General features: G+C 45.8%; 2 protein-coding genes and 1 pseudogene across 3 annotated transcripts; 2 read left to right on the top strand and 1 right to left on the bottom strand.

The window, feature by feature from the left end:
- Positions 1 to 24,991: 24,991 nt before the first annotated feature.
- Positions 24,992 to 73,095, top strand: ACBD3 (acyl-CoA binding domain containing 3). The gene is made up of 8 exons (XM_010341032.3): positions 24,992 to 25,348; positions 44,736 to 44,877; positions 46,112 to 46,252; positions 49,616 to 49,774; positions 52,665 to 52,839; positions 58,197 to 58,383; positions 60,423 to 60,707; positions 65,830 to 73,095. The coding sequence occupies exons 1-8, from the start codon at positions 25,063 to 25,065 to the stop codon at positions 66,039 to 66,041; spliced, it is 1,587 nt and encodes a 528-aa protein (XP_010339334.2). The 5' UTR covers positions 24,992 to 25,062; the 3' UTR covers positions 66,042 to 73,095.
- Positions 66,080 to 73,095, top strand: LOC104651763 (uncharacterized; annotated as a pseudogene).
- A 3,468-nt stretch (positions 73,096 to 76,563) lies between these two features.
- Positions 76,564 to 89,973, bottom strand: LOC104651745 (uncharacterized). Of its 2 annotated transcripts, XM_074385285.1 has the most exons (5): positions 81,040 to 89,973; positions 80,135 to 80,257; positions 79,282 to 79,768; positions 79,085 to 79,169; positions 76,564 to 77,652 (listed from the first exon to the last, which is right to left on the bottom strand). In XM_074385285.1, the coding sequence occupies exon 1, from the start codon at positions 87,072 to 87,074 to the stop codon at positions 86,391 to 86,393; it is 684 nt and encodes a 227-aa protein (XP_074241386.1). In that variant the 5' UTR covers positions 87,075 to 89,973; the 3' UTR covers positions 76,564 to 77,652; positions 79,085 to 79,169; positions 79,282 to 79,768; positions 80,135 to 80,257; positions 81,040 to 86,390. The 2 variants fall into 2 exon arrangements, with proteins under 2 accessions (XP_074241386.1, XP_074241385.1); XM_074385284.1 differs by having other exon boundaries at positions 80,135 to 89,973.
- Between the last annotated feature and the right edge of the window lie 12,874 nt (positions 89,974 to 102,847).

Here is a 102,847-nt window from a genome sequence, read left to right as displayed (position 1 = left end):
AAAGCAGAAATAATTCTTGGAGCTGCTGCAGAGAGGAATTTAGGACTTGATTCTTTCCTGGTTGGGGTAAGGGGTGGGGGTGGCAGGGACTGTGTCCTGCGCAGCCCCTGAGGCCCTTCTAAGGCAGCTGATAAACTCACCGCCTGCCCTTCTATCTTCCTTCCACCCCTTCTCCTTTCTTTCTCCTTCTTCTCTTCCTTGTTTTATTCCTTTGCCAAGTCATTGAGGTTTTCATGCTGAGAATAGGAGTTCAGGAATATTTCTCTGTGTTCATTCATTCATTAGTTTAAAGAAAAAAAAAATGTGTGAAGTGTCACTGTGCCAGGCCAGGCTTGGTGTATGTTACTCCTATTCCAATTTCACAGATCAGGAGATATGCCACAATCCACACAGAGGCCCAGACAACTCTCAAGCCAGTGTGCCAAGCCGACCTCGAGGCATGACTCCTGTGGTCACATGGAGCTCCTTCCTCTGTCTCCCTCAGGAGGAGGGCGAAGCCTGGCCCCACTCCAGTCTCGGGGTTGACATCTTTCAGGCACATTGGGTTCCTCAGGTTCCTGTTTGCAGGCTGCAGTGATGGAGGCGTTACCGTATGTAGCTGCAGGGACCGGGAGGCCAGCCCCAGGAGGACACCGGAGGTTTGCCCGCTGCTGGCCACCAGCTGAAACTTAACAGCCAGAGATGGCTGAAGCAGCCCAGAAACTCTGCCCAGGAGCCAGGCATCATAGGAATTCTGCAGCCCACTGTGTGGAACTTCACCCCATTTCCCTGGGTTCTCTGTCCAGGCCTCGGTCCTCTGCCACCATCTGCTCACTTGTGAGGGGCCCTGGAGCCTGCCGGTTTTGTCATAGCCAGGGACATGGACCTGTGGAGACACATGAAGCGCTTGCTCATCACAGAAGCAGGCAGTAGTTCAGTGAAGCAATCTAAACATACAGCCAAAGCAATCTACACCTGTGCTAAGAAATCCCAGCATTCAGGCCGGGCGCGGTGGCTCAAGCCTGTAATCCCAGCACTTTGGGAGGCCGAGGCAGGAGGATCACAAGGTCAAGAGATTGAGACCATCCTGGTCAACATGGTGAAACCCCGTCTCTACTAAAAATACAAAAAATTAGCTGGGCATGGTGGCGCGTGCCTGTAATCCCAGCTCCTCAGGAGGCTGAGGCAGGAGAATTGCTTGAACCCAGGAGGCGGAGGTTGCGGTGAGCCGAGATCGCGCCATTGCACTCCAGCCTGGGTAACAAGAACGAAACTCCGTCTCAAAAAAAAAAAAAGAAAGAAAGAAATCCCAGCATTCAGGCCAGGCTCAGTGGCTTGTGCCTGTAATCCCAGCACTTTGGGAGGCTGAGGTGGGCAAATCACCTGAAGTTAGGAATTTGAGACCAGCCTAGCCAACATGGTAAAACCCCGTCTCTACAAAAAAACACAAAAATTAGCCAGGTGATCCCAGCTACTTGGGAGGCTGAGGCAGGAGGATCACTTGAACCCAGGAGACAAAGGTTGCCATGAGCTGAGATTGTGCCACTGCCCTCCATCCTGGGCAACAGAACATGACTCTGTCTCAACAGAAATTCCAGCATTCCCTTTGTGGTTTGAGAATCCTCCAAACTGACTAAACAGGGATTATTTTCTTTTGAATGTTTTTCTGGGAGTTTGTGTTAGATAATTATCTTCTATAGTGAAAGATGATTTCAGCCTCTCCCATTCTCTCCTCCTTTTGCTCTAAGTGAAGCTTTTATGGAATGTGTTTGTGTATGCCTAAGAAACAACGTCTGCAGGGATACAGTGGAACGTCAGGGCTAGAATCCATTCAAGTATTACGATACTACAAGTTTCTTTAACATTGTCATTTGACTTAAACCTCATGTATTAATAGTTATTTTCTAACTAAATGAACAAAGAGCTCACTTGGTTTTCTAACCGTACAATGCAGTTCTTCTGTAGAAGTTTTCTGGCTCTCTGCAGGATGTGGTATTAACTTAGCATGTGTCACATGTCTTGCATAAAGTCGTACTGAGCAAGGGTTGGAAAGGGAGACTTTTATACCTTTCAGGAATGCTTTATGATTATTTTTTAATCATGTGCATGTATTATTGCTATAAGCACATTTTTAAACCCTAGTTTTTGAGGACTAGAAGTAACGTGGTATTCTGATCTGGATCCTAGAAAATAAAAAAGACGCTAGTGGGAAAACTGGTAAAATCTGAATTTAAAAAAACCAAATTCTACAAAACTAAGCAGAGAATGCAGTGTAATACATTTGAAAAGATAAATTACTTCTCAGATGGGCCTGGTGGCTCACACCTGTAATTCCAGCACTTTGGGAGGTTGAGGCAGGCAGATCACCTGAAGTCAGTAGTTCGAGACCAGCCTGGCCAACATGGTGAAACTCCATCTCTTCTAAAAATACAAAATTAGCCGAGCGTGGTGGCATGTGCCTGTAATCCCAGCTACTTGGGAGGCTGAGGCAGGAGAATCACTTGAACTTGGGCAGTGGCGGTTGCAGTGAGCCAAGATCGTGCCATTGCACTCCAGCCTAGGCAACAAGAGTAAAACTCTGTCTCCAAAAAAAAGAAAAGAAATTACTTCTCCACGCAAGTGGATTTCCCATTTCACTTGGCGTTTTCATTGACTAAGGTTGGAAAGATAGAAGCTGTACTGGGTCTCTACAAAATCACTGCTGTGTATTATACTTCACTTAAAATTAAAATGACTTGCTACTTAGCTTTTCTTTGGTAGACACTTACAAATGCATAAATGGTTTTCATTGTATCCAAGTTCTAGATTCCTGACTCAGTTACCCCCCTGCAGGCATACAATGGGGTATGTGGATCACATATCCATTTGTTAATTCTTCAGTATTCATTTTTTTCAATAGGAAAATGAGAAGAGCCCTATCCTTGGCAATATAATTTTTTAAATAATTATTGCAAGTTATTTTCCCAAAACAGATACTCTGTGATATAGAAAGCTCCATAAAGTGCTTTTTTCCTACAGAAGCACATCAGCATAGCAAACTGAAGTTCAGGGTTAGCCAAAGACAGCAATCACTGCGATTAGGATCTGGAGTTCTCCCCCTCCAGCACCTGGGTGAGCTCACCATTTTTGATTTGCTGAGAGCTTTTGGCCATTATTTACATTTAGTCTGTCAGTAACTTGAAATAGATACAAGGGAAGGCAAGGTGAAACAGAAGACAATCCTCAAAGATGCTTCCTGTATAATGGGGGAAGGCCACTAAATAAAAGAGGCAGTAGGGAAAGAAAAAAACAAAACATGATTCTCTGGCTCCAGGGCCAGCTCTACAGCAGCCCAGGCTGTGCAGGATGGGGCCACTCGGGGTCACTGTCCCATTCTGCACCCTCAACATTTCCCACCACGGTTCCTGTCACTGAATCACCCAAATCTCACAGAGGCCTGTCTTTCCTCCGCAAGTGCTAAGTACTCTCTTCCCCGGGCTCTCTTTGTTGTTCAAGTCAGCCCCTCTTCACTGCCTAAGACCAGGCGCGAGAGCCTGGGTATTTATTAAAGGGAAAACCAGGAAAAGGCAGCCGAGGGGAGTCGATGGCTCTGCTTCCACCTTGAGATCCGCAGCGCTGTGTGCCCCTTTGATCCTGGCCTCACTTTGATTTCCGCTCCTCTGGCTGCCCAGGCCTCCGCAGTTCCTGGAGTTTATTTCAGAGCAGGTGGTTACAGCAGACTGAAAGACAACACCCCCAAAAGGTATTAATGTGCCAGGAAAGTGATAAAATGTTAAGAAGGCTTCTTTGTTCTTGTGTATTCGGCACTATACACACTCAAAAACCAAGTGCCCAATAGATGCTGAACCCAATGTGTTTTTTAAAACAGCGATTCCTTTTCTTCCTCCATTTCTGTCCGAAGCCTCTTCTCACACAGAGGAGTCTTTCACAACCCCCATCCACACAGTTAACCAATAAAGTTAAAATAACATTTCAACCTCAGAGAATGGGATCCTGAAGTTTTCCAAACTTATGTCTGAATACTTGAAACAAAGAACTGAAACAACTAGCAGGATATTCTCAAAGCGGACATTTGACTGATACTTCTTTCTTCAGTGTACGTACTGAGCACTTGAAATGAGGCTACTGTGTCTGAAGAACTGAACTTTTCATTTCATTTCAACTGATTTGAATTTACCCACATGTGGCTAGTAGCTCCCATATGTACCAGCACAGCTCTATACCGTCATCCAGCAAATCACCCTTCTTGGATAAGTTTTTAATTTATTTTATTTACTTTTTTTGAGACAGGGTCTCACTTTGTCACCCAGGCCAGAGTGCAGTGGCATGATCACAGCTCATTGTAGCCTCAACCTCCTCAGGCTCAAGTGATTCTCCCACCTCAGCCTCCCAAATAGCTGGGACTACAGGTGTGCACCACCACACCCAGCTAATTTTTGTATTTTTTGCAGAGACGAGGTTTCACCATGTTGCTCAGCCTGGTCTGAAACTCCTGGGTTCAAGTGATCCACCCACCTCAGCCTCCCAAAGTGCTGAGATTATAGACGTGAGCCACTGTGCCCAGCTCTGATAACTTTGTATGTGTTTACACATAGAGGTATCCAGTTGGTACAAAATAATATACTAGACTTCAATTCTAGACTCTCATTTTTATGGTTTAATCACAACTCTGGATCATCAAAGTGGTTATTTCATTTTATTTTATTTTCTTGAGATGGAGTCTCACTCTGTCGCCAAGGCAGGAATGCAGTGGCGCTATCTCAGCTCACTGAAACCTCCGCCTCCCAGGTTCAAGCAATTCTCCTGCCTCAGCCTCCCAAGTAGCTGGGATTACAAGCACATGCAACCACACCCAGCAAACTTTTGTATTTTTAGTAGAGATGGGGTTTCACTATGTTGGCCAGGCTGGTCTTGAACTCCTGACTTGAGGTGATCTGCCCATCTTGGCCTCCCAAAGTGCTGGGACTACAGGCATGAGCCATTGCGCCCAGCTGGTTACTTCATTTTATACCTGAAAAACTCCTATAGATTTGGCTAAAAGTGTGTTAAATATTATTGTAATTAGCCGGGCATGGTGGCGCATACCTATAGTCCCAGCTACTCAGGAGGTCAAGGTGGGAGGCTTGCTTGAGCCCAGGAGGAGTTTGAGGCTGCAGTGAGCTATAATTATACCACTGCACTCCAGCCTGGACAACACAGCAAGACCCTGTCTTTAAAAAACAAACACACCTTACTGTAGCATTCATAAATTATCTTTCTTCAAAAGTGACAATTTGAGGTCACTTGCTGGTTGAAGAATTATGATACTACTAAGGAATAATGATACAGGTTTCTTTAACATTGTCATCTGACTTAAAGCTCATTTCATTCTTATCTAACCCGACAGCGAAACTCTGCTGGTGTTTTCTGACTCTCTGTGGGATGTGACATGATATTAAGTTTGTGTGTATCACATAGCTTTCATGAAATCATACTTGGCAAGAACAAGTCAAGAGAGGGGCATTAAAAGAACACAGGGGCCGGGCGCGGTGGCTCAAGCCTGTAATCCCAGCACTTTGGGAGGCCGAGGCGGGTGGATCACGAGGTCGAGAGATCGAGACCATCCTGGTCAACATGGTGAAACCCCGTCTCTACTAAAAATACAAAAAACTAGCTGGGCGTGGTGGTGCATGCCTGTAATCCCAGCTACTCAGGAGGCTGAGGCAGGAGAATTGCCTGGACCCAGGAGGCGGAGGTTGCGGTGAGCCGAGACCGCGCCATTGCACTCCAGCCTGGGTAACAAGAGCGAAACTCCGTCTCAAAAAAAAAAAAAAAAAGAACACAGAACCTGCCAATATCTCTCTTTTCTGCTCCCAAATATTTATTTATTTATTTATTTAGCGATGGAGTTTGGCACTTGTCACCCAGGCTGGAGTGCAATGGCACGATCTCGGCTCACTGCAACCCCCGCCTCCCAGGTTCAAGAGATTCTCCTGCCTCAGCCTCCTGAGGAGCTAGGATTACAGGCACATACCACCACAGCTGGTTAATTTTTATATTTTTAGTAGAGATGGAGTTTCACCACATTGGCCAGGCTGGTCTCCGACACCTGACCTCAGGTAATCTGCCCGCCTCAGCTTCCCAAAGTGCTGGGATTTCAGGCGTGAGCCACTGTGCCTGGCCCGAAATCATTTATTAAAGTGTTGGCAGACACCAGAGTAACCTAAGATAAAAAATTCTGGACTCTGCGTCCCAGCCTGCATGCACTGGGTGTCTGTTTGCAAAACATTGTCTTTTTGGATTGCCTGTAATGGCTGGGAGACATCCTGCAGGTAATATACCACTCTAAGTGGATCTGATCAAACACAAATCTTGGTGGATCTGGGCTATAAGAGGGCGCTGTTAAATGGATCTTCATTCATTTCAGTGTGCACTAGGAAGAGGTGGTTTTAAATCACCAGTTCTACTCTCTCAGGCAATTGGACCTCTAGCCTTCAGAGTAACCTGAACTTTCTATACTCATTTAGATGGAAGAGGAAGTAACTTTGACCTCTTCTTCTTTTACATTGAACTCATGTGCTCCAAGCACCAACTCCTGCCAGGCCAGGCCCTGTGCTGCAGTACGTGAGAATCTCTTCTGTTTAGCCTCCTGGCTGCTTGGGTGAGTGGCCCGCTGCACTGAGGAGGCCTGTCTGGCTCAGCTGACTCACCCGCCTCTGGAGTCTCCCTTAGACCCACACTCAGCTAATTCCCGTATATTGCCCAAAATTTGTGTTCAGTTGGGGTTTATCACTTGTATAAATACTACCAAAGAGAGCCCTGTTTGTAACTCAGTTGCCTGCTGTGGGATCATTGAAAGCCATTACCACTCAGACTCCGGTCTCTCCATAGCATTTTCCACTAAAAGAAAAAAACACTCCCCTGAGAAATGGCTCGTTGTAGGCCTGGGACAAAAAATACACAAGCCTGGGTGGGGCACGGTGGCCCACACCGGTAATTCCAGGTCGAGGCAGGATGATCGCTTGAGGTCAGGAGTTCAAGACCAGCCTGACCAACATGGCAAAATCCTGTCTCTACCAAAAACACAAAAATTAGCCAGGCATGGTGGTGCACCCTGTCGTCTCACCTACTTTGGAGGCTGCGGCAGGAGAATCACTTGAACCCGGGAGGCAGAAGTTGCAGTGAGCTGAGATTGTACGACTGCACTGCAGCCTGGGCAGCAGAGTGAGACTCTGCCTCAAAAAAAAAAAAAAAAAAAGAAAGAAAGAACGAAAAGGAATTATTAACCTGGAATAGTCATAGCTGAAAACAAGAAAACTGTAACAATCTACAAGGTAGCAAACACTCTCCATAAGTAATTTGAAGAGGGTCCCACTGGCAAACATAGAACAGTGTGAGCATCAGTAAGAAAAATAATAGCAAGAGTCTGAAACATGTTACATGTGTCAAAATCCATTATTTCATGATGATCATGGGGAATAAAAAACTGATCCCCTTAGAAGATTCTATGGAGCAAACCCTTAATTCTGCAAACTAGTAAGCCAAAAGAAGGAGGCAAGTATTTGTCCTGCCTTTTCTGTATTACTACAACTCCAGGTAAACAGGCTGCTGATGAAGAAAAGTTTCTCCTTATGGAAGTATTCTGCTAGGAAATGAAGAAGGGAGGCTACAGTTAGCCCCATTTTGCAACCTCTGATGAAATAATGGGCCTAAGAAATGACCCTCATGGCTATCAATAACTACTTCCCTGTAGACGTGCACACTACCACCTATGAATCATTCTTGCCAAAATATAAAACCAGAATCGAAGCCAGCATTGGAACTCACTGCCCATTCAAAAGAACTGCAGGGAACAAGAACATATCACTACAGGAATACAATCAACAAAAACCAGACTGCTGCAGGGTCTACAGGAGCAATAGCCAGCCGCTGCATCAGATCATCAAAGCAATCACAAGAGAGCGAGATAGAAGAAATAACCTATAGACTCAATGAGACCTAAAAGATAGATGAACCAAATGCAGTGTTTGGATCCTGATTGAAACGAACCATCTGTAAATATTTATTTCTAGGACAAGTTGGGACATGTAAGCATTAGATATGAGATGATGGAATTGTGGTTAATATTCTTTTAGTGGCCGGGCGCAGTGGCTCACGCCTGTAATCCCAGCACTTTGGGAGGCCGAGGCGGGTGGATCACGAGGTCAAGAGATCGAGACCATCCCAGTCAACATGGTGAAACCCCGTCTCTACTAAAAATACAAAAATTAGCTGGGCATGGTGGCGCATGCCTGTAATCCCAGCTACTCAGGAGGCTGAGGCAGGAGAATTGCCTGAACCCAGGAGGCGGAGGTTGCGGTGAGCCGAGATCGCGCCATTGCACTCCAGCCTGGGTAACAAGAGCGACACTCCATCTCAAAAAAAATAAATAAATAAATAAATATTCTTTTAGTTTATACGGTGATTTAGGGTCATATTTTTAAAAGCTTCCTTGTCTTTTAGAGACATATGCAGAAATTTTGGCAGATGAAATAATAAAATGTCTGGGATTTGCTTCAGAGTAATTTAGTTTGAGGCTAAGGGAAGGAGGCGAAATGGAGAAGAAATGAGCGGCGGCTGGAAGCTGGTAACAGCTGAAGCTAGGTCATGAGGATTCATTCTATCACTCTCTCCTTTTGTGTATATTTGAGATTTTCCAGAATAAAAAGCTAAAGAAAAAAAAAAAAAAAAAAAGCATCTTTGAGAGAAGAGAAGACATTGAGCATGAGAACAAAGCAACATTCTGGGAAGGCAAGGGCTTCTGGTCTGAGGAAGCACTTGCTTTGCAAACCCAGAGGAGACCCGCCAGTCCCAGTGCCTCCCCGTGGAGCTTGGGGCTGGAGGCGTACAGTGCCGGATGCGACGTTTTCTCGGGGAATCTGTCCCAAGGCAGGCTGCACAAGGCACAACCACCAAGCCCTGGTTCCTGCGCCCCCACAGAACACCTGGCTATGCTTGGTGTCTGGGGGATATGGGGTTGGTGAGAGGTAGGGGCAGGTTTGTGTGTGGAGGGGAGGCTATCTGGATGAAGGGGGCCAGGGCCAAGCCTGAAAGGAGGCAGGGTTTAGGTAGGTGGTGAGAAGCCCCTGGGAGCAGAGTGTGAACAAAAGTACAAACACAGAATGTGCCAGGCCTGTGGAGAGCCAGCACAGCAGGCAGGCTGGGGTCCAGGCTTGGAAGACTGTACTCTACCCCCAGCACAGGCATGAGGCCGGGGGGCTTGGAACTGAGGACCAGTGGCCCCAGAGGAAGATCTGGGGCACACAGACAAGGAAAATCAAGGGGGATGTTTTTCTTTCCACAAACAACCCTTTACCCGGGAGGTCCATTTCTTCTCCCTTGTTGCCCTGTGCAAGTTTCTGGGGGTTCTGGGCCGAGTTCTGGATGTCTCCAGGAATTGTGTCTTATCTGTTGTTAAATTTACCCCAAATGAGGCACTAGAGGTTATATCAGTGGCAAGATGGCCACACAGTGGATCAGCTTAGAACTGTTCGTGTAGAAGTCTGAGACAAGGGACTCCCCTAACCACAGCTCCGAACAGTGGCCCTCAGTGAGGCACCAGAAACACTCACCAGCAGGCCACACAGCGGGGAGCTCTAGCAGGGATGGGGTACGCAGGCCCAGGCCTCGCCTTGGGGAAGCAGCTGGGGGTAGGGGACCACTCTGGAAGGCCACTCCCACCTCCTGCACACTCAGGTCCTGGGTTCCTGGGCTAGAGGCACAGACTGGGGCAAACAGGCACTTCTCTGGGTGATGCTGAGCCTAGGGGTCCAGCCTGGGAAATTTCCAGTTGGGTGGCCCACTCTTGGTCCACAGCAGCAGGAGAACCTCCTTTAAATTTTCCACGTTGCCTCCTGCAGGCCTCACGGAGGATCTGCCAGGCACTGCCCAGCCTGGAAGTCCCTGAGTGGCTGCCAGAGGCACTAAAGACAGGCCTTTTATGTATGATTTCATAGATGTGGCCTTTTCTGCCTGAATTCCATGGGGGGGAGGATGACCCAGGTGTAATGAATGGGCTTAGGAGGCACCAGGTTGTTGGAATCAGAAAAAGATGGACCAAATCCAGGGCCTAGTCATCTGTCCCTGTGTCAGGCCGTCCTTCCTCATCTCGCAAACCGCACTCTCCGCTCCCTGCTCCTTCCCTAGCCTGAGACATTTCCTCCTCCTGCTGCAAGTCCTACCCACCTTGCTGCACAGCCAGTTCGAGTCCTCCTTCCCTTGGAAACCGCTAGTTTCTCTGCCTGGAGCTGCCCACATCACAGTTTCTCTGTTAATTATGTGCTGTTCTCTCTCAGCTTATGTTAGTACTATTTTTTGTAAAGTTTTCTCTCATTATAAAAAGTATTCTATGCTAGGCCAGGCTTGGTGGCTCACACCTGTAATCCCACACATTGGGAGGCTGAGGCAGGAGGATCACTTGAGCCCAGGAGTTCAAGATCAGCCTGGGCAACAAAGGGAGACCCCATCTTTACAAAGAAAAAATTATTCTATGCTTACTACAGAGAAATCAAACATAAACCATTAAAAAAGATCCATAAATATATCTATCTGAGGCAGCCACTATCAACCCTTTTATATAAAGCCTTCTCTATGTGTGTATGTGTCTGTAAATATGCACACATATATGTAAATTTCATGTATAGTTTGTATGTAAACTAATCTTGTTCCCCTAGGCAGAATATCATTTCTTTGAGGGCTGTAAGCCTAGGATGCTACAAAATTTGTAATAGGCTCTCAATACATATTTGATCAATTAATCGAAAGAAACCTTTGCACTCACAATTCAAAATCTGTGTGTATGCACATCTATAGGGAAAGTAAATGAAATAGATGTGAAAGAAAATGAAACGGGAGGTTTCTCACTTACACACTTTTAAAGTATTTGTATTGCTTTTTCAGCAGTCATGTCCTAAGTCTTGTGATGGTCTGTATGTTCCAGGTTTGAGAGCCCTCAGGATCCCCCAGGGAAATCTCCCGAACGCTGCAGTTTCTGGAAGGGCCTTCCTCGACCAGGGCTAGGCCTGCTGAGTCTGGGGGTGGGAGAGGGACATAATCCCCTTTACTCCGGAGGCCCTTGAGGTCAGAGCTGCCTAAGCCAGGGACTTTAGGACAGCCTTTGTCTTGACTCAAAGATGTTTTAAAAGCCGTTAAGTCAGAAGATCAGGAAGGTGAACAGGCCTCTGCTTCCTAGAAAGAGAATGAGGTGGCAGAGAATACGGTGTGAGGACAAGCTTGCATGGCTCACATGGGCCTCCACGAGGCACCCGAAGTCTGAGGGCTGAAGGGATTGAGCCAGCCAGGGCCTGGGAGAGGAAGGGCTGCCCAAGGCTGTTGGGTGAGCATCCATCTCAGACCCTAAAATTCGTCTCCCTGGTTTGCCCCACAGCTTTTCCTGGCAGCAGGCGCCCATTCAGGCCTAATACTAAACTGTGGCTGAGTGTCATTCCACAGCCAGGATCAGACAGGGCACCCCTCACACACAGCCCCGTCCAAGTGCTCCCCCTTCTACCCACATGGCCATCAGAGGTCCTGACCTGACCTAGGTAGATGGTTTGAGGTCTGTCCCATGTGGAAATGTGGGTGAGGACAGGCCCCAAGGCCAGATCAAGAGCCCAGGCCCCAAGGCCAGATCAAGGCCTTCTGCAGGGCACTGCCGGCCCTCCTGTGTGTGCTCTTCACCGCCGTGGACCGGGATTTCCCGTGTGATGGTCGGGCCTCCCTGGGAGACTGTGGGAAGCCGGGTCTGGACTGTTCACCATGCTTCCAGCCCCAGCCCAGAATGTGGTACTGGTTAAAGCCCAGCGAACACTACAGGAACGAATAAATATGCAGGGGTCAGGGTGCTTCTGTTGCTGGCCCCCTGTGTGAGCTCCGACAGGTCCTGCCCTTGCTGGGTCAAACTCTAACACTACGAATGGTGCAGATTCTTGGATTTGTCTTCACCTTATTTATTATTATTATTATTATTATTTTGAGATGGAGTCTTGCTCTGTTACCCAGGCTGGAGTAAAGTAGCATGATCTCAGCTCACTGCAACCTCTGCCTCCCAGGTTCAAGCGATTCTCCTGCCTCAGTCTCCAGATTAGCTGGGATTACAGGCATCCGCCACCACGCCTGGCTAATTTTTATATTTTTAGGGGAGACAGGGTTTCGCCATGTTGGCCAGGCTGGTCTCGAACTCCTAACCTCAGATGATCCACCTGCCTCGGCCTCCCAAAGTGCTGGAATTACAGGCATGAGCCACCATGCCCAGCTGTCTTCACTTTAGTTCCTTATCAGTTGCTGGCCTTCAGGCAAGTCCCTTAACCTCCCTGAGCTTCAGTTTGCTCATCTGTAAAATGTGCCAACAGTGAACACGTGAGCTTACCTACTTACGTTTTTTGTTTTCTTTTTGAGACACTGTCTTGCTCTGTTGCCTGGGCTGGAGTTCAGTCGTACAATCATAGCTCACTACGGCCTCCGACTCCTGGGTTCAAGCCATCCTCCCACCTCAGCCTCCCAAGTAGCTATGTCTATAGGTGGTGCATGCCACCATGCCTGGTTAATTTTTGATTTTTTTTTAATAGAGATGAGGTCTCACTATATTGCCCAGGCTGGCCTCCAACTCCGGGCCTCAAGCGATCCTCCCGCCTTGACCTCCCAAAGTGCTGACATGACAAGTGTGAGCCTCTGCACCTGACATATTACATTTTTTTAAATTGTATAGCTCTACCCATATAAGCCACAGGCAACACGTGCGTACTAATGAACACCTTACAAACAGCTGCTCATGGAGTATCTCGGTGATTCTTCCTACACTAATGTCGGTGCTGATGTTATTGATGCTGTGGATTTCACGAGATGGAGACACTCACTTTAGCTCAGTGGACAGCCCCTCCCGCCATCCATGGCCTCCACCTAGCCAGGCCCCTGACAGGCACTCACACTGCTGGTCTGTCACATCTCACCACACTGCTTTGCAAAGTCAGTGTTTTTTCAGGTGTGCTCGTCTTGGGTGCCATCTGGTCTGTGAGCTCCTGGTGGGCAGGACTCCATGCGAATGCCAAACTCGGCGACCAGCTCAAATGGTGGTTGCTCGAGCGGAACCCCAACTCCTGAGGGTGCAGAGGTAAGAAACCCATTCAAGGTGCTGAGATACAAGAGGATAAGGACACGGACAAAGGACGGCGTCCACCCAGGAGCAGCTGTCTGGCTCACTATCTCTTTCTGGAAGACTTAGTGGGGGTTCTTTCAGCCTTGCATTTATCTCAAAAAGGAACCAGAAGGCTGAGCTGAAGATTTGCAGCTTTACAGCCTGGAGCAACGGTCAGCGTCTCCCAGAGCCTCAGTTTTGCTAGCAGTGAAATGGGGAAGTGGTCCTTGCCTGCTGCCTTCTTCCTGGGGGTTCTTTGATAGTTGAAACTTTTCACAGCACTTTCAAAGGCTCAGATGAAAGGCAGCCATGGGATGAAAGGGTCTTGGAGCCATATTAAGTTTCTCCTGGGTTTTTGAAGCCTTGGAGGAGCAGCGAGAGGAAGTGGTCAGCTGACAGGTAGTTGTGAAGCCACCCAGAGGGTGATGCCGGTGGGGAATTAGCATGCCAATCAGCCACACCTAGGGCGCCAGGGGGGATGGGATGCGGGAAGAGAGCCCTTATCAGGAATGAAAATCTGTCATTTCCCTGAGGAGGAACTTGGGGCAACAGGCTGAGGAAACTGGGCCGGAGGGATGGAGGCCTGCAAGGCCGCCTTGGTAACCTCAGGTGAGGCCTTTCCTCTCTGAGCCTCAGTTTCCAGATGTGTCAAAGGAGATGGGGTCGTTCCCAAACTTGACTGCAAATCAGAATCTCCTGGTGACATTTTAAAAATTCTGACACCAGCCTGCACTCCAGATGGAATAAATCTGGGTCTCTGGGTGTTGGGACCCCAACATTAAGAGTTTTTAAAGCTCCCCAGGTGATTCCAATATGTGACCTGATTTGAAGACTGGAATAGAGGATTTCTAGAATTCTGTGACTCCATAATCACAACTCACTCTCCTACCACATGAGCAGGCTCCGGGGGCTTTGGTGGGGATTTGGAAATTGAACTGCTCTGAGTCTTTGGAACATGCTACGTGTACGGTACTCAAGTACTTATGTATTTTCAACCATTTCTCACTTGTACATCAGAAGGCAAAATAGGGCAGAACTGAAATCCACCTATAATCTTTCCAGGACTCTTTTTGGTCAGGTTTTATTCTCCCCATTGGCCAAGTTATTTATTTATTTATTTATTTATTTATTTATTTAGAGACAGAGTTTCGCTCTTGTTACCCAGGCTGGAGTGCAATGGCGCGATCTCGGCTCACTGCAACCTCCGCCTCCTGGGTTCAGGCAATTCTCCTGCCTCAGCCTCCTGAGTAGCTGGGATTACAGGCACGTGCCACCATGCCCAGCTAATTTTTTGTATTTTTAGTAGAGACGGGGTTTCACTATGTTGACCGGGATGGTCTCGCTCTCTCGACCTCGTGATCCACCCGCCTCGGCCTCCCAAAGTGCTGGGATTACAGGCTTGAGCCACCGCGCCCGGCCTATTTATTTATTTTTAAACTTAGAGCTGCAAGTAGATAATCATATCAAACTATTTGGGATTTTTTTATCTCTTTCCTTTTCTCCTGGCCCTTTTTGGTAGGAACCTCAATGAACAGTGAGATATGATGTGAAAGCCAGCAGCCAGGAGAGGGAAGCCGCACAAGGATTATCCACAACCTCAAATCACCAGAGGAGAAGGGTTTGGAAAGCCTGAAGCCTGGCTCCTCTCTCTGCTCTGCCTCAGAGACGCCAAGTCTACCTTCCTCATCCCTGACCCGGAGGAGCACTGCTTCCAGATTCTCACCAAGTCCCATGATGGGGCTCTGGATCTGCCCTGGGACCCTGGGTGCACAGAAGGGACCTGCAGTGCCTGAGTGTCAAGGACACTCTGAGGACAGATTGTCATCTCAGGAGAGGAGATGACCTTGGGAGTCTGACCGCTTCCTGCACATAGTGCAGGTGCATCCTGGCTCAGAGGGGCATTTCAGCCATCTGCCCCAGGCAGCTTAGAATGGAAAAAGTGCGGTGCCATGTTGAGAGTTGCAGGAACAGTGGGGACAGACAGAGACAGCCAAATGCCCGGTGGGCTTTTCATGGGTGCCACCTGGACCATCCTGTGCTGGGATGGATGCATGGCCCCTGAATGATCCAGAATCTCCCCAGCCCCCCAGTGTCTGAGGCTCTGTAAAGGGCCCTGAGGCTTGCCCTCGCTGTCCAACATATTGTACGAGGCCTGGCAGACAGCAGGTGACCCCCAGCGGCCCAGGCAGCTCCCCTGGTTTCCACGGCTCTGTGGAAGAAGCAGCCGTGTGTTCCTCTGACCGCTGATGAAAACCTGAGGGACTGAGTATGTTGGGCTTTTATTACAAGATCTTTTCGTGGACTCTGATCAATAGTGTGCGCATGGAGGTTTCAGTTGCAAGCCTGCTGAGGCTCATCCCCCTAGAAATGAGCGGAAACTCTGCAGTCCAGCGAAGCCCTACAGCCCATGCAGCCTATGGCAAGGAGGAGAAAGCAGCTTCTGTGCTGGGCTCGGCACTTTTCTAGATGTTCTGCACATTGTTACCTCGACGAATTCCCTGACAACCCACTCTTTATGCACTTTCTCCCATTTGACAGGTTGGCAAACTGAGGCTCTGAGAATGTAGATGAAGTGCCCAACCTTCCACAGCTCGTGTGTGGTAGAGATGGGTCTACTCACCCCTCCAAACCCCACTCTGTGTGGACTCCTGGCACTCCGCTGGAGACCATGGGAAAGCCAGAGTCTCCTGCCTCAGAGCTTCCCTGCTCCCTTCCAGCCATTTAGGAGCATCCAGGAATCAAGCTATTTCTTCCACGGGAATCCCAGAGGGACTGGACCTTGAGATGACAACTCTGTCCTCCAAGAATCCATTTGGGGAAAAATGGATATGCCCCGGCAATGCCGGAAACTAACATCTGGTCAGTGTCCTTCCCGCTCCTCTCAGAACAATCAACTAGAAGTTTAGAACTTCTTTCTTTCTCTCTCTTCTTTTTCTTTCTTTCTTCTTTTTTACCCAGGCTGGAGTGCAGTGGTGCAATCATGGCTCACTGCAACCTCTGCCTCCCAGGTTCAAGCGATTCTTCTGCCTCAGCCTCCTGAGTAGCTGGGATTATAAGCTAATTTTTGTATTTTTTATAGAGACAGGGTTCCTGGCCTCAAGTGATCTGCCCGCCTTGGCCTCCCAAAAAGCTGGGATTACAGGCGTGTGCCCCAGCACCTGGCCGAAAGTTCAGGATCTCTGAGCCGCTAAGGTCCCTCACTCAGCCCCAGACCTTCTCTCTGGCCCTGGCTCCTTCCTTCCATGCATCTCCTAGAAGACGTCATGGCCTCCAGGGACTGACACATTCATCAGGTATTCATGGAGCACCTCGTTTGAGCTTACCTGTTCTAGGCCCTGTGAACACAGCAGGGAACAAAACAGCAATATCTCAGCCACCTTGGGGATAATAAACAAAATAAATACATGATTAATTATAAAAGAACTTAGTATGGTATAATTATGTTTTTTGTTAGAAGTGGTAGGGGCTCTTCCATCAGCTGCTAGTGACTTGGGCCAACATTTAACCCCTGACTTCTCATCCATATAGCCTGGGAAGGAGAATAGGGAATAGGGTGGAGAGTACACTTTTAAATAGGATGGTTAGGATTGCACGCAGTGGCTCATGCCTGTAAACCCAGCACTTTGGGAGGCCAACATAGGAGAATCAGTTGAGCCCAGTAATTTGAGGCTGCAGTGAGCTATGATGGCCCCATTGCACTCCGGCCTGGGCAACAAAGTGAGACCCTGTCTCTTTTTATTTTTATTTTTTTCTTGAAACAGAGTCTCGCTCTGTCACCAGGCTGGACTGCTGTGGTGTGATCTTGGCTCACTGCAACCTCTGACTCCCTGGTTCAAGCGATTCTCCCACCTCAGCCTCCCGAGTAGCTGGGATTACAGGCACGTGCCACCAGGCCCAGCAAATTTTGTATTTTTAATAGAGACGGGGTTTCACCATGTTGGCTAGGATGGTATCGATCTCCTGACCTTATGATCCGCCTACCTCTGCCTCCCAAAGTGCTGAGATTATAGGCATGAGCCACCACACCTGGCCTTTTTTGTTTTGTTCTGTTTTTTGAAACAGGGTCTCACTCTGTCACCCAGGCTGGCGTGCAGTGGAGTGATCTCAGCTCACTGCAGCCTCCGCCTCCTGGGTTCAAGCAATTCTCATGCCTCAGCCTCCTGAATAGTTGGGACTACAGGTGTGTGCCACCATGCCCAGCTAAGTTTTATATTTTTAGTAGAGATGGGGTTTTACCACGTTGCCCTAGTTGATTTTAAACTCCTGACCTCAACTGATCTGCCCACCTTGGCCTCCCAAAGTACTGAATTACAGGCGTGAGCCACCATGCCTGGCCAACCCTGGCTCTTACAAAAAAATAAAATGGAATCACATAATACGTGACCTTCTGTGCCTGCCTTCTTTCACTTAGTGTAGTGTTTTTGAGGTTCACCTAATGTTACAGCATATATCAGAACTTTATTCCTTTTTATGGCTGAATAGTATTCCATTGTATAGATATCACAGTTTATTTTACAGATGAAGTTGCTAAGGCTTTGGGATAGGACCAAATATCTTACCCAAAGACCTGGTTACCCAAGTTGTTTAGTGACTAAGCCTGGACTCAAACCCAAGTCTGCCTGATACCACAGTCTAACCTCCTCGCCACGGAGACCCTCCAATTCTCCATCACTCACTTCAACTCCGTCACATTTATAACCTCCCAGCTTAGCAACACAGTCTCCTGTCACTCCTGGAGCTGGGTTTGTGGATGGTTGGCTTCCTGAAGACAGAGCCATGACCCATACTTCTCTCCGCCCCTCAGCACACACTGAACACAGAGAGGTGTACAGGGAATGCGCGTTGCTGGTCACCTGACCTCTCCACATCTGATTATAAACCAACACTGCTAGAGGATTGATTGGCTGAATTAAGGTACATCCATAAGTTAGAATGTTGTGGAACTATTAAAAATTGTGTTGTGGGCTGGGCGCAATGGCTCACGCCTGTAATCCCAGCACTTTAGGAGGCCGAGGCGGGTGGATCACGAGGTCAGGAGTTCAAGACCAGCTTGACCAACGTGGTGAAACCCTGTCTCTACTAAAAATACAAAAAATTGGCCAACCGTGGTGGCTCACGCCTGTAATCCAAGCACTTTGGAGGCCAAGGCGGGCGGATCGCCTGTGGTCGGGAGTTCAAGACCAGCCTGACCAACATGGTGAAACTCCGTCTTTATAAAAAAAAAAAAAAAAAAATTAGCCAGGCGTGGTGGTGCATGCCTATAATCCCAGCTACTCAGGAGGCTGAGGCAGGAGAATTGCCTGAACCCAGGAGACAGAGATTGCAGTGAGCCGAGATTATGCCATTGTACTCTAGCCTGGGCAACAAGAGTGAAACTCCATCTAAAAAAACCAAAAAACAAACAAACAAAAAAATCAGTGAGCCATTTTCTTCTTTAACATGACTCAGCACAGCCACTTTCTGGGACATGGCATCTCTGCCCTTTCTCAGGTGTGCTGGAAGACTCCTGCCTGGGTGAGCTCATCATGCCTGTATGCTGTGCCCTCCACCACTCAAGCTTCCTGAGGGTACCCCCTCCCTGGTAAATAAACTGGGGAGACTGGTTCAAAGGAAACCTAGACCCCAAAAGAAGAATCTATGGCTCTAAATGTACTATTATAGAAAGAGGTCCCTCAAGATGTTGTGAAATGGAAAAAGCAAATTGCCCAACAGGATGTGTACTAAAAGCACATCTGAAAAAATATCAGGGAAGGACACATAAGAAACTCAATTCTGGGACAGGCTAATCTTAACACCTTGGGAGGCCAAGCAGTGAGGAGCCCTTAAGCCCAAGAGTTCAAGACCAGCCTAGGCAACACTGGGAGACCCTGTCTCTACAAGTAATTGTTCTTTTTTTAATTAGCCAGGCGTGGTAGCACACACCTGTAGTCCCAGCTACTGGGAAGCCTGAGGCAGGAGGATTGCTTGACCCTGGAAGGTTCAGGCAGCAGTGAGCCATGATCATGCTGTACTACAGCCTGGGTGACAGACCAAGACCCTGCCTTGAAAAATAAATAAATAAATAGAGACTCAATGCTGGGAAGTGGGACTGGGAAATTAAGAAATTTTACTTTTGCCAGTCGCGGTGGCTCATGCCTGTAATCCCAGCACTTTGGGAGGCCGAGGTGGGTGGATCATGAGGTCAAGAGATCGAGACCATCCTGGTCAACGTGGTGAAACCCCGTCTCTACTAAAAATACAAAAAATCAGCTGGGCATGGTGGCGCGTGCCTGTAATCCCAGCTACTCAGGAGGCTGAGGCAGGAGAATTGCCTGAACTCAGAAGGCAGAGGTTGCAGTGAGCCAAGATTGCGCCATTGCACTCCAGCCTGGGTAACAAGAGCAAAAAACTCCGTCGCAAAAAAAAAAAAAAAAAGAAATTTTACTTTTCACCCTTTTACCCTTCAGTGCTATGTGAATCTTTTTATTTTTAACCACTAATATGTATTATTTTGTGATAATTAAATATATTATTAGAAAGAAGTTAATAGGAAATAAAGGATATTTCTTTTTTTTCTTTTTCTTTTTTTAGGATATTTCTTTTTTTGAGACGGAGTCTTGCTCTGTCAACCAGGCTGCAATGCAGTGTTCTGATCTCTGTTCACTGCAACCTCTGCCTCCCAGGCTTAAGTGATCCTCCCACCTCAGCCTCCTGAGTTGCTGAGTTGCTGGAGCTACAGACATGTGCCATTATGGTCAGCTAATTTTTTTTTTTTTTTTTTTTTTTTTTTTTTGGTAAAGATGAGGTTTCACCATGTTTCCCAGGCTGGTCTTAAACTCCCGAGTTCAAGAGATACTCCTCCTGCTTCAACCTTCCAATATGCTGGGATTACAAGCATGAGCCACCAAGCCTGGCTGGATATTTCTTTATTAATGATTAATATTAATCATTTATATTTATATGATTATATTATTTGATTATAGTTGTAGAATATATTTACATTTTATATTTATTAAATACATGATACATTAAAATATATTAAGTATAATTAATATTAAGGAATAATACATAAATTTCATAAGGAATAAAAATAATAATGAGAAGAAAATACTGCCTTCTCCCCTGCCTGTCTGCCTTTTGGCTGATGTATGCTGTATATACTGTGAGCCTGTCACCTGTGCTGCACCTGGTACAACAGCCGTCATAGCCCTGCTTCCCAGACAACTTAAAAGTTGTTTGGTTTGGTTTTAAATACATGTAGTGTGGCACACAGGCCTGTGCCATGAGGGAGAGCGTGGCTAGCCTGCATTCTTGGTACTTATTAGAAGGTCCTTCTTTCTGGGGGTTTTATTTGATTATCACCTGTATGTCTATTCCAGCCAGAATCCTGCTGTCTGACACCTGGGAATTCATCACCCTACTCCCTGCTCTGGGGTTTGCACACCACATTTTTCTGGGTGTCAGGACTTCCTGCTGCTTGAAGATGTGCAGTGACACACAGCCGCTTCTGGCTTTTCAGAGTTTCTGCCTCTGAAGCCTTGCAAAGCAGATCCTGGACCCAGAGTTCTCAACAGTGGGGGATCTCTCCTGAGAGGAGAAAAGGCTGCTTTTCTCAGGCCTGGAGATGATGTGCCTGATGATTGGTGGGTGGGGCAGGGGAAGCAGATGTCCTGCAATGCATGTCAGTTCACTCCACATCCCTCGTCCCCGGATGGTTATGGCGACAAAAACACAATCTGTAATTATCTGAGTCTAGAACCTACATTTTACAAATAAACACAGTGAATTTTTTTTTTTTTTTTTTTTTTTTTTGAAACAGAGTCTCTCTCTGTTACCAGGCGCCAGGCTGGAGTGCAGTGGCACAGTCTCAGCTCACTGCAACCTCCGCCTCCCAGGTTCAAGCAATTCTCCTGCCTCAGCCTCCCGAGTAGCTGGGACTACAGGCATGCGCCACCATGCCCAGCTAATTTTTTTGTATTTTTTTAGTAGAGATGGGGGTTTCAAGGCCGGGCGCGGTGGCTCAAGCCTGTAATCCCAGCACTTTGGGAGGCCGAGGCGGGTGGATCACGAGGTCAAGAGATCGAGACCATCCTGGTCCACATGGTGAAACCCCGTCTCTACTAAAGATACAAAAAATTAGCTGGGCATGGTGGCACGTGCCTGTAATCCCAGCTCCTCAGGAGGCTGAGGCAGGAGAATTGCCTGAACCCAGGAGGCAGAGGTTGTGGTGAGCCGAGATCGCGCCATTGCACTCCAGCCTGGGTAACAAGAGTGAAATAATTAAAAATTTTCTGAATATGGTGGCATACGCCTGTGTTCCCAGCTACTTGGAAAGCTGAGACAGGAAGATGGCTTGAACCCAGGAGATGGGGGCTGCAGTGATTCTTGATAGTGCCATTGCACTCCAGCCTGAGCAACAAAGCAAGACCCTGTTGAAGAAAAAGACAAAAAAGGAGGAGGAGGAGGAAGAAGAAGAAAGGAAGCGGAAGAAGAAGGAGGAGAAGGAGGAAGAGAGAGAGGAGGAGGAGGGAAGGAAGAGGGAGGAGATGGGGGGAGGAGGAGGGAGGAAGGAAGAGGAAGGAGAAGATGGGGGAGGAGGAGGAGGGAGGAGAAGAGAGCAGGAGGAAAGGAAGAGGGAGAAGGAGAAAGGGGAGGAGGAGAAGAAAGAAGAAAGAAGAAGGAAAAGAAGAAAAGATGAAAAGAGAAAAAGAAATTAACTGACTGTTATTAATATCCTGGGAGATCCCACTAGGGGGGTGGGGGTTTGGAAGGTGCACTGTACATGGACCTTGGTCTTCCAAGGATAAACCCTTGAGGAATGCTTTTGATCAGATCTGTGGAGGGAAAATGATGGATTTCACCCCACATGTGAACAAGATGTGTGAAGCATTGACCAGTCAGGGCTGGAGGCACTGCTAGACCTTCAGGATGGGATCTGAACACACATCACGTTCTAGAGGAATGAAATCATGTCTATGCAAAGATTTGTACCTAAATGTTCATAGCAGTTTAATTTGTATTAGTCCAGAATTAGAAGAAAGAAATCCAAAAGTACATCGACAGGTGAATAGATAACGTGCACCCTGTCCATGTTGCTTAACTTCTGTAATTTAGTTTCCTTTCCTTTTTTTTTTTTTTTTTTTTTTTTTTGGTGGGGGGTGTACAGACAAGGTTTCACTATGTTGCCCAAGCTGGTCTCGAACTCCTGGCCTCAAGTGATCCACCCATCTTGGCCTCCCTAAGTGCTGCAATTACAGGTGTGAGCCGCCACTCCCAGGCTTCTTTCCTTGAGACGTAGTCTCACTCTCGCCCAGGCTGGAGTGTAGTGGCACGATACTGGCTTACTACAGCCTCCACCTCCCAGATTCAAGCGATCCTCCCATCTCAACCTCCTGAGTAGCTACAATTACAAGTGTGCGCCACCACAGCTGGCTAATTTTTATATTTTTAGTAGAGATTGGGTTTCACTGTGTTGCCCCAGCTGGTCTCAAACTCCTGACCTCAAGTCATCTGCTGCCTTGGCCTCCCAAAGTGCTGGGGTTACAGGCGTGAGCCACCACACCCTGCCTATTAGATCACTATTGCTAGTATTATTTAACTTCATGACACAACTCTGTACTTACTTTTCTTCCTACATTTTTTGACTGCATACTCTTTGGTCTCCATATTATAATTTCATAATGTGTCTATAGAAAGAATAGAAGGAGAAGTCAGTCTTTCCTCCAGCACAGCTGACTGCACTTTGGCTTCTTTATTGATCATTTAGAAAAGTTTCATTCTCCACAATATATTGCCTGGGGCAGAACTGCCCAGAGCCCCAGCTTTGCCCTGGCTCTGCAGCTCCCAGATGGGTCCTCAGTGGCCTCCTTTTCCCCGGCAGCCCCATCCCATCTCTCTGCCAGGCCCTCACAGGGCCACGTATGTGAAAACCGGACTGGCACCCTGCTATGCACTGCCTGGCTGGGGCAGCGCTACCGTCTCCGGCCAGCAGGTGGGGCCCAGGGCCCTGAAGCTCAAGCCTTGGTCTCCCAGCATCTTTTGAACGGGTCCTCGGAATCAGAGGGCTCCTTCCCCAACCTTTCACGTCTTCTTGCTGTAATCGGAGGATATTATTTCATAATAATAATAATTATTATTACTGTATGAATGTTAGTTTTCAAGACAAGTGGAAGGACGCTCCCAACGTTGACAATGTTATGGGATTAAGGGAGACTTGCTTTTTAACAAACAAATTTCTCTTAAGTATTTGATTTTTCCTCTTTTGAGATGGAGCCTTGCTCCGTCGCCCAGCCTGGAGTGCCGTGGTGTGATCTTGGCTCACTGCAGCCTCTGCCTCCCGGGTTCAAGCAATTCTTCTGCCTCAGCCTCCCAAGTAGCTGGGACTATAGGCATGAACCACCATGCCCAGCCAATTTTTGTATTTTTAGTAGAGATGGAGTTTCACCATGTTAGCCAGGCTGGTGTCAAACTCCTGACCTCAAGTGATCTGCCCACCAGTATTTGATTTTTTTGTTGTTGTTAGAATCGTCTTTACTTTTGAATCTGAAAAAAAAAAATGTATAATTTCATAATGGAGAGTAGCCCTTAAGAGTGTTTTGGGGCTGTGGCAGTGGCTCGTGCCTGTAGCCAGCACTTTGGGAGACCGAGGTTGGTGGATTGCTTGAGCCTGGGAGTTCGAGCCCAGCCTGGGTGATATAGCAAAACCCTCTCTCTACAAAAAAGACAAAAAAAATTAGCCAGGCATGTGTGCCTGTGGTCCCTGTTACTTGGGAGGCTGAAGTGGGAGAATCACCTAAGCCCACAGAGGTCGAGGCTGCAATGAGCTGTGACTGCACCACCCTACTCCAGCCTGGGCAACAGAATAAGACCTTGTATTAAAAAAAGAGTGTCTGGCCGGGTGTGGTGGCTCACGCCTGTAATCCAAGCACTTAGGAGGCCAAGGTGGGCAGATCACTTGAGGTTGGGAGTTCAAGACCAGCCTGACCGACATGGTGAAACCCCGTCTTTAAAAATAAATAAATAAATAAAAGAAAATACAGTGTTTTGTTTTTGTTTTTGTTTTTGTTTTTGTTTTTTGAGACGGAGTTTCGCTCTTGTTACCCAGGCTGGAGTGCAATGGCGTGATCTCGGCTCACCACAACCTCCGCCTCCTGGGTTCAGGCAATTCTCCTGCCTCAGCCTCCTGAGTAGCTGGGATTACAGGCACGTGCCACCATGCCCAGCTAATTTTTTGTATTTTTAGTAGAGACGGGGTTTCACCATGTTGACCAGGATGGTCTCGATCTCTCGACCTCGTGATCCACCTGCCTCGGCCTCCCAAAGTGCTGGGATTACAGGCTTGAGCCACCGCGCCCGGCCCCTTTAGCTTTTAAAATGTAATTTGTTATTTCTCTTTCTAAATACACTTTCCTACCCTTCCGCACGTAACTTTTTGTACTCTTTTTCCTGAGGGTCCCCACAAATTGTATGAGCTTCTGTTCTGCAAAACCAGGATCTGCCCCATCTGCAACATCAAAGTCGCTGAATTTCTCTGCAGCCTCAGTTTCCTCTTTAAAAAAATTGGGAATTTGCCCTGCATTTCCTTAGAGTTCCTGTGAAGGCCAAAGGAGTCGGTGACAGCCGCAGAACCGAACAGAGGAGTGGGGGTGGTTGGGCGGGGGACATTGCGGTGGAGCACCCGCCCACCTGGAGCAACTGGGATCCGAGAGGATGGGGTGAGGGTGGGGAGAGGAGTTCGGGACCAGCGGAAGTTAGGGAGCGTGAGGGGTAGTCGCGGAGCCCGGGCGACGGCTGGTTCCGGAGGAGGCGGGGCACCAGGCCTCAGCCACTCGCCCGGAGCCCTCCAGCCGCCTCAGCAGCGGAAGTTCCGGTGTCGGTAAGTGGAGGTCAGAGGTCAGCAGGAAGTCGCTACGTGGCCGCCGCCTGTCCCCGCCGAGGAGGTGCAGCAGCCGGAGATGGCGGCGGTGCTGAACGCAGAGCGACTCGAGGTGTCCGTCGACGGCCTCACTCTCAGCCCGGACCCGGAGGAGCGGCCCGGCGCTGAGGGCGCCCCGCTGCTGCCGCCACCGCTGCCACCGCCCTCGCCACCCGGATCCGGTCGGGGCCCGGGCGCCTCCGGGGAGCAGCCCGAGCCCGGGGAGGCGGTGGCTGGGGGCGCGGCGGAGGAGGCACGGCGGCTGGAGCAGCGCTGGGGCTTCGGCCTGGAGGAGCTGTACGGCCTGGCACTGCGCTTCTTCAAAGGTGAGCTGGGCGGGCCCCACCCCCGCCGCTTCTGCCCGGCCCCGGGAGCCCTGCACGGGCTGTGGTCCCCAGGGTGACTGGACCAGACTTGCCCTCACCCACTCATACTGGGCCTTGGTGGCTCAAGCGGGGCTCCATCCTTGTGGGTACCCGAAGTTCGTCACTACCTGCTTGGCCACTAGGTCACACCCCTGACGGGCCTGCAGCCTTGGTTTAGCAGTCACAACCCGCCTCCCAGAGGTGACTGGGGCATTTTAGCTCAATTAGCTTCTGGGATTTCCTGGAGCCAGGGTGGAAGAATGAAGCCACTTTGTTCCAAAGGATCCCATTCTGGGATTGCCCTTTATTATTATTATATATATATTTTTTTTTACTGTTGCCTTTCTTTTCCTGTTTCCCATGACTCGTCACATCAGGACCCGCCGATTTTTACCCTTAGTGTAAGAAAACTGTCAAGGGGTTCCATACATAGCCTTTCCAGCCGTTCTTGGGAACCATAAACTCGAATAGGACTTCATCCTCTGGCAGTATTGATGTGGCAGAGAAGAGGAAGTAGTGTTAAACTCACCATCCCCTCCGGGTTGTCAGACTCTTGAGGAGGAATGTCCACTATATTCTAGTAACTTCTAGGTGGTTAAAATTTTATCTTTGAAGCAATGTGCAAGAGTGAATTCTCAGAGTAAGGCCTAATAGTACCTTCTGTGCTTTTCGCATAATTAATTGTTTGATGTCTCCTCTTAGAGCAAGATTGTAGTGTGCGGTTTTTTGTGATTCACTTAGTCAAGTGGTGGAGAGACCAATCACATGATTTTTGTCAGTGGGAAAGACTGATGAAAAGCCCGTTAGTTTGATTCTTAAAGATACTTAGTCTTGTAGGGCGAATGGACAGGGAGGGACATCAGCAAATGAAACTTTAAAAAGTGGTTGCTAGGTTCCACGTACATTCCAGAATGGCATATTTATGACACTTTCCCCAAAGGGAGTCAGTACCTTTTGGAGTACGTATTTTACTAGCTGAAGTTGAATACTTCAGTGTAATGATACACGCTGAAGTTGTTTTCTCTCAAAATAACTTTAGTTGTGCAAACTAGTGAAAGTTTCTTTTATACATTTTCCAGAACATTTGATCATTTCACATTCATTGACATATTCATTGTCATTGCACAATGAGTTCTGCCCTCTGTGTACTAACTAGCTTGGGGAATTGGTAATGGCAAATGGATTTAGGATCATTTGACTTTTAGACCACTGGCTTGAATTTAGAGTTTGCTGTAGTGATGATATATTACCACTTTATAAAAATCAGGTGGTTTCTGTACAACTCATATAGCTTCATTCCACCTTAAATTTTTATTCTTGGAACTTCTAAATAAAGTATATTGTAGCAGAGAGTAAGAATAGAAAAGAACTAACTTCTGTTTTATTTTTTTAAGCTGGAGTCTTGCTCTGTTACCCATACTGGAGTGCAGTGGTGTGATCTCTGCTCACTGCAACCTCTGCCTCCCAGGTTCAAGCAATTCTTGTGCCCCAGCATCCCGAGTAGCTGGGACTACAGGTGTGTGCCACCATGCCCGGCTAATTTTTTTTTTTGTATTTTTAGTAGAGATGGGGTTTCACCAGTTGGCCAGTCTGGTTTCGAAATCCTGACCTCGAGTGATCCGCCCACCTCGGTCACCCAAAGTGCTAGGATTACAAGCGTGAGCCACTGCACGTGGCCATAATCCTAGCTTTTGTCATATGACAAAAAGTAAGAAAATGGGTAATTTCATCATCTGAGCCTGTCTTATTTGAAAATAGTAGTAGTAACTTTTTTGAACGATGAGAACCACTGTAATGTGTGATACACTTAGCATTGTTTGAAGAGTCAGAAGCTCTAGATTGTAAACTCCTAGACAATTAACTTTTCCAGACTCAGTTTCATATGTATAAAGGGAGCTGGATTAGATGAAATGTGATGTCTCAGATTTAATATTCAGTGCTCTAAACCTAACAGATTATTTTAACGTGTCTTGAGTGGTAGAAATCCTAGGGAAATCTAACTTGGGGCCTAGGTGTTAGTCACCTTAGAGAATAAAGCTACATTGACAGGTGTGGTTCACTCACTTCCTAAATTAAGTTATCAAAGCAACATCCAGGTACTTAAAAGGAGAAATAGCTGTGTAGCAATTAAAAGCTACCTTTCTGCCTGGATCATTGGAGACTGTTAGTATATGAGATACTAACTGAAAAAAGAAAGGGAAGGTTGTAAAAGCAGTCAGAAGAATTACTGAACGTGAAGTGAGCCAAGTAATGCTGCCTTTGTTTTAATGTGTGAATTTTTCTGGTGGAACACTTGGTGCTTTGTCAGGCTTGCAAGGACTTCTAATAGACCACCATTCTATGGTTTTGTACCAGTATTTCACAAGAATTAGAAATAACATTACATCTTCCCTTCTACTGTGGAATAAATACAAATCTTGAAAGCACGGATATATTTTTCCATTGCAGATAGCTTGGACTGGGAATGAAAAACCCTATTTCTTATTCCATCCTTGTCAGGGTGGTAATAAACCAGTAACTGAATCTATTATGTTAACTATTCATTTTTTATGACAGTAAAATAGATGAAGATATGGGTAAATATAAGTTAGCATTTTACCATCTAAATTTCAGGCATTATTGAGCCCTCATTATGGATAGTTTCATATTAGGTCACAACTATAAATGAATAGTACATTCTCTTTTGCTTAGAGTCCAAAAGAGGAGTTAAGGACCCAGTGACAACTGCAATACAGTGTGGAGGACTGGGGGAGCAGACGCCATTCCAGAGTGGAGGAAGGCCAAGAGCCATGAAAGCCATGAAAAGGCAAGGCATGTGTGTTTGCAACATGGAAAATAGAAAGCAGTTTCCTGAAGATGGCTAGGAAGGCAGCTGAGTTCAGATCTTGGAAGGACTTGCATGCCATTCCAATTTTTTTTTTCTTGCTCTGTCACTGAGGCTGGAGTGCAGTGGCACACTCTCCACTCATTGTAACCTCTGCCTCCTGGGTTCAAGCAATTCTCCTGCCTCAGCCTCCTGAGTAGCTAAGCTTACAGGCTTGTGCCACCACGCCCAGCTAATTTTTGTATTATTACTAGAGATGGGGTTTCATTACATTGGCCAGCCTGATAGCGAACTCCTGACCTCAGCCTTCCAAAGTGCTGGGATTACAGGTGTGAACCATCACTCCTGGCCATGTAAATAGTAGTAGTTAAGCCTTTTTATCAGTAGATTAGACAATGAGGAACCACTGGAGGTTTTTAAAGGTAGAAGCAAAGTTGCCTAATTCTTTTTTTTTTTTTTTTTTTTATAATAGGCTGGTTTTGTCACCTACGCTAGATGGTAGTGGCATCATCTTGGCTCACTGCAACCTATGCCTCCCAGGCTCAAGCCATCCTCCCACCTCAGCCTCCTGTGGCTGGGACCACAGGCCTGCACCACCATGACAAGCTAATTTTTGTGGTTTTTTGTAGAGACGGGTCTCTTGCTTTGTTGCCCAAGCTGGTCTTGAGCTCCTGAACTCAAGCGATTCATTCACCAGCCTTGGCCTCTCAAAGTGCTGGGATTATAGGCATGAGCCTCCATGCCTGGCCAAAGTTGCCCAGTTCTATTTTAGCAGTGTTAAGCTAGGTTTTCTTATCTCCTTGGGTTAAGGATCCACAGAAATCCAGTGGGCTCGTTTTATTATGGCCTTTATACTTCTTGGATGGAGTTGACCTGGAGAATTTTATTTTGGTTTTTAGAGTTCTTTAGGGTGGACTTTTCCTTCTCAAATACTTTATTGCCCTATTACATTAAGCTGGTAGATTGATTACACCAATTTAAAAATTCAGAGTCATGTCAATAGTTATTAAGTAGATGTTTACTGAATCTCAGGTACCATGCTAAAAGCTGTATATGCATTATTTTGTTTAATCCTCTAAGCCCTTCTATAAGGGTATTGACCCCATTTCTGAGATGATCCTGCCTCAGGCCCCTAAGTTATTTGAAAGGTAAGTCTTGGACTCATTTTCTTTATGGAATAGTTGCTATATTACTGCTACCATTGCTATTGATTATACTCAATTATATTACTGACAGCAGAGTATTATATGTTGGGAGAGAATTATATTAATGATGGCAGTCAAATGGGCTACTGAAATTGTTCCATTTCCTGTTGTCTTCTTTAAACATAAGTAACTACAAGAGCTTTTATAAAATGGCCTCATTAATGTTTTAACATACTGGATAACGGTAATTTATTCCTTGGAAACATATAATTAGTGTTCCTCCTGGACTTCAGTGGTCTATCCTCAGATAATTTTTTTTTTGAGATGGAGTTTCACTCTTTTTACCCAGGCTGGAGTGCAATGGCGCAATCTCGGCTCACCACAGCCTCCGCCTCCTGGGTTCAGGCAATTCTTCTGCCTCAGCCTCCTGAGTAGCTGGGATTACAGGCACGCGCCACCATGCCCAGCTAATTTTTTGTATTTTTAGTAGAGACGGGGTTTCACCATGTTGGCCTGGATGGTCTCGATCTCCTGACCTCGTGATCCACCCACCTCGGCCTCCCAAAGTGCTGGGATTACAGGTGTGAGCCACCACGCCTGGCCTATCCTCAGATAATTTTAAGTTTATATGTTACTATGGAACATCTATTAAATTTTGAGTTTATTTTTTTTTTTCTTTTATTACCTTTACCTTTAGACATAAGTAGGTAATACTGTAGGAGGATATACTGACCTAAGAGAAAGATATAAATTATAGCCACCAAGTTCATGTTAAATTTGAACTGAACCAAAATTTTCCTTTGATTGAATTCAGGGATGTGTGTGTGTTTTTATGTAATGATATTAACATTTTCTTGAGGCTTCCCTTTATCACACGTGCAGTGCATAAAAATATACAAACTGTAGCTTGAAGAATTTAATACGAGAGCTACAGTGAATCACTATTTAGAAAGGTAAGCCCTGGAGTCAACACCCTCTAGGGGTGTTTTCTTGGCTCTGCTACTTAATTTTGTTAACTTTTTGTGCCTTCCTGTTCTCAGAGTCGTTTTAGGAGTTATAAGAAATTATATGTATAAACTCTTAGAAAAATGCATGGCTATTGGTATTTTGTAGCTGCTTATGTTGTTGTAAAGGAGCTACCTCTGAGAATTGATCATGGATGTTTTGAGTTAATGGAGGGAAAGTCTTAAAACTTTTACTAAGCAGTTAGTACATTAGGCAATTCCCAGAGTGTTTCTTACTCATTGATTCAGGAATACTGCATTGTATTATCCCCCCTTTTTTTTTTTTTTTTTTTTTTTTTTTGAGATAAGAGTTTTGCTCTTGCCACCCAGGCTGGAGTGCAATGGTGCGATCTTGGCTCACCATAACCTCTGCCTCCCAGGTTCTAGTGATTCTTCTGCCTCAGCCTCTTGAGTATCTGGGATTATAGGTGTACACCACCATGCCCTGCTAATTTTTTTTTTTTTTTTTTTAAGTAGAGATGGGGTTTCACCATGTCGACCAAGATGGTCTTGAACTCCTAACTTCGGGTGATCCACCCACCTCGGCCTCCCAAAGTGCTGGGATTACAGATATGAGGCACTGTGCTGGCCTTTTTTTTTTTTTTTTTCTTTTCCCTGTGACCCGAGTCTTGCTCTGTCACCCAGACATTAGTGCAATGGCCTGGTCTCAGCTCACGGCAACCACCTCCTGGGTTCAAACGACTCTCCTGCCTTAGCCTCCTGAGTAGCTGGGACTGCAGGCACATACCACAACACCTGGCTAATTTTTGTATTTTTAGTAGAGATGGGGTTTTATGTTGGCCAGGCTAGTCTCGAACTCCTGACCTCGTGATCCACCCGCCTTGGCCTCCCAAAGTGCTGAGATTACACGCATGAGTCACCACGCCCAGCCATATGATCCTTTCTCATAAGTTGTATAAGGATTTGTCAATTGAGATTTTTTTTTTCTCAATCCAACATGAGGAAGATGTGGTTTTTCAGTTTTTTGTTTGTTTGTTTTTGAGATGGAGTCTGGCTCTGTTGCCCAAGCTGGAGTGCAGTGGCGCAGTCTTGGCTTACTGCAACCTCTATCTCCTGGGTTCAAGAGATTTCTCCTGCCTTAGCCGCCCAAGTAGCTGGGACTATAGGTGCACGCCACCATGGTCAGCTAATTTTTTGTATTTTTAGTAGAGACGGTGTTTCACTGTGTTAGCCAGGATGGTCTCACTTTCCTGACCTCATGATCCACCCACCTTGGTGTGAGCCACCACGCCCAGCCTTTTTTTTTTTTTTTTTTTTGTAGACAGAGTTTCATTCTTGTTGCCCAGGCTGAAGTGCAATGGTGTGATCTTGGCTCACTGCAGCCTCCACCTCCGGGGTTCAAACGATTCTCCTGCCTCAGCTAATTTTGTATTTTTAGTGGAGACGGGGTTTCTCCATGTTGGTCAGGCTGGTCTCAAACTCCCAACCTCAGGTGATCCACAGCTCCCCCGCCTGTCTTCAGCCTTCCAAAGTGCTGGGATTACAGGTATGAACCACCATGTCCAGGCAGTTTTTCAGTTTTAATATTTCTAAAAGGTGGATTTTAATCAAAGTGTATTCTCTGTGAGGCTACAGTGTGATACGGCCATGAAATAAAACAGATTTGATCTTAGGCTGCTTTGGTGGAAATAGGGATGAGGGAAGAGAGAATCCTATTCTCCTCTGCACCAGGGAGTACACCTCAGACAAGCCCTGGATACTGCTTTCCATTTGAGGCATCATTCTTCAGGGTTAAAGACAAAATGGAGATCATTTAGAAGAGAGCAACTTGTATCGAGTGGGAATTCAAATCCCTGCCATTATTATCATAATGGTTGCTGTTTAATCAGTGTCTGCTCTATGCAGGCACTCTACCAAGATTTTGGGACACATTTCTCACATGAGCCCTAAGGAGCAGTATTATCTCCATTTTATTGATAACAAAACAGACTTCAAAGGATTAAATAACTTGTCCATGTTACATACTTAACAGCAGAGCTCAGAATTAAATTTAAATTGAGATATGATTGACTAAGCTGGGAGTGTTTAGCCAAGAGAATAGAGAACTCAGGGCAAACACAATAGGTATTTTTGAGGTCTGATGTGTTTTAGTTAATGCTGAGGACAGGAAATAAACCCTGCGGATGGAGTCAAGAGATATCAACTCAATAAAGAGCTAAGTAAGAATCACAGCTGGTCGGGCGCGGTGGCTCAAGCCTGTAATCCCAGCACTTTGAGAGGCCGAGGCGGGTGGATTACGAGGTCAAGAGATCGAGACCATCCTGGTCAACATGGTGAAACCCCTTCTCTACTAAAAATACAAAAAATTAGCTGGGCATGGTGGCGTGTGCCTGTAATCCCAGCTCCTCAGGAGGTTGAGGCAGGAGAATTGCCTGAACCCAGGAGGCGGAGGTTGCGGTGAGCCGAGATCGCGCCATTGCACTCCAGCCTGGGTAACAAGAGTGAAACTCCGTCTCAAAAAAAAAAAAAAAAAAAAGAATCACAGCTATTCAAAGATGGATTAGACTTCTTTGGGACAGTGAATTCTCATCACCACGAAGTATTCAGCATAGGTTAGCAGTTGCTGGGTGGATATTGTAGAGAGGATTTGAGCTTTAGTTTGCAATTCAGTCACCTATCTTTAACATCCCTTCCACATGTTGAAATAATTTGGTACATTCCTGTGCCTCCAGAGAGAAGACAAAAAATGTGATTTCTCCTATAAAATAGCAATTGAGGTATGAGCCTAATAATCTTTTGTATACTTCAGGTGGGAGGGACTTAGTTGTAATCTTTCCGAGCTTTGGTGCGGTGGCTCATGCCTGTAATCCCAGCACTTTGAGAGGCTGAGGCAAGCGGGTCACTTGAGGTCAGGACTTTGAGACCAGCCTGACCAACATGGTGAAACCCTGTCTCTACTAAAAATACAAAAATTAGGCGGGCATGGTGGTGCACGCCTGTAATCCCAGCTACTTGGGAGGCTGAGGCAGGAAAATCACTTGAACCCAGGAGGCAGAGGTTGCAGTGAGCCAAGATTGTGCCACTGCACTCCAGCCTGGGCAACAAAGTGAAACTCCATCTCAAAAAAAAAAAAAAAAAAAAAAATCTTTCAGAGCTTTGGACTTGGTGACTGATTATAAGGCTATTATCAAATTATGCTGTCCTATTTGAACTGTAAAGTTAAATACTTGTAAGTTTAGTGGTAAGTGGTTACAAGAGCAATAAGAAACTAACATGATATGCAAAACACATTTTCAAACAATTAAAAACGGATAATGGCATCTACATGTTCTTACTAAGTGGCTTGGGCTGGGTGTAGTGGTTCACGCCTGTAAGCCCAGCACTTTGGGAGGTTGAGGCAGATGGATCACTTTGAGCTCAGGAATTTGAGACCAGCCTGGGCAATATGGGGAAACCCCATCTCTGCCAAAACCACAAAAATTAGATGGGCATTGGTGGCTTGTACCTGTATCCTCAGCTACTCACGGGGCTGAGGCAGGAGAATCACATGAACCCAGGAGACAGAGGTTGCTGTGAGCCGAAATCACCCCACTGTACTCCAGCCTGAGCTACAGAACAAGACCCTGTCTCAAAAAGAAAAAATTAGTGACTTAAAACAATTCATACTAAAAATCCATCTACACTCTGGATTTTCCTGCAAGCGGTAATCTGTGTACTAGACATCCAATTCATGCTGTCATGGTTGAGAAGATTCTCTGATAATTTGACTCCCATAGTCTATGGATTAAATTGATAGAAGACCTGATTTGTATAGTAAACTCTGTTCATACTGGTATTGAATGTTCCTGATTCAAGATGACAGCTACAATGGTAATGTCAAAAATAGCTACATGAGAGCTTGTTCCTCTGCCGTATTGCGCAGTGACTGTTTTCACCCAGTACTTTGATGTAAGAATAAGCACCTTCCTCTTTCAGGAATATCGTGGGTGTTATCTGTTTATTCATGACTGAACATAATCCTTTGTATTATTACCAATAATGTTTGATTGTATGTAATTAAAAATAATATGCATTTTTTTCCTTAAAGTTGCTGGACATGTTTCTTTGAAAGCAGTTAATAAACTGTTTCTAACAATTCATCTACTAACAAATACTGTTTTTTTAATTTACTGAGAAGAAATATTATCTAATTGACAGTCATGAATCAGATAAGCTTTATAATCAACCTTATAATTTTGCTGATTATTCATTTGGCATTGCAAGTCAGTATTATCATATGCACAGAACATATTATCATATGCTCATTCACTCATAATACCAAAGTTAAATCATGCTTTTCTGAATGCCCTCTTGCCAAAGACCACCAGGATCACAACTGTTGTTAAAGAAGGTGTAAAAAATTGTATTATGACCACAAGCAAAACAATAAACAAAAAAACCCCACACATACACTCTTACCGTTCTGCAGGTTAGAGATAGGTTTTGTTGGGGTAAAATCAACGTGTCAGCAGGGTTTTGTTTCTTCTGGAGGCTCTAGAGTAGAATTTGTCTTTTCCAGGTGCTTCCAGGAAGCACCTGCAAGCTTTTGTTCATGCCCCTTCCTCCATCTTCAGAGCCACCATAGCTTCTTCAAATCTCTGACCCTTCTCTTTCATTTATAAGGACCCTTATGATTACATTGGGCCCACATGAGTAGTTCAGGATAAGGTCAACTGCAACCTTAATTCTGCCTTTGCAAGTAACCTAACATATTCACAGGTTCCAGAAGTTAAGTATCTTTTTTTTTTTTTTTTTTTTTTTTTTTTGAGACAGAGTCTCGCTCTTGTTACCCAGGCTGGAGTGCAATGGCACGATCTCGGCTCACCGCAACCTCCGCCTCCTGGGCTCAGGCAATTCTCCTGCCTCAGCCTCCTAAGTAGCTGGGATTACAGGCACGCGCCACCACGCCCAGCTAGTTTTTTTTTTTATTTTTAGTAGAGACGGGGTTTCACCATGTTGACCAAGATGGTCTCGATCTCTCGACCTCGTGATCCACCCGCCTCGGCCTCCCAAAGTGCTGGGATTACAGGCTTGAGCCACCGCGCCCGGCCTAGAAGTTAAGTATCTTTGAGGAGCCATTATTCTGCCCACCACTTGTGTCGTAGTAGCTTATTAACTGATTGCTGAACTTGTGCATATGAGTTTATTCCTTTTACCTTTTTTTTTTTTTGAGACGGAGTTTCGCTCTTGTTACCCAGGCTGGAGTGCAATGGCGCGATCTCGGCTCACCGCAACCTCCGCCTCCTGGGTTCAGGCAATTCTCCTGCCTCAGCCTCCTGAGTAGCTCGGATTACAGGCACGCGCCACCATGCCCAGCTAATTTTTTTGTATTTTTAGTAGAGACGGGGTTTCACCATGTTGACCAGGATGGTCTCGATCTCTTGACCTTGCCTCAGCCTCCCAAAGTGCTGGGATTACAGGCTTGAGCCACCGAGCCCGGCTCCTTTCACCTTTTTATTAAAAGTGAAAACCAGAGCAATTGAAAAGGTGAAGTTGTACTATAAAATTTATAGTGAAAAATAGTCATCCTGTTTCTGTTTTCCCATTTCCTAGGTCCTCTGCCCCAAGGCAACTGCTTTCCATTGTTATAACTGTTTCTTCTGCTATTTGCTTCCATTTTCCTACTGCTGCTTTAATTGAAAAAAATAATAACTTACGTATGTCTATTCTTTCCTCTTCTTAGGCTCCTAATTTTATTTCAGGTTTTGTGGTTAAACTGGTTGTCTGCTGTTTGTTTTTATGTTATTCTTAGCTGAAACAGATCAAGCACTTCGATTACATTTTTGTTCTTGTGCAAACCTTTTTTTAAAGACATTTATCTTAAATGTCCTTAAAATTTTGAACCTGTTTTAGTGTTTGTGGTGAGACTTAGTTACATCCGCTGCCCAACTGTCATTCCTAGAAATTACCTTCATCTTTTCCTATTGTTTTGGATTCTGTTTTCCCTGAATCACTTATTTTCCTTTGTTGTTATTTATTCCATTACTTTGGAAAAGCACATCCCTTAGTATCTTCTTATGAAAAGAGTACATGAGTCCATGTCTTTTCAAAAATGTGTGTGTTTTACTCTCACTTTTGATTTATTTGATTGGGCATAAAAGTCTAGATTGGGAATAATTTCCCTCCGAAAATTTGAAGGCGTTATTTCATTCATTGTTTTTTAGCCTTAAATGTATATATTCTTAAGAAGTCTGTAGTCATTCTGATTCTTTATCCTGTGTATGTGACCAGTTTTTCTTTCTAGAAGTACGAAGGATCTCCTGTTTAATCTCCATGTTGAGAAATTTCAGAATTATTATCTCCTTGTTTGTTTTCAGTGATTTTGCTGAATATTTGTGACAGTCTTTTTAGTTTGGAAACTTGAATCCTTCATTTCAGGGAAATTTTCCTTTATTATTTCTTTGATAATTTTCTCTTTTTTTTTCCCTCTGTTTTCCCTCTTTGGTACTGTTAATAGTCAGATAATTGATCTTTTGGATTAAACTTCTAATTCTCTTTTCTTCCCTATTTTCCTTTTTTTTTTTCTCTCTCTCTCTGTTTTCTAGGAAATATCTTCAGCTCCATATTCTAGATTTAATTTTTTTTAACATTTTTAATTTCCAAGAATTCTTTCTTTGAATTGTCTTTTTTTTTTTTATCTTGTTTTGCTTCATGGTTCCATTAACTTTTGTTTCTGAGGATATTGATATAAATTTTAAATGTTCTTTCACTGCTAAAATTTGTTTTAGTTTTTTTTGTTTCCATGTTGGAAACTTTCCTCAAAAGTCTGGTGATCCTTGAGTATTTCATGTTAAAGGATAAGGTACTAAACACCTATTGTAACATAAAAGTAGAAACCTGGCCGGGCGCGGGGGCTCAAGCCTGTAATCCCAGCACTTTGGGAGGCCGAGGCGGGTGCATCACGAGGTCAAGAGATCGAGACCATCCTGGTCAACATGGTGAAACCCCGTCTCTACTAAAAATACAAAAAATTAGCTGGGCATGGTGGTGCGTGCCTGTAATCCCAGCTACTCAGGAGGCTGAGGCAGGAGAATTGCCTGAACCCAGGAGGCGGAGGTTGCGGTGAGCCGAGATCGCGCCATTGCACTCCAGCCTGGGTAACAAGAGTGAAACTCCGTCTCAAAAAAAAAAAAAAAAGTAGAAACCTTTTTTCTAAGGTGATGAGGCAGAAATTTTGTAGAGGAACCCTCAAATATCAGCATTTTTCAAATCAGTGTCTATAGGTCTTTATTTGGGGCCAATTTTTAAAGAAAATACTCCTGTCTCCTACCTGGGATATATGAACCTGGTTGCCTACATTCAGGAACTAGGCAAGAGAAGCGGGAGATGAGTGGGAGGTGCTTAACCATTTTCTGGGAAAGCATTTCATTTAACTGTCTAGTAGTACACTCTAAGCCAGGTGTCCTAACGTCTGGAGCATCCCTGATTCATTTTCTCTAGTATATATCAAGCCCTCTTCTGATGTAGGGGCAAGGTAGCCATCTGCCTGCTTGGGGTTGCCAAATACAATGGAGGGAGGGTGGCTACTTACATCTTACATAGATTTTAAACCAGATTCCTGTTTTCATCTAGACTTCAGCTTTTAAAGAACCTGATGCCTTCAATTTGTAAACCTTTCCAGGGTTCTCTAACTTGGCTTCCTTATTCCTTTTAGTTTAAGAATCAGAGGTAATTGTGTGTGTTCAATTGATCATGTTTAACTGGAAGTTTATCTGCATGTTTTCTTTTCTGAGCATGATTTATGTTTAGTTTCGGTTGCCATAGAAAGCAGAATTCCAAAGTTGATTGGATTAAATAACTTTGTAATATTAATAATTAACTTAATGAGTGCAAGAGCCTAGAATGATGCCTGTGTTCCCTTCTGGGGGGACTGAAATAGAACTTTACCTTAGGAATAGGGCCCTGATTAAAGAGTTTTGAGTTTCTACAAGGCTTTTTGTGTCTTGCAGTAAACGGTCCTTATTAATTCTTTCCTGCTAACTACATTTAACGTCCATGGTACCAGAAATAATTTAGAAGAAAATTATTCTTGGCCAGGCACAGTGGCTCATGCCTGTAATCCCAGCAGTTTGGGAGTCTGAGTCAGGCAGATCACCTGATGTCAGGAGTTTGAGACCAGCGTGGTCAACATGGTGAAACCCTGCCTCTACTAAAAATTAAAAAATTAGCGAGGCATGGTAGCGCACTTCTGTAATCTCAGCTACTACAGAGGCTGAGGCAGGAAAATCATTTGAACCTGGGAGGCAGAAGTTGCAGTGAGCTGAGATCATGCTACTACACTCTAGCTTGAGTGACAGAGCAAGACTGTCTTAAAAAAAAAAAAAAGAAAGAAAATTATTCTTATCGGATTTAAAAGACTAAACCCTTGTGATGTGTCAACCAGAGTCACCTGAAGAGTAAGAGAGAAGTAACTTTTTGTGTAATACTAATAGTCTGCCTAACAATAAAGATTGTGAAGGATTTTAATTTTTCTGTGTTTGTTTGTTTTTGAAGCTTAGAACTTCAATACTGTGTGGACCAGGCGTCCCCAAACTACGGCCTGCGAGCCGCATGCGGCCCCCTGAGGCCATTTATCCGGCCCCCGCCGCACTTCAGGAAGGGGCACCTCTTTCATTGGTGGTCAGTGAGAGGAACACAGTATGTGGCGGCCCTCCAACGGTCTGAGGGACAGTGAACTGGCCCCCTGTGTAAAAAGTTTGGGGACGTCTGGTGTGGACGGTGCTATACCAAAGTTGGTTGGGATTAGCACAGCCTCCTGGGGTTTGTATATTCCTTGGGAGAATAATTAATCTCTTAACCTTATCCCAAAGGCTGAAAATACTTTGCTTTGACTTTAAAAATGTGTGTTAAAAAAGAAAATGTGTATGTGTGTTTGATTACAAAGTACATATGCTTATTGAAAATTGGGAAAATAAAAAATAAATAAAATTAATTTGTAATACAGTCTTTCCAAAATAATTATTAGTATTAATATTTGTGTTTTGTTTTCAGACAGGGTCTCACTCTGTCATCCAGGCTGGAGTGCAGTGGTATCATCACGTCTCACCACAGTCTCAACCCCCAGGCTCAAGGGATGCTCTTGTCTTGGCCACCTAAGTAGCTGGGACTGCAGTGAACACCACCATGTCTAGCTAATTTTGGGGTGGTTTTTTTTTGTATGTGTATGGAGACTGGGTTTCACCATGTTGCAGGCTACTTTCAAACTCCTGGACTCAAGCAGTCCACCTACCCTAGCTTTCCAAAGTACTGGGGTTGCAGGCATGAGCCACCAGACCCAGCTGAGTTTGTTTGCTTGTTTGTTTGTTTCTTACACATTGCTACAAAGACGTGTCCATTGTTGTTTTTTTTTTTTCTGAGACGGAGTTTCGTTCTTGTTACCCAGGCTGGAGTGCAATGGCGCGATCTCGGCTCACCGCAACCTCCGCCTCCTGGGTTCAGGCAATTCTCCTGCCTCAGCCTCCTGAGTAGCTGGGATTACAGGCACACGCCACCATGCCCAGCTGATTTTTGTATTTTTTTAGTAGAGACGGGGTTTCACTTTGTTGACCAGGATGGTCTCGATCTCTTGACCTCGTGATCCACCAGCCTCAGCCTCCCAAAGTGCTGGGATTACAGGCTTGAGCCACCGCGCCTGGCTCATTGTTTGTTTTTAAACAGGGTCTTCATCTGTCATCCAGGCTGGAGTTAGTGGTGCTTTCACTATTTATTGACCTCCAGGCTCAAGCAATCCTGAGCATCCGGAGAACCCTGAGCTACAGGCATTTGCCACTATGCCCAGCTGTTTTTTGTTTTGTTGTTGTTGTTTTAATTTTTTTTTTTTTTTTTTTTTTTTTTTGAGACAGAATCTCGCTCTGTTGCCCAGGCTGGAGTGCGGTGGTGCAATCTCGGCTCACTGCCACCTCCGCCTCCCAGGTTCAAGCATTTCTCTGCCTCAGTGTCCCAAGTAGCTGGGGTTACAGGCACCCGCCACCACACCCAGCTAATTTCTGTATTTTTAGTAGAGATAGGATTTCACCATCTTGGCTAGGATGAGTCTTGAACTCCTGACCTTGTGATCCATCTGCCTCAGCCTCCCAAAGTGTTGGGATTACAGGCGTGAGCCACTGCCCAGATGTTTTTTTTTTTGTTTTTTTTTTTTTTTTTTTGTAGAAATGAGGTCTTGTGGTTTTGCCCGGGTTAGTCTCAAACTCCTGGACTCAAGTCATCCTCCCACTTCAGACTCCCAGAGTGTTGAGATTGCAGGCGTGAGCCACTGCACCTGGCTGTTAGTTTTCTTGATTTTTTTTTTTTTTTTTTTTTTTTTTTTTTTCAGAAAATTTTGGTTCCCATCTAGAAAAATAATTAATTTGGAGATTCAGTAGTAAGATTTAAAGAAAGGATTATAGAGCAACTATTTTTATTTTCTTTAGAGACAGAATCTTGATAGATTGCCCAGGCTAGATTCTAACTTGTGGGCTCAAATGATCCTCCTGTCTCAGCCTCCCAAATACATGGGACTACAGATTCATGCCACTGCAGTTGGCAGTAGAGCAAATCTTAAAACTAGTAAGTAGGCCGGGCGTGGTGGCTAAAGCCTGTAATCCCGGTACTATGGGAGGCCAAGGCAGGTGGATCACCTGAGGTCAGAAGTTGGAGACCAGCCTGGCCAATGTGATGAAAACCCATCTCTGCTAAAAATATAAAAACTAGCCAGGTGTGGTGGTGCACACCTGTAGTCCCAGCTACTCCGGAGGCAGAGGCTGCCGTGAGCTGAGATCGTGCCACTCACTGCACTCCAGCCTAGGCAACAGAGCGAGACTTCATCTCAAAAAAAAAGTGAGAAGGAAGTTGTTTTGGGCTATGTGACGTAATAGTGTAAGAAAACTTTTGGTGACTAATATCAAGTATTTGATGATTAGTGTCACCAAGTATTATGTGCTGTCCATAGTTGTATGTGCTATATACTTGTATATAACTGGCAGCACAGTAGGTTTGTTTACACAAGCATCACCGTAAACACTTGAGTTATGTATTGCACCATGTTATGGCAGCTGCCACACCACTAGGCCATAGGAAATTTTCAGCTCCGTTATAATCTTATGGGACTACAGTCATATAAACAATCTGTCCTTGACTAAAATGCCATTATGTGGAACATGACTGTACCGCATTGTTTCAACTTTCCCTTATTGATAACCTTTTAAGTTATATCCAGTAATAAGAAAACAGTGCTGCAATGAGTGTCCTTGTAGCTAACTCCTCCTGTATATCTGGGAGTGCTTATCAAGCATATGTAATGAGAACTGGAGTGAGTGGATCATAGGGCATATGCATTTATAGTTTTGAAATACAGGAGTCTTTCCTTGTCTGTGTTTTTGCTTTCCCTGGTTTCAGATACCTGGGGTCCATCAAGGTCTGAAACTAGGTGAGTGGAGTACAATCAGATATTTTGAGAGTCCCCATGTTCACATAACTTATTGTTGTATATTGTTATAATTGCTATTTTATTCTTGTTAATTTCTTATTGTATCTGATTTATAAATTACAGATTTGTACATATAGGGAAAACATAATATATATAGGGTTCAATACTATCTGCGGTTTTAAGCATCCGCTAGGGGATAAGGTGGGGACTATTGTTTATTGCAAATTGCCCTTCAAGATAACAGTAACAGTTTATAGTTACAGCATTCATATATGAGAATGGGTACCTGTTTGTAGGATCTTAACTTTCAATGCTGTCTAATTTTTTTGTTTATCTGATGGGAGGTGGTGGTCTTGGTGTCTAATGCTTTTAATTTCTATTTCTTGACTAGTGGGGTTGACTATCTTGTTGGACATTTATTGGCAGCGTCTATATTTTTTCTTCTCTGAGTTTCCTGCTGTTCTTTAACCCATATTCTTCTCATAGTGATTTTATTTTACTGCTATATGCATGAGTGAGACATACAGGTAGCATACACTGCTTTCAAGCCTCCTCCCCCCTTTTTAAAAATCTGGTAGTCTGTTATTGGAATCAACCAGTAATTAATGCTCCCTTTTATCAAAGAAGCAGAACTGTTCTCTCAGTATTTCCCATTTTACCAGAACCCAATTTCATACTGCTTTTAAATGTTGGTGGCAGTTAGTCTTTGTAGGTCAAACTGGCTGCACTCTTAATTGCCTATATGGAAACCTACCAGATGCAATTAGATGAAGGAAAGAAAAGCATTAATAGTTGTTAATAATAATCCTATTACCTCTGAAGTAGCAACCTCTGAAGTGTAACCCTCTCTTTATTGATGAATAAACTGAGAGGTTGAATGGTCACATAGCTAGGAAGTGTCTCAGATGAGATTTAAACCCAGGCCATCCAATTCCAAAGCCTTTTCCACCGTATCATACTGCCTCAGTGGGATGGATACATTTTTTAAGACAGCCTTTCAAAGTGTTTGTATTATGCATGATCGTGTTAAAAGGCACTAATATAAAATTAAGTTTTTATTTTCTTGGCTAAAAATTATTTTAAAAAAAGAAAACTATTTTAAAAACTGATTGTTGGACTGGGCATGGTGGCTAATACCTGTAATCCCAGTACTTTGGGAGGCTGAGGCAGGAGAATTGCTTGAGCCCAGGAGTTGAAGACGAGTCTGGGCAACATGATAAGACATTGCCTCTGCAAGAAGTAAAAAATTAGCCAGATGTGGTTGCACATGCCTGTAGGCCCAGCTTTTTGGGAGGCAGAGGCAGGAGGATTGCTTAAGCCTGGGAGGTCGAGGCTGCAGCCTGATTGTAGCTTGGCAGATGGGTTTTTCCGTAGTAGCTTTAGCATAAACGTAGATAGTTGGCTTATTTTTACAACATAATTCAGACTAGGCATGGTGGTTCACATCTGTAATGCTGGCACTTTGAGAGACTGAGGCAGGAGAATCACTTGAGCTCAGGAGTTTGAGACCAGCCTGGGCAACATAGTGAGACTTTGCCTCTACAAAAAGAAGAATATTACCCAGATATGATGGTGCATGTTTCTGTAGTCCCAGGTACTCTGGTGGCTGAGCTGGGAAGATAGCTTAAGCCCAGCAGGTTGAGGCTGCAGTGAGCTGTGACTGTGCCACTGCATTCCAGCCTGGGCAGTAAAGCAAGACCTTCTCCCCCCCGCCCCCCAAAAAAGAAAAAAATTAGCATTCAGGATTTCCATTTTAGGCTCTTTTATATATATATATATATATATATATATATATATATACACACACACACACACACACACACACACACACACACACATACGCGCAGATACATATATATATATAATGTTTTCTTTTTCTTTTTTTTTTTTTGAGATGGAGTCTTGCTCTGTCACCCCAGGCTAGATTGCAGTGACATGATCTTGGCTCACTGCAACCTCTGCCTCCTGGGTTCAAGCGATTCTCCTGCCTCAGCCTCCCAAGTAGCTGGGACTACAGGCGTGTACCACCATGCTCTGCTAATTTTTTGTGTTTTTAGTAGAGACTGGATTTCACCCTCTTAGCCAGGATAGTCTCAGTCTCCTGACCTTGTGATGTACCCGATTTGGCCTCTCAAGGTTCTGGGATTACAGGCGTGAGCCACCACGCCCAGTCAGCTCTGTTACTAATAAAATGTAGTAATTGGGCCAGGCATGCTGGCTCAAATCCCAGAGCACTTTTGGAAAGAAGTCTGAGACGAGAGGCCCAAGAGTTTGAGACCAGCCTGCGCAGTCCTTTCTCTGCAAAAAATACAAAAATAACTGGGTTTGGTGGCACACGTGTAGCCCCAGCTACTTGGGGGGCTGAGGTAGGAGGATCATTTGAGTCAGGGAGGTCAAGGCTGCAGTGAGCCAGCATCACACCACTGCAGTCCAGCCTGGGCAACAGAGTAAGACTCTAACAATAAAAAAATTAAAAGGCCGGGCACGGTGGCTCAACCCTGTAATCCCAGCACTTTGGGAGGCCGAGGCGGGTGGATCACGAGGTCAAGAGATCGAGACCATCCTGGTCAACATGGTGAAACCCCGTCTCTACTAAAAATACAAAAAATTAGCTGGGCATGGTGGCGCGTGCCTGTAATCCCAGGTACTCAGGAGGCTAAGGCAGGAAAATTGCCTGAACCCAGGAGGCTGAGGTTGCGGTGAGCCGAGATTGCGCCATTGCACTCCAGCCTGGGTAACAAGAGTGAAACTTTGTCTCAAAAAATATTTATATATATTAAAACATATTATTGAATACCATAGACAAAAAAGAGAAAAAGTAGTAATTGAAATACAAATTTCACAGTAATAGTGTTTCTGTCTATTACAGGCAATTTGTGATATACTTTGTAGCAAAGCTTTAGTATATACTGTTGAAAATCATGTATTTTGCCAGTGCTAATTGTTTTATTTGTGTTTCTTTTTCTTCCAGAAAAAGACGGCAAAGCATTTCATCCAACTTATGAAGAAAAACTGAAGCTTGTGGCACTGCATAAGCAGGTTCTTATGGGCCCGTATAATCCAGACACTTGTCCTGAGGTTGGATTCTTTGATGTGTTAGGGAATGACAGGAGGTAAGTGTTTTTCTGTGTAGTGAATTTAATGAGGATAATGTTGGCAAAGGATACAATATGTATTGGTTAAGACATAAATAGCTGGTTCATTAGCTTAGAATAGGAACTGAACATTTTTACTTACAGCTTGTGGAGTCTTCAGATGATTATCTGTTTTTAGCTTAGAGATGGTTATGGCTAAATATTATGGAAGAACTGTACTCATCTGATTATGAACATGATAAGTAGAGCTTCATTTGATTCTTCCCAAATAATATTAAAAGCGGCCATTTAAAATACATAATAATTGATTCCCTTATTGAAACATAAAGAAAATTGTGACAAAAAAGAGTACATTGAGTATTTTGTTTAATTAAAGCTCAAATATTATATAAGAAAAATATACCAGGTGCAGCAGCTTATGCCTATAATCCCAGCACTTCAGGAGGCCGAGGTGGGTGGATCAGTTGAGGTCAGGAGTTTGAGACCAGCCTGACCAACATAGTGAAACCCCGTCTCTACTAAAAATAAAAAAATTAGGCTGGGCACAGTGACTCACACCTGTATTCCCAGCACTTTGGGAAGCTGAGGCGGGCAGATCACAAAGTCAGGAGTTTGAGACTAGCCTGGCCAATATGGTGAAACCTCATCTCTACTAAAAATACAAAAATTAGCTGGGCATGATGGCGCACCTGTAGTCCCAGCCACTCATGAGAGTGAGGCAGGGGAATTGCTTGAACCCAGGAGGTGGAAGTTGCAGTGGGCCGAGATCACACCACTGCACTCCAGCCTGGGTGACAGAGCAAGACTCTGTCTCAAAAAAAAGGAAAAATTAGCTGGCGGTAGTGGCACACGCCTATAATCCCAGCTATTCAGGAGGCTGAGGTAGGAGAATCGCTTGAGCCTGGGAGGTAGAGGTTCTGGTGAGCTAAGGTTGCACCACTGCACTCCAGTCTGGGCAGCAGAGTGAGCTGTCTCAAAAAAAGAAAGAAAAGAAAAAGAAAGCATTGGTACCCTTTTGCTATTTGGGAATCGTCAGCAATACAGTTGTTTGGATTTTGTGTGGAGTATCTAATTTAGTAAGTAAATACATACTTGTTAAAACTTGAAGTTTTGAGCCTTTTGCTTATAGTAGAATCGTTCTTCATTTTATATTCTCAGTTATAATTGAGAATTGTTCTTATTTAGGTTTAAATTCAATCAAGTTCTCATTCTATTAAGAAGGGGAAGTAACTTTTCTTGTTATTCCTTACAGGAGAGAATGGGCAGCGCTGGGAAACATGTCTAAAGAGGATGCCATGGTAGAGTTTGTCAAGCTCTTAAATAGATGTTGCCACCTCTTTTCAACATATGTTGCATCCCACAAAATAGAGAAGGAAGAGCAAGAAAAAAAAAGGTGAAGTTTGAGGGCATGGAATACTTTACCACTGCACAGCCCAGTATACTGATGCTTTTGCTTTATGGAATGTCTGTTCTAGATAAGGTGTCTTGCTTTCCTTGGATCCCCACTTCTTGTGGCAATTGTTCAAACTTCCTGGTGTGAGCAGGTATTTATATTATGAGTTTTAGCGGGAGGGAGGGCTGCTTCCTATTGGCCATGTCTTTAAAAGGAACCTCCCAGCCATTATGGCTGGCAGCCTTTTGTTTTACTACGCTAAGTTTCTGAATAAGCTCCACCATAAACTCAACCACTCCCTCCTCTCTGTCCTGTGGTCTGACATATACTTTGTTACAGTCTCCCTTGAGCTTTTAGAATCCTCATGCTCCATTTCATGGTTTGCAGCTGTGCTACCTTATATAGATACTCATATTGGCTTTGCCTTCCAGCTGACTTACTGATTATTTTCAAGTTTTGGAGGAGGAGCTACTGAATGTGCTGTTTATGTTTATGGGATTCTCTTTTGTAGTTGTGAATTAGAATTACAGTTACACCTTACTCATCTAGTGGCTATATTTTCAACAGCTTTGATTATGTAAAATTTAGGTGATGAAAGTGATACTACAAACCCAATTTTTCTTCAGGTTATGTTATACATTTTTTTTTTTTTTGAGACAGAGTCTTGCTCTATTGCTCAGGCTGGAGTGCAGTGACATGATCTCAGTTCACTGCAACCTCTGCCTCCTGGGTTCAAGTAGTTCTCCTGCCTCACCCTTCCGAGTAGCTGGGATTACAAATACTCACCACCAAACCCAGCTAAAAGTTATTAGTAGTAAAGAGGTTTTACCATGTTGGCCAGGCTGATCTCCAACTCCTGACTTCAGGTAATCTACCTGCCTTGACCTCCCGAAGTACTGGGATTACAGGCATGAGCCACTGTGCCCAGCTGATGTTATTCTTTAAAAACAATTGATTCTCTGGTTTCCTACCTTAACCTGGGTTAGAAAAAGCAGATGAAAAGAGAAAATAGCTTGATAGTGAGGGACACAATAGAAACCATGAAAAATAGACACAAGAATTATAAAAGCATGGCACTCAGGGGCCATTTATTATGAAGGTAAACTTCTCCACAATAGTATGATGTGCAGTTTTTATGTTAATAGCTATAACCCCTGAGTCATCAAGAGATGGAACATCAGATATGATTTATTCCTGTTTAGGATAATAGGAAATGGCTTGATTACATTTTCAGAAGCTATTTATCCAAAGAAAGTTGTTTTTTTAATCTAAAGGAAAAGTTTTTATTCTTCTGAGAATAGAATAAAGTTTCTTGAAGTAGAAAATTGATTTATGTCCTACAGGCCATTGTGTAGTGATGTTGGATCAATGAGATACTGCTATGATGTCTGTAGAAGTAGTATGTATATATTGATTTTAAGTTCTTATTTTAATGATACATGCATATTTCTCTTAAGCATTGTCAAAAGTTACTACTCAACCTATAAAGTTGAAATATACTTTTGTCATGGGATAAAATCCATATAGAATTATTTTAAAGTGTTTAAGAGTAGACTTCCTCTATTTTGAAGTTTAAGCTCTAGCTTGGGACCCTTCTTGCCCTGTACCAGCTGTGACACATTAAAAATAGGTCATGGCCAAGTATGGTGACTCATACCTGTGGTGGCTCACATCTGTAATCCCAGCACTTTGGGAGGCCAAGGTAGGCAGATCACTTGAGTCTAAGAGTTCAGGACCAGCCTTAGCAACATGGCAAAACCCCATCTCTACAAAAAAATACAAAAATTAGCTGGATGTGGTTGCAGGTGTCTATAGTTCCAGCTACTTGGGAGGCTAAGGTGGGAGGATTGTTGTAGCCTGGGAGGTGGAGTTGTAGTGAACCAAGAACATGCCACTGTACTCCAGTGTGGATGACAGAGTGAGACCCTGTCTCAAAAAAAAAAAAAATAGGTCATGTTATTGCTATATTTTGAGCCTTGGCTGTGGCTCAGGTGTGTTGTTAATCACTTATAAGAGTTAGAAGGGGGAAGGGTGAGGTAGCACAGACAGTTCTCGTGGTAGGACCAAGAAATGGTGTCTTATCTGATACTCCTCAGAAATCTTCCCTTTCATCCTATCTGCAACCTCCCTGGACACCAACGTACTTGCAGATCCTTAAGATGTCCATTCCTAGCATAATAGGATCTGTTCTTTTTGGAAAGGTCTTGTGGGGTGGGCAAAAGCGGGGCAAGAGCTGCACTGTGAGGTTAACCATTCTTTTTTTAAATTAAAAGCTTTAAAAACATTTTTTGATTTCAGAAATAATACACAAATATATGCAATATAAAGATTTTCATTTATGGCAATAAATGAAACACAAACTGAAAAATCTTTTTTCCCGTATTTCTTTTAATTCCACTCTCCTTTGTATAGATAATAACTTTTAAATTTAGACTTCCAGATATTTTCCTATGTATTTACCTTTTTTTTTTTTCATTAAGCAAATGTATTCAGTGTCTTTACATATTAGGCATGTACTTCTTTTTTTTTTTTTTTGAGACGGAGTTTCGCTCTTGTTACCCAGGCTGGAGTGCAATGGCGCGATCTCGGCTCACCGCAACCTCCGCCTCCTGGGTTCAGGCAATTCTCCTGCCTCAGCCTCCTGAGTAGCTGGGATTACAGGCACGCGCCACCACGCCCAGCTAGTTTTTTGTATTTTTAGTAGAGACCGGGTTTCACCATGTTGACCAGGATGGTCTCGATCTCTTGACCTCGTGATCCACCCGCCTCGGCCTCCCAAAGTGCTGGGATTACAGGCTTGAGCCACCGTGCCCGGCAGGCATGTACTTCTATCCTTCGACTCTGCTGTGTTTGAGGGTGAATTTTTTGCTTCTATACATGTTTGTTGAGTGCTTGTTCTCTCCAGCACTGTGCTAAGCCCTGAGGATGTAGTGGTGTAAGATAGGCAGTCTCTGCCCCTCTGGAGCATCTACTTTAATGGGTAAGGCAGACCTACTGCTAAATGTATCACATACATTTAATTACAGTGACAGCAGGTGTTATGAAGGAAAAGCTTTTAGTGCTGTGAGCCTATATGAGAGGGGATCCTTCAGGGTATAGGAATATCATAATGATTTAAGTAGTGTCTTATGGTGGACTCATTTTCTATTGCTGTGCAACAGTAATTATTTTTGATGTGATTTTTATATCGTTGGATTTACTCCATGTAAGTTTCTGCTGGTAAATTGTATGCCTTTTAAATTTCGATGTATATATCCACATTGTTCTGTAGAAAGGTCATGTCAGTTTTCACTGACAACTAAAGTTTTAAATTATATTTAAACAGGATTCAATGTATAGGGTTCATTATCCTTTGCCTTCTAGGAAGGAGGAGGAGGAGCGAAGGCGGCGTGAAGAGGAAGAAAGAGAACGTCTGCAAAAGGAGGAAGAGAAACGTAGGAGAGAAGAAGAGGAAAGGCTTCAACGGGAGGAAGAGGAAAGGAGACGGATAGAAGAAGAGAGGCTTCGGTTGGAGCAGCAAAAGTAAGCTTATATGGCTTATGTTTTAAAATGAGAAATGGAAAAAATAAAATAAAATAGAATAAAAATTAAAAATGGGCAGGCCAGTCACGGTGGCTCACGCCTGTAATCCTAGCACTTTGGGAGGTGGAGGCAGGTGGATCACCTGAAGTCAGGAGATGGAGACCATTCTGGCTAACACAGTGAAACACCATCTCTATTAAAAATACAAACAATTAGCTGGCCATGGTGGCATATGCCTGTAATCCCAGCTACTCGGGAGGCTGAGGCAGGAGAATCGCTTGAACTCAGGAGGCCGAGGTTGTGGTGAGCTGAGATTGTGCCATTGTACTCCAGCCTGGACAAAAAGAGTGTAACTCCATCTCAAAGAAAAAAAAAAGGTGGGGGAGGCTTTCATACTGTTATAACTTGACTTTTACCATCGTATCCCTAGGAATACTTCTGTGATTTGCACAATGGGGAGGTACACTGGTATTAGCTTTTTGCTATTTTTACCAGTGATCTGTTACCATAGAAAGTCTGGTCTTAAGCATCAATTGGTTGCAAAAGGAGGAATATATACCAGGTGCGGTGGCTCATGCCTGTAATCCCAGCACTTTGGGAAGCTGAGGCAGGTAGATCACCTGAGGTCAGAAGTTCGAGACCAGCCTGACAAACATCGAGAAACCGAATCTCTACTAAACACACAAAATCAGCTGGGCGTGGTGGTGCATGCCTGTAATCCCAGCTACTTGGGAGGCTGAGGCAGGAGAATCACTTGAACCTGGGAGGTGGAGGTTGCAGTGAGCCGAGGTCATGCCATTGTACTCCAGCATAGGTGACAAGAGCAAAACTCCATTTCAAAAAAAAAAGCTGGGTGTGGTAGCTCACACCTATAATCCCAGCACTTTGGGAGGCGGGCAGATCACGAGGTCAGGAAATCAAGACCATCCTGGCCAACTTGGTGAAACCCCGTCTCTATTAAAATACAAAAAATTAGCTGGGCGTGGTGGCATGTGCCTGTATTCCCAGCTACTCTGGAGGCAGAGGCAGAGGAATCGCTTGAACCCAGGAGGCGGTGGTTGCAGTGAGCCGAGATTGTGCCACTGTACTCCAGCCTGGCGACAAAGGGAGACTTCGTCTCAAAACAAAAGGAATGATTAGAAGGATTTGGGGTTCACTTGCAGAATACAGAGATTGGAAGCAGGAGCTAGGGTTGCTTGGTCACTCTGTTTCTTGTCTCTGCGTCTCTCAGCTTATGTCTCTGCTTCATTCTTGCTCTCTGCAAATTGTCACACTCTGCTTTGGCATATGCAAGGCTATCCCAGGATATATTTGGTCTATCTTTCCATGCATCTGACAGAGACTGGCTGGAATCTGTGAGACCCAGTTGCAGTTTCCCAGAACAGAGAATCTTGTTGGCCCAGTCTATGTCAGATATCCATTTGTAGTTTTTAGTACACGATTTCGAGGCTGCAACTATTCCTTACTCAGTGAGGGCTGTGAGAGCAGCTCTCTCAGACACTGACAGATTTTTCAAGAGGGAGCTGTGGGTACAAGGAGGCAGTGATTAACACCCATAAAACACTGGCAAGTAAGTCTAAGGTTGTAGGGGTGGCATGGCTCATAGGTTAAGCCAGAGAACATGAGAGTCCATTGATTTGTTCTTTTTTTTATTATTATTATTATTTCTGGGTAGTTTCTCAGAAAAACCTTCGGTGCTAGGCTCAGACTAATCCAAAGCCTCATTCAACTTTGGAGAAAGACTGTGAATGCTGCTCTTTTTTGGGCGAATTTGTCCTAGGTGGATCCAGTGTCATGCTATATGCAGGAGTTTGTGAGGTTTTGCTTTGTTATCTATTAATAGATGGATTTGAGGTCTCTGTTAAGTTGGTCACATAAGTAAGTTAAGAAGCGTGGTGGCTCATGCCTGTAATCCCAGCACTTTGGGAGGCCGAGGTGGGTGGATCAATTGAGGTCAGGAGTTTGAGACCAGCCTGGCCAACCTAGTGAAACCCTGTCTCTACTGAAAATATAAAGATTAGCCAGATGCGGTGGTGGATGCCTGTAATCCCAGCTACTTGGGAGGCTTAGGCAGGAGAATCGCTTGAACCTGGGAGGTGAAGGTTGCAGTGAGTTGAGATCACAGCACTCCAGCATGGTTGACAGAGTGAGACTCTGTCTCAAAAAAAAAAAAAAAAAAAGCGTGTGGTTTATCTGTAAAAGAATAAGAGTATCTCTAAGCATGCCAAGATGTTTTCAGTATTTTCCTCTATTAAGACAAGCTTTAAATTAAGTGTTGTGACCCTCAAATTTTCACTGGCTTTATTTATACTTACCAGGGCCACCCGTAACATCTTCCAGCTATTCTTCTGCCTCTTACTCTTTTTTATGTATTTAGGTAGAGAGGCCATAGCCAACAGTTAAATACCTCATCTGTGTCAGAGATGAGAATCCATCATGTTACAGCATCATGGTTAATTAGTATAGCTCTGGATTTGCATCAGGCTCTTAGCATCTGCTAGCACTATAGTCTTGGGCAAGTTACTGAACCCTCTGTCATAGGGTTGTTGTGAAGACTAAATGGGTTAGCATGTGTGAGTATTTTCAACACTGCATGGCACATAGTAAGGACACAATAAGTGTTAGAAATTATGATGGTGGTAATTATGATGATAATTATATGCTTATCCTCCATCCCAAATTTTCCTGGAAAATCCTAAGTAAAAAATTAGAGGCCAGGTTTATATTCTTAAATCTCTTCTGAACCCAGAACACATACTAATTGGTATACATTACTAGCTTAGTTGTTTTTAAGAGTTACAAACTATAAAAGTAAGTAATAAGGACATTTTATTTTGTCATGAACAATCTCCTATAGCCAGACTAGTATATATATTTTTAATGTTTTTAGGCAGCAGATAATGGCAGCTTTAAACTCCCAGACTGCCGTGCAGTTCCAGCAGTATGCAGCCCAACAGTATCCAGGGAACTACGAACAGCAGCAAATTCTCATCCGCCAGTTGCAGGAGCAACACTATCAGCAGTATATGCAGCAGTTGTATCAAGTCCAGCTTGCACAGCAACAGGTACGATAGCCAACCCTAGAATTCAGCCTTAGAGAGAGTTTTTAGTTTCATCGGAACCCAACTTCTTTTTTAACAGTCGCAAATGAATTTTGCATTAGTTAGCCTCTAAGGTGTAAAGTAACTTTTAGGTGATCTTTTAGTCAGACTTGAGAATTGCACGGGCAGTTGTGACAGAAAATAGTCTTTTCAAAGCAACAGATGATGTTATATTGTCATAAGGGTATTTGGGAGTTGTATGGGTTGAGTATCTTTATTATGAGTCTGGCCTAGACCCTAATAGTGGTCCTGGAATATGAGGACCTGAGTAATTAGCCTTAGTTCACAGATGTCCTTCAGGCAGTGCATTGTCAGAGGCTTGGACAGCCTCCAGTAGGAGGAGTCCTCTGCCCTAAGACATAGGCTGGTCCTGCAGAGCTAGCTTGGGTCCATTTGACTTTGTGTTAGGCACCAGAGTTAGGTAGCACTCATGACAGCACATTGCTATTCCTCCTCCAGGTGCCTGCCCCCAAATATTTTGCTTCCACATAGGAAAGTTTAGTTTAGGTGAAAGAACATGGGACTGGGAGTCTGGTAACACTTGGATTCTGTTCGGGCTTTGTCATTACCTTGTTTGATCTAAGACAAGTTATTACTGCTCTGATTGTTCTGCTTTTTTAGTCTGTAACAGTAGGATATAAAATCAAAGCACCTGTCCTATTAACCTCACAGGACTATCAGAGGAATCAGATGTCAAAAGAGTTAGCCTGTGAGTGTTTTTTGTACTTGTGGAAGATACCAATTTTACATACATTTTTTTATATCTTGTGCAGGCATAAAATAACCTCCTTAGGCCAGGCGCAGTGGCTCACGCCTGTAATCCCAGCACTTTGGGAGGCCAAGGCAGGTGGATCACCTGAGGTCAGGAGTTCAAGACCAGCCCAGCCAACATGGTGAAACCCCATATCTATTAAAAATACAAAAAATTAGCTGGGAGTGGTGGTGGGCGCCTGTAATCCTAACTACTTGAGAGACTGAGGCAGGGAGAATCGCTCGAACCCTGGAGGCAGAGGTTGCAGTGAGTCGAGACTACGCCACTGCTCTCCAGCCTCGGCAGCAGAGTGAGACTTCATCTCCAAAAACAAAAGAAAACAAAACAAACCTCCTTAAACTTAACCTACCTTAGTTTAACTTAATTAATTTTCATGTATAAAGCAGTTACCACCTGTCAAAAAATCTGAGTGAAGAAAAGTGTTGCATTATAGTTGCTCAGCATTTCTTGTTGCGTGAAATAATCTTTGTTGTTTTTGCCAGACTCTTTAAATTCCTTGAAAATGTATAGTCTTACCTAAACTACCTTTTCCCCGAGTCTTTGGCATCAGTTAGAAGTTAAAAAGCACTGCAGGTTCTTTGTAATCCTGAAGAGGAGGAAAAGATACCAAACCAGAGTTTAATATTAAAGATAATAAGTGATATTTTTGAGGGATTTATTCTCTCTCCTCTGAAGCCTGTTTCTACTTTAGTTTTACTTTCTTTTTCCTGCTTCTTTGATAGGCCGTGAGATCATTTTTATTAGCGCATACACTCTGTCCTGTTTATAGATTGCTATCACTTAATGAGAAGAAAGTCAAGTAGGACAAAACCACAAATCTTTGAAACAAAATTAGAAAGCCATAATGGAGGCTGGGCATAGTGGCTCATGGCTTTAATCGCAGCACCTGGGGTTGCCAAGGCCAGAAGGGTTGCTTGAGGCCAGGAGTTTGAGACCAGCCTGGGCAACATAGGGAGACCCCCATCTCTTTAAAAAAAAAAAAAAAAAAAATTTGCCGGGCATGGTGGTGCATGCCTTTAGTCCCAGTTACTTGGGAAGTTGAGGCGGGAAGATCACTTAAGTTCAGGAGTTCGAGGCTGTAGTGAGCTATGATGGAACTACTACATTCCAGCCTGGGTGACAGAGCGAGACCCTATCTCTTAAAAAAAAAACAAACAAAAAACACATAGGCCGGGCACAGTGGTTCATGCCTGTAATCCCAGAACTTTGGGAGGCTGAGGTGGGTGGATCACCTGAAATCACAAGTTCAAGACCAGCCTGACCAACATGAAGAAACCCTGTCTCTATTAAAAATACAAAATTAGCTGGGTGTGATTGCACATGCGTGTTAATCCCAGCTACTCGGGAGGCTGAAGCAGGAGAATTGCTTGAACCTGGGAGCCAAGATTGTGCCATTGCACTCCAGCCTGGGCGAAAAGAGCAAAACTCTTATCTCAAAAAAAGCTATAATTGAGATTAGAGGGAACAAACTTAGTTTCTATCAAATTGCATGGTTGCAGCCGGGTGTGGTGACTCACTCCTATAATCCCAGCACTTTGGGAGGCCAAGGCAGGTAGATCATGAGGTCAGGAGTTCGAGACCAGCCTAACCAACATGGTAAAACCCCATCTCTACTAAAAATACAAAAATTAGCCCAGCATGGTGACACACGCCTGTAATCCCAGCTACTCAGGAGGCTGAGGCAGGAGAATTGCTTAATCCCAGAAGGCAGAGGGTGAAGTGGAGGTTACAGTGAGCCGAGATTGTGCCACTGCACTCCAGCCTGGGCGACAGAGCACGACTCCATCTTAAAAAAAAATAAAAAAATTGATTGGTTGCTTCTGGAAAGAGAAATGGAAAGGGACTGGAGAAGAAACAAAGGGAACTTTACTCCTATAAAGTTTAAATTTTTATGTAAATACTGAGCACAGTGAACACATTTGTTAATTGCGGGGTGTAGGTACATTTGTGGGTGTTTGTTACATTGTTTTGATATCTTTCTGTGCTTTTTTAAAAACTTATAAAAATAGGAAAAGAGTATATAAATATATTATTACAGTCTATTACATGTAGTACAATAGATTCATGGTCAGGGGATCCCAGAGAAGGGAGTTGTTCTGCTAGAGCCTTTCAAGAAAGGATTAGTCTAGATGAGGGACCATTTGAGCTGGGCCTACTGATAATCAGAAATGCTGTTTTGCTTTTGCAGTGAATGTTCTGAGTGTGCTGACTTGTTTTGATTGTAGGTACTTTTTCTGGAAGCTAGTATTCCTTCTAGAAAACTGATGTGGAAATTATTGAAAATACAGACCTTGGAAGAAGATATCTTAAAATCTTAAGTTTGTTATTAACCTGTATTAGCAGCAGAGAGAGGCATTGCTTGCTATTCATTTAAGTAGCTGGCTTGTAAATGATACATTAAATGAAATGTATGTAGAGATATCCCAAAATGTATCATTATCCCTACACCATGAAATTATAAAAGCTTTTTCCGAGTGTGTGTGTGTGTGTGTGTATACTTTTTTTTCCTGCAGTGAACATATGCTTACTTGCTTGCTTGTGACAGTGCTTTAGCTTAAAACATTTAAAACATTGCTTACATGCCCAAATGCTCATCAACAGTAGAATGGGTAAATAGATTTTATCTTTTCATGATGAAATAACTTAATGGTAATGCAAACAACAGAAAGGAATTACTTACGACCCTATAGATGAACCTTATGTGCTCAGTGAAAGAAGCCAGACATAAAAAAGAACATATATTATACAACCTGTTTCTATAGAGTTTTAAAATAGACAAAGCAAATCTATGTTGTTATGTCAGAATAGTTGTTACCCTTCAGGGCAGGTGCCCAGAAAGGGGTACCATGGATACGTTTCACAAATCAGACGTGTCCACGTAACTAATACTCACATCAAGACAGTACTGAGATACTGTCTTGATGTGAGTATTAGTTACGTGGACACGTCTGATTTGTGAAAATTGATCAAGCTGTGTAATTTATCATTTGTACACTTTTCTACATGTATGTTGTAATTCAGTTTATAGTTCTCCACCAGAGTTACCTAAGTAATACTCAGGTACTTGAAGTAGTATTTGTCCATATTGATTTAGAAGAGGAATATCCCAAAATAGTTGTCTTTAGGACTTTAGATGTTTTTACTCCCATTTTGACTCAGGACATCCGGATTTTATATTTATGACTATACATTTCAATTGTAACTATGTAAACAGTGACAGATTTTTATTGAGAAAATATTTTTACCTCAAATTGCATCCTGTAAGCGTATTTAATTCTTAGGTAAGATTTTACAACATGATTAACAGTTTTCAATTTAATTGTGATCATAATTTTTCTCTGAAGTTTTAACTTACCGATTTTTTGAGGTCAATTATGTTAAAATAATTGTCCATATTTGATTTTTTTAAAATTACTTTGGGAGCCTATACCACATTTTACCGATTATAGCTTCTGCCTTTGTGAATTTCTTCTGTGACTATTTCCACCAAGTTTAATTTTTTTTTTTTTTTTTTTTTTTTGAGACGGAGTTTCGCTCTTGTTACCCAGGCTGGAGTGCAGTGGCGCGATCTCGGCTCACCGCAACCTCCGCCTCCTGGGTTCAGGCAATTCTCCTGCCTCAGCCTCCTGAGTAGCTGGGATTTACAGGCACGTGCCACCATGCCCAGCTAATTTTTTTGTATTTTTAGTAGAGACGGGGTTTCACCATGTTGACCAGGATGGTCTCGATCTCTTGACCTCGTGATCCACCTGCCTCGGCCACCCAAAGTGCTGGGATTACAGGCTTGAGCCGCCGCGCCCAGCCAAGTTTAATTTTTCTAATTCAAATTTTGTGTATTTAAATTTTATCAAGAAGATTGTTTTTCTTCCATCAATTTTAAGAGCACAAGTTACCGTGTTCAGTTTTTGTCTTTAATAGTTTTATTTTGGGTTATTTCTACTTCAATTTTTTTTTTTTTTTTTTTTTTTTTTTTTTGAGACAGAGTCTTGTTCTGTCACCCAGGCTGGAGTGCAGTGGTATGATCTTGGTTCACTGCAACCTCTGTCTCCCAGGTTCAAGCAATTCTGCCTCAGCCTCTCAAGTAGCTGGGATTACAGATGTAAGCCACTATGCCTGGCTAATTTTGTATTTTAAGTAGAGATGGGGTTTCAGCATGTTGGTCACGATGGTCTTGAACTTCTGACTGCAAGTGATCCACCCGCCTCAGCCTCCCAAAGTGCTGGGATTACAGATATGAGGCACTTCGCCCGGCCTTACTTACTTTAATTTTTCCTAATTAGTTTTTTTAGTGATTCTCAGATTAGAAAAATATGACCCTTAGTTGCAGGTTTTTGTCCACATTATTTTATTATTGATTTTTTAATTATGTTTATCAGTTTGATATTGTACTACTAATATTCATTATAGACAGTATAAAAACTGATAAAAGTAATTTATTGAGCATAGCACTTTGGTAGGGCAAAAGCATGGTATCAGATGTACTCCAGGGCAGATGTCCTATTTGCTAGCCTTCCTGGTCAGTATGTCTTCACTTTCTCTTGATTTGTAGGCGGCATTACAGAAACAGCAGGAAGTAGTAGTAGCTGGGTCTTCCTTGCCTACATCATCAAAAGTGAATGTAACTATACCAAGTGATATGATGTCAGTTAATGGACAGGCCAAATCACACACTGACAGCTCTGAAAAAGAAGTGGAACCAGAAGCTGCAGAAGAAGCCGTAGAGAATGGACCAAAAGGTATGGTTTTGCTTATGTGTTTGTCGGGATGTCATAATTCCCATCTGAAAAGCAAAGGCACAAAGTCAGGTTATAATTAGCTTTTGAGAACAATTACCTATTTGTGAGAGTTGAACATTTTTTTACTCTGAATCTGCTGCTCTGGTGACTCATACATCAGTGTAGAAGAGCAAATCAGATGTCTTTGGACACTTTTAAGACAAAAGCTATGTTTTGCCTTATTTTATGTATACATATAAATTATCTATTGCTGCATAACAAATTGTAGGCCGGGCACAGTGGCTCATACCTGTAGTCCCAGCACTCTGGGAGGCTGAGGAAGGAAGATCACTTGAGCCCAAGAGTTTGAGGCTACAATGAACGATGATTGTGCCACTCCTGCCTGGCTGACAAAGCAAGACTCTGTGTCTCAAAAACAAACAAATTACACCTAAATTTAGTAGCTTGAAAAAACAATGAACATTTATTACTATCTTGCACAGCTTCTGTGGGTTGGGATTTCAGGACCAGTTTAGCTGAATAGCTCTGACTTAGGCTCCCTCATGAGACTGCAGTCCAGGTGTTGGTGCTGGGACTAGAAGATCTGCTTCCAAAATACTTCCCTCACATGGCTGGCTTTTGGCAGGAAGCTCAGTTCCTGGCCTCATGAAGCCTCTCATTGGACTGCTTGAGGGTCCTCAAAACAGTGACTGACTTCCCTTATGGCACATGATCTAAAAGAGAATAATGCAGAAGTGTCAGTGTCTTTTGTGCCTTGACTTAGGAACTTCCCACCATATTCTGTTGGTCACACATACCAATCCTAATATATTGTGGGTGGTGTGCATGAAGACCCGGAGGTGAGGATTCCTGGGGACCATCTTGGAGGCTGGCTACCATATGTTACAATATATATTTTGAGACTAAGGTACCATGTTGCCTAGAAAATAACTTTACATTTTTCAGAGCTCTGCTAGCTTTCCATGGGCAGCTCATTTGTTCATTCAGCAATTAGTTGAGGGTTTCCTGAGTGCTAGTAGGGGTACGGTGGTGAGGCAAAATAACACACAGAAAATGTAGATTGTAACTGTGATAAGTACTGTGATGGAGAGAGAGGTACATTATGTTTGAGAGAATGTGAAACAGGGAAGTATGACCTAGTCAGTGAGGCCACCAGAGGCTTTCCAGAGGAAGGGACAATTAACCTGAGATATATGAAGCAAGAGGAATCAACTAAATGAGGAGAAAGAGGAGGGCATTTCATTGACAGTGGTCAAGGATGGCAGTATGGTTCATGAGAAATTTGGTTTTAGAGATCTTCCTTGTCCTTTTAGAACCAGTAACGCAGTTGCTTCAGAAAAGGCTTTGAAATCCCTTGGTTTACTGCCCCACTCCCTGTTTGTTTTTAATCAAGAGATTCTACCAGCATTTTCAAATGAGAGAAAATATTTCAAAGGCTTTGTGACTAACTTTGAGAAACTTATTTCGTAGTCAAGTGCACATAGATGCTGCTCAGTAACAAGACTTTACCCCTTTTTCTCAATCCCTGGTGATTCTAATCCTGTCTGAGTTCTTCTGTTTCTTTGAGCTCCTTTAGAATAGCCCCTAGAACTTTGGAATGGTTGGAGGTCAAGACTTTTTCAACAGACAGGCTGAAGTCAAAGTCCAGTTTTCTTTGTTCACATCCAAAAGAGTAATTTATTCCTAAAGCCAGATCGCTCTTCCTTGCTAGAATATTTCCCTAACTTCAGTTGGGGCATTTCCAAGGTCATTCTTGAATCCCCTTATAGGGAGTGTTGAAAAAATTGTTTCTATGATTGTGGGCTGCAGTTGTTACTTGAAGAAGTATGATGACCTCTGAGTGTGTGCAACATTGTTAAATGTGGTAATCTGGAGAGAGTCGCATGGGGAGGCTTTTTTATTTCTCTAAGTCCTTGATCTAATCCAGACCATGTTGTACTTGGTGTCTAAGTACAACTGATCAGGTAGTCCTATACAATCGTGGCTACCTGCAGGGTGAAGACTTTTTGTCTTTAGCTTTTAATTTCTGTTGCCTTTAGAATCTCTTCCAGTGATAGCAGCTCCATCCATGTGGACACGACCTCAGATCAAAGACTTTAAAGAGAAGATTCAGCAGGATGCAGATTCCGTGATTACAGTGGGACGAGGAGAAGTGGTCACTGTTCGAGTACCCACCCATGAAGAAGGATCATATCTCTTCTGGGAATTTGCTACAGACAATTATGACATTGGGTTTGGGGTATATTTTGAATGGACAGACTCTCCAAACACTGCTGTCAGCGTGCACGTCAGTGAATCCAGCGATGATGACGAGGAGGAAGAAGGTAGAACCCTTGGTCCATATTCAGTAGCTGCTGGGTTATGTGTTGGCAGAAATGGTACATGGTTCAGGTGTCAGCTAGCCTTTTGCTTCCTGACTAACATTTCATGGTTAGGGAACACGCTTCGTTAGTGGGACCTTGGGCTGAAAACATTGTGAGGCCAGGTTCCTGTACGGGATTGGGGCCTGAACGAATTTTTTTGAATGCCAGGAAAATCTATTTGGCAGTTTGCTATTTTACTCCTTTCTGAATACTATTTTACTTCTAACCCTGTGTGTTGAAAAGCCAAATATGCAAGATCACTTTGAAAAATTTTAAAGGATCAAGAAAGAATTTTTTTTGTTTTTGTTTTGTTTTTTTCTTTCTTGCTTTTTTTCTGCAAGAAAGAATTGTCAACCTTGGCATTTATTTAAATTTGTATTTCTGATAATAGCTTTTTAGGTCATTATTCTAAGATTTTTTTTTTTTTTTTTTTTTGAGACGGAGTTTCGCTCTTGTTACCCAGGCTGGAATGCAATGGCGCGATCTCGGCTCACTGCAACCTCTGCCTCCTGGGTTCAGGCAATTCTCCTGCCTCAGCCTCCTGAGTAGCTGGGATTACAGGCACGCGCCACCACGCCCAGCTAGTTTTTTGTATTTTTAGTAGAGACGGGGTTTCACCATGTTGACCAGGATGGTCTCGATCTCTTGACCTCGTGATCCACCCGCCTCGGCCTCCCAAAGTGCTGGGATTACAGGCTTGAGCCACCGCGCCCGGCTTATTCTAAGATTTTTATGTAAATATAGAAACTCACCAGAACATTCCATCTAAAAATTTTTTCAATTATTTTTCCATTTAGAAATCTCTGTTTTGCTAGTGGAATTTTTTTTTTATTTCCTCTGAATATGTAGACAAAAGTAGGTGTTTTAAAGGACAGTCTAAAATATCTTGGTCTGAGAAATAGGTATAAATGTGTTGCTTTTTGAGAAGATTATTTCTTTATTTTTGTTTCCCAGAAAAGTTAGAATGTAGGGCTTGCTTATAAACACTTAATAAGCACTTAATTTATTGACTTGATTGAGAGTGATGTGGAATGCGTGCCCTGTGAGAATGGAGTAGCACCATGTTTCAGTTCTTCCGGTCTAACTGACCTTTCGGGTGGTTTATAAACAGACTGCTTATTCTTGAAGAGGCTTGTCAATGTTGCTTTACAGATTATAGTGGGATAAAGTTAAAGAGATATTATTGGAAGTACATGGAATAAGCCCGAAAGTTCTGTCAACTTTTGAAGTACAGAGTTGTCCAATCATATTACTGCACCATGCAACACCCTGAGGCCTCTGGGGCTATCTACAGAAACATACACAGCAGGTGTGCCATAACATCTCTTGGAATTAAGTTTAATATTCAATTTAGCAGTTAGTATTTAATGCTAGTCAAAAGATAGTCCAAGGATGTCTCTGTGCCATTATCTACATGAACTATCAGAGTTTCCAAGAAATTTCAGTACAGCTTGCAGATTGACTGTCACCCCAGAAGCAGATTTAAAATCCTTCATTATACTACAGGTCCAGATTCTAGCTGGTAAATATGGAAGCATGAACTGCTTTGTCTTACATGGCATTTTGTTTTCATCAATCTTTATTCCTGATACCACCAGCAAGGTAAAGCATTGCCCATAAATACTACTGAAACAGGAAGAAAATATGACTGAAATAAATACAACTGAAACAGGAAGAAAAAAATGTTAAGATTGAAAAAGCATGGCTGGGCATGGTGGCTTACGTCTGTAATCCCAGCTTTTGGGGAGGCCAAAGAAGGAAGATCTCTTGAGGCAGAAGTTTAAGACCACCCTGGGCAAACCATTTTGTAGAGTGACAACTTATCTCTTTTTTTTTATTTTTTATTTTTATTTTTTTAAGATGAGGTTTCACCATGTTGGTCAGGCTGGTCTTGAACTCCCGACCTCAGGTGATCCACCCGCCTTGGCCTCCAAAGTGCTTGGATTACAAGCATGAGCCACCATGCCCGGCCGAGTGACAACTAATTTTTATAAAAAATTATTTTTTAGTTAGCTGGGTGTAGTCCCAGGTACTTGGGGGGCTGAGGCAAGAGGATTGCTTGAGCCCAGGAATTTGAGGCTGAAGTGAGCTATATGATCACACCACTGCATTCCAGTCTGAGCAACAGAGCTAGGCCCTCCCTCCAAAAAAGAAAAAAAAAAAAAAAACATAAACAAGAAGTAGTGAGAGAGCAGGACTGTAGCAGATTGGTCAGGAGCCACTACTGTTGTCTCATGTAATCCTTAACAATGTCAAGACCTGTTCTGTCCTTTCTGTTGCATCACAGAGACTCATTAGAGTCAGACTCTTTACAGATGTCTGGGAAGGAAAGTTTTTTGTATGTGTACAAATTACTGTACTTAAAAAGAGCTTTGTGAGGCCAGGCACGGTGGCCCCTGCCTGTAATCTCAGCACTTTGGGAGGCCAGAGCAGTTGGATTGTTTGAGCTCAGGAGTTCAAGACCACCAGCCTGGGCAACATGGTAAAACCCTGTCTCTACCAAAAATACAAAAAAATTAGCTGGGTGTGGTGGTGCATACCTGTAGTTCCAGCTACTTGGGAGGCTGAGGTGGGAGGATTACTTGAGCCTAGGAGGTAGAGGTTGCAGTGAGCTGAGATCACGTCACTTCACTCCAGCCTGGGCCACAGAGCCAGACCCCCTCTGTCACACACACAAAAAAGATGGCTGGGTATGGTGGCTCATGCCTGTAATCCCAGCACTTTGGGAGACAGAGGTCAGGCGTTCAAGACCAGCCTGGCCAACATGGTAAAATCTCGTCTCTACTAAAAGTACAAAAATTAGCCAGCCATGGTGGCATGCGTCTGTAATCCAAGGTACCCAGGAGGCTGAGGCAGAAGAATTGCTTCAACCTGGGAGGTGGAAGTTGCAGTGAGCTAAGATTGCGCCATTGCACTTCAGCCTGAGTGACAGAGCCAGACCCCCACCCCACCCCTCCCCCCAAAAAAAGAAAGCTTTGTGAGTAAGAATTCTCTGTTCAGAACTTGGTTGACGTAATGTATTTCTCCTGGCTTGCCTGCTAGAGAACTTCTATAAGGCGGTTACTGCCTAGTCAAAACCCTCAGCTGATTATAGTTTTAGGGTTATTGGTGTTGGGAAGAGCACTGGTGAAAATGGCAGGAGTACATTTCTAGAGGTGAGAACCTTAATATCCCTTATCTTAGCTCTAATATGTCCCTCAAATGAAAGATGGCATTGCCTATACTTCTACCATTTCTAATCATAAAATGATTTGCAGCTGAAACGTTTTAGCCTCATAGCAGTGAGGCTTTATCACTTGAAAGAATTGTTCTTTGAGTGACTTTATCCCATTTAAAGATTTAGCTCACAAATTGTATTTGTCCATATGCCTTGGAAGCTACCGTCCTACTACGTTTTGTCCATATGGACATTTTGCGAGGAGTCCTTTGGGCTTAATTTCAGATGGTAGAGTCTGGGTTTTTTGTTTGTTGGTTTTTTCTTCCTTAGATCTTGAAAGGTAGACAGAGGAGTTTGCTTTCCCTGAAGAAGCATGGATGATAACTCATTTGCCTGCTTTAATTCTCCACTTTCTTTATTGTTTACAGGTCCTAAATCTTTGCTTAAATTGATAAAAGGTGCCTTTTCATCTATCCCAGTAATCTTTAGTTTTATAGATTTTGAACAAAATTTGAATCTTGAATCAATGGACCAGTCTGTTTCTTGGATGTAAACAATAGTGTACATTTTGAATGGCTATTTCTCATTTGCACGTGAAAGATGCTTAATTGTAGGTATTTCTGTGGTAAAGTAAATCTGATTTCTACCTACCTTTATAAGAGTGCCATCTGCTTTTTAAAAATAAACTTTTAATTTTAGAATAGTTTTAGATTTACAGAAAAGTTAAAAAGATAGTACAAAGAGTACCCATACACCCTGCACCAAGTAGTTCCCTCCATTGTTAGCATCTTACATTGTACTGCGGTGCACTCATCACAGGTAATGAAACAGTATTGATACATTGGATTAACTAAAGTCCATGTTTATTCAGATGTTTTTAGTTTTTACTTAATGTTCCAAGATCCATTTCAGGATGCCACATTGTAGTCAGTCATCATATCTCCTTAATCTCCTCTAGACTGTGAGAATTTCTCAGACTTCGCTTGTTTTAAATTCCTGTTAGTGGCCATTGACAAGCATCGCTCAGTTAATTTGTGTTGCCAGAATTCACTCTGCCATATTATAAACCTGAAAATCCATGCCTATAGTCCCAGCCTCTTGAAAAAAACAAAACAATAAACCTGAAAGTCTTGTCTTCTATGCTGGATACTCCCTTGACCTCTTTTCTTTGAGGTGGTTTATATTAAATAAGTTAAACTGAGACTTCAAAGCTGATTCATAATTTTCAAAATTCCTATAGGTTTCTAGAGGTGTTTTTTTTTCTAACCTCATAGCTAATAGTTAAGAAAACTATTAACTGGGCAAACCTATAATCAGAGCTTATTTTTTGCCACTTAGATCATCTCTGGGTTAAACTGGCCTAGTGAAAATAATTGAATTTTCAGAGTATCTCTGAATGCCTGTCTCTACTATGACTTTTAAAATTTTACTCCTTATATTTAAGATATATAGAAAGCAGTGGTCCTCACAAATCATCTTACATCTTTCTAAAATGGGAAGGACTCATATTGGTTAGGAGAAGGATGATGAGAGCAACATTTTGTTACTTAGATTAGTGAGATTCCTGGGCATGAATTAGGAATTGAATGGATGTGGAAAGGGGCAAATGGGACCTAGAAATAGGAACGGTGATAAGCACAGAAAGAGATGGGATGCTGAACACTGCCACCACTAGATGCTCATCCCTGGGCTCGCAGGGCCCAGTACAAGGTTTGGCATATAGCACGTGATCAGGTATTTGAATGAGTGAATGAATGAATGAACAAATAAATGCTTCCATGCACATAACTTGTTGAATGGTTCAACAGAATTGTCAACAAGAGCAGTTTCTCAAAGAAAGGATAGATGTTAATTGCTTGATGCAAGTGTGGTTTTCCTGAATCTGTTTTTCCTGAATCTGTTCATTGATTTGTCTGTATTCTACAGAAAACATCAGTTGTGAAGAGAAAGCCAAAAAGAATGCCAGCAAGCCTCTACTGGATGAGATTGTGCCTGTATACCGACGGGACTGTCATGAGGAAGTATATGCTGGCAGCCACCAATATCCAGGGAGAGGAGTCTATCTCCTCAAGTTTGACAATTCCTACTCTTTGTGGAGGTCAAAATCAGTCTATTACAGAGTCTATTATACTAGATAAAAATGTTACAGAGTCTGGAGTCTAGGGTTGGGCAGAGGATGGCATTTAATTTGGAAATTTCCTTTGACTTTTGTGGAGCATTAGAGTCAGGGTTTACCTTACTGATTTTGGTCTGATGGTTTGTGAACTCTTGCTGGGAATCAAAATTTCCTTGAAACTCTAGCATTCAGACTTTGGGGCTAAAAGAGATTCCTCAGACTCATCCAGCCTTTGGGTGCTGACTAGCAGAGTCACTAGTGGATGCTGAAGTTACATGAGCTACATGTTAAATATTTAAAGCCTCCAAAATAAAACACCCCAACGTTGACCTTGCCCGCCTGATGGTTAGTCCTTTGCTGCCTGCTCCATATGTCTTATGAGAGCCCGTAGTTACAGTGCCCTCTAATTTGAAATCCTTAAGTTAATAAGGCTATATCAGGTACAGCTGGCTTTGATTAAAGATCATTTTTAAAACTTAAAAACTCAAGACCTCACAGATTATTTAACAGAAAAAGAAATGGCCTCAGTTTGATCTTGTTCAGAATGACCCAGATTGTTTTTGCTTTGGGTATAGCTGTTTTGTTCAGAGTTACATTGCAGAGAATTATTTTCTGAGATAATCTTAAACTAGAATGTTCAAAACTAATTGATAATTGAAGTATCAGGATACATAGAACACCTCAGAGATTTTTCTTCAGGAGCTTCCACAAACTTTGAATCCTTGTATCTTTATTTGTTATTCATACTACTAGCAGCGAAATACAGGTTTTTCATTTTGTTTTGATTTGGCTTCATAGAGTATCTCAAATTGAAATTTTTCTGCACAAAAAATACAATTAGGGATTTTGTAAATTCAAATTGGCACCAACTGAATTAAAAATACTTAAGATCATTTAAATATAATTCAGCATATGGGAAGTAACATTGCACTAATATGGAAATCACTGCCAGAGACAGTCTGTTTTCTTTTACTTTGTTAGTACTTAGTCACAAACCCTACTTATTCCAGTTTGGAATTACTTATTAAGGAAAATTGGAAATACGTATGCCCATGCTTAAATTTTATAGCTTTAATTTATATTATTTCTTTATTGGCAGGAAGAGGTACACCTTTGTTTTCCTTACTGAAAACAAACATGGATTAATTGCCTCAAATTTGTATAAGTGATTGGCTAGTCTAGAGATTATTGTTTTCAGAGGGATAGTGGTATAGATAGAACATGGCAAAGATGGCAATATATACTTAATGTTGTTATTACATGTTGCTGAAATACTTAGATTTTTAAAATTTTAAATCATAAATCACTTTTTTGTTTTGTTATTTTTCTTTTGTTCATAAATAACTTTTTATAGGAGGATTTCCACTGACTAGCTGCAGTATATTCAGTTCACTGCATACGGGCTATTTGAGTTTTTTGTGTGCTTTATTTCTTTCTGTCTTTTAATACCTGGTTTTGTACTTACCTGACTCTTCTCTTTTGGTTGTTTAGAAACTGGATTATTTTTTCTTAAGCAGGGCTTAATTTGTGTTTTTAAATTTTGATTCAGAAGTAGCCCCAGCTCATAGGTGTCCATGCTGTTACATCTAGAACATTTGTCAGGCTGTCAGCTCTCATGTACATATGGTATAGAAAACATGGAGTTAGGTACTTCCTGGATTTTTTTTTTTAATGAGAAAAATACTGTATTAAAAATGTAAAATAAACTTTTAAAAAGCAGGCACTAATATATATTTCTTCCAGCCTTTGATTACAAATTTGTTCGTGCACATGTTAAGATGAATTATCTCCTAAAAATATCATTGTTCTTGGGAGCAGTATATGTCACTTTACATAGCAGCGGTTCCTGTCCTGTGTTCACGTCAGAATATTTTTGGTTTTAAACTTTTTTTATTGCCTTTGGCTGCTGATTAGTACAGTACAAGTGCGATTTCAAAAAGATCTTGAAAATAATATATTTAATCAATTAAATGTTTATCAGTAACTTGTTGATGTTTTATTAATACAGTTATTCTCTGAAGCATTAGTACAGTATTTCAACATCCAGGTAGGAGAAAAAGAAATGTTTTAAATATCTTTATTTTAAAAGGCTCTAGTTGCAACAGACTCCTTCTGGCCTATTATTTAGTTTTATTGTTAATTACCTTACTGACTTAATATAGATTTAAATTTTTTCAGACTTTTAAATGCAAAGGATAGCACTGATTTTTCTTATTGAAAATGACGGGGTTATAAAGTTGTTTCCCTACACTGCTGTGTGCATAGTGTGTTCCATGAAATATGTGGAGCCAGCAGACTTTAATGGATGGCGGGAGATGGAGCCCTGACTCAGGGTGGATGATTGCAGAGCAGTTGTCAGCAAGTGTCTAGTCAATGTGATGTGGAGTCCCAGAACCAGGTTGCTACATCCAGATGACCCCACTGATAGGCAGGGTAACTGGCATGTTTAATTTTTTTTCCTTTGGAATCTGGGAAGACAGATGAGGTATTTTTGCTGTGTGGGATACCATAAAGCCAGACTGCGGAAGCATTAAGGAGAGCAGTTGATGTAAGCACCTCTTGGAAACCATGCTACTAAGTCTTGACCATCTATCTGTCTTTTGGTGCAAGAGAATCAACCGGTTCAAAATAGTAAGTAATTGCTAATAATTCATTAGGGCTTAAAGTTCAACAGTCAGTGGCCAGGTGTGATAGTGCACACCTGTAGTCACTTACTCAGGAGGCTGAGGCGTAAGAATCACTTGAACCTGGGTTGCATAGGTTGCAGTGAGCTGAGATCGTGCCACCACACTCCAGCCTGGGTTTGTTTGGGGGGGGAGTTAAATCTACAACTCCCCTGGGGAGAGGGGGGTAGTTCGATCTACAACCAAAGCCATCTGCTTCTCTCCCCGGCTTTTTCTTGGTTCAGCACTTCCTGTCTGCAACCTAAAAACGTGCCTGTGTGTCTACTTGGGGTAGAACAGTTCTTCATTTTCATTAGATTTTCAAAATATGTGTGAATTAGTATTAGACTTTTGTCTCACATATATCTGCCTAGTTTTTAATGTTCTTAAAAAAATTTTTTTTCTCTTTTTTTTTTTTTTTTTTTTGAGACAGGGTCTCTGTCACCTAGGCTGCACAATTTCAGGTCCCTGCAGCCTTGACCTCCTGGGCTCAAGCAGTCCTCCCACCTCAGCCTCCCCAGTAACTGGGACTATAGGCACATGCTTTGGCATGCCTGACTAATTTTTCTAGTTTTTTTAGAGCTGGGGTTTTACCATGTTGTCCAGGCTGGTCTCAAACTCCTGGGTTCAAGTGATCCACCCTCTTCAGTCTCCCAAAGTCCTGGGATTACAGGCATGAGCCACTATTCCTGGCCTACTTAACTTTGTTTTTTTTCTTCTTTCTTTTTTTTTTTTAAGATAGTGTTTCACCATGATGGCCAGGCTGGTCTTGAACTCCTGACCTCAGGTGATCCACCCACCTTGGCTTCCCAAAGTGCTAGGATTACAGGCATGAGCCACCACACCCGGTTACTTAAGTTTTTTTTTTTGTTGTTGTTTTTTTTTAAAGACTGATTGGCTTATTGTTCTTTAATGGTTTTATTTTGAATTTATTATATTGTCATTATTTCAAGTCCTTATTTTGCTTGATATCTTTTTTTTTTTTTTTTTTTTTTTGAGACGGAATTTCACTCTTGTTACCCAGGCTGGAGTGCAATGGCGCGATCTCGGCTCACCGCAACCTCCGCCTCCTGGGTTCAAGCAATTCTCCTGCCTCAGCCTCCTGAGTAGCTGGGATTTCAGGCACACGCCACCATGCCCAGCTAATTTTTTGTATTTTTAATAGAGACGGGGTTTCACCATGTTGACCAGGATGGTCTCGATCTCTTGACCTCGTGATCCACCCGCCTCGGCCTCCCGAAGTGCTGGGATTACAGGCTTGAGCCACCGTGCCCGGCCTTGCTTGATACCTTTTGTAATGAAACACAGAATGACTAGCTCCATTTGACTAGTGATCAGGGTATCCTAATTTGGTACCAGATACCTGACTTTTTTAGAATTGACACTTGGCTTTTGAACTCAGTTCAGTCATGCGTGGGGTAAAGGTATAAACTGGAGCAGTTAACTGTAGCTGTAGTAAACACTGTGTCTGGTTGCTTACTTCAATCTATAATGTACTGATGACTTGAAAGTTTTTTCTGAAAAGAGCCAAGTATAAAGTATGTTGGCTGGGTACAGTGGCTCACACTCGTAATCCCAGCACTTTGGGAGACTAAGGCAGGTGAATCGTCTGAACTCAGGAGTTCAAGACCAGCCTGGCCAACATGGTGAAACCCTGTCTCTACCAAAAATACAAAAAAGTAGCCAGGCATGGTGGCATTCACCTGTGATCTTAGCTACTCGGAAGGCTGAGATGGGAAGATCACTTGAACTTCGGAAGCAGAGGTTGCAGTAAGCCAAGATTATGCTACTGCAGTCTAGTCTGGGTGACAGGGCGAGATTCTATCTTTTTTTTTTTTTTTTTTTTGAGACGGAGTTTCGCTCTTGTTACCCAGGCTGGAGTGCAATGGCGCGATCTCGGCTCACCGCAACCTCCGCCTCCTGGGTTCAGGCAATTCTCCTGCCTCAGCCTCCTGAGTAGCTGGGATTACAGGCACGCGCCACCATGCCCAGCTAATTTTTTGTATTTTTAGTAGAGACGGGGTTTCACCATGTTGACCAGGATGGTCTCGATCTCTTGACCTCGTGAGCCACCGCGCCCGGCCGGAGATTCTATCTCAAAAAAAAATTTTTTTAAAGTATGTTAATGGCAATCTATAAAATAATATATATATATGTTTTTTTGAGACAGTCTCACTCTGTTGCCCAAGCTGGAGTGCAGTGACGTGACCTCGGCTCACTGCAGTCTCTGCCTCCTGTGTCCAAGCAATTCTCATGCTTCAGCCTCCAGAGTAGCTATGCCACCATAAGGGGCTGTTTTTTTTTTTTTTTTTCCCCCCCGAGACGGAGTCTCCCTCTGTCACCCGGAGTGGAATGCAGTGGCATGATCTCAGCTCACTGCAACCTCTGCCTCCCGGGTTCTAGCTATTCTGCCTCAGCCTCCCAAGTAGCTGGGACTACAGGTATGTGCTACCATGCCCGGCTAATTGTGTTTTGAGTAGAGACAGGGTTTCACCATGTTGGCCAGGCTGGTCTTGAACTCCTGACCTCAACTTATCTGCCTGCTCCTGGCCTCTCAAAGTGCTAGGATTACAGGCATGAGCCACCTGCACCCAGCCTTCATGTAGATTTATTAAACTTTCATGGTTTGTGCTTTTCGTATCTTTGGTTTGAGACAAGGTCTCTCTGGAGAACAGAGGTGCAAGCTTTGAACTCCTGGGCTCAAATGATCCTCCCACTACAGCTTCCCAAAGTGCAGGCATGCCTATAAGGCATGAGCCACTGTGCTTGGCTTTCCCTGCTCTTCAGATTCTTCAGGTAGAAACTTAGGTTATGGATTTAAGCCCCACCTCCACCTTTTTTTAATTCAAAGCTAAAAACTTTTTTGAGTGTTGCTTTTTTCTGGGGGGTGGAGGGGGATGGAGTCTCACTCTGTTACCAGGCTGGAATGCAAAGGCTCGATACTGGCTCACTGCAACCTCCACCTCCTGGGTTTAAGAGATTCTCCTGCCTCAGCCTCCAGAGTAGCTGGGACTATAGGCAGGCGCCATCATGCCCAGCTAATTTTTGTATTTTTAGTAGAGACAAGGTTTCACTTGTTGGCCAGGATGGTCTCAATCTCTTGACCTCATGATCTGCCACCGTCAGTCTCCCAAAGTGCTGGGATTACAGGCATGAGCCACAGGCGGCCAGTCGAGTGTTGCTTTTTTACATCTCATAAATTTTGATATGTTGGGATTTTGTTTGCCTTTGGTTTAAAATATTTTTTCTTTTTTTGAGACAGTGTCTCACTCTTGCCCAGGCTGGAGTACAGTGGCACGATCCCAGCTCACTGCAACCTCCACCTCCTGGATTCAACTAGTTCTCCTGCCTCAGCCTCCCAAGTAGCTGAAATTACAGGCATGCAACCATCATGCCCAGCTAATTTTGTATTTTTAGTAGATAGGGTTTCACCATATTGGCCAGGCTGGTCTCGCACTCCTGATCTCAGGTGATCCACCTACCTTGGCCTCCCAAAGTGCTGGGATTACAGGTGTGAACTACCATGCCCAGCCCAGTTTAAAATATTTTCTAATTTCCATCCACGCTCACAGTGGCTCACAGTGGCCTCCATACACTTTGGGAGGCCGAGGTGGGCGGATCACCTGAGGTCGGGAGTTCGAAACTAGGCTGGCCAACATGATGAAACCCCGTCTTTACTAAAAATACAAAAAATTAGCTGGGCGTGGTGGTGCATGCCTGTAATCCCAGCTACTCGGGAGGCTCAGGCAGGAGAATCACTTGAACCTGGGAGGTGGAGGTTGCAGTGAGCCAATATCTTGTCATTGCATTCCAGCCTGGGCAACAAGAGCAAAACTCTCTCTGTCTCAATAATACAAACATATATGTATATATTTTTTTCTAATTTCCTTTGTGATTTCTTCCTTATTACATGGGTTATTTAGAAGTGTTAGGTTCCATGTATTTGAGCATTTCCCAAATGTTTTTCTGTTGTTGATTTCTAATTTATTTCTTTTTTTTTTTTAATTTACCAAGACTTGTTTTATGTCCAAGAATGGTGTCTCCTAGTTAACGTTCCATGTTCACTTGAATAGAATGTATAACCTGCTGTCATTGGGTGGAATGTTCTATAAATGTCAGCCAAGTTAAGTCGGTTGATAGTGATGGTAAGTTCTGCTTGTTCTGTCAATTACCAAAATAAGAGTTTTAAATTCTTCATCTAAATTATAGATTTGTGTCCCCCTCTTTTTTGGTCATTTTTGCTTTATTTATTTTGAAGTTTTCTGTATGGCTTCTTGATGAATTGACCTCTTTATTATTATGTAATATATCTCTTCATGTCTGGTTATATTCCTTGTTCTGAAGGCCATTTCATCTGGTATTAATGTTGCCACTCCTGTTTTATTTTGATTAAAGTTCACATGATGTATCTGATTCCATCCTTTAACTTTTTTATTTTACTTTTATTTTTTTGAGACAGGATCTTGCTTTGTTGCCCAGGCTGGTCTCTAACTCCTGGATTCAAGCTATCAATCCAACTAGGTCTCCCAAAGTGCTAGGATTACAGGTATGATCCACCATGCTAAACCTATTCATCTTTTTACTTTTTAACTTAAAATGGGCTTCTCGTTGACAGCATATAATTTGAGTCTTTTTAAAATCCAACCTGACAGTCATTTTCTTAATTGTCATGTTTAGATAATTTACATTTAATGTAATTATCAATGTGATTGGATTTAAATACACAGTTTTGCTATTTTCTCTTTGTCCCATCTGTTCCTTTTTGTTGTTGTTGGGATGGAGTTTTGTTCTTGTTTCCCAGGCTGGAGTGTGGTGGCACGATCTCGGCTCACCACAACCTCCACCTCCCAGGTTCAAGCAATTCTGCCTCAGCCTCCCTAGTAGCTGAGATAACAGGCACGCACCACCAAGCCCGGCTAATTTAGTATTTTTAGTAGAGATGGGGTTTCTCCATGTTGGTCAGGCTGGTCTCAAACTCCTGGCCCCAGGTGATCTGCCCACCTTGGCCTCCTGACGTGCTGGAATTATAGGCCTGAGCCAACGCGCCCTGCCCTCATATGTTCTTTGGATTATTTTTTCCCTCTCGTATGGCCTTCTTTTGGATTTTTTTTTTTTTTTTGAGACGGAGTTTCGCTCTTGTTACCCAGGCTGGAGTGCAATGGCGCGATCTCAGCTCACCGCAATCTCCGCCTCCTGGGTTCAGGCAATTCTCCTGCCTCAGCCTCCTGAGTAGCTGGGATTACAGGCATGCACCACCATGCCTAGCTAAATTTTTGTATTTTTAGTAGAGACGGGGTTTTACCATGTTGACCAGGATGGTCTCGATCTCTCGACCTTGTGATCCACCTGCCTCGGCCTCCCAAAGTGCTGGGATTACAGGCGTGAGCCACCGCGCCCGGCTGGATTATTTTTTATAGATCTATTTTATCCTTCTGTTGACTTGTTAAATTAGTTCTTCTACTTTTAGTTTTTTTTTAGTGTGCTTGGATCCAAAATATACATCTTTAACACAGCAAAGACTACTTTCAAATATATTATTCCACTTCACATACGGCATAAGAGCATTACAACAGGCTGGGCATGGTGGCTCACACCTGTAATCACAGCACTTTGCGGGGCTGAGGTGGGCAGACGGCTTGAGGCTGGGAGTCTGAGACCAGCCAGGCCAACATGGTGAAACCCATCTCTATATGACAAATACAAAAATTAGCCGGGTGTGGTGTTGTGCTCCTGTAATCCCAGCTACTCAGGAGGCTGAGACACAATAATCACCTGAACCAGGGAGGCAGAGGTTACAGTGAGCCAAGATCACACCACTACACTCCAGCCTGGATGACAGAGCAAGACTAAGTCTCAGAAAAACAAAATGAACATTACAATAATATATTTCCATTGGGCCGGGCGCGGTGGCTCAAGCCTGTAATCCCAGCACTTTGGGAGGCCAAGGTGGGTGGATCACGAGGTCAAGAGATCGAGACCATCCTGGTCAACATGGTAAAACCCCTTTTCTACTAAAAATACAAAAAATTAGCTGGGCATGGTGGCGTGTGCCTGTAATCCCAGCTACTCAGGAGGCTGAGGCAGGAGAATTGCCTGAACCCAGGAGGCGGAGGTTGCGGTGGGCCGAGATTGTGCCATTGCACTCCAGCCTGGGTAACAAGAGCGAAACTCCGTCTCAAAAAAAAACAAAAAAATATATATATACATATTTCCATTGCCTCCCTACTGGTTTAAGAGGGAGCTGATACTAAGAGTAGATTTTTGCCTGGTCTTTTATATGAGAGGGTTTGCTTCCCTTCTCCAGTGGCTTAAAGTTTTTGCTTCATAGAAAAGGGTTCCAGGAAAGGGTGTTCCTGCCTGTCCTTGGGATCAGCTGATCATTTCTACTTGTCTGTGCTGCCAAGGGTGACTCTCCCCACCCTCCTGCTCTGTACCACTGGTAGCCCATCCTGGGAAAGTGCAGGTGACTGTGATTCCGCGTCAGGGTCTCTGCTGTTCAAAATTGATGCCCCAACACTTGACCTTTACGAACTGTTAAAACTGTAGCTCATTTCTTCCCTGTCTCCAGCAGCATGACCCTCTTCATCCATGAACATGGTGAGGCATGGCAATGCATCCTTTCTCTGTGGGGATGGGCTCCTCACACTTGAGAATTCAGTTTGCTCAGTTGCCTTTGCTCCAGCTCTCAGATGGGCCCAAGGAATGTTATGATTTTGAATATTATCTGGTTTTATCTGTTTTTTTTTTTTGGGGGGGGTGGGTTTTTTTTATTTGTTTGAGACAGTCTCACTCTGTCACCAGGCTGGAGTGCAGTGATGCGATCTTGGCTCCTGCAACCTCCAACTTCCAGGTTCAAGCGATTCTCCTGCCTCACCCTCCCCAATAGCTGGGATTACAGGTGCATGTCACCATGCCCAGCTAATTTTTTTTTGTTTTAAGTAGAGATGGGGTTTCACCACGTTGGACAGGATGGTCTTGATCTCCTGACCTCGTGATCTGCCCTCGGCCTCCCAAAGTGCTGGGATTACAGGCGTGAGCCACCATGCCCAGCCTTTTGTTTCTGTTTTCAGTTAGTCTTGCTCTGTTGCCCAGGCTGGAGTGCAATGACATAATCTTGGCTCACTGCAACCTCCGCCTCTTGGGTTCAAGCAATTCTTATGCCTCAGCCTCTTGAGCAGCTGGAACTACAGGTGTGTGCCACTATCCCTGGCTAATTTTTGGTTTTTTTGGGGGTGGGGGGAGAGATGGGGGTTTCACCATGTTGGCCAGGCTGGTCTTGAACTCCTGACCTCAGGTGATCCACCTGCCTCGGCCTGGAAAAGTGCTGGGATTACAGGCATGAGCCACTGTGCCTAGCCTTTTCTTACTGTTAATAATGTAGCAGCAATGTTCTCTTATACCTTTCTACATCTTAAGCAGGAATGAACCTAGATTAAGTCTTTCAAAAATACTTTTTCATGTGGTTTGTTGCTAATTGTTTTGCATATTGATCTTGTATTCAGGACTCTTAGAATAATTAGTCCATCTCGAAGGGATTTGACTTTTTTTTTTTAATCTCCAGCATTAGAACAAGACCATTTGACACTGGTATTGAGACGTGGCAGTTGTAGCAGTCTGATGACAGATTATTGTGGCAAAATATAAATTTAACCATTTTCAGGTATACAGTGTGTTGGCATTAAGTATATTTATGTGTTGTGAAACCATCATCCTTTTATCTCCAGAACTTTTTCATCTTCCCAAACTGAAACTCTACCCATTAAATGCTCCTCATTTCCCCTTGCCCCAGTAACCACCATGCTACTTTCAGTCCCTGAATTTGATTATTCTAGGTTCCTCATATAAGTGGAATCATATTTGTTCTTTTTTTTTTTTTTTTTTTTGAGACGGAGTTTCGCTCTTGTTACCCAGGCTGGAGTGCAATGGCGCGATCTCGGCTCACCGCAGCCTCCGCCTCCTGGGTTCAGGCAATTCTCCTGCCTCAGCCTCCTGAGGAGCTGGGATTACAAGCACGCGCCACCATGCCCAGCTAATTTTTTGTATTTTTAGTAGAGACGGGGTTTCACCATGTTGACCAGGATGGTCTCGATCTCTTGACCTCGTGATCCACCCGCCTCAGCCTCCCAAAGTGCTGGGATTACAGGCTTGAGCCACCGCGCCCAGCCGTATATTTGTTCTTTTGTTTCTGGCTTATTTCACTTAGCATACTGTCTTTAAGGTTTATCTGTTTTGTGGCATGTATCAATTTTCTTTTTCACCTGCAATCCCCAGCACTTGGGGAGGCTGAAGCAGGAGGATCACTTGAGGCCAGGAGTTCAAGACCAGCCTGGCCAACATGGCAAAACCATGTCCCTACTAAAAATATGAAAATTAGCTGTAATCCCAGCACTTTGGGAGGCCAAGGTGGTTGGATCATCTGAGGTCATCCTCAGGTCCTGGTCATGCGCTGGGCCTCAGGGCCTATAGACTTCCTTCTGCACCCTTGCAGGCCCTGGTTCCCTCCAGCAGCACAACAGGCCCCAGCTGCTCCTCAGCCCTCCACTCCTGACAAGTGAGGTCACCTTCTTCAACAGGGAAGAAGGCCCCCCTCAGCCCTGCATCATCACCACCTCCGCTGGCCTTGCTTCCCCTGCCTCCTTCGCAGGCCTGCCCCGAGTCCTCCCCACTGCAGTAATTGCAGTCCTCCTCCTAGCGTGCCCTGCCCTGGGCCCGACTATGCAGGAGAAGGGCCGAGTGCACAGAGCAGCAGCATCAGAGCCAGGGCCACCCAGCTAACTCCTCAGGCTGACATTGTCCCGGCTGCTGTCTTCAGGGGCAGGGCTGTCATCAGGCTCCCAAATGCCAGAGCTAGGAAGCAGTGTGGAGCAGGGCTCTGCAGCATTCAGTAACAACTCGGTGAACAAACACTCCTGGAGCACCTGCGCTCCCGGCACCAGGCACGGGGAAGAAGTCCAGGAACTGACGTGTTGGCTAGAGGCAGACCAAATAAGGAAAGCAAATAACAGGTAATGAAAAGCAGTGAGAAAACTGAAGGGAGACTACCAGGCCACTACCTTAGCTTGAGAGGCCAGGAAAGGCTCTATGTGGAGGGGCTGTCTGAGACCTGAGCGATGTTAGCCCCTTGAAGATCTGCGCAGAGCCTTCCAGGAGGGAACAGCCAATGCAGAGGCCCTGAGGTAGGAACACGTTTGTGTGTGTGCAGGACGACACAAAGTGAGGTGGAGGAACAGCAGGGGGTGGGATTGGACAAGGTGGCGGGCACATTGTTCCTTTGCAGGTGTCGAGGGCGGGGACCATAGGGGAGGCGGGAAGCCCAGGAGGGGCATGATCTGGATTCTGTTTGAAAACATTTCTCTGGTTGCTGTATAGCATAAGGAAGCAGTAGACACAGGAGACAAGTTAGGAGGTAAGGGCAGTGGTCCTGGTGGGCTCTGGTGGCTTGAACTAGGCTGGAGCAGTGAAGACGGGAGTTGAAGGCAGGGTACATTTTGGAGACCGCTGACAACAGGACCTGTCTGCAGTGACAATGTAAGAGATGCTGCTGGGCCACAGTTTATGCTGAGGGTCACCCCACATGGTGTTCTGAGTAGTGTTCAAAAGTCCTTTGGGAGCCCCTGATTGAGGTCATGGCCACCACACCTGCACACTGAGCAGGTCTCACCCCATCCACTGAGTGGTTTGGTGTCACCTGGGAGACGACACCTGGGGAAGGGAAAGGGAATCTCCTGTGTGTGCTGGAGGGAGGGCTGCGTGTACTTAGAAACATAAAGGAGCAGCTCCCCTTGCTCACAATGGGAACGAAGGTGCCCGGGTTACACTGAGCTGTCCTGGATTCTACTGTGGAGTCCCACTGGCATCTCAACCTGTGTGTCCAAAACTGCCCCCAAGTCCACCCTCCTGGATCCCTGTGTCTGGTGGCACCCTCTTTTCATCCTCCCTCCCATCAGCGCCAAGTTCTATTGCGTCCAACTCCCAAGGACCCTCCCCGGGGCCCTTGCTGGTTCTCTGTCAACGTTACAGCACAGCCTCCCATCCAGTCTCTACAGCACAGCCAGGGAGCTTTCCAAAAGACAAATCTAATCATGTCCCTCTGCAGCTTAAAACTCTTCAATCCCCAGAGTATTCCAGACAAGCCAAACTTTAAAGCAGAGATCATTCCAAAGCTCAGCAACATCAGCCCCACCTCCTCCTCCCACCTCTTCACCACTCCCCACCTGCTCCCCAGGACATGACCCAAATTCATCAGTCACCTTTCTGGGCCTTGCCCTTCCTGCTAACTTGGCCTTCAGTACTCTGTCCTCCCTCCACAAAGGCCCAGCGACCCCTCTGCTCACAGCACAGGGCCCTTGCCCTCACACAGCTTCTCAGCATAGCCCTGACCTCGGACCACACTGGCTCTTACCTGCCCATCTCTTCCACAATGGGAACCAAGAATCCGGCGAGCCCTGGAGAGCAGGGCCATCTTTCCTGTGGGTCTCCTGTGGTTCCTGTCGTAGCAACAGGACATTAATAATACAGTAAACACTATCCCTTCCCAGGAAGGGAGGGGACGGAGGGCCAGTAACAGAACAGAGGAACAAGTCTTTCCAGAACACTTACCAGGCTGGGGAAAGTCATGACGGGTTCATTTGGTGGCACTGAGCTGAAGGGCTCTGCGTGGGCACATCTCTGCACTGCATTTTAGTCCATTTTCTGCTGCCATACAGAACTCCACAGACTGAGCCAGACACGGCAGCTCACGCCCTTTGGGAGGCTGAAGCCAGTGGATCACTTGGGCCCAGGAGACCAGCCTGGGCAACATGGTGAAACCCCAGTCATTACTAAAAATACAAAAATTGTCAGGGCATGGTGGTGCACACCTGTGATCCCAGCTACTCAGGAGGCTGAGGCAAGAGAATCACTTGAACCCAGGAGGCGGAAGTTGCAGTGAACAGAGATCACACCACTGCATTCCAGTCTGGATGACGGAGCAAGATTCCGTCTCAAATTTTAAAAAGTATTCCACAGACTGGGTGGAAAAATTGATGTCCCCTAGTTCTGGAGGCTGGCAAGTCCAAGAGCATGGCACCAGCATCTTGTGAGGGCCCTGCCATGGAAGAAGGATGGAAAGCAGAAGTGAGCATGTGAGATAGCAAAGTGGTCCAGAATCATCCTTTTTATCAAGAATCCACTCCAGAGATAATGGCGTGCATCCATTCCTGAGGGCAGAGCCCTCATAACAATTACCTTGCAAAAGCCCCACCTGCCAATGCCACCGTCATAATGGCAATTAAATTTCAACATGAATTTCAACATGGTTTGGCAAGGTGGCTCATGCCTATAATCCTAGCACTTTGGGAGGCCTAGGTGGGCAGATCACTTGAAGTCAGGAGTTCGAGACCAGCCTGACCAACATGGGGAAACCCCCATCTCTACTAAAAGTACAAAATTAGCTGGGTGTGATGGTGCATACCTGTTATCCCAGCTGCTTGGGAGCCTGAGGCAAGAGAATCACTTGAACCCAGGAAGTGGAGGTTGTAGTGAGCCGACATTGCACGGCCCATTGCTCTCCAGCCTTGGTGACATGAGCAAGACTCTGACTCAAAAAAAAAATTTCAACATGAACATTAGTGGGGACATTTGAACCACAGCACTCTGTTTTGTCCATTATCTGGACTTAGAACCAATAAATTTCCTCTTCCTCCCAAGCCTTCTTGAGTTGGGTGTTAAGTGATGATGGGTGGCCTTCTGTGGAAGATGATGCTAGGGCAGTGTTTCTCGGCATGTAAATAGCCAGCACTACCTGCAGGGCTCTTGAAAATGTCAGTGCCTGGGCCCCACCTCCAACCTGCTACATCAGATTCTCTGGGGTGGGCCCCAGGCTTCTGCAATTTTAACACTGGAATTTGGGCAGGACTGTGAAACAGTGACCACTGCTCCTCTCCAGCTGTCCTGGATGTCCTGCAGTTGATGCTGATTAGTGTTGACGGGGTCTGAGAAACCCAAAATGCTGTAGCTCTGGGGAACCAAGTGGAGTTAAGAGCTGTGATAAAAGCTCTGTGGGCGCTCCAGGCTGAGGTGGGGGCTGAGCTCTATCAGGGAGGGAGGAATATCTGGGAAGGTGGCTGGAAGCGGACAATCCCGTGCTGGCGGCAGCTCATTCTTAGCACGCAGTCTTAGCAAGTCATGTCACTCACAGCCCAGTTAAAAGGTGTTATATTGTCTGGGCACCGTGGCTCACGCTTGTAATCACAGGACTTTGGGAGGCAGAGGCAGGTAGATGACCTGAGGTCAGGAGCTCGAGACCAGCCTGGCCAACATGAAGAAACCCTGTCTCTACTAAAAATACAAAAATTAGCCAGGCTTGATGGCAGACACCTGTGATCCCAGTTACTTGAGAGGCTGAGGCAGGAGCATTTGCTGGAACCCGGGAGGCGGAGGTTGCAATGAGTCGAGATTGCGCCCCTGCACTCCATCCTGGGCAATGGAGCGAGGATCTGTCTCTGAAAAATAAAATAAAGTTATATCAAAAATTGCAAAGTTCTCTTCCAGCTTCAAAACTCAAGCCAGAGGCCCTGTGAGGCGAATGATTTCCTTTCCTGGAAGGCTGGGGCCTGAGGTTGCTGAGGGCACTTCCATGCTGGTGCCCTTTCCATCCAGGAACTGAGCTCTACCGTCTTTTTTTGTTTGTTTGTTCACCTCACTCCTCCCCTAGGGACTGGAGTTACTTCTGGGAAGGAGGTTGGGCACTTCTGGGCTGAGCTGTGTTTCCATAGCGCCCGGCCACCCTGCCAGGAAGACACCCGTTTCTCCCGGAGAGGCTTTGACTCCATTTCCTGCCACACTGCTGGGCCAGACTGAGGAGGAGGTACTCAGGCATGCAGTACCTTGGGACTTGCAGGTCCTGGACCCAGCCCTTCATTCAGACCAGTTGTTCTGGAAGTTTGGGTCCCAACCAACAGCAACAGCAGCTGTACCAGGAAACTTGTTAGAAATGCAAATTACTGGACTCCACCCTTGACCTACTAAATTAGAAACTCCAGGGTGGGGCCAGCCATCTGTTTTTGTAAGTCCCCAGGTTTCTCTGACACACACCAAAGTTTCAGAAACACTTTATGCATTTTTTTTGTGTCTGTGTGTCTGTGTCTGTACGTGTGTGTGTCTGTCTGTGTGTGTGTCCTCAAAATGGGGTCTTGCTCTGTCAGTGACAGTGGAGTGCAGAGGCGCCATCACAGCTCATTGCAATCTCCAACTCCTGGCCTAAAGCAGTCCTCCTGCCTCAGCCTCCCAAGCAGTATGCTTGTTTTTTTCTTTTGTAGAGACAGGGTCTTGATATGTTGCCCAGGCTGGTCTCGAACTCCTGAGCTCGAGCAATTCACCTGCCTTGTCCTTCCAAAATGCTGGGATTACAGGCATGAGCCACCGCTCTCAGCCATCCATTCATTTTTCCAAAATCAGGTCTGAGCTTCAGTCCCGGGAGCCTGAGGCAGCTTCAAATACTGGGATAGGCACAGGCCTGGGAACTGCCATGGGTAGCAGAGGAGGGGGTTCAGCTCTGAACTTGGGTGGGAGAGTGACAGGAGGGAAGGAGGAAAATTCTGGTGCTGCTGCTGCTTTGAAGCTTTCTTAGGTAAATGGTGACAAGGACCACAACCTTCCTTACCTGGGTGAGGGCTTTGGGGGATTTCAAAGCACCTTCACTTACATCACCCTGTTGAATTTCAAATTGCTCCTTAGAGCAGTGCCCATAAGAAATATTGCATTTGGCCCAGTTTACATCTGGGTGCCCCCTCCAAAAAGAAAAAAAAAAAAAAAGAAATATTGCATTTGGGCTGGGTGCGGTGGTTCACACCTGTAATCCCAGCATTTTGGGAAGCCGAGGCAGGTGGATCAGGTCAGGAGTTCGAGACCGGCCTAACCAACACAGCAAAACCCTGCCTCTACTAAAAATGCAAAAATTAGCCAGGCGGAGTGGTGCACACCTGTAGTCCCAGCTACTCAGGAGGCTGAGGCAAGATAATCACTTGAACCCAGAAGGCCGAGATCATGCCACTGCCCTCCAGCCTGGGTGACAGAGTGAGACCAAAAAAAAAAAAAAAAGGAAATATTGCATGTGTCCGGTGTCTATTTCCGCTGCCTGAGTATGAGCTGCTTTGATGGCAGGGATCATCCCAGTGTCCTCACCAAATCTTCAGTGCCCAGTATAGAGAACACTCACCTCGTCTTCCCATCCAAACCCTGTATCTTCTGCAGAAGCTGGCTCCTCTGCAGGTTCTGGCAACATGGAGCACAGAGTCCATAGTTTTCCTCCCATCTGTCGATTTCCTCCAGGCCATCACAGCTTGTCCCACAGACTGAATTTCAGCTCCCTGCCTTGGCCAGGGCACATCCTGTCTAAACATTCATGGTCACCCAGCTTTGCACCCCCTTCAGCCTCCCCGCTATTTAAGCTCAGGAGAGAATATTCATCTGTCTCCTAGGAGCTAAGGAGTCAGACCCTGGGCCCAGACTCCTGCCGAGATCAATGGCCTCACCTTACTGGCTTTGGCGCCATCTAGTGGACGCATCTGGATCTGCAGGGCCCGCAGCCCTTTCTGTGTCCCAGAAGCAAAATTTACCTGGCCATACATTAATTTTGAGTCCCAAATCTACAGTCCAGTCACTGTCCCAGCCCAGCTCAGCATGTACCGCCCACTGCCTGCTCAATGACGGCCAGCACACCTTCACCTCACATTTACAGGGACTCAGCATCTCTTCCCCTTAAATCCTAGCCCCATAGTCAACACTGTGCACAAAAGCAGCGACTTAACAGAGCAGAATGAGACAACCCAAACATCCCTCAAGATGAGGAGCGAGCATTCTATGGAATATTATGCATGGATAAAAGGATGTGCTGGATTGGAAACATCTCCAGAAGCACATTAAAGAACAATACATACAGCATGATGACATTTATTAGAAGAAACACCTGAGCCTGACCCACTGTTTATATATCCGTTTGAAATGTAGAGGGCGGGCTGGACACACACCAAACTAATCCTGGGGACCTCTAGGGAGGGATGGGACTCGGGGGATGGCGAAAGGCCTTTCCTTTTACACACCTTTACTGTGTATCTTTTTATATTTCTTTTTTTTTTTTTTTTTTTTTTTTTAGACGGAGTTTCACTCTTGTTACCCAGGCTGTAGTGCAATGGCACGATCTCGGCTCACTGCAACCTCCGCCTCCTGGGTTCAGGCAATTCTCCTGCCTCAGCCTCCTGAGTAGCTGGGATTACAGGCAAGCACCACCATGCCCAGCTAATTTTTTGTATTTTTTTAGTAGAGACGGGGTTTCACCATGTTGACCAGGATGGTCTCGATCTCTCGACCTTGTGATCCACCCGCCTCGGCCTCCCAAAGTGCTGGGATTACAGGCGTGAGCCACCGCGCCCGGCTCTTTTTATATTTCTAAGGCAAAAGGTAAATTAAGCTAACAACTCCTGCGTTAAAGGTGGAGGGTGTCCAGGTTCTTGGCATCTTGAGCAAAGAACTGGACCAGACACACAAAGGAAGGAATGAGATTTTTTGAAAATGAAAGTACACTCCACAGTGTGGGAGCAGCCCCAGCATAGGAACTGAAAAGGCCCCAGTTTCAACACCCCCTAGGAGTCCACCGGTTACCTAGGGTACGCCCTATGTAAACGGAGAGGATGAAGGAGAGTCACAAAGTCATCTACCGGGTACGCCCTAAGGAGAGGATATTTCCTGTTACAGCTGTTGGGAATCGGCCTTATATTCCCTGCCTCCAGACCCTATTTTCCTGACTCACCTGGTGCCAGGAGCGGAATGGCTGTGGCTCTCACAGGTGCTGCATGATGAGCAGTGCTGGCCTTCTGACCCAACTCTCCCACACCCACACCAGCCGCCTTCCTGAGCCACCAGGCTCCCAGAGGTGGCTCCTCTCCTCTCCTCTCCCCTTCCTTGTCCGCCTTGCCACCTCTCTGCAGCCTCTTCCCCTCACACCCGCCACTGCAGCGCCTCCCCACATCACTCCCAGCCAGGTGTACTTTGGAAAGCACCAGCTGCTGCTCTTGTTGAAGAGCCTCCATGGTGCTGAGTGGTGAGCACTGGGTGGGCTGATCAGCATCGGCACAAGGCGGCAATCCTCACTCTGTGAGCTGTCATGGGAGCCAGACCCAGAAAAAGACACAGGGACAAGCCTGCTTCCTCCCGGCCTCGCTGGAGATGACAGCCGAAACCTGCAGAGCCGTTGCAGGGGTGGCATTCAGCGATGCTGCAACCCAGTAGCCATGGTGTCCACAGTCACCTCCCAAGACATTCCCTAGCCAGCTCCCCGAGCTCCCCACAACACTCCCAACGACTCCTTTTCTACTTAGTCACCAGGGTTGGTTTCGATTGCTGGCCACCTCCCTTTGGGCCCCAGCCAGGCCTGTGGAGCTAGTGCTTTCCAAGAGTCACAGGTGAGTGACTGTGCGAGGGACAGCGGGTCCGTGTGATAGATAACCTGCGGTCCATGAAGGGAGATGGTGCCATACCGAGAAGCTGCCAGAACCCAGATGTTAAGAGTCAGGGGATGTGACTTGCTAAAGGGAACCACAAGAGATGACTGTGCTGGGAACCTAGGCAGCTTGGTGAGCACCCAGCTGGACATTCCCTGGCCTGGTAAGGCCTCCCCACCAGTGGGCAGGCTCGGGGAGGGCCTGGAGGGGAGAGGGGTTCCCTAGGCACACCCAGCCTCAGCAGACAAGTGCTGGTGACCTATTATTTGCACTTATTGTCTGAAACAGTCACTTTCAGGCCGGAGGCTCACGCACGTAATCCCAGCACTTTGGGAGGCTGAGGCAGGCGGATCACCTGAGTTCAGCAGTTCGAGACCATCCTGGCCAACATGGCAAAACCCCATCTCTACTAAAAATACAAAACAAATTAGCCGAGCCTGGTGGCGCGCGCCTTGTAATCTCGGCTACTGAGGAGGCTGAGGCAGGAGAATCTCTTGAACCCGGGAAGCGGAGGTTGCAGTAAGCCGAGATCGCGCCATTACACTCCAGCCTGGACAACAGACTGAGACTCCGTCTCAAAAAACAAAAAGTTACTTTATGAGCAGCGCTCATTGCACCCCGCCTCTACCGCACCCTTGCCACGGCGCCTTCACAGGTGCCCTTCCTGCTCTCTGAAACCCTTTGCCAGCTTCCTCCCCACCCGGCCACCCTTCTTTGCAGCCAACGACGTGGCGCCTCCGTTCCTCCCTGCCCTGCAAAACCCCTGGCCTCCTGCCAGGCTCAAGAAATGCCCTCAGATCTCTTCGGTGCTCTCGCCCAGCAGGAGACACAGCCCAGCTCCCACCTCCGTCGCGCGGGCCGGCCGCGGCGAGGCTCCCTCACCGCGCCCGCCGGCCCCTGGAGCCTTCAGCGGCTCGGGCTCGGGGCTCCGGCCTCCTCGCCTCTCCGGGCCCCCGCGCCGCCCCGCGCCAGCCGTGCGAACCCTGCGTCCACCCCTGGGCTGCGCCCGCGCCCGCTCCTCCCTCCCGCGGTTGGTGCGGGTCTCCCAGGCCGGCCGGGCGCTGAACTGACGCCCCGAGCGCCGCCGCCGCAGTGAATTGCGTTGGCTTTTACGGGCCAGAAAGCTGCGCCTCAGATCCGGCTGTTTATCAGGGCGATTTTTGTTAAATTAAAAAAACAAAACAAAACAAAACCTGGGGTCCTGCGGAGGAGCCCCCAACCCGGTGGCCCTCACCAGCGGCTTCGGGCCTCCACCGGGAGGGCGCGCGAAGCCCGGCGGCCCCGAGAGGCCGGGGTGGGAGGCGAGGGGGCGACCCCGCCGCGTGGAGCCGCCCGGGGCGCACGCGAGCCCCAGCAGCCCGGAGCGCAGTCCCGCTGCGCCGTGGGAGCCGCGGCCATTCCAGCGCCTGGGCCGCTCCCGCCCAAGACCCGTGAGGCGGCGGGAAACGCCGGCCTGGGCCCTGCCGCGCCGCGGGGTGGCCAGGCCGGGACTTTCCCGTGCGGCTCTTGGCGGGACTGCGGCGGCGGAACAAAGGGGTGCGGAGGTGGGCGGGGGGTTGTATGGGGGCGGGGCGGAGCCTCGGGGTCGGGAGCTGGGGTCTCCTCACCCCCGGGCCAGGAGGGGTTTGGCGGCCGCGCCCTTCCGCGGGCTCCCCAGACGCCAAGCCGCGCGGTAACAACCGCCGCCACCATTTCGGCTCCCCGCGGGCCCCTGCTCAGTGCTGGGGACGGGAGGGCGCCACTGGCCCGATTAAGGCCAGGTGTCACGATTGGTGTCACAGAATTTCGTGGTTTCCAAGATATGGTTCCTTTTTGTATGGGAGGAAGCGCGGCCTCCAGGCCAGGTCGCCCCCAGGTGCATGGTCCCCCGGCCGCCGGTGACCCCGCCTGCTCCCGGGCTCCGCGCTCGCCCATACCGCGCGCGGCGGCCACCAGAGGGCGCCCGGCCGCCAATCACCCCGCTGCTCCCGCGCCCGGCAGCCGCCATCCACCCGAGCGCGGGACCCAGGCCGGGCTAGGGAGGTCAGTGGCGGGCGGCCTGGTGCTGCTGGCCAGCGGCGGGCGGGGGGCAATCCCGGGGTCCCTTTCCCGGACCCGAACCAACAGAGGCCGCTGGCCAGAGAACCGACTTTGCTGTCCCGCCTGGCTTGGGGACTGCCACCTCGCTCAATGGCAGCATTGCCAAACTCAGTAAGACATCTGTCTAGGCACAGGGGAACAGAGGAAATGGTGATCAGGCTCCAGGACTGCATGGGAAGGCTGGTCCACCAGCCTCCGCTCACCCTGGCCACTCAAGCCTCAGCCTTCCGGGGCCCCTCGGTTCTGGAGAGGGACCCATCATAGCAAATATCATTACTCACTTGCTGCTTTTAAATCTCCTGAAGGTTAGAGAGAGATCCACGATGGCCGACTGGCAGCAGCTCAGGGTTGCAACTCCCAGTAATGGCGCAGGAAGTGAGTGGAAGCCAGACTTCCAGACAAATTTTTGTTGCCCACGGACCAGGAGATGCCCCACGGGTCGCCAGCGCCACTCTTTTGCCCCGCGCGGTTGCCGGCGTCCTGGCGCGGCAGTTCTCAGTGCTGAGTATGCGGGACTGGGTGCCCTTTTGGTTGGCGTTTGGAGCTCCAGGAAGGCACAGTCGCCCATTCAGCTGATTGAAAGGAGGACTGAAGTGGGGAGCTAGACCGGGAGATTCCTGGGCAGAAAAACGCCACGAATCTCAGCGCTGCTGTTTCAGCTGGTGCAGTCGCCGGAGGGGAAATTGCATAGATCCTGGCGCCTTTTAGGAGGGCGACTGGGGCACCTGGGAGAGAATCCACTGTTCAATTAGGGAAAGAAAAAAAGGGGCCTCCGAGAGGGGGAGCCAGGTGATCGGGCTTGGCTGGTCCCACCTCCACAAAAAAAAAACAGTTGGAAAGGCTGATGGTTGAGACTTTCACAGCAAGCACAGCTGAACCCAGGAAGGTCCAGCTCTGTGGGGGAGGGGCATCCGCTGAAGGAAAACAAAGAAACAGAAATAACATCACCACCAACAAGCTGGATGTCCACTCCAGAGACCCAATCTGAAAGTCAGCAAATACAAAGACGACAGGTGGATAAATCCACAAAGATGGGAAGAAACCAGCGCAAAAAGGCTGAAAACATCTGAAATCAGAATGCCTCTCCTCCTTCAGGGGATCGCAGCTCCTCATCAGCAAGGGAACTAGGCCTGATGGAGAACGAATGTGATGAATTGTCAGAATCAGGCTTCAGAAGATGGATAATAAGAAACTTCTGTGAGCTAAAAGAACATGTTCTAACCCAAATAAAGAAACTAAGAACTTTGAAAAAAGGTTTAACAAAATACTAATAAGAATAGACAATTTGGAGAGGAATATATGTGAATTAATGGAGCTGGAAAACACAAGAACTTCGCGAAGTATGCACAAGTTTTAGCAGTCTAATTGATCAAGCAGAAGAAAGGATATCAGAGGTCGAAGACCAACTCAATGAAATAAAATGAGAAGACAAGATCAGAGAAAAAAGGGTAAAAAGGAGTGAACAAAGTCTCCAAGAAATATGGGATGATGTGAAAAGACCTAATCTACATTCGATAGGTGTACCTGAATGTGACAAAGAGAATGAATCCAAGCTGGAAAATACTCTTCAGGATATTATTCAGGAAAATTTTTCCAACTTAGCAAGGCAGGACAATATTCAACTCCAGATAATACAGAGAACACCACAAAGATATGCCTCAAGAAGAGCAACCTCAAGGTACATAATCATTAGATTCACCAGGGTTGAAATGAAGGAGAAAATGCTAAGGGCAGCCACAAAGGGAAGCCTATCAGACTCACAGCAGATCTCTCAGCAGAAACCCTGCAAGCCAGAAGAGAGTGGGGGCCAATATTCAACATCCTTAAAGAAAAGAACTTTCAACCCAGAATTTCATGTCCAGCCAAACTAAGCTTCATAAGTGAAGGAAAAACAAAATCTTTTGTGAACAACCAAGTACTCAGAAATTTCATCACCACCAGGCCTGCTTTACAAGAGCTTCTGAAAGATGCACTGCACATAGAAAGGAACAACCAGTATCAGCCATTCCAAAAATATGCCAAAAGGTAAAGAGCATCAACATAATGAAGAATCTACATCAACTAATGGGCAAAACAGCCAGCTAGCATTAAACGGCAGTATTAAACTCACATATACTATTATTAATCCTAAATTTAAATCGACTAAATGCCCCAATCAAAAGACACAGACAAGCAAATTGGATAAAAAGCCAAAACCCATCGGTATGCTGCATCCAGACCCATCTCACGTGCAAGGACACATAAAGACTCAAAGGAATGGAGGAAGATTTACCAACCAAATGGAGAGAAAAATAAATAAATAAAAAGCAGGAGTTGCAATTCTCGCCTCTGACAAAATAGACTTTAAAGGAACAAAGATCAAAAGAGGCAAAGAAAGACATTACATAATGGTAAAAGGATCAATGCAACAAGAAGAGCTAAAGATCCTAAAGATATACGCACCCGGCCGGGCACGGTGGCTCAAGCCTGTAATCCCAGCACTTTGGGAGGCCGAGGCGGGTGGATCACGAGGTCAAGAGATCAAGACCATCCTGGTCAGCAAGGTGAAACCTCGTCTCTACTAAAAATACAAAAAGTTAGCTGGGCATGGTGGTGCGTGCCTGTAATCCCAGCTACTCAGGAGGCTGAGACAGGAGAATTGCCTGAACCCAGGAGGCAGAGGTTGCGGTGAGCCGAGATCGCGCCATTGCACTCCAGCCTGGGTAACAAGAGCGAAACTCCGCCTCAAAAAAAAAAAAAAAAAAAAGATATACGCACCCAATACAGGAGTACCCAGATACATAAGGCAAGTTCTTAATGACTTACAAAGAGACTTAGACTCCCACACAACAATAGCGGGAGACTTTAACATCACATTGTCAATATTAGACAGATCAACGAGACAGAAAATTAACAAGGATATCTAGGACTTGAACTCAGACCCGGAGCAAGTAAACTTAATAAACACTTATAGAACTCTCCACCCCAGAGCCGGGCGCGGGGGCTCAAGCCTGTAATCCCAGCACTTTGGGAGGCCGAGGCGGGTGGATCACGAGGTCAAGAGATCAAGACCATCCTGGTCAACATGGTGAAACCCCGTCTCTACTAAAAATACAAAAAAATTAGCTGGGCATGGCGGCGCTTGCCTGTAATCCCAGCTACTCAGGAGGCTGAGGCAGGAGAATTGCCTGAACCCAGGAGGCGGAGGTTGCGGTGAGCCGAGATTGCGCCATTGCACTCCAGCCTGGGTAACAAGAGCGAAACTCCGTCTCAAAAAAAAAAAAAAAAAAGAATTCTCCACCCCAAATCCACAATATATACATTCTTATCAGTACCACGTCACACCTACTCTAAAAGTGACTACATAATTAGAAGTAAATCACTCCTCAGTGATTGCGTAGCATTTCACAGGTTTAAATGAAATATTGCTTGGCTGCTTGTTTGTTATTTTCCTCCCTTATTCTGTCCTGTCTCCATTGTTAAGCACAATTATTGCCCTGATGCCGGCCCACAGCACATTTGGGAAGGTGACCAGGTGGGGCAGGGTGTGCCGCCTCCGTTTTTCTGATGGTGAAGAGTTTCTAAAAGGTCGACAGCTTTGGTTCACAGTGTGTGGGTCAGAGTTAGGAACTGTGCTGATCCCAAACTCAAAGCCTGGACTCCTGTGATGCACACGTACTTCTTAGATCTGTAAGAAAGAAATTTTATCTCAGGACCCAGTACACACACCCACCTCCCGAAAAACTGAAACAAGGTTTTATAAAAATCATACTTTCCGCCGGGCACGGTGGCTCAAGCCTGTAATCCCAGCACTTTGGGAGGCCGAGGCGGGTGGATCACGAGGTCAAGAGATCGAGACCATCCTGGCCAACATGGTGAAACCCCGTCTCTACTAAAAATACAAAAAATTAGCTGGGCATGGTGGCGCGTGCCTGTAATCCCAGCTCCTCAGGAGGCTGAGGCAGGAGAATTGCCTGAACCCAGGAGGCGGAGGTTGCGGTGAGCCGAGATCACGCCATTGCACTCCAGCCTGGGTAACACGAGCGAAACTCCGTCTCAAAAAAAAAAAAAAAAAAAAAAAAATCATACTTTCCTGCATGCAATGTGCCCTGCCTTCTCTCTTCTCCCTCCTCCCGCCTCCCTCCTCCCTCCTCCCCTCTCCTCCTCTCCTCCATCCCCTCCCCTCCCCTCCCCTCTTTCTATGCTCTCTCCACTAACAGGGCATGACTTTTTACTGCATATCTAGGACTCTTCCTAGCCTATTCTCCCAACCCCCAGGTCTGCTTCTCACCTGACATTTCTTCTCTTCACCCACTTCCTCAACCTGGATTCACTACTTTGCACTTGCCTGTATGTTACTTGGCAAGCATCTTAAAGCCCAGCGTGTGTCACTCTCAACATAGGTCATGAACTGGGCAACAGTGGGGACTCTGGAGATAGGCCAGACCCGTCCCTCGGGAGGCCCTTCGTCTCTTCCTTCACCCACCTGGGGCTCCTCCCTGTTGATCAGTGATGTCCGAGGGCCTGCTGCCTGAATTCAATTGGCTGATTGATTTTTTTTTTTATTTTTTTGAGACAGGGTTTCACTCTTGTTGCCCAGGCTGGAGTGAAATGGCACAGTCTCGGCTCACTGCAACCTCCGCCTCCCAGGTTCAAGTGATTATCCTGCCTCAGCCTCTTGAATAGCTGGGATTACTGGCATGTGCCACCACGCCCAGCTAATTTTGTATTTTTAGTAGAGTTGGGGTTTCTCCACGTTAATCAGGCTGGTCTTGAACTCCCGACCTCAGGTGATCCACCCACCTTGGCCTCCCAAAGTGCTGGAATTACAGGCATGAGCCACTGCGTCCGGCGACTGATTGAATATTGAGGATCACTGAAGATTCCTGTCTGGGTCAGGGACAGATATCGCACAAGGAGAGAAAGAGCTCTCTAAGCCACTCGAGTCATGAGGCCCCGTCCATGTCCCATGTCCTGGCTCTGCCACTCACCCTGTGTGACCTTGCAGGGCCTCCCCATCCTAGGAGGGCCTGCTCTGGATGTGTCTGGAAGCGGGTGCACGCCTCCCTGCAGTCAGCCGTCAGCCCAGGGAACTGGCTATGCCTCATCCAGACCCTTCCTCTCCTCCCTTAGAAATAGACTCTCAGCTCCAGAAAACGCCCATTCATAGGTCTAAGGATTCTCCCCACCCCCTACCCCACCTCCTGCCCATCAAAGTAGCCTATGTCCCCAGCAGCCAAGGTCCCCAGCCTCAAGAGTTTGCCTATTAAGAAGAAGCTGGGCCGGGCGCGGTGGCTCAAGCCTGTAATCCCAGCACTTTGGAAGGCCGAGGCGGGCGGATCACGAGGTCGAGAGTTCGAGACCATCCTGGTCAACATGGTGAAACCCCGTAAACCCCGTCTCTACTAAAAATACAAAAAATCAGCTGGGTATGGTGGCGTGTGCCTGTAATCCCAGCTACTCAGGAGGCTGAGGCAGGAGAATTGCCTGAACCCAGGAGGTGGAGGTCGCGGTGAGCCGAGATCGCGCCATTGCACTCCAGCCTGGGTAACAAGAGCGAAACTCCGTCTCAAATAAAAAATAAAAAAAAAGAAGAAGAAGAAGAAGCTGATTCTCCCTCCTTCACCCTTCCCTTCCTCCCTCTTCCCTTCTCCTCCACACAGTGAGCAGCAGCCCAAGGTGGGAGGGGAAACAGCACAGACCTGCCGCTGCAGAAATCCTCATTGCCTAGATGCACCTAGACAGAGGCCGCCGGAGGCAGGAGCCTTGTGTGGGACAGCATCGGGAGAAGATGAACAGTTCGCTGTGCCCACATTCGTCACCATCGTTCTTCATCACCTCTCTGTTAGTGTCAGGGGCTTCTTTAATGAACTTTCTGGCTGACAGCTGCCACTGTCCCTCAAGAAATGACATGCCTCTGCTGGAACAGATCATCGGATGAGGGAGAACCCTCCCCCAGCTTCCCTTCCTGACCTAGTTCCCCCAAATGCCAACAGCCCTTGTGTTGTCTGGAATACAACTGCCATTTGGCCCCACCCAACACCTCCCACAGGATAGAGCCCCGCCCTCAGGAGCTGCGTGGTGGGGGCAGTCAGAGAGACCCACTGCAGGGACTTTGCAATACTTGAGTCCTGGTCAGCCTGAGGGAAGAGTGAGCAGACCTGTGGGACTCTGGAAGATGAGGCTGGAGCCACAACACTCCCTGGTTTGCTCATAGCCTCCCCAGGTCCCTAGACCCACTCTGGTCCTGCACTCCTCTGGCCTTGGCTGTCACTGTCATCTGCACCCATCAAGCTAGAGTGCTATGAGGCAGTCTCGTCTCCAGGGCTGGGGCTGGAGGTGCTCCTGACAGGCAGCCTCATTATCCCACTTGCAGGGAAATATTTGCTGCACACCTGGGAGCCCAAACCTTACAGCTGGAACAGAGCGCTGCACAGCAGCTGGGTTGCTAGGGCTGGGGAAGGGTAGGGGGTTACCCCTCAATACCCTTTGGCCCCTTCAGAATGTTGAGCTATGTGAATGTGTCATCTACCCAACAAGTAAATAAAAAATAAATAAATGAAATATTCATAAAAAGAGGCAGACAGCCAGACTACACATATATAGTCCCAGCTACTCAGGAGGCTGAGGCAGGAAGATCGCTTGAGCCCAGGAGATGGAGGCTGCAGTGAGCTATGATCATGCCCATGAACACACTGCATACTCCAGCCCGGGCGACATATCGAGAACCTGTCTCTTAAAAAAAAAAAAGAGAGAGAAGCATACAAAAAAATGCACATCACTCACAACATACATACAAATCTTTTCAATATATGCCCATGAAAGGACCAAAGTATGATTATCCAGGCAGGATTCTGTGGGGAGCCAGCTGTGGGCTCCACCGATAGTAGAATTGGGGGTGCATCGGGGAAGCGGGGATGCTCCTCATCCCTCAGAGCACAGTATCTGCCCACCAACACTCTGCCCTCAGCTCCCAGTTAACCTTGGTTGGGGCACTTAGGATGTTGTCTAAGAGTTAATCACGGAGAGTGGGGCGGTGGGCACAGTGGCTCATGCCTGTAATCCCAGCACTTTGGGAGGCCGAGGACGGTGGATGGCTTGAGGTCAGGAGTTCAAGATCAGCCTGACCAACATGGTGAAACTTCTTCTCTACTAAAAATACGAAAATTAGCTGGGCATGGTGGCAGGCCACTTGGGAGGCTGAGGCAGGAGAATGGCTTGAAGGCAGGAGGCAGAGGTTGTAGTGAGCCAAAATCATGCCACTGCACTCCAGCCTGACTCTGTCTCAAAAAAGAAAAGGAATTAATCACATACAGGGCTAGCCCGAGTTTCTTGTCACTGAGAACCTTGTCTTTGTTATCTCCTTCCCCAAGGACCCTGCCTGTGGACTGCTGAATATAATTGTGAAGGGGAAGAGAAGGGAGAAGGCCATATAGAATTGGCAGGGGAGCAGAAGTCACCTTTCTGTGGGAGCAGAAAGACCCCCATTTTCCCTGCAGCACCTCCGCAGGGAAGCACGGGCTCTAGGCTCTGCCTGAGGTCCTAATGCACAGGCATCCTTCTTGACTGGCACTAAGGGCCCGAACACAGCTCACACTGACCCTCCTCTGAGAAGGAGGGATTGGTGGGTGAGCAGCCTCACACCCTCAGTGGTCTGAAGGGCTGCATGCATGCTAAAGTTTGCATCACATTCAAGAGACCAGAGAGCCCTAGCTACCCACACATGCGGAGGTGAACATCGGCCTTGCGCACTGAACATGAGACATAAAAGGGCCTAGCGGAAGGCAAAAGCAGGGTCAGACTTGTAAAGTCGTCTAGATTTTGAATGCGTCCCCCACAATCTACATACAGATCTATTAGCAAACAGTGGAGTGGAGGGAGGAAGGGGGAAAAAAAAAGCAAACAGTGGAAGCTTTACTGGCTCAAATTGTTTGGGCACAACCACCGACCAATCACTGGCTTCCAGGGACAACCCCTAGAAAGTCAGGCTTAAAAATAAAAACAAGCAGGCTGGGCGTGGTGGCTCACGTCTGTAATCCCTGCACTTTGGGAGTCCAGGTGGATGGATCATTTGAGGTCAGGAGTTGAAGACCAGCCTGGACAACATGGCAAAACCCTGTCTCTACTAAAAATACAAAAATTAGGCTGAATCTGGTGGCTCACGCCTGTAATCCCAGCACTTTGGGAGACCAAGGTGGGTGGATCATGGTGAAACCCCGTCTCTACTAAAAATACAAAAATTAGCCAGGTGCAGTGGCGCATCCCTGTAATCCCAGCTACTAGGGAGGCTGAAGCAGAAGAATCGCTTGTACCTGGGAGGCGGAGGTTGCCCTGAGCCAAGATCACGCCATTTCACTCCAGCCTGGGTAAGAGTGAAACTCTGTGTCAAAAAATATATATACACAAAAATTAGTTGGATATGGTGGTGCACACCTGTAATCTCAACTACTTGGGAGACTGAGGTGGGAGAATTGGTTGAGCACAGGGGTTTGGGGATAGGGTTAGAGATTGCAGTGAGCTGAGATCTCGCCATTGCACTCCAGCCTGGGTGACAGAGTGAGACCTTGTCTCAAATAAATAAATAGATAAATAAAAGTAAGAAAAAATTGAGATCAGGGCCTGGAATGAAGGTTGCTAATATTACAATAATTTTTTATTAGAACATTCCAATTATAAAAATAAAGCTTGTTTTTTTTTTTTCTTTTCTTTTTTTTTTTTTTGAGACAGAGTTTCGCTCTTGTTACCCAGGCTGGAGTGCAACGGCGCGATCTCGGCTCACCGCAACCTCCGCCTCCTGGGTTCGGGCAATTCTCCTGCCTCAGCCTCCTGAAAGCTTGTTTTCTTAAAAAAAAGAAAACAGAAAAACTGAACAGAGATAGCAGCAGTTGCACACTGTGAGGAAAAGGCAGACTTCACAGAATTAGTCCATGCAAGCCATTTAATGAACAAACAAGAAGGGAACTGGAATCCAGAGTTGCTACAATGTGTTTTATTATTTATTCATTCATTCATTCATTCATTCATTCTTATTTTTGAGATGGAGTCTCACTCTGTCACCCAGGCTGGAGTGCAGTGGCGTGATCTCGGCTCATCACAACCTCTGCCTCCTGGGTTCAAGGGATTCTCCTGCCTCAGCCTCCTGAGTAGCTGGGATTACAGGCGCACACCACCACACCCAGCTAATTTTTGTTTTTTGTTTTTTTTTGAGATGGAGTCTCGCTCTTGTTGCCCAGGCTGGAGTGCAGTGGTGTAATCTCAGTTCTTCACAACCTCTGCCTCCTAGGTTCAAGCGATTCTGCCTCAGCCTCCCAAGTAGCTGGGATCACAAGCATGTGCCACCATGCCTAGCCAACTTTTATATTTTTTAGTGGAGGCGGGTTTCTCCATGTTGGTCAGATTGGACTTGAACTCTCAATGTCAGGTGATCTGCCGGTCTCGGCCTTCCAAAGTGCTGGGAGTACAAGTGTGAGCCACCATGCCCAGCCTAATTTTTCTATTTTTAGTAGAGATGGGGTTTCACCACGTTGGTCAGGCTGGCCTCAAACTCCTGACCTTGTGATCTGCCTGCCTCCGCCTCCTAGAATGCTGGGATTATAGGCATGAGCCACTGAGTCAGCCTTATTTATCTATTTATTTATTTATTTATTTTGAGATGGAGTCTCACTCTGTTGCCCAGGCTGGAGTGCAATGGCACCATCTCAGCTCACTGCAACCTCCACCTCCTGGGTTCAAGCAATTCTCCAGCCTCAGCCTCCTGAGTAGTGGGGGTTACAGGCGTGTGCCACCACACCCAGTTAATGTTTGTATTTTTGTAGAGATGGGGTTTCCCCATGTTGGCCAGACTGGTCTTGAACTCCTGACCTCAGGTGATCTGCCCGCCTCAGCCTCCCAAAGTGCTGAGATTACAGGCATGAGCCACTGTACCCGGCTTTATTTTATTTATTATTTATTGAGACAGGGTCTTGCTCTGTCACCCAGACTGGAGTACAGGGGCACAATCTCAGTTCACTGCAACCTCTCGGACTCTCAGTAGCTGGGACTACAGGCACACCAGCTGATTTTTACATTTTTTGTAGAGACAGGGTCTTACTATGTTGCCCCCCTGCTAGTCTCAAACTTCTGGCCTGAAGAGATCCTCCCACCTCCACCTTCAAAAGTGCTGTAATTACAGGTGTGAGTCACCACATTTGGCCATAATATATTAACTAAAATGTCAATTTTCAACAAAAAATTGCAAGACATGCAAAGAAAAAGGAAAGTGTGACCCACACTCTGGAAAAAAGAAAAAAGGAGTCAACAGAAACTCACTGAGGGGCCCAGATGTTGGACTGTCTCTCTCCTTCCCTCTCTTTCTCCCTGTTCCAATTTCCAGGGAAGAGGCTCTGACTGGCCGGGTTCCACCCCTGATTCTACCATCTGTGGAGGAGGTGGGGTGGGCAGAGAAAAATTATAGCAGAGTAGGTGGAAGCTACCTCTTTGAACCCACATGGATGAAGATCATTTCCTAGAGAAAAGAGGGGTCAGTGGTTCCAGTTTAAGTAGACATTTCCAGAGGTGTCTGTTGCTCTTGCCTCTATTCTGAAAGGTAAGTGGTGATGCCTCCAGGAACCCAGTGGCATTTGGATTTATCTCCCATTGGGAGGATAGCATGCTTCATTTGCTGGCTATTTCTTAGGTTGGTGATTTGCAAACATCCCTGCTCCCCATTGAAGGACTGTGTAGAGAGTTGGAAGAGGGGAGGGATGGGAAGACCCGGTACTAACCCTGGGCTCCTTTTCAGTAACCAAGTCTCAGAAGTCTCAAATCATCATTCACTTCTGATTTAATGTAAATTGCATTAAAAAAAAACAAAAACAAAAAAAACAGTTGTTGAATCTCTTCCCTCTGACTCCATTTCTGCCAATGATCAAGATTGGGCTGTGTGTCCAGGACATGGGTGGGAGCCCTGATGAGACTCCGGGTGGGCCCTATGTGAACCGCAGCTTTCAAGTAGGGAGAAGACAAAAGAAGCAGGAATGAGAAAAATAAAAGGTATTAAAATAGGCTTAGCTACTTTGGGGTTTTCCTTTGTATTTATTTTTAGCAAGGATTGTGTGCCTAACTCTGCATTAAAATAGCTGATGCTCCCAGTCATTGTTCCAGGCCCTTGCACACTGAAGCCTGGCAGGCTTTCTGCAGCCAAAAGTGAAGGCAGCTGGCAGGGCCTGGCCCACCCAAGCCGAGGAGAGGGCATTTATTTCATGGACCCCCCTCACTGAACCCTCGTGGGCGTGAATGCAAACAGAAGCAGGGCGTTTTGGGTATGGCTCAGAGCTGGGAAGGCTCATAGGAGCCAACCATGCTTGACTTAAGCCTCAAAATGCGTCTCCTGCTGCTGCAGCCGTGGGAGCTGAGATTCCTCCACGGCATCAGCAAGCCTGGCATCTCAGGGAGGCAGATGCCACAGCCAGCTCTGCTCACACTGTTAGGGACTTTGAGCATTTTTCCTAGGAGAAGAGTTCAGGAAGACCTTCTAGTCAGCAAGCCCCACCTTTAAAAGGATGTGAATCTGTCACATCCTTCCTACTGACCCATTAGCCACCCGTGAGGACCAGGTGCTTCGGTTGATCGGATTCGAGGGTAGAATGGGGAAGGAGCTACGAACGGGAAGGGGACCCTGGAGTGAGAAAGTTTATGCGACAAACCCCTCCCTTTGCCCAGAGCTTTCCAAATCTTGGCCCTGGTGCCAGTGGTGGCGGGGTCGGGGCGCCCCGGAGGTCCAGGGGCTGCCCCTCGGCCCCGCCGCGCGAGGCCAGCCGAGGCCAGTGGACCAAGGCGGCAGCTGCAGGCGCCTCCCTCCCCCGCAGCACTGAACTCCCCCGCCCCGCACTCGAGGCGGCTGCCAGGAACTGAAATATTAATAGGCACAAACTTCCTGGAAAGATTTGCGTCCTCAACACAGATGACCCCGCCTCGCCCACTGAAATAAAGGGCAGCTCCGCGGCCAGGCGGCGGGGAATCGGGGGCAGTGCCGCGAACCCACCCCCCGCCAGGCCTCCGCGCGGCCCATGCGCGCTGGGCGCGGGCTCTCTCAATGTCCCGCGGGACACAACGGGCAGGAAGCGCGAGCTCAGGGCTCCCTTTCGTAACAGGGCCTGGGCGCGCGCCCGCAGCCTGGACGCCCCCAGGTGGACGCGCGCACGCCCGGCCACGCGCACGCCTCCGCCCCCTGCCCTGCGAGCAGCCCCCTCCCGGCCGCGCGCCCGGCCCGCCAGCCCCAGCCCACGGATGACGCGAGCGCCCCCCAGCCCGCGGGTTCTCCTACCGCGACGCACCACCCGCCCTCTCCGCCCCTCAGCCAGGACATATGTCACTTAGGAGCCTCAAAACAAATCCCCACCTGGCGTTTTAGAAATGCGATTTGGTTTTCAGAGTTCTTCGATATTCTCATCTCCCGGATTCCCTGGGCAAGGAGACAGCTGTGGCTCAGGAGGCCAACGCGCCTCTCCTCCCAGCGGTTTAGGAGGCGGTGACAGGCCAGGAAACCCCACTCCGTGCGCCGCTTGCCCCTTGCGCCGCGGATCCAGCGCCTGCTCCCATCTTGCCCGTAGCAATGTTCCAGGGTAGGGAAGTGTGAGTGCCCAGCTCAACTGCACACCCCATGGAGCGGCCCGGAGGCCCCAGCTCAGGCTTCAGGCTTCTGAAGGGAGCAGCTGCATTTGCTCCAACTGTTTCTCCCCACCTGCAAGCCATCCATTCATTCATTTAAAATAGTTAGTGAGCGCCTAATAGGCACTATTGTAGGAACTGGGATACAGGAGCAAAACAAACACAAAAATCACTGCCCTCCTGGAGCTTATATTGTAATGGGAGAGACAGAACAACCAAAGTAAAATGTGAAATATGTTAAAATACTGATCAAGCCAAGGCAAATACTACTACTAATAATAACCACAGGGAAGAAGAAGGATATGAAATGTGTGTTAGGAGAAGTTTCGGGTAGGGTGCCTGGCAGGGCCTCACTAAGAAGGCGACAGTGATTTTTGAGTAAAGGCCAGAAGGAACCCAGCAAGCCACCCCACAGACATCCGGCGGCCTGCTGTGTTCCCAGAACAGCAGGGAGGCCAGAGTGGCTGGAGCAGAGTGAAGTGGAGGTGGCTAGTGGAAGCCAGGGACCTGGCTCAGTGGCTGATACCTGTAATCCCAGCACTTTGGGAAGCTGAGGCAGGTGGATCACCTGAGGTCAGGAGTTCGAGACCAGCCTGGCCAACATGGTGAAACCCTGTTTCTACTAAAAATACAGGCAAGGCAGGCAGATCACGAGGTCAGGAGTTCAAGACCAGCCTGACCAACATGGTAAAACCCTGTCTCTACTAAAAATACAAAAATTAGCCAGGCAAGGTAGCATGTGCCTGTAATCCCAGCTACTCAGGAGACTGAGGCAGGAGAATTGCTTGAACCCAGGAGGCAGAGGTTGCAGTGAACCAAGATTGTGCCATTGCACTCCAGCCAGGGCAACAAGAGAGAAATTCTATCTCATTAAAAAATAATAATGGGGCCGGCCGCGGTGGCTCAAGCCTGTAATCCCAGCACTTTGGGAGGCCGAGGCGGGTGGATCACGAGGTCGAGAGATCGAGACCATCCTGGTCAACATGATGAAACCCCGTTTCTACTAAAAATACAAAAATTAGCTGGGCATGGTGGCTCGTGTCTGTAATCCCAGCTACTCAGGAGGCTGAGGCAGGAGAATTGCCTGAACCCAGGAGGCGGAGGTTGCGGTGAGCCGAGATCGCACCATTGCACTCCAGCCTGGCTAACAAGAGCGAAACTCTGTCTCAAAAAAAAAAATAATAATAATAATAATAATAATAATGGCCAGGCACGGTGGCTCAAGCTTGTAATCCCAGCACTTTGGGAGGCCGAGGCGAGTGGATCACGAGGTCAAGAGATCGAGACCATCCTGGTCAACATGGTGAAACCCCGTCTCTACTAAAAATACAAAAAATTAGCTGGGCATGGTGGCACGTGCCTGTAATCCCAGCTACTCAGGAGGCTGAGGCAGGAGAATTGCCTGAGCCCAGGAGGCGGAGGTTGCGGTGAGCCGAGATCGTGCCATTGCACTCCAGCCTGGATAACAAGAGCAAAACTCCGTCTCAAAAAAAAAATAAAAATAAAAATAAAAATAATAATAATAATTAACTGGGCATAGTGGCACTTGCCTGTAATCCCAGCTATGTGAGAGACTGAGGCACAATAATTACTTGAACCTGGGAAGTGGGGGTTGCAGTGAGTCGAGATTGCATCACTGCACTCCAGCCTGGGCAACACAGTGAGACTGTGTCTCAAAAAAAAAAAAAAAGAAAAGAAAAGAAAACTAGTCAGGCATGATGGTGATGCCTATAGTCTCAGCTACTTCAGAGGCTGAGGTGGGAGAATCACTTGAACCCAGGAATTTCAGGCTTTAGTGAGCTGTGATGATGCCACTGCACTCTGCCTGGGCAGCAGACTTAGGCTCTGTCTTTGAAAATGAAAAAAAGAAGCTAGGGCCAGAGAGGTAAGAGAGGGGGTCAGATCTTGGAGAGAGATGGTGGGCCATTGTAAGGACTTGGGCTTATAGATGAGAGCCACTGCAGGGTTCTTCTTTCTGGGCAGTGGAGGGACACCTGTGACTTTTGAAAGCAACACCCTGGAGAGCGGGGAGATTGCAGAAGCAAGGGCAGAAGCAGGAGACCAGTCAGCAGGCTCTTGGAGTAATCCCAGGAGAGATGATTACCCTAGGGGCCGGCCTAGGGTGTGGCTGAGGAGGTGATGAGAAATGGTGGACTCTGGAAATATTTTAAAGGCTGACAGTATTTATTGCCAGGCCAAATATGAAGTGGGAGAGAGAAAGAAGAGAGAGGAATCAAGGGAAGTCTCAAGATTTCTGCCTGAGCAACAGGAAGAAAGGGTTGTCATTAACCAAGATGGAGAGAACTGGCTTTGCTAGTTTGGTGGGTGGGGGTGGGACTCTTAGAAGCCTAGTTTTGAATGGGTTAGATTTCAGACACCCATTAGATACATCCAAGTGGAGTTAAGTAGACACTGGTGAGGGAGGGCCAGTGCAGAGGAAATGTGCAGGCCGGGATAAATCATGGGGAGCTGCCACCACAGACCTGCTGGGATTTAAAGCCACAGTTTTCTTTCTTTCTTTTTTTTTTTTTTAAAGACGGGATTTCACCTTGTTGATCAGGCTGGTCTTGAACTCCCCACCTCAGGTGATCCGCCCGCCTTGGCCTCCAAAGTGCTTGGATTACAGGCGTGAGCCACCACACCCGGCCCAAAGCCACAGTTTTCTGAGACTAGCTAGCTCTGTACTGTCCAATATGGTAGCCACCAGCCACATGTGGCTCTCCAACACTTGAAATTAGTGCAAATTGTGTGACTGAAGAACTAACTTTTTTTAAAGAGATGGGATCTTGCTCTGTTGCCCAGGCTGAAGTACAGGGGCACAATCACTGTAGCCTGAAATTCCTGAGCTCAAGCGATCCACCCACCTCGGCCTCCTGACAGCTGGGACTATAAGTGCACACTACTGTGACCAACTAATTATTTTATTTTATTATTATTTTTTTTTTAGTGGAGATGAGATCTCCCTATGTTGCCCAGGCTGG

The sequence above is a fragment of the Saimiri boliviensis genome, chromosome 14 (genome assembly GCF_048565385.1).
Source record: "Saimiri boliviensis isolate mSaiBol1 chromosome 14, mSaiBol1.pri, whole genome shotgun sequence".
Lineage (NCBI taxonomy): Eukaryota > Metazoa > Chordata > Mammalia > Primates > Cebidae > Saimiri > Saimiri boliviensis.
The sequence above is the reverse complement of the archived record's forward strand: the minus strand, read 5'-3'. Positions and strand labels throughout refer to the sequence as shown.

Coding starts and splice junctions, on each gene's coding strand:
- ACBD3 (XM_010341032.3), top strand. CDS start 25,063: ATGGCGGCGGTGCTGAACGCAGAGCGACTCGAGGTGTCCGTCGACGGC. Junction 46,253..49,615: donor GAAGAGCAAGAAAAAAAAAG/GTGAAGTTTGAG, acceptor TTTGCCTTCTAG/GAAGGAGGAGGAGGAGCGAA. Junction 60,708..65,829: donor TGATGACGAGGAGGAAGAAG/GTAGAACCCTTG, acceptor TGTATTCTACAG/AAAACATCAGTTGTGAAGAG.
- LOC104651745 (XM_074385284.1), bottom strand. CDS start 87,074: ATGGGCGAGCGCGGAGCCCGGGAGCAGGCGGGGTCACCGGCGGCCGGG.